General features: G+C 38.6%; 1 protein-coding gene and 1 long non-coding RNA gene across 2 annotated transcripts; one reads left to right on the forward strand and one right to left on the reverse strand.

Annotated features, from left to right (window-relative positions):
- The first annotated feature begins 527 nt into the window (after positions 1-527).
- On the forward strand, positions 528-56132 carry ERAP1 (endoplasmic reticulum aminopeptidase 1). The gene is made up of 19 exons (XM_001363547.5): positions 528-762; positions 21739-22297; positions 22644-22782; positions 24904-25038; positions 31319-31439; positions 32314-32468; positions 33096-33209; positions 34622-34753; positions 36178-36309; positions 36450-36521; positions 38148-38302; positions 39165-39244; positions 39760-39943; positions 43534-43690; positions 45082-45266; positions 46522-46683; positions 47778-47918; positions 49227-49308; positions 50101-56132. The coding sequence occupies exons 1-19, from the start codon at positions 729-731 to the stop codon at positions 50251-50253; spliced, it is 2892 nt and encodes a 963-aa protein (XP_001363584.3). The 5' UTR covers positions 528-728; the 3' UTR covers positions 50254-56132.
- A 2901-nt stretch (positions 56133-59033) lies between these two features.
- LOC103094548 (uncharacterized) lies at positions 59034-68462 on the reverse strand. The gene is made up of 4 exons (XR_464500.2): positions 68359-68462; positions 65902-65994; positions 59427-59462; positions 59034-59137 (listed from the first exon to the last, which is right to left on the reverse strand). It is a non-coding gene; the product is annotated as an uncharacterized LOC103094548 (long non-coding RNA).
- Positions 68463-117796: the final 49334 nt, after the last annotated feature.

Raw genomic sequence — 117796 nt, forward strand, 5'->3', positions numbered from 1 at the left:
AGATTGCAAATTCTGTACTTGATCTACTGTACCATATAACTTCCACATAGTAGGTGCTATGTGGTTAATAATTGTTAATAATAATAATAGTAATTTTCCAATTTGAAGTAAATTTATCTGCGGTATCATCTCCCTCTCTCTCCCCTTATTAGACAGGAACAGGATCTCAGTCTTATTTATATTTGGATCTTTTCCAGCATTTAACACAATGTCCAGAATTGCATTTAATACACATTTGTTGAATATTGTTCTGATTTCTGGAATTCTTTCAATTTAGGGAATCCTGATCAATAAATACTTAGAGAGAAATAAATGAATGAATGAAAATAAATGATTAAAATATACACCTCATAAGGCTGTAAGAAAATGTATGTAAAAGTGTCATATATGTTATAAAAATGTTAATCATTATTGATTTGCATGCCTTCTACAATCCCCACCCTAAATTGGTTACTGCCAGGTGTCTCCTGATAGCTTTACTGCTTCAGTTAGCAGCCTAGTAGCCCAAAGTTTTGACGACTATAGGCATCAGGCCACAGCCAAGGGCAGGTCCCCATTCATTGCCTTCCTGCATCTCAGGGGAATTTCCCTTTCTTATTTTTGACACTGGGGGTGCTTCAGGCTGGTGAGGGGACGGCCTAGGCCTTTCCCGGCCTCCCCTCCTTTCTCCAGCCACTACTTTCACTTTCAGTCCGCACGCAGGGAGGCCTAAGCTGCAAAGGACGTCCATGATACAGCGGGCTCAGGCCCCTAGAAATTCAGGTACAAGACACCCAATCCGAACTGAGACGGTGCAGGAGCGGGGTGAAACCACGGGGATGAGGAAGAGAGGGAGGGGGTCCCTAAAGAGGTTAGGATTGTTGGGCTCCACCTTGCCCCGTTGCCCAGATTAGGAGAGGAAAGAGGTGTGAGCGCTTGGGCCAGGGGTTTGGAGGTGCCCTCCCGCTGGAGCCCAGCAGCATCCGAAGTGGGGGGTCTGTTCGAGAGGGCCAGGAGTGGTGGAGTACGGTGCACCTCGACGCATCCATCAGCGGCCGCCATAGAGCAGCCCGGAGCGGGGGCTGAATGACTCAGCGCCCGGAGTGAGGTATACTGGTGTGTAAAGGCAGAGCGGACGGGGTCCAGGCGAGGCAGGGGATGAGCCACATTGTTCGCGGAGGGGCCTTTGGTCCACTGCTAGCTCTGGCCCGGACTCGGCCCTCAGTGTGGGAGGGATGCTCCGCCTGCCAGCCTGCAACCTCCTCCTTTGCCTACAGAAAGTGTGCGCTTGGAAAGCTCCTTCTCCATCTTCCCCCATTCAGCCTCTTCCTTGCTATGGCTTCTGCAGCTCTGGGCCCGGACCCCACGCAGCCCCACCTGCAGCCTTCTTCCTGATTGCTCGCTTCCTCCTAAAGAGCGGCCCGCATGTTCTAATGTTAGGCCTGGGGAGCTAATCTGCCTTCCGACTGGGGCTGAGTAGAGCAAGGTTTTGCCGCAACCGCTGAGCCTCCTGGGAATTGTAGTCTTCTAGTTAAGGCGGGCTCCTTTGTTATAAGGAGGCTGTTTCCTTCCCTATCCTTCCGGTGCCCCCTAGAGACTGGTGAATTCCATTTTCCCTGGACTCATTACCTTGGTTATTTCAGGTTTCAGTTCCTTGTTTTTTCGTTTAGCTGTGTAATTCGGCTGGAGACTCCAGAGGTCACTTTCTTTTCCCATCAAGAATAAATTAGAGATAGGTTTTCCTTTCCAACATTTCTCCTTTTGTCTCAACATATTCCTATTCCGACTGGCAGCCCTGTTTTCTCTATGAGTTATACAGTTCATTCAATACAATTTTAAGGTTGATGGCAAAAACAGGAAGACAAAACTTTTCCTTTATTTTTTATTTTTTTTTTTGTGCCCTGGAAGTGGTTCTCATTTTGTATTTCCTAGGTGTTAAATTATATTGCTGATAGTTCGGCAAAAATCTGTTAAGTAAGGAAAGCAAAGTTTATTCAGCTGGAGAAAACAAAAATGAGTTTTCTTAGGCAAGGGTTAATGTTTAACAGTTCTTTTCATTATTAACATTTTCTTTATCTCTTAAAAGTAGAAAACTAACAAAATAATAAATCAAGCTCTGATTTGCAGTTTTCCAAGCCTTAAAGCTTTGCTCACACTGGACAGTTAACAATTGCCCATGCTGAACCATTTTGAACTGGCTCCAGCATACTCTTGGACTCTCAGACCAAAACAAAACAACCCCCCCTCCCAAAAAAAAGAGCCCTGAAATACCTTTCCTCCTGAAGGCCTAGGGATACACAGACCCCTGAAAATAAAGGCAGGGGGAAACATTTATGCAGTCTGAGAAAGATTTTTAAAGGATTCAAAACTAGATGTAACCTTGAAAATTGACTTGTCCAGAACTTTCATTTATAGATGAGGAAACTCAAGTCTGGAAGAGAATGTATGGATCTTAACATCACAAAATCATTTAGGTAATGGAGATGAAAAAATTTTGACATTAAAAAACCATGCATTTATTACAAATTTTTTTTCCCAAGGCTGATACATTATTCAAGAGGTTTATCTTTCTTGCCCCTAGTTCTGATCCAGGCCCATTCAAAGATTTTTCTGATCAGAGATTTACCTTCCTTTTGCTTAGGTTCTTAGAAAACCTTGAATACAAATTAAAAAGCACATATCATATAGAAAAAATTCCTCAAACTATTAATAAAGTAAGTATTCTTTCTTTTTTATAACTCAGTGAAAGGTTTACAAAAGTTTTCTCTAAAATTTTGTTTATTTTTATAGAGATCTGAACAAATGAATATTTGGCTATTCACACAGTAGGAAAAAAGAACAGTGTGAAGTTTGAACTTCTGTTATGTAGTTTTAAAAAAATGGTAATCTAGTAACACAAAACCCAGTTTTGCTGTGTCCCCTTCCTTCTGTTTTCTTTTGTGTATTTTTTTCTCTCTTTAAAAAATCCTAAATTTTATAAATGCCAAGTAAAGTAGTTACTTCCAGGTACATAGCATAAAAAGATTTTACATGAAATTATAAATCTCCATTATGTATATAATCAAGCAGAGACATTCTTATATTTGCACACATTCTGCAGTTTGAGTCCATCACCTCTTGCATACTGCATCAACAGTTCTCTGGAATCATAGTTGGCTTCAATGAAAATGTTTACTATTGTTTTAAATCAGTGGTTTTCAAAGTGTGCTCTAGAGACTCCAAGGGTCCTTTGAGATTCCTTTAGGGAATCCAGGTAAAAATTCTTTTCATAATACTAAGATGTTTTAATTTCTTATATAGTAAATATTGACAGATATGATACTCATAAACAAAACTCTTTGAGAAATACTCAATAATTTTTAAAAGTGTTAAAGGGTTCTGAGACAAAAAAGGCTGAGAACCACTGTTTAAATAACTCAAAACTTTAAAAAGATGAAAAAATTATTTTAAAACTCACTGAGAAAGGGGTTCTGGTCCCTTTTTTGCTCCACCTTCAGCACCATCTTGCCCCTGGGATTCTATGAGGCCTCAACTTATGGAGGAAGAAACGTTTGACTCTTTTTAAAAAGTCTCCTCTTTCCTTCTTAGTGAGACTTCACAGGTATCTAGAATTTTTCCTGTTTGTGCAAGCAGCTGTTAGACAATAGAAAGCCAGCTGCATTAATACTGACAATGCTGACCAAGAAAGATGCTTTGAGATGATAGCACGTCAACATCAAATACATTAGAAATTTTCTCGAAAAAAGGAAATCTACTGAAGAGGGTTCAACCATCATAATTCAAAATAAATTTTAAAAACTTTTCTTTAAGTGCCTATTACATCCAAGGCTCTGGGAATACAAAAATAAAGGCCAGGCCTTCTGTGCTCTAAAATAAATTATATTGTACTTTGGAATACAACTTGTATATAGATAACAGATAGTATTGGTGCCAGAAAAGCATTAACAATGAGAGACAAGGGAGTGCTGAATCCTGTAGAAAAAAGTAGAGAAGAGAATTCAGGTATGCCCATGGCTGATCATGTGACTAAATGGGAGAGTGTCCAGTTCAAAAAACAACAAGGCAGCAGGCCACATCTTCAGCAGTTTAGATGCAGTTAAGGCTGTAGTTGTAGGTAGCTGTGACCACCCAGTTGACAGTAAATACCTTTATCTGTCCTCTGTCTGTGGAGTTGTGAAGATTGGAAGAAGACACACCCCAGTCTCTATTCTCTTCAGACAAAATGGCCTTGTAAGCTATACCAAAGGATGCACCTGGATCAGTGGCAGCAGGATTTTGTAGAATATGTGAGTTGAAGCTAGAAAAACTGAGTTCCAATCCTGTCTCTACTAATGGTAAACTACAACACTTAACCTTTCTTGAATTTCATCTCCTTATCTGTAAATTGAGGAGGCTGGATTAGATGGCATCTAAAGTACCTTTTTGTGTTAAACACGTGATACTCCAAAACCAAATGGTTGCCATAATGGAAATGGCAAACCATTCCAATATACTTGTCAAGAACATCCCAGATGGGGTCACAGAGAGTTGGACATGACTGAAAGCAACAACAACAACAACAACAAATAGACTTTCTAACCTGCTGGAGGGATTCCTAGATTCTTGAACTTAAGTAATTCATAACTGGAGAAATAAAATTAAAATTCCTTGTTGGTGGCCTTAAAACAAAACAAAAACCCAAACCTCTCTTCTGTAAAAATTAAAGTTAAATCTCAAATAATAAAATATTATATTTTAGGAGGTTCATTAGAAATCAAGGAATAAAGAGTATACAAAATAAAGACCACATGCCCATGGCTGATCAGCCAGTTCAAACACCAGCCTTACCACCACCAAACTCAGGACAGGAAGTAAAGAGGCGGGGACCCTCCACACCCCTGCCTAATATCCCCTGCCTACAGGAAGTACATAATGATGGGAAGTTGGTGGGCTCCCAGGAAATGTAGTTCTTTTTTAGGATAACTGATTTTCAATTATACACATCCCTTCTTTTTGTTTTGTAGACTTACTCTTGACGCTTCCATTTTATTTATTTGTTTGTTTATCAATCTATATCTATTTAGTGGGTTTGAATTTTTTATTTAATTAATTGATTTAAAATAATTTTTCATGATTCATGATCTTTGCCTCCTCTCCTCCCACCCCACTCCTGTAGTAAACAAGCAGTTCCACTGGGTTTTATACATTTAACTTTTCCAATTTAAAAGAAATGGTCAATGTTTATAGAAGAGGATTGCTAAAGAGCCACTTGGAGTTAAAACTGAAGCTGGTACATATTCTTTGCTATGCAAAGGGGAAATAAGGGGAGCACTGGTTGTGCGGAAATAAAAAGAGAACTGACTCCATATCATATTAATTAATTAGTATTAATTGAGTTGACCTCTTGGACTAAAAGGGATTGCATTTTTCTAATGGCAGAGACCATTTACTGTGAATGAGATGATCCTTTGAGATATTTCACAGGAGGATGCAGAAACATAGAGAGAAAATTATTAGCAACACAATCATAATCCATTTGAAGTATGAGTCTGACAAGAATTATGAAATACTTTATGTTAAATGAAATGTTCATTCTTAGAAATGAGCCAAGCCAAGAAAGTAAAATTCTTTCTAATTATGTTGAGGGAAGTTGGAAGAAAGCTTAAACAACATATCAAGTAATGATGCTGGATCTGTCTTGTTATTAATACCTGACTTTTCTAACAGTGTGATAAAGAGTTTTTGAAGTATTAAGTTCATTAATGTAATAAATTTTTAATCCCTACAGAATCATTGAATCTTTTTTTAAACCCTTACCTTCCATCTTGGAATCAATACTATGTATTGGTTCCAAGGCAGAAGAGTAGTAAGGGCTAGGCAATGGGGGTCAAGTGACTTGCCCAGGGTCACACAGCTAGGCAGTGTCTGAGGCCAAATTTGAACCTAGACTCTCCCATCTCTAGACCTGGCTTTCAATCCACTGAGACACCCATCTCCCCCCGAGAATCATTGAATCTTAAAGTAGGAGGGGTAGCTGTCATTTTAAACTCTTACCTTAAAAAACGGCATCCTCTCATGTCATGTCTAATAATGTCATTTTGCCATTTGAATACTCCCAAGGGCCAGGAACTCACTGCTTTATGAGATATATCTCTTAACTTTTGGAAAGTTGAACATTAATTTAGAATTTTAGAGCTGAAAGGGATCTTAGAAATCATGTGTTACAATCCTCTTATTTTAAAAATGAAGAAACTGAGTCCTAAAATGCTAAAGTAACTTGTCTAAGGTCACTGAATTAATGCTGTTTTTGAATCCATAGAAATTTTTCTCTTAGAATGAAAAAGAGAGCAGATGATATTTTAATTCTTCATTTGGTAGCCAATGCCTCTTGAAATGAATGATTTTTTGTGGTAAATTGGCATAAAAGTTCATAAAGAAAAAGAGTGGGGAGAGAGAGATCCCACATATACTGTTGTTTCAGCATGTCTGACTCTTTATGGCCCCATTTGGGGTTTCTTTGGCAGTTACTGAAGTGGTTTGCTATTTCCTTTTCCAGCTCATTTTATTAAAAAAAAACAGACAATTAGGGTTAAATGACTTACCCAGGGTCACACAGCTAGTGTTTGAGGCCAGACATGAATTCATGAAGATAAGTCTAGCCGATTCCAGTCTCAGGGTCCTATCCTCTGGGCTACCTAGCTGCGACACACATATCCAGTGAAAATTTTGAAGAATGTTCTTTGTAGCCTTCTAAGCCTCCAAATCTCCATGAGTGTACCTTGAGATCCACTGGGACAGCAGTTCCAAAGATGAGTTCTCAGTCACCCCTCATTATAGAGGATCAGTTCTATCTCTGATATCACTAGATTTTTTTTTACTGATTTTTCCTTAAAGTTCCCAGAGGTTTTAGAGCAATTGTGGGTAGGAAAACAAGGTATATTTTCTCTCTGTGTGCCCATTATTATATACCTTTATAGGTATTTTTGGAATTTGGAATTTTGGAATTTTTTTTCTTGGAATTTGGCAAATGTTACCAATCAGGGTCTTATTTGTTGTTTTGTTGCTTTTCTAGATTTAAGAAAGTGGTGGAAAAAATATTAATAATACTACAGATTCACCTTAAATGTCATTTCACTTTTTTCAGAGAGTATGCTAAACATTTACAAGCACACCCTTGACTCTTGACACCATATTTATTTATTTTTTAAAATTAATTTATTCAGTCAATTTCAAACCTTATTCCTTGGTTACAAGAATCATATTTTATCCCTCCCTCCCCTCCCCCCACCTTTCCTGCAGCTGACGTCCTTGATCAAAACCTATTTCCATGTTGTTGGTGTTTGCACTAGGATGTCCATTTAGAGTCTGCATCGACCCATGTATTCAAGCAGTTGTTTTACTTCTGTGTTTCTACTCCAACAGTTTTCCTCTGTATGTGGATAGTGTTCTTTCTTGGAGATGCCTCCAAGTTGTTCAGGATCACTGCATTGCCACTAATGGAGAAGTCCATTACCTTCGATTGTACCACAACGTGTCAGTCTCTGTGTACAATGTTCTCATGGCTCTGCTCCTCTCACTCTGCATCACTTCCTGGAGGTTGTTCCAGTCTCCATGGAATTCCTCCACTTTATTATTCCTTTGAGCACAATAGTATTCCATCACCAACAGCTACCACCATTTGTTCAGCCATTCCCCAATTGAAAGACATTCCCTCATTTTCCCATTTTTTTTGCCACCACAAAGAGTGCTTGACACCATATTTATAATTGATAATATTTGAATACTATAACCGATTGAAAGAGTGTAGGAGGGAGAAAGAAAAGGGAAGGGAGAATGACTAATTTTATAAATATGTCCTTAAGGAGGGGCCCTCAAGTCCTGGGCCTTGGAGAGCCCAGGAGCTCACTTTTCTTCAGAGGTGGGCATGAACTCATAAGGGACTACATGATTGAACAAAGAGCAAAGGTGCCATTAAATTTTAAAAATTTAACTCAATTGCTCTGTACTAGTCTCTGGACTCCAAAGTGTGCTATAAATACAGTAAATAAGATTGATGTAGTGCTTGGCATTTTGGACCTAGAATCAGGAAGACCTGAGTTTAAATCCAGCCTAAGATACTTTACTATGTGACCTTGGGCAAGTCACTTAAATCCTCTTTGACTCATATTTTAAAAGTTTCCTTCATCTGAAAAATGAGCTAAAGAAGGAAATAGCAAACCACTCTGCTATCTTTGCCAAGAAAACCCCAAATGGAGTCACAAATAGTTGAAAATGATTAAAATGAATGAACAGTAAATAGGCATCGTACTATTTCATTTAGGTCCTTTTGTACAATATTTCATATATTGGGATGTATTGCATCAATGAGATGGGCCAAAAATGATTACAGTCTATCACAATCACACAACAATTAAATAGCAGAACCAGGTCTTAAATTACAAATAATATTTGTGGGGTAGTGGACAGAGAAGTGGACCTAGAGGATTACTGCATAGGCTTTCTAGCTATGTGACTCTGGGCTAGTCATTTAACCATGATATGCATCAGTTTCCCAATAAGTAAAGTGAGAACAATCATAGATAGCACTTAGTTCCTAGAATCATTGAGAGGATAAAATAAGATAAAATATCTAAAGTACTCTGCAAACCTTGAAGTACTATAAAAATGCTGGAAATTATTATTATCACATCACTCTAACTTCAATATTTCAAGGAATTCTAGATTTTATGGATTGTAGACTGAAGCCTCTAAATGTCTTTTCATTACCTTATAACTTCTATCTTTTTTAATTAAAAAAAATTTTAAACCCTTACCTTCCATCTTGAAATCAATACTGTGTATTGGTTCCAAGGTAGAAGAGTGGTAAGGGCTAGACCGTGGGGGTTAAGTGACTTGCCCAGGGTCACACAGCTGGGAAGTGTCTGAGGTCAGATTTGAACCTAGGACCTCCCATCTCTAGGCCTGGCTCTCAATCCAACCGAGCTTCCCCTACCTTCTGTCTTAATATCAGTTCTGAGACAGCAGTTGGAGTTAAGTGACTTGCCTAGGGTCACCTAGCTAGGACATGTCTAAGTCTAGATTAGAACCCACATCTTGGTACTATACACATTGTGCTACCTCAGTGCTCTTCTATATGTCTTTTTTGTTTTTTTTTGTTTTTTTTTTTTGTTTTTTTTTTTAAACCCTTACCTTCCGTCTTGGAGTCAATACTGTGTATTGGCTCCAAGGCAGAAGAGTGGTAAGGGCTAGGCAATGGGGGTCAAGTGACTTGCCCAGGTTCACACAACTGGGAAGTGTCTGAGGTCAGATTTGAACCTAGGACCTCCCGTCTCTAGGCCTAGCTCTCAACACACTGAGCTACCCACTGCCCCCTCTTCTATATGTCTTAAAGGTCTTTATGAGTTGCTACAGCAAAATAAAACATAAACCAAATGGTGGCCAACTCTCCAGTGATAAGTCTCTTTTCACTTATTTGAGCCATCCCTGATCAAATGATATTGTCACCAAGTATGAACTCAACAAGCTAACCTTCCATGACTTGTCATCATCTCTGGGCCATGATGAGACATTAGAGTAGGAATTTAGTGAATAATTTTAACAATTAGGAAATGTTTTCTTTTATTGAGCCAATATCTTCCCCTTTCTTCTTTCCCACTCCTGAAGCTAGTTCTTATTTCTACGCCCAATGAAAAAGAGTAAAATCAGTCACTGACATTTTGAAAGACAGGGTTAATATCCATTCTAAGTCTTGTCTTTGTCAGGCTAAGCATGCTCAAGGCTTTTATCTGAGCCTTGTCTGCCATCTTGGCCATTTTGGATCTTCCCTAGCTCATCCCAATATTGTGCACTTAAAACTAAACACAGTATTTCAGATGTAGTCTTGATCCAGAGGAGCCATCCATCAAAGAGCATTGCTTTGCTGAGCACTGTACTAAGTACTGGGAATTTACAAAGACACAAATGAGACAGTCTCTGCCCTCAGGGAGCTCATGTTCTATTGGTGAAGGTGATCTAGCGTATAGATAAAATATTTACAAAATAAATACTAGATGCATTTGTGTTTGGGTGGGGAAGAAGAGAACTAACAGCTGTGGTGGGGGGATCAGGAAAGACTGGTGTCACTTGAGCAGACTTTTTTTTTAAAACTTTAAACCCTTACTTTCCACCCTAGTTAATGTCTCCAAGGCAGGAGGGCAAGGGCTAGGCAAATGAAGTTAAGTGACTGAGGCACAGTCACACAGCTAGGAAGTGTCAGAGGCCAGATTTGAACCTAGATCCTCCTGACTGGTTCTCTCTCCACTGTGCCTCCCAGTTGCCCCTCTCAAAAAGAATTTTAAAGGAATCAATAGATGCTAAGAGCTGAGGTTTAGAGTTGAATGTGTTTGGGAGACGATTCATTTTAATTTTTTTTATACTCAGAGTACAGTTTGGTGCATTAGGCACAGTTGGTATTTAATAAGTGTCCATTGAGTTGAATTGAATTATTCTAGGACACTGTTTTGTTTCTCTTAATGTAATTTAACCACTCGTTAGCAGTTTCATCTTCTGCTGAATGTTATTGACTGGTACTGGTATAAAAACACCAAGATCTTATTCACGTGAATTGCTTTTATAGCTAAATCTCTTCCCTCCTTTATTCATTCAGCTGACTTTTTTTTTAACCCAAGTTTGAGATCTTATACTTAAATCTCATCTTGTTAGACGTAGTCTATTGTTCCAGCTGGTAAAAATCTTTTTAGATTCTTCTTCGGTATTAATTGTCTCTCATACCTTTATGTCACCTAAACATTTTATCAGTTTTCCACTTATGTCTTTGTTCAAATCATTGATAACAGAATGGAACAGAAAAGGAGCAAAAGCAGAACCCTATGACCTCCTTCTAGATCAAGAGGAATACATTAACCATCACTCATTCATTTCCTCTCTTTCAATCCAGCCTGTTAACTGAGCTTAAGCCCATCTATTTATTAAGATTATTTTAGCAGCTGTGTAGAGGATGGATTGGAGAGGAATAGACATGATGGGAACTCTAGTGTTCAATAACCATTTATTTCTAGTTTGTGATATCGAGAGGAAATCGGAGGATATCTAACTTCTGGGAAAGAAGATTTCAAAGGGTTCAGAAGAAAACCAAGCTGGACCTGAGAAACTAAAATTCTACTGGGGATGTCAGTTCAAGAAGGATGGAAGGGGCAGCGAGGTAGCTCAGTATAGAAGAGCACCAGAACTGGAGATGGGAGGCCCTAGGTTCAAATATGACCTTAGACCCTTCCTAGCAGCTGAGCAAGTCACTTATCCCCAACTGCCTAGCTCTTTCCACTCTTCTGCCTTATAACCAATACTTATTATTGATTCTAAGACAGAAGATTAGAGTTTAAAAAAAAATAAGGATGGGAGTTGTGTGATAATGAAGTCCTGAAGACATACTAACATTTATTTAGCACCTTAAAGTTTGTAAAATACTTTACATATGTTATCTTCTTTAATCTTAACAACAACCCTATGAGGGAGTTGCTATTATTAACCCTATTTTGCTGTTCAATCACCATAGTTGTGAACCCATTTGAGGTTTTCTTAGCAAAGATACCAGAATGGCTTGTAATTTTCTTTTCCGGCTTATTTGACAGATGAGGAATTTGAAGCAAATAGGTAAGAAAATAAGTAGATAACTAGGAAATTGAAGTAAATATGTAAGAAATTAAGTAAAAAGTAAAAAACAATGTGTATTTCTTAGGGTTATATAGAGAAAAAGTGTCTGAGACAGGATTTGAACTCATTAAGATGAATTTCCCTCTCTCCAAGCCTGGTACCCTATTCACTATGCCACCTACCTGTTCATTTCACCAATAAGAAAATTGAAGCTGAATGTATAACTCTGTCAAAGTCCCATGGCCAGTAAATATTTGAAGCAGAAACCAAACTCTAGTCTTCCTGACTCAAAAAGCCAATTATATGCCACCCACTATGTTATTCAGCTGGAACAATTCCAATGACCCAAAAGGGAACAATTCCCAAGAAAAGGAAAATTGAGATTTATTTGAAAAGACTTATGTGGATACACAGGGAATTCCTCAACCAATTCTCAGCTTTAAAAAAGATAGGTACATTAAAAAAAAAGAAGGGGAGCTGCTAGGTGGCTCAGTAGATAGAGGGCCTGGCCTAGGGATGGGAGATCCTGCGTTCAAATTTGACCGCAGATACTTCCAACCTATATGACCCTCAATTGCATACGTCTTACCACTCTTCTGATTTGGAACTGATACTCTGTTCCACAACAGAAGCTAAAAGTTAATTTTATTTTCTTTAATTTTAAACATTATTTTATTTGGTCATTTCCAAACATTATTCACTGGAAACAAAGATCATTTTCTTTTCCTCCCCGCCCCCCTTCCCACCACCTTTCCCTCTCCCATAGCCGACGCACGATTCCACTGGTTATCACATGTGTTCTTGACTCGAACCCATTTCCCTGTTGTAGGTATTTCCATTAGAGTGTTCATTTAGAGTCTCTCCTCAGTCATATCCCCTCAACACCTGTAGTCAAGCAATTGCTTTTCACTGGTGTTTTTACTCCCACAGTTTATCCTCTGCTTGTGGATAGTGTTTTTTAGATCCCTGCAGATTGTTCAGGGACATTGCATTGCCACTAATGGAGAAGTCCATCACCTTCGATTGTACCACAATGTATCAGTCTCTATGTACAATGTTTTCCTGGTTCTGCTCCTTTTGCTCTGCATCACTTCCTGGAGGTTGTTCCAGTCTCCATGGAATTCCTCTACTTAATTATTCCTTTTAGTACAATAGTATTCCATCATCAACATATACCACAATTTGTTCAGCCATTCTCCAATTGAAGGGCGTCCCCTAGTTTTCCAATTTTTGGCCACCACAAAGAGGACAGCTATGAATATTCTTGTACAAGTCTTTTTCCTTATTATCTCTTTGGGGTACAAACCCAGCAGTGCTATAGCTGGATCAAAGGGCAGACAGTCTTTTATCACCCTTTGGGCATAGTTCCAAATTGCCCTCCTGAATGGCTAGATCAATTCACAACTCCACCAGCAAAAAATTAGTGTCCCCACTTTGCCACATCCCCTCCAGCATTCATTACTTTCCATAGCTGTCATGTTAGCCAATCTGCTAGGTGTGAGGTGATAATTCAGAGTTGTTTTGATTTGCATCTCTCTGATTATAAGAGATTTAGAGCACTTTTTCATGTGCTTATTAATAGTTGTGATTTCTTTGGCTGAGAACTGCCTGTTCATGTCCCTTGCCCATTTCTCAATTGGAGAATGGCTTGATTTTTTATACAAATGATTTAGTCCTTTGTAAATTTGAGTAATTAAACCTTTGTCAGAGGTTTTTATGAAGATTGTTTCCCAATTTGTTGCTTCCCTTCTGATTTTGGTTACATTGGTTTTGTTTGTATAAAAACTTTTTAATTTGATGTATTACAGATTATTTATTTTGCATTTTGTAACTCTTTCTAATTCTTGCTTGGTTTTGAAGTCTTTCCCTTCCCAAAGGTCTGACATGTATACTATTCTGTGTTCGCCTAATTTTCTTATAGTTTTCTTCTTTATGTTCAAGTCATTCACCCATTTTGAATTTATCTTGGTGTAGGATGTGAGGTGTTGATCTATTCCTAATCTCTCCCATACTGTCCTCCAATTTTCCCAGCTGTTTTTATGAAATAGTGGATTTTTGTCCCAAAAGCCGGGATCTTTGGGTTTGTCATATACTGTCTTGCTGAGGTCGTTTTCCCCTAGTCTATTCCACTGATCCTCCTTTCTGTCTCTTAGCCAGTACCAGATTGTTTTGATGACTGCTGCTTTGTAATATAGTCTGAGATCTGGGACTGCAAGGCCCCCTTCCTTTGTATTTTTTTCATTATTTCCCTGGATATCCTTGATCTTTTGTTCTTCCAAATGAACTTTGTTATGGTTTTTTCTAAATCAGTAAAAAAAAATTTTGGAAGTTCCATGGGTATGGCACTAAATAGATAGATGAGTTTGGGTAGGATGGTCATTTTTATTATATTGGCTTGTCCTACCCATGAGCAGTTAATGTTCTTCCAGTTGTTCAAGTCTAGTTTTAATTATGTGGAAAGTGTTTTGTAGTTGTGTTCATATAGATCCTGTGTTTGTCTCGGGAGATAGATTCCTAAGTATTTTATTTTGTCTAAGGTAATTTTGAATGGGATTTCTCTTTCTAGTTCTTGCTGCTGATCTGTGTTGGAATTATATAGAAATGCTGATGACTTATGTGGGTTTATTTTGTATCCTGCAACTTTGCTAAAGTTGTTGATTATTTCGATTAGCTTTTTGGTTGAATCTCTAGGATTCTTTAAGTAGACCATCATGTTATCTCCAAAGAACGATAATTTGGTCTCCTCCTTGCCTATTTTAATGCCTTCAATTTCTTTTTCTTCTCTAATTGCTACTGCTAGTGTTTCTAATACAATGTCAAATAATAGAGGTGATAATGGGCATCCTTGTTTCACTCCTGATCTTAATGGGAATGGATTTACTTTATCCCCATTGCAGATGATATTAGTTGATGGTTTTAGATATATACTGTTTATTATTTTTAGGAACGACCCTTCTATTCCTATGCTTTCTAGTGTTTTTAGTAGGAATGGGTGTTGTATTTTATCAAAGGCTGTTTCTGCGTCTATTGAGATAATCATGTGGTTCTTGTTGGTTTGCTTGTTGATGTGGTCAATTATGTGGATAGTTTTCCTAATATTGAACCAGCCCTGCATCCCTGGTATAAATACTACTTGATCATGGTGGATGACCCTTCTGATCACTTGCTGAAGTCTTTTTGCTAGTATCCTATTTAAGGTTTTTGCATCTATATTCATTAGGGAGATTGGTCTATAATTTTCTTTCTCTGTTTTTGGCCTGCCTGGCTTTGGAATGAGTACCATGTTTGTGTCATAAAAGGAGTTTGGTAGAACTCCCTCTTTGCTTATTATGTCAAATAGTTTGTATAGTATTGGGATTAACTGTTCTCTGAATGTTTGATAGAATTCACAGGTGAATCCATCAGGCCCTGGGGATTTTTTCTTAGGAAGTTCGTTGATGGCTTGTTGGATTTCATTTTCTGATATGGGATTATTTAAGAATTCTATTTCCTCTTCTGTTAGTCTAGGCAGTTTGTATTTTTGTATATATTCATCCATTTCTCCTAAATTGGTGTATTTATTGCCATATAATTGGGCAAAGTAATTTCTAATGATTGCCTTAATTTCATTTTCATCGGAGGTGCTGTCCCCCTTTTCATCTTTAATGCTGTGAATTTGCTTTTCTTCCTTCCTTTTTTTAATTAGATTGACCAGTACTTTGTCTATTTTGTTTGTTTTTTCAAAGTACCAGCTTCTTGTCTTATTTATTAAATCAATAGTTCTATCACTTTCGATTTTATTAATTTCTCCCTTAATTTTTAGGATTTCTAATTTGGTTTTCTGCTGGGGGGGTTTTAATTTGATCGCTTTCGAGTTTTTTCATTTGCATTTCCAATTGATTGATCTCTGCTCTCCCTTGTTTGTTAATATAAGCATTCAGGGATATGAATTTACCTCTGATTACCACTTTGGCTGCATCCCAAAAGGTTTGAAAGGATGTTTCGCCATTGTTATTTTCCTCGATGAAATTATTAATTGTTTCTATGATTTCTTCTTTAACTAAACGGTTTTGGAGTATCATATTGTTTAATTTCCAATTGGTTTTAGATTTGGTTTTCCATGTACCATTACTAATCATTATTTTTATTGCCTTGTGATCTGAGAAGGCTGCATTCATTATTTCTGCTTTTTTGCATTTGTGTGCTATGTTTCTGTGACCTAATGTATGGTCAATTTTTGTGAATGTGCCATGTGGTGCTGAGAAGAAGGTGTATTCCTTTTTACCCCTATTTATTTTTCTCCATATGTCTATTAATTCTAATTTTTCTAAGATTTCATTCACTTCTTTTACCTCTTTCTTATTTATTTTTTTATTTGATTTATCTAAATTTGATAATGGTTGGTTTAAGTCTCCCACTAGTATGGTTTTATTGTCTATTTCTTCCTTCAATTCTCCTAGTTTCTCCATTAGAAATTTGGGTGCTATATTATTTGGTGCATACATGTTGATTAATGATATTTCCTCATTGTCTAGAGTCCCTTTTAACAAAATATAATAACCTTCCCTATCCCTTTTGATCAGGTCTATTTTTGCATTGGCTTTATCAGATATCATGATTACCACTCCTGCCTTCTTTCTATCAGTTGAGGCCCAGAAGGTCTTACTCCATCCTTTAATTCTGACCTTGTGGGTGTCAACCCGCCTCATGTGTGTTTCTTGAAGACAACATATGGTAGGGTTTTGGATTCTAATCCATTCTGCTATTCGTCTACGTTTTATGGGTGAGTTCATCCCATTCACGTTCAAAGTTATGATTGTCATTTGTGGACTCCCTGGCATTTTGATTGCCTTCCCTAATTCTAACCTTTTCTTCTTCGGCTCTACCTTTTAGTCCAGTGATTTACTTTGAATCAGTCCCCCTTGTCCCCTCCCTTGATGTTTCCCTTTTTAGTCCCTCCCTTTTTGTTCCCTCCCCCTCCCCCCTCTCTTTCCCTCCCTTTTTGTTCTCCCTCTCCCCCTCCCCCCCTTGGTTTTCCCTTCTCCTTACCCTTGTTGGGTAAGATAGAATTCAAGATCCCAATGGATCTGGATGTTTTTCCCTCTCAGAGTTGATTTCCCTGAGATTGAGGTTTAAGTAAACCCCCCCCCCCTTCCTCTCCTTCTTATAGGAGTTTTCTTCCCCTCCCCTTCCCATGTGAATCTTTGTGTGAGAACGATTATTCTATTTGGTCTTTCTTTACCCCCTATTTATACATTACATTTTCCCCACATATTAGTATACATAGATTGATATAAATGTAGTCCTTATAGAAGAGAGTTTGAGTAAAAGAAGAAGATAACATTTTTCCCCCTTTCCTTAATATTTACCTTTTCAGGTATTCCTTGCTCTTTGATTTTCGGTATCAAACTTTCCACAGAGCTCTGGTCTTTTCTTTGCAAAAAGTTGGAAGTCTTCTATTTTGTTGAATGCCCATACTTTCCCTTGGAAGTATATAGTCAGTTTTGCTGGGTAGCTGATTCTTGGTTGGAGACCCAGCTCTCTTGCCTTTCTGAAGATCATGTTCCATGCCTTACGATCATTCAGAGTAGAACTTGCAAGGTCTTGTGTGACCCTGATTGGCATTCCTTTATATCTAAATTGTCTTTTTCTGGCTTCCTGTAGGATTTTTTCTTTTGTTTGATAGCTTTGGAATTTGGCAATTACATTCCTGGGAGTTGTCTTTTGGGGGTTTAGTGTAGAAGGTGTTCTGTGAGCTCTGTCAGTGGATGTATTGCCCCCTTGTTCTAGAATCTCTGGGCAATTATCTTTGATTATATCCTGTATCACGATGTCGAGTTTGGTGTTTATTTCTGGCTTTTCTGGAAGTCCAATTATTCTTAAATTTTCTCTTCTCCCTCTATTTTCCAGATCTGTCACCTTGTCGGTGAGGTATTTTATGTTCTCTTCTAATTTCTTGGTGTTTTGGCTTTGCTTTATTAGTTCTTGCTTTAAAGCCTGGTTTTCTTTTACAGTTTGGTCAAACTGGTTTTGTAGATGCGTGAATTTCTTTTGCATTATTTCCCACTTTTCCTCCCAGAAGGCTTCCATCTTTTTGGTCATTTCTGATTCAAATTCTTCATGGGTTTGTGGAGAGTTTCCATTTCCTTTGGAAGATTTTGGAGCATTTTCTTGTATATCTTCTTCTATCTGCTCTGTATTTTGTATTTTGGCTCCATAGAATGTGTTCAAAGTTGCCCCTTTCTTCTTATTTTTCTTGGTATTTTGGGGCTTCTGTGCTTCTGTGGAGTTTGCCATCTCTGAATGTGGAGGATTAGCTTTTCTTATCTCTGTCTGGTGTTCAGAGGCTTTAGTCCTGGGCAGATTTCCCTGGGTTAAACTGAATATGCCTCACTGGAACTGGAATGGAAGGGTCGGACCACGAGGCCACACTCTCCCCCCGGCTCTCTGGGTCGGGTTGCTTCCGGGAAGTTGCCCTCAGAATCGCTGGCCGTGAGGCTGTTTCGTTGGCCTTCCGGGGGATGGGCTGCAGCTTCCCCAAGCTCCGAGGGCAGTGACTTTCACTGAGACTTGGATAGCAGGATCCAGCCCGTGAGGCTGTCTTGCCCGCCCTGAGGGTTGCTGTTGTTTCAGACAAGCCTGCTTTCTGCAGCGGGAGCTCCAGGCAGTGACTTTCCCTGGGACTCAGATAGACGGCCCTGGGGGTTGCTGTTGTTTAGACCCTACTCTCTGCAGCGGGAGCTCCAGGCAGTGACTTTCACTGGGACTCGGATAGAAGGCCCTGAGGGTTGTTGTTCCAAGGACCCTGCTCTCTGAGCCGGGCCGGGCTGCGGCTTCCTGGAGCCTTGGACTCTGAGCTCCTACCCCTTAGGTCCGAGTGATCTCGGGTTCTGGCTTTTGAGGGGAGCCGTACCTTTTGATCCGGGTCCAGGTCCAGGAGGAGGGTTCCCAGGGTCTGTGCTGTTGATCGTTTTGAATATCAGCGCCTTAGGAGCTTATAGTTTGAGATCAGTCGGGAAGGGTTTTCCGGAGATCTGGACTTTAGCTTTCTCTAAGCCGCCATCTTAACCGGAAGTCGACTATTCCCCATCTTAAACAATGAAGGTACTTGATCAGGAATGTGAGAACTTTAACATTACTCCACCCATATTTAAGCATACTTTAGAGGAAGATAAAGTTGTAAACTCCTTACTGAACAGTGAAAAGTACTTAACTCATACTTATAGTGAGGCAAAAGCCCTTAAGCTAAGGCTATTTTTAGTTCTAATACAAAAAGGTCAGGCAACTTGCAAACTTGCAAGAGACAAGCTTAACAAAAGAGGTGTGAAGTTTTAGGCTACCCAGAGACATTGAGAACTAAAAGAAGGTGTGAATTAAGAATGGTCAGTCCTTTGGAAAACGTCTACTGTGATTGGTAGATGTGAAAACTTAGGGGAGGTGACAGGAGAAAATTCTCTTTAAAAGGAGGTCATAAAGGCCTCTGGAGTGAGTTCAGCTTGCCAAAGCTGAATTGGAGGGCCCAGTGGCTAAACTTAGTGGAGCTGAGTAGCTAAACTGGAGGGTCTCTCTGAACACTAGAATCTTGCTTGGGACAAATCTTGTGGTGAGTGGATTAAAGACTGACTGGCCTCTCTTAAGGCTTAGGCCTAGGCCATTTTGGCCTAGGCCCCTCATATGTTATTTCCTCTTACTCTCTCTCTCCCTTTCCTTGATTCCTTATTTGTATTAATTAAAATCTCCATAAAAACACAGCTGACTTGGGTATTTCATATTTGGGAATTTTTCCCATGGCAACCACTTTATTTTTAATATAAAATCAAGACACAAAACATTATCTTTACAGTTTTGGCAATTCAAAGTCTTGAAACCATATTTTTGCGGTCACAGTTTAAGGCAACCACTCTTTTAACTGTAACAAGTGTCCATCTTGTATCTGCTTATATGTGGGCATGCTATTTCCCTCAAACAATATCAATCAATTAATAAACATTTATTAAGTACCTACTATGTACCTCAAGGTGCAGTTAGGTGGCACCGTGGATAGAGCTTCTTGGATTGAACTAGGTAGGGGCTGTAATCTAGATTAATTCATAGTGACTGTACAACAGAAATAATTTTTCTCCTCCTGCTCATGACAACTCTGGCAATTCTCATACCTTTCTCAAAGCAGACTGGAATAGACAATTTTCCCACAACCTCAGTGAATGTTATGCTCCTACCCTGTGTAAGATGAAATTGTGCATTCCAGTGTGTCCTGGGGTAGGGGAGTAAAATATAGCCATTCAGGATTTCTTTCATTAATTCTCTCTGCTGATAACAATGCCTGACATTTGTAGAACAACTTTCAAGTTTACAAAGCCTACTGTAGAGTTGGAAATTCGTGAACCCCTAAAACTACATTACCCAAAACTCCTTTCTGTATTGCCCAGAATGCTTTTAATCTCTCCACCACATTGTGTAGTCACTTTGTATAAGTTCTGAGGCTCTGCCTCCCTTCTCTCTCTTCTTTTGCTGGCCGGCTGTTTTAGCATCTTTTTTAGCTACTTCTTTTTTTTTACTTTTGTTATATTATTAATCTTATAAATATCATACTTGAGTTACTGGATATTAATTTTAATTCTCACACTAAATACCATTTTCCTTTGAATTTCACAAAAACTCCGTAAAATAAATCCTACCAGTATCGTGATCGCCATTAAAAAAAAAAGACGAGGAAACAGACTCAGAGAAGTTCAATTATTTGCCTGTGGTCAAACAGCTAGTAAATGCTAGGGGTGGGCTTCAAATGTAGGTCTTTGGAACTCTGAGTCTAAGACGGTAATACCAGCTTGCCTCACAAGGATAAACTGATAGTTCCATGAGGATGGCTAGAAACCTCATATTTCTATTGCTAGTGTTCTTTAAAAAGAATAGAGATGATGTATGCTGTGAATCACTCATTCTCCCCTTTGTTTGAGCCTGTGTCAAGGAGGAAAGAAGCTGGGAGGCGATGGTTCCTCTATTCTCTTTGATCAAAGAAAAAGCAACTGACTAACATTTTTGCCAACAGATTATGTAAATGTCCTCATACACAATTGAAATAAATCTTGGCTAAAATGATAACGCAAAGTTGTGACTTCCAAATTTGACAAATCATCGATATCTTATTAATGATCATCAGAGAAATCAATACTATACCTTTCCTTTTATCAACAACCAGAATTAATTGCTTAATCCCTTTCAAAGGTGGACCTATTTTATTGATGTATTTGTTTTTACATCACTTTAATTTCCAGATATATCCTTCCTCCTCTCCTATCTAGAGAGTCATTCCCATCATCTCTTCTCCAAGGCCAAACTCGGTCATGATAAATTCATATTTCCAAGTTGTGTTTTTTCATTCATTTTGATTGTGTTGTTATAGCCACTGTGGATATTATTTCTTGATTCTTCTTACTTCACATCAGTTCATAACAATCTTCCCACACTCTCATTTTTGTCTTGGTAGTTCTAGTGTTTAACCCAAAGGGAGTGGGGTGGTTTGGTGCAGGGGAATGTATGTAAGACATACCATCAGATTTAATTTGCATTATTAACATTTTCTCTTTCATTTTCTTAGGTCTAGACAATCAACAAAAAAATCAGTAAATCAAGCCCTGATTTGTAGTACTTGCAGATTTCTTAGATATAAATGCTTACACCAAAATTTTTCTCCTGGCCTGTTTGAGCTGACTCCAACATATCCCTGCAATACTATGTGACTACATAGTATCTGTCTAATAGATGTTTGTTCCTTGTTTAAGAATTCTCTTTCTAACTCTAGCTGTAGAAACTATCATATTCTCATTCTAATTCTCATTCTAATCTATTTTTTGATCAGACCTTTTATCACACATCCATTTAGAGTTTATTATGGTATATGGTATAAATTGTTGCTTACTTTAATTGTTAAAGTCAAATATTACTTTCAGTAGGTATCAGGGTGATTATTACTAATGGAAAACCTTTTTTTTTTCTTGATAAAATGAAAGGTACATGAAGATAAATTGATTTTTCTAAGGAATATATGGTTCTTGTAAAAGCAAGCATTTACTTGGAAGGGGGAGAGGAAAAGCTTCTTTAATTATATTTCTTCCATCATTTACATATTTCTGTGTTTTCTTTTGCTTTTAGGGGTTTGTGCCAATTTTAGGAACAACAACAAAATGGGTTTTTTATCCCTTAAGGTGCCACTTATGACTGCATCATCTCTTTTTATTTCCTTATTGACCATCTTGATTGTGTCACCTTCTTTGAGGTGCCAAAACATAAAAACGGACTCTCCAATGGCTACTAATGGAGCACCATTTCCTTGGAATAAGATGCGGCTTCCCACCTACATCCTTCCAGTTCATTATAATCTTATGATCCATGCCAATCTCACCACTTTGACATTCTTGGGAGCCACTGAAGTGGAAATCATCACCAGTGAGCCCACCAGTTTCATCATTCTGCATAGCCAGTACCTGCAGATCACCAAGGCGACCCTCCGAGAAAAGAGCCAAGAGAGTCTGGCAGAGCAGCCCCTGACAGTCCTAGAGTATCCACCCAATGAGCAGATCGCCCTTCTGGCAGATAAGCCTCTTCTGACTGGACATCAGTACCTAGTTACCATTGAATTCACTGCCCCTCTTTCTGAGACGCTGCATGGATTTTATAAAAGTTCTTATAGAACTCAAAAGGGAGAAGTAAGGTAATATATTTTTTTCTAAAACCAATAAATAAAGGGGCTTAAAGTATTGGTTCCAGTTTTTTAAAAACCCTTACCTTCAGCCTTAGAATCAATACTGGGTATTGTTTCCAAGGCAGAAGAGTGCCTTAGCACTTGCCCAGGGTTATATAAGGCCACAATACTTTTCTTAAAAATTAATAAGACTTTCCTTTAAGTTTCTTCCTCTACATACTATTATTCTTCACTCATGGAATTGATCTCATTGATGGGAGGTGGAGAAGTGGAGAGGGAGGAGTGGTGCAGGCAAATATTGCTTTGAATACATTTTCAGTGTCTTACCTTTTCATTTTACTTGGTTTAATCATAGGATACTAGCATCCACACAGTTTGAGCCAACTGCAGCTCGTATGGCCTTTCCCTGCTTTGATGAACCAGCCTTTAAAGCCAATTTCTCAATCAAGATTAGAAGAGAACCACGGCACCTTGCTATCTCAAACATGCCATTAGTAAGCTTGTATTCCTTTAGTTTTTAATCTAAGAATAAAAATGAGAAATGGACATAGCCTTGTGGTCCTTCACTAAGAGATCACATTCAACTTATACTTTTATTTTTGCTGATTTAAAAAAATTTCTCCCCAAATTCTCTCCATCAAATAGGTCTTGTAGCAGCTAGAATCCATGAAATTTGTTTTCCTTCTGAAACTGCTTTGTTAGGTAAATAGAAAAAGATTAGTGAAGAAAATATTTGAGCTGACATGTTGTTGATGTAGTATAGAAATTGGTAGTAACATAGTTTTTCCTGAAAAATCAATATTTAAGTATATTTAATCAGTAGTTTAAAAACTAGGTGACCAGTATTTACTCTGATTTTGTAGTAGATACATTAACTAATTTAAAGGACCTTAAAGATCCTTCAGTTTAATAATCTTTAATCATCCTTGTGTCATATACTCCTCTGGAAGTCTGGTGAAGCTTATGGACCCCTTTTCAGAATAATATTTTTAAATGCATAAAATAAAATACTTGGGATTATAAAGGAAGCCATTTATATTGAAATACAGCTATCAAAATAATTTTAAAAGTCTATATATATCCCATTTAAAAACCTCTGACTATTCCAACCCCCCCCCTTTCTTGACAGATAAATTGAGTTTCAGAAGACTTCAAGTGACTATCTAAGGTTATATCTCCCATGTCTTGATAAAAATTTTAAAAAGAAAAGGATCAGATTCCAAATCCTGAGCCCTACAATAGTCTTCTAAGGAAATGGTTCAATCTTCATTTTCCTACATGTAGCTTAGCTAGAATTTTACTCATAAAATGTCAAGATGCATATACTAGTGAAATGAAAAACATGTGGGAGTCATCTCGATGGGGAGTTGGTAATCAATGAAAGTTAGTTTAACATCAAATAGTTTAAATAGATTGTTTTCCCAACACCTATCTGATCCCATTGACTTAATTCTAATATCATTTTTATTTCATTAGGGCAGAGACTATTTCATTTTCTTTCTGTATCCCTAACTGTGTAGATCAGGACTTTAAATGCTGAATTGAGTCGAGCAAGGGAATGAGAATTTTGATAAGCAGAGAGAAAGACAGTTCAGGAGTTTTCAGACTGGTTTTGATAGAGTATGACAATATAGAGTATCATGAGAGCACTGGGGAGTTAGAGAATGAAGACCAATATATGATAGAAAAGCAGAGTGGGGATTATGAAAAGATAAATTACTCATTACAAAACTTTTGCCAAGACACTTGCCTCTTTTCCAAGACTATCTTTAGAGGGGCCTCTTAGAGCTTATTAAGGGACCTTACTGACTGGGGCAAGAAGGGGAATCTTTTGCCTTTTTAGGTTGACTTGTTTTGATCAAGAAACTTCTCCCAATTCTCCATCCTTCTCCAGTGAGCTAGTTGAACCATATTGAAAAGAATGAGAATTTGTGTAAGACTTACAGAGATAGGCTCAGGGATGGTTAGCTTTAGCTTTCTATGTAGAACTCAAAAATTTCCAAACAAACCAGGATATGACGTTTCTAGATTTCTTCTCAAGTTGTTTCTATGAACAACAAATAAACCATATTTTAGCAGAATCGGGGATCTGTGTGCTTTGGTTTTTTTCTACTTCTCTGCCCTAGATTTTTTACATTTGAATCAACTATATGGTGATCTGGCTTGCTAATTGATTTTTAAATCCTTACTTTTTGTCTTAGAATCAATAGTGTGTATTGGTTTCAAGGCAGAAGTATGCTAAGGGCTAGGCAATTGGGGTTGAGTGATTTGTCCAGAGTCACATAGCTAGGACCAGCTTTCCTAACCTTAATTTTTAAGGTATTTCCATAGAAAATAGAATTGGAAATAAAAGAAACTATAGGAAATATAAGAACCAGATAACATTAATTAATACATCAAGAATATATTATTATATGTATTATATAATATATTAGTATAATAATAAAATTAAATAAATTAAACGTCAACACTTGGTTCAGTGTTGTACGAAAGCAAAATCAATACATGATCTCAAAGAACTCTTATCATATTTTTTATCTACCATTTAAGATGGCTCTTTAAACTTTGTTGTGATGCTTTGATATGTTTGATGATTAAAGCTGTCCTGATTCTAGGTAAAATCCGTGAATATTGCTGAAGGACTAATAGAGGACCACTTCGATGTCACTGTGAAGATGAGCACTTACCTCGTTGCTTTTATTATTTCGGATTTTGAGTCTGTCAGCAAGATGACCAAAAGTGGAGTCAAGGTAAATCCATGGCTGTCAAACAACCTCTCCTTTTCTTTTTTTTTTTAAACCCTTACCTTCCATCTTGGAAACAATACTGTGTATTGGCTCCAAGGCAGAAGAGTGGTAAGGGCTAGGCAATGGGGGTCAAGTGACTTGCCCAGGGTCACACAGCTGGGAAGTGTCTAAGGCCAGATTTGAACCTAGGACCTCCCATCTCTAGGACTGGCTCTCAATCCACTGAGCTACCCAGCTGCCCCCTCAACCTCTCCTTTTCATCCAATACTCTGAGTTGGCTCAGTAAGTAGTCAGTAAGTGCTGTTGATTACAGGTCTGGCTTAGGACTTCAAGGCTGGCCTAGAGGTAAGTCTTCATTCCTAGGCTTCAAACTCCTTTCTAAGTAGTATATTACTGAAGACTGGCACTCAAAATAAACCCATTTTACAGCTAGTTCTCCATTTAATTGCTCTTACTCTGTGCTTCCTGTTATAATGAAAATTCCCAAGGCACCCTCAAACAGAGGTTTACAGATACTTGCAGCTGATCTTTTCTTCTTTCCTTATCCAAATAATTAAAGAGATTCTGGTTTTTTCCCTCCACAACCTTGGGACTGCAGATTTCTCCTTTCTTTGTTCCTATTTAACATCCATCTATTTTGAAAGCTATTTTAACTGATTTGCTTTTGGTTTCAGTGTGAATAATCTTGACCCACGTATAGCATAAGCAAATTATACATACACCTAGATGTATAGGTTTGTCAGTTTAACATATAAACTAAGTTTCTCCAGTAGAATTGCATGTTGGTTATGGGAGGGGGTTGGGAGGAGGGGAGAGAAAGAACTTGAATCATGTAACCATGGAAAAATATTCTTAATTAATTCATTAAATAATTTTTAAAAGACTAATAAAAAAATAAACTAAATCTCTTCCCTTAGTTCCCTCTTTTTATCCTAAGGCCTTTCTTCTTTGTGTCTCTCTCCTCCATTGCTGAAAATATAGCTTTCTGGCAGTATCTCTGGGCTCAGCTGGAAGTTGTTTTTCTGCAGCTTCGATTTATTCAAATTCCTGAAAGTTTCTGATTTGCTTACTTTATATATTATTTTCTTTTATTCTCATTTTTATTTACCTCCAGACCATAGTTACTCTAAACTGTCTCTCCTATTAATAAATAAAAAATTTAATAAGTTCTTACTATATGCCAAGTACTGTGTTAAGCACAAGAAATACAAATTCAGGTAAGCAAGATAGACCCTGCCCTCATTGGAGTCCACATTCAAATCCTACTGGATTTGATTGGTAATATGAAGAAATGCTAATGACTCATATGGGTTGACTTTATATTCTGAAATGTTACTGAAGTTATTGTTTTAATTACTTTTTTTAGTCAACTAGAATTCAAGTAAACTATCTTATCATATGCAAAAGCAACAATTCTGCTTCTATTTTTCTATACTTGTTACTTCAATTTCTTTTTCTTGTTTTATTACTATAGAATTTATTACTATTAGAATTTTCTACACTATTGAATAGAAATGATGATAATGAACTTCTAGTCTTACTGGAAAAGCTTTTAGTCTATTCTTATAATGCTGGCTCTTTTAAATAGATAGTATAGATTTGTTTATTTCTGTGCTTTCTAGTGTTTTTCAAAAAAGGAATGATTGTAACTAATCAAAAGCTTTTCTTGCATCCATTCATATAAGCATATGGTTTTTGTTATTCTTATCAATATAGTCAATTATGCTTATAGCTATCTAAATATGAAGTCTTAGTATGACAAACTTGATCATAGTACTTAATGTCTGTGACATGTTGCTGTAGTCTCCTTGATAATGTTTTATTTAAATTTTTTATATCACTGTTGTATTTAGTCTTAATAACTTGAAATTTGGGATTTCAAACTGGATAGTACAAGTAAGGGCATATTACTGTAATACAGAACAGAGCAAGAAAAGGGAGTCAGCAAAGAAAAAGTAAAACAAACCAGATATATTGAGAGGAGACACTCATAATCAGAAGGGGAGTCAGATAGAATGAAACAGATCAGATCCCTCAGAGATCCTTGGAGAAGTGGGGTGGGTTTAGGGAGGGTGTTTTTTTTTAAACCCATTTGATAAAGCCCAGTTCTTTTCTGAATCAAGCAGGTCAGACATTGAAGGGGAAGTGGTAGTAGTAATGGTGGTATATAATAGGAAACCAAGACCTGTTACAGGTAGATCCATTTTGAGAACTAGTGCTGATTCATCCTGAGAGTATGTAGGGAGGTTGGGAATGGACATTTGGGGAATAGGATTCTGGTTGATACCCAAACTCCCAGCTGGCAGAAAATGTAGACCTTATTTTGTCCAAGAGATTCAGGAGATTAGAAATGGAGACACAATTGATGTTTTTAAATAAAATGCTTTTCAGTTAGTTCCTAAATATTTATTCTCATTTTAGACCCCATCTTTACTTCATTGGTAAAATTCCCTCTCTAATTTAGTCTCTTATCCAACTTTTCCTTGCTAGCATAACAAGAATCCCCAGTTTTCCATCCTATAAGACACTCTTTTCATTCATTAACTAATAAACATTGATGAAATGGCCCCATTGTGCTAGCCATTCTGTTATATTAGATGTTATAGATAAAATATAATGAAATAATCACTGTTCTAAAGGAACTGACCTTTAGATCATATAATTTGCTTTTTGCCCCATCTCTACCTTTCTGTCTACAAATCAGTTAACAACTATCCATTGTTGACTAGTTTTTCTTCCTCATGGCTTTCCAGTAGTTCAATAGTTCTTAAATTGTCTCTCCTGGATCTATTTTCTAGCTCAGTTTTTTTAGTAAGATATTTCATATTTTTCTCTGTTTTATCATTCCTTTGATTCTTATTTATTGTTTCTTGATTTCTCATGAAATTATGTTTCTAGTTGCTCAATTTTGGTTTTTAAATCCTGATTTTCCTTTATCAGTTTTTGGTTCTCCTTTTTCAATTGGCCCATTTCTTCTCACATTGCTTTCATTCTCTTCCCCACTTTTCCTTTGTCTCTCTTAATTGGTTTTTGAAGTCTTTTTTTGAGCTCTTCCAGAATCTGTGTTCACACTATATTTTTCTTTTGGACTTTGCATTTGTTTGTTTTGCTTTCACTGTCCCCTTCTGTGTCTGTATCTTGCTCTTTGTCTCCATAAAAATTCTTTAGCTTTAGGTGGTGTTTTTTTTTTGTTGTCTTCTCATTTTTCCTACCTAATTATAGGTAGGCTCTGTTTTCTGGGAAGTTGTGGTATGCTCTTAAACCTCAATCCTTCCTTGATACTATTCTTTGCTTATTTTCTGAATTTCTGCCAGTTTCAGTTCTTTGAAATTGGTATGATGGCCTGAGGTCTGAGAGCTCTGAGAGCCCCCTCTCCTTACTGATTCAATTAACTCTTGAGATCTTGATAGCTGAAAGACTTGCCTTACTCTTGGTTGTAAGCTTTTGGTCTTACTTTGATCTTGATTAGGTCAGTAACTAACCTGTAGTTCCTGTAGTTAAATTGTAATCTTAGGCTTAAGTATAAGTTTTGGGGCTTATTGTGTACCTCTTCTAATCAAGCACACAGTTAGTTGATTGTCCTGTCCTGGAGCTCTGCCCTGAGCTTGAGGCAAAAAGATCTGGCCCTCCCCTTAATACTATCAGCCACCCCAAACTGGGATCCACATCCTCGCCACAAGCCCAGACTGGAACTCCTGGCTTTGTTCTGGACCCACACAGACCAGCCAACCTCATCACAGACTGTCCTGGGCTAGGACTCTTGACTTCTCCACAGGAGGTTTGAAATTCCAAGGGGTGGGGTTGGTTTGAACCACTGTTTGCCCAGGCAGTGTCTCAAGATCTGAATTTTGGCTTGAGTTTAGCTTCTGGACTTGAGACAGCAGATGTGGGGTGAGTGTATGTGACTTGCTCTTCACTTTTTGTTATAGCATCTTGCTGGCTCTGCTGTCCTCTCACCCCAATGACCCAGATGTTCTCTGCCTACTTTTGGGGATTTTCTTTTCTTGAAAGTTGTTTCACTCTATCTCCTTGTTAGTTCTTTCACTCCTGTATTCGTTTTGTAGTATTATTTTAATATTGGTTGGAGAGGATTTTCATGATGACTTGGAGCTTCTTTGCTCTACTCCACCATCTTAGCTCCCTTGTCTATTTTTTGCACATTTGACTTTTAAACATTATTGTTAGTGTGCTATGTAAAACTAAACAGAAGTCTTTAGAATAACATTTGTTACTTCCCTATAGTTTTTATGTTTGTCTATTGGAATTTGTTTTAAGTTCCTCAGGAATTTATTAAATTCTATGTGTGTGGATAGAATTTTGCTCCCCAGGACTCTCTTACCCAGAATCCCATTTGCCTCCACACACTGAGTGCAAACACTGCGTGCATATGTAGGTAGGATATAATTCTGGTTGACCCTGCCCTGCCCCGCCCCCCCCCCCTTCCCTGGATTGTGGCTGCAGAAGCTGGCCAGGCCTGGCTCAAAGCTGACTCAAAGAATGTCTGTCAAGGTAGACAAAAGCCATACTGTGATGGGGCTTTTAATACCAAGATGAGGAGTTTATATTTTTATCTCGCAGAGGATAGGGAACCTTGTGCAGCAGAATAGCATGATCATGGTGCTTTAGGAGACTTATTTAAATAGAATAGAGAAGTGATGAGGCCTTGCCACAATCATATGTGGTAAAGTTACTTCCATATCTTTGCTTTGAAGTTAACTGTTCCTTTATATGAAAAACAAAACAAAGTCAACAAAAGTGCCATAACAATGGCACTTTTTATCCAAAATAATACAACTATCAGTTGCTTCATATGGCTGTTTAGCTGGATAAGAAAGAAGCTTCCATTAACTAGGTCAGGTATAGAGTATGTATGATTTACTCAGCAAATTTTTTTAAATGGAGCATTTATATCATGTGAATGAATCAATTAATATTGAACATCCAATAATGTGCCAGGCACTATGCTAAATACTGAGAATATAAAAAGAGACAAAAGAGTTCCTACCTCCATGGATCTTACAGTTGGATAGGGGAGACAATATACAAACAAATAGATATGAAGCAACTGATAGTTGTATTATTTTGTCAGGTTATACTTAAAAAAAAGGAACTTTACCTTCTATCATAGAATCAATACTATGTATTAGTTCAAAGCAGAAGAGTGGTAAGGGCTAGACAACTGGAGTTAAGTGACTTGCCCAGGGTCATACAGATAGGAAGTGTCTGAGGTCAGATTTGAACCCTGGACCCTCCATCTTTAGTCCTGGCTCTCAGTCAGTCCACTGACCTACTCAGTCCACTGAGCTACCTATCTGCCCCATATAGTACTTTTTGTGAGTGACTTGGGCTGTTATTCAGAAGATGTGTACAAATCTAGTTTTTAAAAACAATTCAAAGATATTTTATTTTCCCAATTACATTAATGATAATTTTCAGCAATGTTTTCCAAAATTATAAGATCCAAATGGTCTACCTCCCCTCATTTGGAGATGGTAAGCAATTTGATCTGGGCCATATGTATATTATCATGCAAAACACCCTTCCATATTAGTCCTTGTAAGAGCTCACTCCTACAAGACCACAACCTCAAAATAAAACCATAAATGTAAAAATAGGATGCTTTGATCCACACCCATCTTTTTACATATAATCATTGTACAATATTGGTGTAAGTGTGTACAGTGTTCCCCTGGTTCTACTTGTTTCACTCTACATCAGTTCCTTCAGATCTTTCTAGCTTTTTCTGAAATCTTGCTGATCATTTCTTATAGCCAATAGTATTCCGTCACCAACATGTACCACATGTTCAGCATCTCCCCAATTGAGGGACATCTCCTTATTTTCCAATTCTTTGCCACCACAAAAAAAAGCTGTTACAAATATTTTTGTATTTGATATTTTTTATGATCTCTTTGGGATGCAGACACAGTTTTATAGCCCTTTGGGTATGTTCCAAATTGCCCTCCAGAATGGTTGGTTCAGTGTAAAACTCCACCAGCAATGCATTAGTGTCCCAATTTTGCCACATCCCCTCCAGTATTTATCCTTAATTGTCATATTGGCCAATAGGAGTGAAGTGGTACCTCAGTGAAATCCAACTTTTTTTTTTAAACCACTAGTTTTATCATCTAAAAAAGTGATGATTTTTTCTTAGTTACTGCTGATATTTTCCCTTTGAATATCAGATAAACCCTGATATGTCTGGATAGAGGGTTTGGTTGCAATTAGAAGTGACTGAATTCTTTGATAAAGTCAAATGCTTTCTTCCCCCCCCCCCCTCCAGGTTTCTGTGTATGCTGTGCCAGAGAAGATTAGCCAAACAGGCTATGCCCTAGATGCTGCAGTGACCCTTCTGGAGTTTTATGAGGATTATTTCGGGATTCCATATCCTTTACCTAAACAAGGTAAAGCTTTTAATCAGAGAAATTATAAAATAAAAACACAGGAATGTATAGCACAGCTCCAGAGGTATAGCCAACTACATAATCACTGGCTCATCTCCATTTCCCCCAAAATGAAAAAATCAGATATATACACAACATTCTCCGCAGAATTCATGATTGCCCCAAAAGCAGATATCCGTGCAGTCCCTGAGACCTAGATAGAATAAGGAAACAATCTTAAAGATGAGTAAACAATTAGACTTTTAATAACTATTCTTTTCCCTAGGAAAGTTTGTGAAAGAATATTTCAGTAATATTAGAGAATGTATATTTTCTTTCCTACATGATGCTTTAATTTGTTTGGTCCAGTCTCTGCATACAAAAATCAAGAGCCATCTGAAGTCAGTGATTAGGACAATTTAACCTCAAACCCTTCATTGCAAGGGGTCTTTCCAGTATGCAGGGGACAGAATATTAGACTTCTTAGACATGATGATGAAGTTCTTGCGCTTGTTCTGCCCTTCACTAGATATGATCTTGGGGGCAAGTAATTAGCTCACCCATTAACTTTATTTGATAATAGGAGTTGGATTAAAAAAGGAATACTTACCCTTTTTAGTGTGTCATGGACCCTTTAGCAGTCTGATAAAGTCTACGGATGCCTTCTTAGAAGAATGTTTTAAATACATAAAATAAAATACATTTACAAGTTTTCCATATCTTTCAAAAACAAGTTTACAGACCTCAGGTTAAGAGCCGCCTAAATTAGATGATTCCTAGGGTCCATTTGTTGGCTTCACTTTAGCTTAACTCTAAGCACCCTAACCCTCTATGTTAATGTGCCTTGAGATTGTGTCAGAGGAAAGAGAAGTGGTATGTTAACTGTTATCTCTAGATCTTGCTGCCATCCCTGACTTTCAGTCTGGTGCCATGGAAAACTGGGGACTGACAACGTACAGAGAATCCGCACTGTTGTATGATACCAAAACATCCTCTGCTTCCAGCAAACTTTGGATCACCATGATTATAGCTCATGAACTGGCCCACCAGGTAATAAATGTGTCTTCTAGCTGTGAGAGCAAAGGGTGTTCGAAATAAATCTTGCAGATTTGGCAGCATTTTTGTAACATTTTTATTTAGGTTTTTTTTTTCCTTCCTAAACTTTCTTTGAAGACAGCAGGTGCAGTGGAAAGAATATTGAACTTAGAATCTCCAGATCTGAATTCAAATCTCAACTCTTCCATTTAATACCTTGGGCAAGTTTCTGGGCCCCAATTTGCTAATCTAGAAAATGAGGGTCATGGTTCAGATGGCCTTTGAGATCCCTTCCAATTATTACTCTACACTCCTATGAGCTTTATGACAAAATTTGTTCTTCCAGACACCAACTATTATGCTTTCAAAAAGAGACCTCTTTTGTTTTTGATTAATAATTTATAAAATGACTGTTAAGTTAGCCATATATTTCAAATTAATACAAATATAAGGAAGTCTAAAATCTTCCTTTTATAAAGTTTATAACATGTACAACTTGATACACATCTGTTTATCTATCTTTCTATCTATGTATCCACCTGTCTGTCTGTCTGTCCATCCGTCTCTCTCTCTCTGTTTATGCATAATTTGATCTCCTCAGAAACATACATATAATATGAGTAACGTCCTTTGTTTTTTCAGTGGTTTGGGAATCTGGTCACTATGGAATGGTGGAATGATCTTTGGCTAAATGAAGGATTTGCAAAGTTTATGGAGTTTGTGTCTGTCAGTGTGACCCATCCACATTTGAAAGTTGTAAGCACTACTGTTTTTTAAATTGCTTTTTCCATATCAAGTTGCATTTTTGAAAGATGCTTTGGTGATCATCTGCTCTTAAGAAGCCTTAAATATATTTTCTGCTGGTGAATCTATTGTGTGGATTGAGATTCCTAAATTTTTCAAAATATTTCCCTAAAAGACTGACAGTATCTAAATACTTATTTCCAAAATTGGTATGAGTTAGTCATTGTCATGAGAATGTTTTTTTAAGACTCTTATCTTTTGGAATGTCTAATAATTAAAGATAACACATGACTGCTGCTCTACCATACATTTTCTTCCCATGTTCTATTGGTTGCTCTTCATAGACACTTCATTTGTACATTGTCATTATCCTAGTAGGGTTCCCATTCTAAATTGCATGTTTTTTTTAAAAAGTGGAATGCATTTCATTTAATATATTTCTCCAGGAAAACAAGATTATTTGAAATCACTGCATAGATTTAATTCTTTGTTTGCTTTAAAGTTTAGCTTTAAGCTTAAATATAACTTTGAAATACTAATACTACTCCAAAGCCCTGTGAATTTTAATAATTGGAATGTGGTCTCTACTAGAGATAGAGGTGCTACTTTGTAGAAAGAAAGAAATTTTTAAAATGGTACTTTTGTTTTAAGTTAAAAGCTTTTCTATTTCTATTACTCATTAAGTACTGTGCATAAAATCTAAATGATTTCTTCTAAAGTCAATTTCCCTTCTTATTTTCAGGAGAATTATAATCCACATATAGTAGATTATAGGAACATGAAGAAAAAACACTGAATTTAAAATTGTACATATTTCCTAAATCCCACTTTCTATCTTCTTCAGTTTTGATTTAGAGATGTGCCATAGCTGCACCTGGCTTTGGAAAAGAGTTGAGAAAATATTAGCCAGGACTAACTTAATCTAGTGGTTCATATTTGGGATTGGAATGAAATGTAACAGTAGTTATCCGAAGAAAGTTTACTTAATATAGCATGAAAAGGATATTCAGCAACGGTACAGCATTGACTCAGTCCGATGGAGCTCCCCTGCTTGAGGAACGAGCTCCTGAGCCTTCAGCAAAGTATACCAGTGGCTAGAAATACAGTTCACCCTGGGGCCAGTTCAGTCTCAAAGTCAGTTTCAATTCTTTCTAGGGACAAGGAAAAGCTAGCCCAGTTTGTGTCAGGAATCCTATGCTCATACGGGGGGACTATGAAAGTGGAATATTATATATACTGTCAGATGTGATTGCTATATTGAAGTTTTGAAGAACTGCTTTTCTCTATCTTTATAAATGTTTCTTATAAGGGCTGATTCTCTGAGTAGAGACCTATTTGGAAAGCAAAATGATATAAAAATAAGACACTAATGAAGATGAGATTCAAAAAATAGATGTACCATTTCTCCCCCTCTCTTTCCTTAGGAAGATTATTTCTTTGGAAAATGTTTCAGTGCCATGGAAATGGATGCATTAAATTCTTCTCATCCTGTGTCCACACCTGTGGAAAATCCTGCTGAGATTCGGGAAATGTTTGATGATGTTTCTTATGAAAAGGTACAAAATGATTCTTGCCTCTTGGATTTGTGGTTTTATGGAGGGATTCATCATATTAGTGTACAACAGATTATAGTTAAAGATGAATTGTTGTTAACTTTGCCTCATGAACATCTATTCAGTAGCATATATATAGTTCTGTTCATAAAGCATTAAGGGACTAAAAGAAGTTCATATCCTTACTGAATTAGCATTTTCAATATCATTTTGGATATGTTTCCTGGATTAAGTTGTCATATATAAAATCATAAAAACTCCGTATTTCATGTTCATTACTATTTCTTGCCATTTGTATTTTCGTATTCAGATCCCCATATGTCTCCCTTTCTCTTCCCACAACAGAATGTGAATTTCTTGAGGGCAGAGACTGTAACATTTTTATCTTTGTACCCTTAGAGTTGAGCACAGTGACTTTCACATAATATATGCTTAAGAAATATGTTGCTACTGAATTGAACCTTTTTTTTTTTGGGGGGGGGTGCTGGGTGTAGTATCCCAGGGCTAGTAATGGTTGGCCTAGGTCTGTTCATCCACATCAGATATCAAGATTTAATGAGTGAAGTTTCTTTCTTTGCCGTACTAAAGGAAACTGGAACAAATAATGGATTCCTGAAGATATCACTAGACTCAATGCATAAAATAAATAAGTTCCCTTTGTAAGGGTTAAAAATTAAAGGGTTGGACTAAATATATAAAAATGTGGTCACCAGAAATTATTACTCATGTCAGAATGACATTAGAGCAATTTTATTTATAAAATAGAGGGAAAGAGTATAAGGAAATTAGAGAACAGATAATTTACTCTGGCCCAGTCCAAACCAGGCAAGGCTTCAGAGGCTCCAGCAAAGGGGGCCCAGAGGGAAATTAAACAAGGGTTTTAGCAACGAGGCCTCCTCCAAGAAGAGGGGCCTCTCCAAAAAAGTCAGGAAATAGAGTCAGCCTTTTTCACTCATCCACATGGTAGTTCTAAGGGAAAATCAAAGAGCAATCCAAGGTTCCAAACCGGAGCTCCTTAAAGGTCAAGTTCCAAGGCGAAAGAGCCAGTCACAGGAAGTTCTTGCCACTTTTAAAGACCCTTCCTTTCATCACATCCTGTGCCTTCCTCCCACTTTATGTGTACCAATTGCAGTTATAGCTTTGCTTAGGATTTCCCAGGGGGCAGTCAGTTGATTCTGTTTGCCACCCACTATAGCACATGTGGGTCACAGATCTCCCCATATTTAAGGATAAGTGGAGTATATATGCTTTTAAATGTCACACAACAACTCATGTGAATCCTGGAAAGTGTGTTTAACTCATTTAATGAAACCATTTCATATTACTTTGCATTAACATTTACATGAATAATTTTCAGCACACAAAAAGACAGCTACAACATATACTATTAACTTCAAACTGAGATGAGTCTTTTATTTTCTTGGCAGGGAGCTTGTATCTTGAATATGCTAAGGGACTATCTTAATGCAGATGTATTCAAAGCTGGCATTGTGCGATATCTCAAGAAATACAGTTATAAGAATACCAAAAATGTGGATCTATGGAATAGTATGAGAAATGTAAGTAACCTTGTCTAGAAGCAAAGCTGAGAATGGAAGAGCCTGTTACAAGTACCCCATTGTGTAATCACTGTAAAAAGAACCATGTGTTCTACAGAAAGGATAGTGACTTGGGTTTAATTTATATTTCTTTTTATCAGATTTGTCCCACAGGTGATACCCAAAAGACAGATGGATTTTGCTCAAGAAAGCAATCAATATCCTCACCTTCTGTAAGTGTTTATAGCTCTCTTTAGCTCTTGTTTTTCTTTCTTTTTTACTTTTGCAATATGTCTCAGACTTCCTGAGCTAATTTCACCTGCTCCTCTATCCCTAAGGAAGGATAATATAAAACAGAACTGAAAGATAATTTTTAACCTTTTTTCTGAAAAGTTGAAGTAGAGTCCCCAAACTCCCTTGGATTTATATTTCATTTGTATGATTTTCTTTCACTTCATTCTTTGTGAAGGGAAGAGTAGCGTCAGCCTTTAGTGGATCAGTATTGTTGTCTCAAGGAGTCAGTAAGTATAATGGGTGGGCATGTGAACAATTAAGCTGAATACTACATGGGCAAATGCAATTCATCTGGCTCTACAAAAATCACAAACTTTTAAGAACTGCTCACATAGTTGCATTCTCCAGTCATCTGAAGACTTTGAAGTTCAGATTAGATATTGTCAAAAGTTTCGCTATTGGGGATTCCTAATTTTTTCCCCTTTTTCCCACTCCATTTTTCTCCCCCTTCTCCAGATTTCTTTAGTATAACAATGATTACATTATTGTTAGTAATAATAATAATAGCACATTTTAACAGCTGAAAGTATCTTTCATCTATTTTCTCTTTTGATCCCCACACTAGCCCTCATATAGGTAGGTATTGTTCAGTTGTTTTCAGTCGTGTCTCCAACCCTTTGTGATTCCATTTGGGGTTTTCTTGGCAGAGATACTGGAATGGCTTGCCATTTCCCTGACCTCTCACTTACAGATGAGGAAACTGAGGCAAACTGAGTTAAGTGACTTGCCACGGGTGACGTAGCTAGTAAATATCTGAAAATGGATTTGAACTCAGAAAGATGAGTCTTCCTGACTCCAGACTCAACACTATACACTGCACCACTTAACTGCCTTGATAGAGGTAGTATTAACTCTATTTTATTAAGACTAAGGGAGCGTTTTCTTCAAAATCATGTAGCTAGTTAAGTAGCAGAGAGGGATTGATCGCAGATGCCCTGATTCTATTGATAGGACCATTTTCACCAGAATTTTGTGTGCTACTAATGAATAAATATTCTTTGAAGGTTGTGTTAGCATTAAGAACATAGCTTCCTATGAGTTTGTAAAGAGTTTAGACGTATATGTCTAACCTTAGCTCATTAAAAAAAATTTTTTTTTTACCATTGACCTAAGATAGCCTGGAAATTGCATATTCCCTACCACCTTCCATGTATTTATTTTATTTTATTTATGTATTTATTTATTTAAAAACTCTTACAGTCTTTCTAGAATTAAGACTGTGCATTGGTTCCAAGACAGAAGAACTGTAGGGGCCAGGCAGAGGTTAAGTGGTTTGCACAGGGTCACACAGCTGGGAAGTGCCTGAGGTCAGATTTGAATCCAGGATCTCCTGTCTCCATCCCTGGTTCTCTATCCACTGTGCCACCTACCTACCCTCTCTTCCCCTGTGTATTAATTTTAACAGAGTTATGAGGACCTTGCCGAATCAGCTGGTTTCTTTTTTTTTCCTCACTGACTATGGTGATCAGTTGGCAGTTACCCCCTTTTTGAATCATTTAGTCTTCATTGGTCTTTCTCTTAAAACTAGGTCTAAAAGAATGATTTGTCTGTTTAAAATTAAATAGCACTGGAGCCAGGAGGTCGTTGATGTGAAGGCCATGATGAACACATGGACACTACAAAAAGGGTTTCCACTGATCACTGTCTCCAAGAAGGGAAAGAATGTCCACGTAAGACAAGAACTCTATAGAAAGGGAACCAATCACTCTGAAGAAACTGGGTAATGTTTACTAAGTGTAACTTATATCATTATTCATGTGATGCCTAGCTTGTATTCATAATTCTTCATTTCACTTGAAAATGGAATTCCCTCATTCCAGTAAATTTTTAAAGGTATAGAGTAACTATTTCCATTAAATTCAATGTGGTCTTTGAATTGAGTAGCCTCAGTTAAAATGTTTAGTATAGACATTTTTTGATAGGAAAGAGGCAAAGACTTTTTTGTTTTATTCCCCAGTGCCTAGCACAGTGTCTGTGACCTAGAAAATAAGTTCAATAAATGCTTGCTGAATTGAATGGATTGAGAATAACAGTCACTTGTATGAATTTAGTTTGAATCTGGATAATTTTCATTAAATTATAATGGTCCCTTTTGAAGGGATGAGAGCTCAAGAAAAGATAATGTTGATTAGTTTAATTCCTGATCCTCTGAGGAACATAGATCAAGCTGAACCAATTTTACTTGGAATCTCAATGGGGAAAAAAGATCCTGCAATTTTGGTTGATATTAGGTAGATCCTTCCCTTTCTCTTCCTCCTCTTTTTTTTCCTGTCTCTGCCATCTCTGTCTCTGTGTCTATCTCTCATTGTGATAGTAAATGAATGGCCTACTAGCTTTGAGATATCCACTTTTGGTAAGGCTTTTGCTGGAATTGTTCAGCTTTAATAGCTAGGGACTTTGTGGTATATCCAGCATAAATATTAATTATTGTTTACTATTTTGTAGGCACTGTGCTAAGCTTTGGGGAACTCTACCAAATACTAGAGAATATGGCAGTGCCGATGACATATTGCATCATTACCCATAGCACTTAACTATATTAACCCTTACAAAAGTAACTGACAATCTCTTCTTTCTTTTAGATATTTATGGCATGTTCCTTTGTCATACATTACCAGCAAATCAGACAAAGTTGAAAGATTTTTGCTAAGAACAAAAGCAGGTAATTTGTTTTGAAGTGACCAATCTAACTGTGTGTGAGGATTGCTCTTCTTTACAAGTAGTCTTCTTTTAATGGTGTGTGTGTGTTTTTAATACCATGTTCTTCCCTCCCTCCCTCTCTCTCTTCCTCCTTTCCTCCCTCCCTTCCTCCCTCTCTTGTTTCCTCCCTTCCTTCCTTCCTGCCTTTCTTCCTTCCTTCCTTCTTTCCTTCCTCCCTCCTTCCTTCCTTCCTTCTTTTAAAACCCTTACCTTCTGTCTTAGAATCTATACAAACATTGGTTCCAAGAACAAACATTGGTTCCAAGACAGAAGAATAGTAAGGGCCAGGCAGTTGTGGCTAAGTGACTTGCTCAGAGGCTAGGAAGTGTCTGAGGTCAGATCTGAAGGCTTTTTCTATTGAACTGTTTTTGTAGTGTCAAACCCCACTGTGGGTGCTTTACCTAGTCTTTTGGAGCAGTTAAGATTGGTTTCATAGTGAAAGAAAATGGAGCTCTAATTTATTTTCATTTGCTATAGATGTTCTCATCCTCCCAGAAGAGGTGGAATGGATCAAATTCAATATGGGAATGTATGGTTACTATATTGTACATTATGAGGGCGATGGATGGGAATCTTTGACTGGCCTCTTAAAAGGAAAGCATATGACAATCAGCAGTAATGATCGAGCAAGCCTCATTAACAATGCATTTCAGCTTGTCAGGTAAATAACACATGCAGTACAAGTCTCTTTTGGGAAGTAGATGCTATTGTAATGCTTGGTGTGCTTGCAGAAGGGCTCCTCCAGGCACCGGATGCTTTTTTGGTCCCAGATCTGCCCCAAACCATAGTTTATAATGCCCACCAATATATCATTATTAGTCAACTAAAGGACGTAGCTAGTTCAAAGTAAATGTGTTTTAGCCTGTTACGTTTCCTCCAAATATTTTCTGGTGGAGAGACAGGACACACACAGAAATGCACAAAGCGGCATATCTGTAGAGAATTCATATGGCCAGAGCACTAGTAATGAGTAGATCAGATGAATCTAAAACAGGTTTGGAAGAAATCCTGTGGTTGTGTGTGTGTGTCCTTCCTTAGGGGAAGGGGCCACATGATTATCATTCAGATCCCTCACTTATTTTTAAAAATTTTTCCATGGTTACATGATTCATGTTGTTTCCCTCCCCGCTTCACTCCCCCCTCCTGGAGCTGACAAGCAATTTCAGTGGATTATACGTGTATTATCACTCAAAACTTACTTCTATGTTATTCATTTTTGTCATACGGTAATCTTTTAAAACCAAAAATCTAAATCAAATACCCATATAAACAAGTGATGAATCATAACTTTTTCTTTTTATTTCTGGTCCCACAGTTCTTTCTCATAAACCCCTCAGAATTGTCCTGGATCATTGCATTGCTGCTAGTAGCAAAGTCCATTACATTTGATCATCCCACAATGTTTCAGTTACTGTGTACAATGTTCTGATTCTGCTTATTTCACTCTGCATCAGTCTGTGGAGGGTTTTCCAGTTCTTATACAAATTCTCCAGCTGATCTTTTCTTTCAGCAAAATTATATTCCATCACCATCAGATAGTACAATTTGTTCAGCTATTCCCTAATCGAGAGACACCCCCTCATTTTCCAATTTTTTATCACCACAAAAAGCACGGTTATGAAGATTTTTGTACAAAAAGAACCTTTCCCATTTTTTAAAATCTCTTTGGAATACAGATTCAGCAGTGGTATTGCTGGATTGAAGGACATGCACTCTTTTAAAGCCCTTTGGATGTGATTCCAAATTGTCTTCCAGAATGGATGAAGTCACAACTTGACCAGTAGTGTATTAGTGTCCCAATTCTGCCACATCCTCTCCAACCTTTACTATTTTCATTTCCTGTCATATTGGTCAGTCTGCTAGCTGTGAGGTGGTACCTCAGAGTTGTTTCAATGTGCATTTCTCTAATCACAAATGCCTCATTTCTAAAGAGGAAAGAAGCAGCTTGATTGCTAATAGGCTTAAGTGTTTTTCTTTTCCTAATTTTTATAACAAACTAAGATTGCTTAAACTTCATTGGATGCCTTGAAATACAAAGTCTTCTGGAGGAAAGAATACACATTTTAATCTCTCTCACTTACAACAAAAGGTGCAGATGAAATACTGTCCACCAAGTGCAGAATGCCATGAGAGAAATGAAGAGTGGTAGATAGAGGGATAGATTTGGGAGTCAGGAAAACCTGGGTTCAAATTTTGCCTCAGATATTATTAGTTCTTTGGCTCCAGGTACATGATTTAACCATTCTGTGCCATTTTGAGGGGATTGGACTTTCTGGCTCCTAAGACTCCTTCTAATTCTCAGTTTATGGCATGCTATCCTGATGAGTGGCTCTCCTCATCCCCAGCCTCTGCTCCTCAGTTTTGTTCTTTCTGTCCCAATTTTTCAGGTTATGTGTCACTCCCAGCCCTAGGAGGCCAGATGAGTCATGGAATTTAAGAGTTGGGTTTCTTAGAAGCCTATCAACTGAATTACAGCTCCCAGAAACAGGCTAGAACCACATTATCTGGGCATGAGGGATAAAGGGAAGTCTGTTGATTGAATTATTTGCCTTGTTGCCTTGCCTAAGCATCAGCATCAGCATCCAAGAATGAGGGTTTTGTGACTTGACCCAGTCTCTTGGGAAAGAAGAAGAGGATCTACTTGCTTCCAAGAACACTGAATTTTGAAACTAGTTTTAGCTTTGGGATGACCCAGACCCACAATGCTTTATACATATACTTACCTGATTTCTGTTTATGGGTTAGAATTTTTTTTTGACTAGTGTTAAGACTAATTTGTTGGAATTTTTGAGTTTATAATCTCTAACCTATTTTATTCATTCATTTGTTTGTTTATTTATTAAATCCTTACCATCTGTCTTAGAATGAATACTGAGTATTGGTTCCAAGGCAGAGGAGTGGTAAAGGCTCAGCAATGGGGGTTAAGTGACTTGCCCAGGGTCACACAACTGGGAAGTGTTTGAGGCTAGATTTGAACCTAGGACCTCCCGTTTCTAGGCCTGGCTCTCAATCCACTTGAGCCACCCAGCTGCCCCCTCTAAACTACTTTTAAAAAATCTAACTCCTTAAAAAAAACGCTTAAATTGTGATATGGAATCAGACTGACACTTTCAGATTCCTGGCAATTTTGTACTAGTTTATAGTTAATAACAAGTGTACATTTTATAATTTTCAAATTGTGAAAATAAAGTTTCTCTGAAAACAAAATACTTAATAGATTGTTAGGAGCTGGTGTATCCATTTAGGTTGTTGTTGTTTTTTAACTCTTACCTTCTTAGAATCAGTTCTGTGTATTGGTTCCAAGGCAGAAGAGTGTTGTGTAATTAGAATTTTGTACCCCAGAATTCCATTTCCCAGAATCCCACTTTTGTCCTCACATTATATCCTCATTTTTTTGGAGATAAAGTTTCTGTAACCCAGGCCTCGCTCTCTCTTCTCCCGCTACTGTGGTTGGGAAACTTCTCTTTACTCAGGTTTTCCTTTTGTTCTTTTTATTTCCTCTACTTCAAGTGATTATTAATAAATCTTATAAAATATAATACTTGGAATTATTGGATATTAATTTTAATCTTACAGTGGTTAAGTGCTAGGCAGTAGGAGGAAAGTTGACTTGCCCAAGGCCACACAGGTAGGAAGTATCTGAGGCTAGATTTGAACACAATATCTCCCATCTGCAGACCTGGTGCTCTATCTGCTGAGCCACCCAGCTCCCTGTCATGGCTCATTTAGTCTTAACCATAAGCTAAAACTGGAAAGAAAAGTCAAAAGATGCATTGGAGAAGGGAACATCAAACTACTGCAGTATCCTTGCCAAGAAAACACCATGAATAATGTTGATCCATGAGGTCACGAAGAGCTGTGCACAACTGAGTGACTAAACAAGATATTGAATTTATTGCAATTGTAGACATTTCCTTCAGAATGCTGACATTCCAGATAGAAAAGATTTGGAAAATGAGTTACACACATAAGAGTGAGGCCACCGACAGGCAGGGCAGCTTAGTGGGTTAAATTTAATATGCACTTAAATAAGACTCACAATTTCACATGTAATTTCCTACTCTTTATATATTGAAATATTCATGTTTCTTTGTCACATTCACATTAAAAATTATTTTTAAATTAAAAAAATGTGTTTCTTTTTTAAAATGTGCCTATGATAGTCTTTTATTATAAGGTGGTAAAGTTGTCTTTTGAAACAGCAAATGGTTCCTAGAATTTTTATCAGTAATCGAATTCTCTTTTGTTCAGCATTGGAAAATTATCTATTGAAAAAGCTTTGGATTTAACTCTGTACCTGAAACGTGAGACTGAAATTATGCCTGTGTTCCAAGGTTTGAATGAGCTGATTCCTTTGTATAAATTAATGGAGAAAAGAGATATGGATGATGTAGAAACTCAATTTAAGGTAATAAACTGAAATGGACTTATGGTTGTGGAATGCCTTATTAAAGTTTCAAAATGTTCAATATTTTTTTAAATATACCTTATTATCCCAATTACATGTAATAACAATTTCTCACATCTTTTTTTCTGAAGTCCTAAGATCCAAATTGTCTCCTTCCTTACCTTCCTGCCCCAGTCCTGAAGACGATACACAGTTTTATCATGCAAAACAAACTTCCATATTGTTCATTGTTGTAAGAGAATACTCATATAAAATCAAAAACCCTCAAAGCAAAACAGAAATAACCTAAAGTAAAAAAGAGTAATCTGCATTCCAATTCCAACAGTTCTTTCTCTGGAATTAGATAGCAATAGCATTCTTTGCTATACATTCTTCAGAATTGTCCTGGATCAAAAAATGTTTGTAATTTCAAAGTTGGAAAGTGAGTTATGGTTCCCACAAATCATAACACAGTGTGAAAGACTTCTGAGTCACCATTATTCTGTCTTCTCTGTCCTTATTAGAATGCAAGCTCCAAGAAAACAGTGACTCTCATGTTTTTCTATTTGTATCCCCAGCATTTTACATAGTGCTTCACACATACTAAGTCTTAATCAATGTTTTATCTTTCATTCTTTCACTGATACAATCACTGATTCAGCCTTGAGGAGCACTCTGACACATTTGTATTAAATCATATTTATGATCCTGCCAAAATTTAAATCTGATTCTCATAGGTACATTTACCAGGTTTTGTTTTGTTTTTCCAAAACCTTTATTTCATTATAATTATGTTAGTCTATATTACTTATCTTATTGTTCTAGAATTTAAAAACATGCACCAAATTTTTCTCATTACAAAAATTGCTTCTTCTGAAATCTTATTAAAGTAAATTAAAATATATTTTTATAATTTTGTTGATTACCCAATTCAGATGGAAATATCACCCTGATATTTGGACACGAATAATGAAAAAACATTATTTTGTCCACCACTTTGGTAGATAAGGAATCAACAAAAAAAGTATGAGGCATTGAAAATTAGGGATTGTATGAAAAAAACCATAAAATTCTACAGCAGGGGTCATCAACCTGGCATCTGTGAGCTTGCATAGGTTACACCTGGGATCTTTGAACTGGTTTTAAAAAATATTTTATAACTATTTCAGTATATTTAGTTTCTTTTGTAATATTTCATAAAATATTACTTTATATATTCTTTATAAAATATATTACAAAATTCTTTTGTAATACTTTATTCATTTAAAAATATTATTATGAGAAGTGGTCTTTGACATAAAAGTAGTTAGGAAACATTCTTTTGGTAATAAATTAAAAAATTCTTAGAGATACTAATGCTAATTCATGGTGGCATAAAACACTTAAATTTTCCCTTTCTGTAATCTCTCTAGGCTTTCCTCATCACGTTGTTTAAGGACCTCATTGACAACCAGACATGGACAGATGAAGGCTCAGTCTCACAGCGAATGCTGCGCAGTCAGCTCCTTCTCCTCGCTTGTGTGCGCCAGTATCAACCTTGTGTTCAGAAGGCAGAAGAATATTTCAAGAAATGGAAAGAATCCAATGGAAATTTTCAGTCTGTTATCATAGAATTAACCTACTGATTAATGTCCCCCTCTATTTTGCTGGGCAGAAAGCTCATTTTAAAACATACACTGCACCCCAAATCTAGACAAACCTCCCTTTTTACTTCCTTTTTCTGCAGATGGAGGGTTTTGCTATTCTGTGCTTCTTGAATCACCCAGGATGGCCAATGAGAGTATCTTTTCATACCAGTTAAATATCTTTCCCTTTCTAACTAGTAGTTATTGACAAATTATTTTCTTCATGAAGACTACTAGGAACCCTGAGAGACAGGGAAATTTGCTTGGTATTGAATCTTCTGGTAGTATCAGCAAAGAGTATAGGCTAATCTCTTCCCTTGATTTTGTTTTTGGACTGGACATGTGAATGACATTCCTATAGGGAACTCCCGTAGAGGAGACTCCCTTTGCAGGTCAGTATTTGCCCTCCAACATAAAGTCTTGGAGAATTGCCTGGGTGCTCAAGAAATTTTGTCAGTAATTTGCAAGAGGCAGGACTTGAACCTGGGTGGACCTGTTGCCAGGCAAGCTCTCTAAGGTGGCAGCCTCCAAAGTTTTTGATTGCACACTCATCTCAGTAACGTTTTTTGGAGCATATAACCCCAATATGTAGATATTTATTGATACATTACATATACGCACTACTAATAACACTTGGACAAAAGTGGAACATTTTTAAAAGGATGAGATGAGGGTGAAGTAATTTTTGGTTCTAGAGGTAATAGGGAGCCTCTGGAATTACTGAGTGTAGTGAAATAGAAAGCTCTACACTTTTAAGAAAATCCTTTTTCCTAGCTGTGTGGAAGTTAGATCAAAGGGTGAGAGCTATAAGACAGCGATACCAGTTAGATCATTGCAATCATAGAGGCGAGGTAATGAGAGGCTGAACAAGGGTGGTGGCTCTGTGAGTTCAGAGAAAGGGACTGATGTTAGAGAAGTGGAGATTGACCTGAAGAGATTTGGCAATTGATGGGCTCTGTGAAGTCACTAAAAGGATAGTGGTACCCTGGACAGTAATAGGTACCCTGTTCAGAAGACATGATATTGGGAGAGGAAAGAATATAATATCCATGATATAGAGCATAGTCCATCCAAGCCTGTTTATCATGTGTTGTTCACACCTCCGCAACAAATAGGAAAAGCAAAAAAATGAAAAAACAACCTACTACAATGGGAAATTTTCATCACCACATAATTTGTCACTATTAAACATATATTGCGTTATTAAATCTAGCTCCTTTTTTGCAGCTTACCAAATGATGTGACCAGTGCCGTGTTTGCTGTTGGGGCACAGACCACAGAAGGCTGGGATTTTCTCTTTGAGAAGTATCAGTTTTCTCTATCCAGTACTGAGAAAAACAAAATTGAATTGGCACTTTCTATCAGCCATAATAAAGAAAAACTTCAATGGTGAGCAATTTGTCCATTTTTGGAACAATAAAAAGGGAATTAAGTGAGATACAGTCATTCTATCATAGCTTTGGTTTCTTTGGGTACTACTTATTTATTCAGTAGTGGACAGCCACACACATATAGTATTATTGTAAATCATTTATAGCACTAAATTTTTAAAAATGTATATATGTGTAATGAATATTTCAGAGACATAAGTCAATGAGGTTTAATATATGAGTTTATCTTTCAGCACCCTCAAAGCAACAAAACATTCTGATTGATCTATCTTAATTTTGACCTCCATGACTCTCTCACTCCATCTTAGTCCATATTCTACTCAGCTGTCAATGTGATCTTCCAAAAGGCACAAGTTGGACTGTGTCACCTTCCCTCCCTCTATTCAGTCATCTCTTGTGTCTCCCTCTTGTTGCCTCCAGGATCAAAGAGAAAGTCTTTTCTTTAGTATATATATATGTCCATCCTCCCTTCTTGCCTTTCTAGCTTTCTTAAACCTTACATCCCCTACATCCTTACCAATCCTGGAACACTGGCTTCCTTATTGGTCATGGCACATGACACTATTTCTTGGCTCTGAGCATGGTGGTCCAACTCTGTCCACTCTCTGTCCACTTGCCTGAAATGCTCTCCTCCACCTCTCTAACTCCTGGCTTCCTTGAAGTACCAGCCAAAGCCCTAACTTCTGCAAGAGGCTTTTCCCAATTTCCTATAGTGCTAGTGGCTTCTCTCTGGAGATAATCACCGATTTATCCTTCATATATCATGTTTGTACATTGTTCACTCATTGAACTGTGACCTCTGAGAGGACAAGAACTATCTTTTGCTTTTCTCTCCCCAGTGCTGGCACACAGCTAGTTTACAAATGCTAGTTAACAAACTAATGTTACAGCATATGAATATTTCTTCTTCTTCCTTGTGTTTCTGATCTGTGTATTTGGGAAGATTGAGTGTCAGAACACATATTGAATGCTCACTTATGCACCCTTTATGACTTGATGATATTAGATTTATTCTTCAGATGGTTCCATGGATGAAAACCATAGTTCTTTCATAACTAAATCACCCTTACTTTTATTCTCATTTTTTTTTAGGTTACTGAATCAGAGTTTTCAGGGGGATATAATAAAAACTCAGGAGTTTCCACACATTCTTAGTTCTGTGGGCAGAAATCCAAAGGGTTATCACTTGGCTTGGCAATTTCTGAAGGAAAATTGGAATAGAATCATACAGAAGTAAGTAGCTGTGTCATAATTTGTAAATTTCTTAACTTTATTTTTAGTTTCTTAATCTCAAAATAACATCAATCTTAGTGAAGTCTGGGTTGGAGAAGAGTAGAGAACTAAAATAATCATTGAAAAATCTCTTGAAAATATAAAATCCTGGGGCATCTAGGTGGCTCAGTGGATCTCTCTCCATGCATGGAGACAAAGATCCAGGTTTCAAATCTGGTCTCAGATACTAGGAAGTAAGCTGCGTGACTTCAGGCAAGTGACTAAAACTCCCATTGCCTAACCCTTATTGCTCTTCTGCCTTGGAACCAATATTTAATATCTAGTCTAAGACAGAAGGTAGGGGTTTTTATATCTTTTTTTATTTAGAGTATTTTTCCATGGTTACAGAATTCATGACCTCCCCCCCTTTTTTTCCTCCCCTTTCTTGAAGCCAGGAACCACTTCCACTGGGTTATACATGTATCATTGTTCAAAACCTATTTCCATGTTATTCATATCTGTAGTAGAGAGAACCTTTAACATCATAACCCCAATTATATAGGTAGGGTTTTTTTAAAGAAAGAAAATATAAAATCCTAAAGAGATGCTCACTGATATATTTTTTCCATTTTTAAAAATTTGATTAATTTAGAACATTTTTCCAGGATTACAAAAATTGTGTTCTTCCCCCCCCCACCCCACCCCTGTTCATATCCAATGTACAATTCCACTGGGTTTTACATGTGTCTTTGGTCAAGACCTATTTCCATATTATTGATATTTGCACTAGGGTGATCATTTAGGGTTGATAACCCCAATCATATGCCCATTGACCCATGTATTGAAGCAGTTTTTCTTCTGTGTTTCTACTCCCACAGTTCTTTGAATGTGGATAGAGTGCTTTCTCATAAGTTCACTGATGTATTATGTTGATATTGCCCTCTGACTCTACCCTCTCCATCTCAAGCCCTGTAATTCCCTTCTCCCTCCCCCTGCCTCTATTAATTCATTCATCATTCAATCCAGCACAATTCTGGTGTCATAATTCCTCTCCTGACTCCCTAAACCCACCCACACTGACGTCTCATTTTCCTGAGTTCGGGTATCCTGGCTTCCTCACTCAGTCACCTCACAATCAGGTCTTAAGCTTCCAAAAGCCCTTTACGTTCCCGAAGGCAGAAATCACATTTTCTGTTTCTTCTTACCACCCCCACTTCCCCCATCCCACCCCCACCCCCATCGAACATCATGCTCTGCTTGGACTAGCCACCCAGCAAGGGTTTGGTAAATGAAAACTTCAAAATGTATCTTATTAATTGCCATTTCTAGGTTTGAACTTGGCTCAGCTTCTATAGCTTTCATGGTGACTGGAACGACAAATCAGTACTCTACCAGAGAGCGACTGGAGGAGGTAAGAGTTTCTTTATTAAACTTTGTGTCATGAATTCTCTACTAAAAACAAGGTAGACTAGGAACCCCTAAGGAGTTAAATATAAGTGAGATTGGCAGGTATTACAGTTGCTTTGACCTTGCCCTGCCAAAGTGAACTTAGAGGCACCCAAGCAACTTGAATAGCTCTAATCACACTCATGACTGGAGATGTGCATTCAGACGTTAGAATCTGTCTGCTTGCAGGGAACTTCCAGCAGATCTAGTCCCTTCATCTTATAGTTCAGGAAATGGAGGCTCAGAAAAAGGGAGGTTTGATCATATAACAAGATATTGGCCAAGATCTGTTTCTTGTCTTTTAGGCCAATGCTTTTCCCACTATGTCCTGTTATGCACCTGATTTTAATTTATAATGTTATTATTTATGATATATATTAATTATAATAATAAATGCATTAAATAATATGCATTTCTGTGCCAACTAGTCTGTGCTTGTAATGAATGACAACTACTTGACAAAAACCCAACTTATTTTAAAATTTTTATTTTATTTTTTATTATTTTGTATTTTATGTTAAAATTCAAGTTCAAATGTTTGTAATTTCCTATGCAGACATGGCTAACACTGGAGTCATAGCTTATATAATTTTTTCTTTGGTGATCAGCTGGGTCTCTCAGTAGGCTCATCTGCTAAGAAAAAAAAAGCCCTGGACTAGATGTTCAGTAAGGTTTCTTTCAGCTCTAAAAATACTAATTTATGTTTAATTTCAAACAAAAGAAAAAAAGGAAAACGTCTCTAACTTTTCTTCAAAAGGTGAAAGAATTCTTCAGCTCTCTGAATGAAAATGGTTCCCAGCTTCGCTGTGTCCAGCAAACACTTGAGACGATTGAAGAAAACATACGCTGGATGGATCAAAATTATGAAAAAATCAAAGTGTGGTTACAAAAAAGCCCCAGCTCATTGTAACTTTTTATGTCTTGCCGGGTTCCTGCAATCTACTGTAATTACCACATTTTGTGATGAAAGGGAACTTCCTCACCTATAAAATAAAGATAATAACTCATAACAACCTACCTCACAGGATTCTAAGATCTTTATAAACTTTGAATTATTAAATAAGCCTGAGTTAATATGTAAGAAGCATGTCTATTATAATTTTTTTCTCTTTCAGAAAGGAAAAAAATGAGATAAAAACCCTGGTGAATATCTTGAAATTAGCAGGAAATAGAATAAATAAACTCAAAAATTAGACTATGTTGTAGTGAAAATTTCACCTTTTAAGATTGTTATAATATTGAACAATGACTGCCAAGGAATTTACTTATGAAATTCCTAAAATGAAACACTCAAGTCAGAATGGAGTTTATGGAGGTTTAATCACAATGGGAGTAGGGAAAAGGAGAGTGAGAGAAGGAGAGAGGAGAAAAGGGAAAGGGGTTACTCAACCTCTGAACAAGGCAGAGGGAGATTAGGCCCAAAGGGCCAAGGTGAAAAGGAATCAGTCCTTGACTCACGTGACCAATCTGAAGGGAAGCTGTCTGCGGGCCTCCTCCCTGTTCAAGCTCCTAACATGAACTGCCTTCTCGCCCTGTCCACAGGAAGTGAGCGAATTCCCGAGGCTGCTCTCTCTGTCACTTCCTGTGACTCACAAGTGCCAATGGTGGCTCAAGCTTGGCTTAGGATAGCCCAGGTGGGCAATTAGTTATTTCTGATTTGTCATTGACTAGCACATGCCCGTGTAGTGTGGGTGTGCACAATTTTGGGTGCTAGACCAAGATGAAGATTTTAAAATTCACAATTACGATGCCTGTTGTTTAAAAAATTAGGGTTCCTATTAGGGCTATTTCTATTTCTATTCCTATTAGGAACAGGGTGAACCTAGATGAGAAAAATTATACTTGATTATTTCAACATAATTGGTTTCCTCTGAATTTTCATATATATTATTTATGGATTTAAAAACATTTTGAGAAGAGGTCCATGACACAAAAGGGGCCAAGAAGCAAAAATGTTAACTGAGATTGAGCTCTATATATGGCCTAGTATTGTTTGATAGGTGATAGGAAGGGAGAAACATGAATTGATTAATTTGATCTGCTCATGAGTGCTAAAATAGAATTTGAATGCCAATGACGAACAATTAAGTCAAAAGATATTAATTGTATGATCATTAGTGCTAAAATACCAAAATACTGCAAGATGACTAAAACTACTTCATAGAAGACTTTACATATGATTCTAAATGAGAACTGACCACCTTTATAGTTTACATGAATTAAAAAAGATAGGTAGGATTGTGTGTTAAACATACTAAACTGCTGAAGAGATTGGAGTAATGATATTTCATTGTATTTGAGTGCTTGAGACATAATAACTTAAAACAAGAATGTTAGTAATACTTTTCTGGATAATGTTTTATAAACTTGCATTTTCTGTTATTTGAGATATACAAATTTATGAATTAATAAGTTCTATCAAAATAAACACAACCATATGATTGGGAATTGTAAACCTCAAAATTTCTTAGACTTATAAATGTTGGAAATTTCACCATTGGGAAATTTCATACTTGAAAAATTTCCTATTGATAGTGGGTCTTGACTATTGGAATGTGAACCCCATTGGCATGGGAGGTTCCTTCTCTTTCCTTTTTAAGATTACTTTAGGACAGAAACCTTTTGCTGAACAATGGAAAGGACTTTGGCCTATGCTTAAGCATAGAACAGGAATTTCTTTGAGTCATGATTGATTTTAGAATTGATACAATGGAGATACTTGGAATCAATCTCCACCCTATTCAGTCCTAACAGGATTGAGTAAGGGCTGCAGCCTAAATCAAAATTTAATTATTCCAATCTCTACCCTACTCAGGTTAACAGGATTTAGAAAGGGCTGTAGCAAAGGAGCAAAGATTTAATTAGTTGAAAATATGACCTTCAACAGACATGTGCAAAGCCTCTGGGCGGTCCTGGGTTAAGCTAGAGCCTCCATTGGCACAGGGAAATTGATGGACAGTGATTGGTAGATGTGAGAACTGAGGGGAGGCAACTTGGATGGTTTCCTTAAAGATAGAGGGGTCTGAGAACTGAGGAGATGGAGGAGTTTGTCTCAGTGGGGGGAGTGTGCTCTGAGAAGCTTGCTCTGAAGGAAGCTGAAGGTGGGGGCCTCTGAGACTGTTTCTCCATTTTGGTCACGTGAGTAATAGGGACTGATCTCTTTTCTTTACCCCAGCTATCTAAGGGCTTGGGCCTTTTGGCCCAGCCTAAACAGAAGGGGTATTTAAGCCCTATTCCCTTCTCTCCCTTTTTCTCTCTCTCTATCTCTAATTCCTTTCTTCCTCCTATTGTAATTAAACTCCATAAAAGATTGACTGCTGACTTGAGTTTTCATTTAGGAATTACTTAGCTGAATTCCTTGGCGACCTTAAATTAATATATATCAGTCTTTTAAAGTGATTTCCTTGTCACAGGATGTAGACTCTAAATGAACATCCTAGTGCAAATACCAACAACACGGAAATGGGTTCCAATCAAGGACACATGTGATACCCAGTGGAATTGCACATCGGCTATGGGAGGGGTGGTGGGAGGGGAGGGAGGAAAAGAAAATGATTTTGGTATCCAATGAATAATGTTTGAAATTGACCAAATAAAAATAATGTTTTAAAAAACACAACCAAAACTGATGAAAGTAATTTTAAAGGAAAGTCATTGCTTTAACTCCATTTGTATATTTCAATGAAAATGGTGGATTTTTTAAAGTTGGGCACTGATCTTTATGTACTCTGAAAAGTCTTGCTTAATGATGAATCATTCCCACATTAAGTTCAGTTACCTTTTTTCATAAATGAAGGCAATCTTTAGGCTTCTTTGCTCCAGTACACATAACAATAACCTCCTCTATGTTACAGACAAAAGAGTGGTTGCCATAAACTGTGGCCACGAAAATGTGATTTCAAGACTGTGAATTGCCCAAACTGTAAAGATAATTTTTAGTGTTGTCAACATGGAAATATAGAGATTCCCCAGTTTATTTAGTTTGAGTATAGAAACCCCAGGTTTTGACCTTGTCACAGGAGAGGTTTCCCCCTGAGGGAAGGTCCCTCTTCACCAGACAGTGAACTTCCTGGTAGTTTGGGTGGGAATAGCTAATCCCATCCAATATTAAGCATCCCTTTTGTCCCAATGGTTTCTCCCCCTAGGCTAAGGTCCATGACCAAGGTGACCCAGCCCTGGGCTGAGTCTTTCCCTTTTGTGTCCATTGTAGGGTACCAGCCCCTCATTATTATTCCTGTCTGGAACTCCTCATTTTCCTTTCTCACCATTGTAAAGTCAAATGAACTGCCCCTCTAATCCTAAAGCCCCCAGGTCATCTAGAGTGGTATATAGGTTCCCCAAATTCTTTTGTTCCTCTGAATCCATCCTGAGTCTGTGGCACTCCCAGGGGCTAGAAACCAGGGTGTCTTGACTCTGTGCAGTCATTGGAAGCAGCTCTGTTGTTGTATTAGTAGCACTAACCCCTTTTCCCTTGATTAAAGAGTGATTGTGACTATTTAATATTTCTGGGGGTTTTTTGTTGACAGTGTCTTGAATTTATATCAAAATATAGTGGTCACCATGGGAAAAATTCCCAAAATATGAAATACCCAAGTCAGCTGGGTTTTATGGAGATTTTAATTAATACAAATGAAGGAATTAAGGAAAGGGAGAGAGACAGAGTAAGAGGAAATAATAGGAAAGGGCCTTAGGCCTGAGCTTTAAGAGAGACTAGTCAGTCCTTAATCATTCACCACAACTAAGTTCAACCATGGAGCCAGAGCCAATTCAGCTTCCTAAGGTGAACTAAGTCCAGAGGCCTCTGACCTCCTTTTAAAGATAATTTTCTCCTATGTCACCTCCCCTAAATTTTCACATCTACCAATCACAGTAGATGTTTTTCAAAGGACTGACCATTCTTAATGCACATCTTGTTATATAAATCTTGAAATTTCTCAGACTTGTGAATGTTAAAAATTTCCACATTGAGGAATCCTCCATTGGAACAAATTCCCTACTGGGAAACTTCCCCATTTTGAGGTGAGAACTCACCAGGATCAGAAATGGGAGGACCTCTATCCACCCTTACTTAAGACTGCTTTAGGGGAGAAAAATCCTTGCTATGGGAGGACCTCTACTCCACCCTTACTTAAGACTGCTTTAGGGGAGAAAAAGCCTTGCTATGGGAGGACCTCTACTCCACTGTACTTAAGACTGCTTTGGGGGAGAAAACTCCTTGCTAAACAATGAAAGTACTTAAACCCATACTTATAATAAGGCAAGGAGTTCTTTGAGCCATGCCTGTTTTTTAGAATTGATACAATGAGATGCTAGGTAACTAAAAGGGTTGGGCAAGTTTTCTCTTAATGAGATTAGTTGACTCAGCTGTGTTTTCACTGGTTCAGATTTACTGAGGAGATTAGTCGACTTAGCAGGAATTCAGATGGGCAGTCCTTTGGAAAACGTCTACAGTGATTGGTAGATGTAAGGACTTAGGGGAGGTGACATAGGAGAAAAACCCCTATATAAGAAAAAGCAGAATCTCTTAAGAAGAAAAATCCTTTTGGAGGATCTCTGATGAGGATCACTTGGGAAGAATCTCTTGAGAGAGGCTCTGGAGAAGGGAAGCTCTTGGAGGACAATCTCTAAGGAGGTCTCGCTGGAGCTCCTCTGAGGGGACTCTGTCCCTCTGGAGGCTCTGGAGAGAGGCCCTTTGGAACAGTCTCTGGCTGGAAGGCTCTTTAAGGAGGACTCTGGCTGGAACTCTCTCTGGTAAAGTCAGCTGAGATGGAGCTGGCCTGGGGTCACTAGAATCCTTGCTTAGACAGACCTTGTGGTGAGTGTTTAAAGACTGACTGACTGATCTCTCTCTCTTAAGACTCAGGTCTAGGCCATGTTGGCTTAAGGCCCTTCATACTTATTTCCTTTTTCTCTCTTTCTCTCTTTTCTTTAATTCCACATTTTTATTAATTAATCTCTATAAAACCCAGTTGACTTGGGTATTTGAATAATTGGGAATATTTCCCTGGTGACCACCTTATATTTGATTTAAAAACCAAGACACTGTAGTGAAACATTTTCTGCGGTCACAATTTACTCACCCTCACTTATATCTAGCATAATTTGTATCTTCCACCATTTTAACTCACTACAGTTTACAACATCAACCATTTTAATTATTACAGTTTAAGCCAAACAACTTTTTAAATATAACAGTTATCACCTTCTTTGGGTAGACTAAAACTTTTGACTATTTCACATCTCTTTGCTAAGGTTGTCCCTTGCAAGTTGCCTGACCTTTTAATGATTAATTTGACCTTCATAAGTACTTACCACCCTTTTGTATTAGATCTAAAAATAGACCTAGCTTAAGGGCTTTGGCCACACTGTAAGAATGAGTTAAGTACTTTTTCATTGTTCAGTAAGGAGTCTTTTATCGCCCTTTGGGCATAGTTCCAAATTGACCTCTGGAATGGTTGGATCAATTCACAACTCCACCAGCAATGAATTAGTGTCCCCACTTTACCACATCCCCTCCAGCATTCATTACTTTCCTTTGCTGTCATGTTAGCCAATCTGCTAGGTGTGAGGTGATACCTCAGAGTTGTTTTGATTTGCATCTCTGATTATCAGAGATTTAGAGCATTTTTTCATGTGCTTATTAATAGTTTTGATTTCTTTATCTGAGAACTGCCTGTTCATGTCCTTTGGCCATTTATCAATTGGAGAATGGCTTGATATTTTGTACAATTGATTTAGCTCTTTGTAAATTTGAGTAATTAAACCTTTGTCAGAAGTTTTTGTTATGAAGATTGTTTCCCAATTTGTTGCTTCTCTTCTGATTTTAGTTACATTGGTTTTGTTTGTACAAAAACTTTTTAATTTGATGTAGTCAAAATTATTTATTTTACATTTTGTATTCTTTCTAAGTCTTGCTTGTTTTTAAAATCTTTCCCTTCCCAAAGGTCTGACATGTATACTATTCTGTGTTCGCATAATTTACTTATAGTTTCCTTCTTTATGTTCAAGTCATTCACCCATTCTGAGTTTATCTTGGTGTAGGGTCCTGCTAGCCAATTCTGGAACTTTGCTAAAATGAACTCTGCTGCTCTTGTCTGGCTTTCCCTCTAAGGCTCTACTCACCATTCCTGTAACTTTCTCTAAAGTACTCCTCTTATTGCCACCATGCCATTACATGTGTTATCTGCCCCTATTAGAATGCAAACTTCTTGAAGACAGCAACTTTTTTCTTTTGTGTTTATATTCCTAGAACTTTGCACAACATGTGGCACATAGTAAGTATATAATACATGGTTTTTCACTCCACTCATTCATTCACATGTCCTGTGTTTCATGATTTATATTCCTTATCCTTAAGCCCTATTAAGCAAAATACTGAAAGGCAGCAGTGAAAAAGAAATTATTTTCAAAATTTTAAGGGGGAAGGAGGGGACCAATTCCATTCTCAAGTGCCGAGTCACTTTTCTTTAGAAATTAACTTCAAAAATTTCTTGACAAGAGGAAAATTGATCTAGCATTAAGAAACAGATCACTTAAGTTGCAAAAAGGATTAGCAGCTATGTCAGGGCTTGATTGCTAGACTGGTTCTTCTGCTTATTTATTACCTTTGATTTTCCACCATTGTTAGCAGGTTTAGTGCTAGAAGCTTCCTTTTCATCTTTTTTCTAGAGGAAAAAGAAACAACTATTATATAGTCATTATTATTGCCAGTCTAAGAAGTAATCACTGTTCTCAATCAAATTAATTCAGGTTCCTCTTTTCTGCATATTATCTCATTTTCATTATATATAGGGGACTAATTTAGTATGTTTAACTGAAATCTGGATTGTTCATTTTGAACACAAGAAAGAAAGGATTTTCCCACACTTTCTCTCTTTAGAAGAGCTGCCAAGTGGTAGTGCAGTAGAATAAGGAAAGTATGGACTGATAAGGAGGAGATATTTATGTTTTAGTTAAAGCTCTTCCATGACTTTTCTTTGTATTGCCAACACTTAGTACAATACATGGAATTCAGTAGATGGTCAATAATGTTTACTGAAGCAGAAGCAGGACACTGTACACAGTAACAGCAACACTGAGAGATGATCAACTGTGAAAGACTTAGCTTCTTTCAGCAATACCATGATCCAGAATAATTCTGAGAGACTTAGGACAAAGAATGCTATTGCTATCTAACTCCTGAGAAAGGACTCTTGGGATCACAATGCAGACCAAAACATGCAAATTTTCACCATAGTTTATTTGCATTTTTATTCTGGGGTTTTGGTTTTATTATGAGTATTCTCTTACAAAAATGAACAATATGGAAATGTTTTGCTTGATAATAGAACCTGTAAAACCCAGATTTAATTGCTTACCAGCTCCAGGAAATGGGAAGGAAGGAAGGGAGGGAGAAAATTTAGAAAACTTATGTGCAAATTTGTCATTACATGTAATTGGCCAAAAAAAATTTTTTTTATAATAAAAAAAGAAAGGAAAAAATGTCTGACTAACTATTAAAGTGGCTCAATAGATAGGGTGCTGGGCATGAAGTAAAGAAGGCTTATCTTCCTGAGTTCAAATCTGAACATGAATACTTACTAGTTGGTAACCCTGGGCAAGTGGCAGCCCTATCTACCTCAGTATCCTTATCTTTAAAATAAGCTGGAGAAGGAAATGGCAAATGACTCCAGTATCTTTGTCAAGAAAACCCAAAATGGGGTCCTGAGGTCAGATGTGACCGAACAAAACAAAAATAGCCACTGACTTCATGGATAAAACTTCATGGATAAAAGAGATCAGAGATAGGGGTAAAGGACCTACTTGTAAAAAATATGTATAGCAGCTCTTTTTGTAGTGTCAGACAACTGCAAACTGAGGAGTTATCTATCACTTGGGGAATGGCTGTGGTAGATGGTGGTAGTGGAATAATATTGGGCCATAAGAGATGACTAGCAGAGTGAGTTCAGAAAAAACTAGAAAGACCAAATTGAAGTGAGCAGAACCAGAACAGTGTATACAGTAATGGAAATATTGGATGATGATCGACTGTGAGGGACTAAAAGAATTATCAGCAAAACAAGATTACATGATAACTGCAAGTGACTCATGAGAAAAATACTATCCCCCAGCCAAAGAAGGAACTATTAGAATCTGATTGAAGATTAAAGCTGCTATCTATTCCTTTCCTTCCTTCACTTTCGTGATTACTCTTTTCCTTATTTCCTTTTATTGAATATATGATGTGTGTCTTCTGTCATAGAACGGGGGACATGGAAATATGTATTGCATGAAAGCACTGATACAACTTTTGACAGACTTTACTCATTGGGGGAAGGGCAAATGACAAGAAATTATCTGAATAATAAAATATAAGAAAAAATCTGTCAAAATGAGTTCTATGCATAATTGAAAAATGAGTTCTATGCATAATTGAAAAAAATTAATTTAAGAAAAAGAATGAATCAGACAATCAACAAAGATCCTAAGGATCTAAGCTTCCAGTGGAAAGTTATTTTCTGTTTAAGATTGAGTATACCCTAAAGCAAGTATCTTTATTCACCAAGAATGAAACATTGTTTTTCTTGGGGGAAAAAAACCTACAAAATTTCACAGATACCAAAGTAACCCTTAAGCTATCTATTTTTTTATTCCTCACTTTCACCACACAATCACATGGATGATTTAAAAATTGGGGGGGAAATAACTCACCTTTGCCTTTTGGATTTCTTTGGATCTTCTGAAGATGGAGTCTGGGAACAGTTATCAAACCCTTCTGAGAGTTCATCAATGGGGTCTCCACTATCTTTAGAATTCTGAAATGAAAAAGGTATATCAAGTATAAATGTCCTTCTCTAACACAGCAAAGAAATAATTAAATTCCCATAGCAAATCTGTTGTTATTCATCATGTATTCTAGATGTTTTTCCTAGTGAAGATGCTGAAATAGATATTAACACATAGCTGTCTCTATTTTTTTTTCTTTTCTCTTACATTTTATTTATTTGATATAAAAGTATCACAATTAGATGTAAGGCAAAGTGCACTATCCCATAATCCCAGCCAGACGAATTCAATAGAGAAACAAAGCACTGTAATTTTTACCTTGGGATCCTTGGCGGGTGGCTTTACTGGTTTACCCTTAAAAACAAGACAAATTGCTCATCAAATACATTTTCACAAATGTTCAAATTAGAAAACAGTCAATAACTGAAGTACATAAAAAACAAAATGAGAAAAATACTTAACAGTTGGAGAGTATAACCCCCCAAATCCTTAAATAGTAAATTTACCCTGAAAACATGGATCCAGACTGAAAATAATTCATTCTTGGACTTCCGGTCAAGATGGTGGTGTAGAAGCAGCGAAAGTTCAGACCTCCGAAACCCTTCCCTACCGATCGCAAACAAAGTGCTCCTAGGCCACCGAAATTCAAGCGAAACAACAGGATAGACCTGGGGAAACCTCCTCCTGGACCTGGATCAAAAGGTACCACACCCCAAAAGCCAGAACCCTAGATCACTTAGATCTAAGGGGTAGACAGAAAGAAGGTCCCAGGACCCATCCCCCCCAACCCAGAGTGCTGAGCCCAAGGCAGCAGCGGGAACCTCAGGGCTCTGAGGACTCACCTTGAAAGCAACCCGAGCCAGTCTCCGGAGCACCCAACACAGACGGCAGGGAAGCATAGAGAGAAGGGGGAAGCCTGTGGCCCCCTGGCTGGGTTCTTCCCTCTGGGTCTCGGGGGAGGTCCCAGCTTTGGGGCACCAGCTGAGCCCAATCCCATCGGGAGCCCTCAGAGCTACTGAAAGGACAGAGGGCTCAGGGCTGGCAAAGGGGTGGCTCCGAAGAGCCTACCTTGAAAGTAACCTGGGCCAGTTTCTGGGCACTCAACACAGACTGAGGAAGAGGAGGTTGCTGCTTTTCTCTTTCTTCTTTTTTTTTGGCTCCGGGATCATTAGGCCCATACCACCTGAACCTAATCCCATCAGGAGCCATCAGAGTCCAGGCAAGCCACTACCCCTCCCCCCTTAGAGAGCAGGGTCTTCTGAAAGAACCAGCTGAACCTAATCCCATCAGGAGCCCTCAGAGCTACTGAAAGGACAGAAAACTCAGGGCTGGCAAAGGGGTTGCTCCAAAGAGCTTTCCTTGAAAGTAACTCGGCCAGTTTCTGGGCACTCAACACAGACTGTGGAAGAGGAGGTGGCTGCTTTTTTTTTTCCTTCCCTTTTTTGGCTCTGGGATCACTTGGCCCACACTACCTGAACCTAATCCCATAGGAGCCATTAGAGTCCAGGCAAGCCACTACCCCTCCCCCCTTAGAGAGCAGGGTCTTCTGAAAGAACCAGCTGAACCTAATCCCATCAGGAGCCCTCAGAGCTACTGAAAGGACAGAAAACTCAGGGCTGGCAAAGGGGTTGCTCCAAAGAGCTTTCCTTGAAAGTAACTCGGCCAGTTTCTGGGCACTCAACACAGACTGTGGAAGAGGAGGTGGCTGCTTTTTTTTTCCTTCCCTTTTTTGGCTCTGGGATCTTTCGGCCCACACCACCTGAACCTAATCTCATCAGGAGCCCTCAGAGTCCTGGCAAGCCACAACCCCTCCCCCCTTAGAGAGCTGGGTCTTCTGAAAAAACAGAAACCTAGAGGCAAAGTCAAGATGGCAGCCTAGAAGGAGCATAGACCTGGCAGCCTGGCCAGAGCTTTAGAGATCCTCCATATCTGCTCTAGCGGTCCAGGAAGTTTAAAACTCAGAATAAACCCAGCCCAAATAAGCTGAACTCAATCCCATCAAAAGTCTCCAGAACACAGGGAAGCCCAGGCTCCCCATCCATCCTCACTGACTGCTGAACTTTAAGCCAATCAAAAGCCTCCAGAGGACAGGAAAGCTCAAACCCCCAACAACCCTCCCTCAGAGATTACACCAAGAGATCCTCTGTTAAAGCTCCAAGAGGGGAGACTGATAGAAGTCCCTAAAAAACAAAAAATGAGAGGAACAAGAGCACACACAAATACAGGGAGGAAAGAAGGGGTGAATTTGAACAAACAACAGAAACAGAAGAAAGAAACTACAATAGACAGCTACTACTCACCAAATGGAACAGAGGGGGAGAGATCAGCAAACGATAAACCAGAAATCCCAGCGAATTGGATACAGGCTGTGGAAGAACTCAAAACACAACTAAGAGAGGCTGAAGACAATTGGGAAAAGAACTTAAAAATTAAGATAAGTCATCTGGAAACAGAGGCACTTGAATTAAAACAAGAAAATAGTGTCCTGAAAGCCAAAATCATCCAGCTGGAAAATGAGGCAAAGGAGATGAAAGATGAGGCAAAGGAGATGAAAGATGAGGCAAAGGAGATGAAAGACAATCTTCAAAGAAACTCAGACCAGAAGGAAAAAGACGACCAAAAAGCCAAAGATGAAATCCAATCTTTAAGAACCCGAGTAAAACAACTAGAATCAAGTGACCTCACAAGGCAGCAGGACACTATAAAACAAAACAAAAAGAATGAAAAAATTGAGGAAAATGTGAAGCATCTCATTCACAAAACAGACGATTTAGAAAATCGTTCAAGAAGAGACAATTTAAGAATAATTGGACTACCAGAAGACCACGACAAAAGAAAAAGCCTGGACATAATACTAGAGGAAATTATCCAGGAAAACTGTCCCGAAATCCTAGAACAAGAGGGGAAAGTGGAGATTGAAAGAATCCACAGATCACCCCCTGTTTTTAATCCCCAACTGACAACACCAAGAAATGTTATAGCCAAATTCAAAAACAATCAGATAAAAGAACAGGTATTACAAGCTGTCAAAAGGAAACCATTCAGATACCATAGAAACATGGTGAGGATAACACAGGATCTGTCTGCATCCACACTGAAGGACCGAAAGGCATGGAATATGATATTCCGGAAAGCAAGGGAACTAGGCCTACAGCCAAGAATAAAATACCCATCAAAACTGACTATATTCTTACAGGGGAAAGTATGGACATTTAACACAACAGAGGAATTCCAAGCATTCATAAATAAAAGACCAAACCTGAACAGAAAATTCGAAGTCCAACCACAGAATTCAAGAGAATCATCAAAAGGTAATTAAAAAAGAGGGGAAAAACAACAACAACAACAAAGGTTTTTTTTAAGAGACTCAATAAGTTAAAATGATATGTATCCCTATAAGAAAAGAGGTCATTGGCAACTCTTAAAAACTGTTGCTATCACCTAAGCAGCTAGAAGAACTACACTCAGAGGGAACAGTGACAAACTGTATAGGATGAAAGGACAAGACATAAATAGGTATATAGAGATATGCATGCATAAATACATATACATGTGTATGTATATATACAAATATACATGACTAAAGCTAAAAAAGAAAAGAGGTTATGACTAAAAGAAATGGGAAAAGAAACAAATGGGGGTAAATTTATATGTCACAAAGAAGCTCATGGCGGGAGGGGGGAGAACATCGATACACTGGAAGGGTAAAGAGGTTGGAGACAGGAAATATTCAACTCTTACGTACTTTGAACCTGACCCAAAGAGGGAAGAACAATCCAATCCATTGGGGAAGAGAATAGATTTGCGCCCTATAGGGGAGTAGAAGGATAAAAAGCAGACTGGTGGGGAGGGAAGCAGTACAAGGGAGGGAGAGGGTGGGGGGGGAATTTTTAAAAAGACTACAAGTGAAAATAAGGGAGGGAATAAGAAGGGAGGGGGGTAGAAAGGGAAATACAAGGGGGACTGATTTAAAGTAAATCACTGTACTAAAAGGTAGAGCTGAAGAAGAAAGGTTAGAATTAGGGAAGGATATCAAAATGCCAGGGAGTCCACAAGTGACAGTCATAACATTGAACGTGAATGCGATGAACTCACCCATAAAACGTAAACGAATAGAAGAATGGATTAGAATCCAAAACCCTACCATATGTTGTCTCCAAGAAACACACATGAGGCGGGTAGACACCCACAAGGTCAGAATTAAAGGATGGAGTAAGACCTTCTGGGCCTCAAGTAACAGAAGGAAGGCAGGAGTGGCAATCATGATATCTGATAAAGCCAAAGCAAAAATAGACCTGATCAAAAGGGATAGGGAAGGTTATTATATTTTGTTAAAAGGGACTTTAGATAATGAGGAAATATCACTAATCAACATATATGCACCAAATAATATAGCACCCAAATTTCTAATGGAGAAACTAGGAGAATTGAAGGAAGAAATAGACAGTTAAACCATATTAGTGGGAGACTTGAACCAACCATTATCAAATTTAGATAAATCAAATCAAAAAATAAATAAGAAAGAGGTAAAAGAAGTGAACGAAATCTTAGAAAAATTAGAATTAATAGACATATGGAGAAAAATAAATAGGGATAAAAAGGAATATACCTTCTTCTCAGCACCACATGGCACATTCACAAAGATTGATCATACATTAGGTCACAGAAACATGGCACACAAATGCAGAAAAGCAGAAATAATAAATGCAGCCTTTTCAGACCACAAGGCAATAAAAATAACGATCAGTAATGGTACATGGAAAACCAAATCAAAAACTAATTGGAAACTAAACAATATGATACTCCAAAATCGTTTAGTTAGAGAAGAAATCATAGAAACAATAATTTCATCGAGGAAAATGACAATGGCGAGACATCCTTTCAAGCCTTTTGGGATGCAGCCAAAGCAGTAATCAGAGGTAAATTCATATCCCTGAGTGCATATATTAACAAACTAGGGAGAGCAGAGATCAATCAATTGGAAATGCAAATAAAAAAACTTGAAAGTGACCAAATTAAAAACCCCCAGCAGAAAACCAAACTAGAAATCCTAAAAATTAAGGGAGAAATTAATAAAATTGAAAGTGATAGAACTATTGATTTAATAAATAAGACAAGAAGCTGGTACTTTGAAAAAACAAACAAAATAGACAAAGTACTGGTCAATCTAATTAAAAAAAGGAAGGAAGGAAAGCAAATCAACAGCATCAAAGATGAAAAGGGGGACATCACCTCTGAGGAAGAGGAAATTAAGGCAATCATTAGAAATTACTTTGCCCAATTATATGGCAATAAATATACCAATTTAAGTGATATGGATGAATATATACAAAAATACAAACTGCCTAGACTAACAGAAGAGGAAATAGAATTCTTAAATAATCCCATATCAGAAAATGAAATCCACCAAGCCATCAAAGAACTTCCTAAGAAAATAATTCATTCTTCTACTTCCTACTCTTTCTGCCATCCATGTTGAATATGAAAACATTAAGGTAATTACCAACTTAAAAAAATTATTTTTATGTTTAATTAAGGTAAATCACTGATATACCTAAAGGGAGTAAGAAAAATGTTCCTAGGATTAAAAAATGAAATTTCTTATTTTGTCTCCTTTGGCAAATCTGAATGTGAGTTTTTATAATTCCATAAATGAGCCAAATAACGAAAAAATAACAAAAATCACAACCAGAGACTTGAAAAATATGGGTTTACAAGGCCTGGGAGCCAGTGTGATAAATAATAGGTATGTTAAATACTGTATAAACAAGGCCATGGTGGCATGGCAAGTACATTGTCACTTTTTTTTTTTGCCAGAATACCAGCAATGGCCGCACGGGGGCGAAAAAGAGCACATTTTCCAGCTAAAAATGTTTCCAGAGAAAGACTGAACACTTGTTTGAGTATTACAAAGCCTAACAGGATATTCTGGCTCTGACACCAGTTCTATTTGTTTCACTGGGTCTCAAATGCGTAGCATATGGGTGTCGTTTTGTATTTGCCCATCTTGGTAATCTGTCTCAAAGAGTGATTTTCTAATGAAGTCTCAAGAATAGGCCATTCAGAGGCTGGGAGGCAAGTCAGTCTGGCCCAAAGTCAGGAAAGACTAGGTCAGAAACTCTGTTGTCTTCATCTGAACCAAAAGTCTAGCATTTTTGCTTTTTCAATGAATATGCATCTAGATAGGAACTGGACAGGTCCTCTGATTTTTTAATCCTATTTTATCTTCCATTCTTTTTCTTGCAGCTTTAACTTTGGATAATGAATCAGAGTGTCTGTTCCCATATCTTCTTTTAGGTCTTTGAAATCAGAATTTCTTTCTCTCTTCATTCGTTCCCTCTCCCCACTTTTTTTGGACTAGAATTGTGACTTATTTGATTTAAGGAGTTCTTAATGAGGAAACTTCTCCTGCCAGTTCAGACCTGCAACTTTCACTATTGTGCAATAGTCTCACCCAGTTGACAATTGAAGGGACTTACCCTTGACAGTCAATATATATCTGAGGCAAGACTTGAACCCAGACTTTTCCTGATCAAGAGGCCAGTTCCCTCCCTACTCTTCACAATATCTCCATTTTCACATTACAACTTGATTAAGTCTGACTGATAGGCTAATTAGTATGGCAGACATCTTTTTCAAGAATAGAAACAGAAATAACACCTTAAATAGGTACATACATTTTTAAAAAGCACTTTCCACATTTCTCTTGAACTTTAGTTGAAAAATACAAAAATTATACCCTAAAGTAAAAATGTATTATCCTATATTCTGGGGGCCAAGAGGGACCACTTACATCCTTGTCATTATCAAGAAGATGCCTGGATTCAGGAGGGATGGTGTCATCTCATTTTCCTAGCTTATCTCGATGTTCAGCTTTAGCTTTTTCCTAGAAATATTGAGCAAACAATCATAATCAATATTTGTTTGTTTTTTTCATGGAGTACAGCCTGAGTTTCCAAGCATTTATTGCATTTTGGTAAATTGGGGACAAGTGGTTTGTTTCCAATTGTTTTAAGCTACTAAAGACAATATATTCAATCTAACATGAAAAAATGAGTTATCTTTAGCTATGGATTTTCCATTTGCATTTGAAAATAATTTTAACATATCTACAATATCCCCTATAAACATACTCAACCAGTAGTCATTCAGTCTCTGTTTTAAGACTTCTAAGAGGGGGAATGCACCACCTCTAAAGGCAAGCTATTCCATTTCTGGATACTTTTAGGTTTGTTTGTTGTTGTTTTTTTTTTTGAGAAATTTTTATTTAATTAGTTAATTTAGAATATTTTTCCATGTTTACAAGATTCATGTTCTTTCCCTCCCCTCCTTCAAACCCCCTCCTGTAGCTGACACACAATTTCATTGGCTTTTACTTGTGTACTTTGTCTTGTACCAAGAACTATTCCATATTGTTGATATTTGCATTAGGGTAATCATTTAGAGTCTACATCCAGTCATATCCCTGTCAACCCTTGTGATCAAGCAATTGTTTTTCTTCCATGCTTCTACTCTCTGTGTACTTTTAAATAGCTTTTCCTGACATTAAGTCTTAATTTGCCTCTTAGAGACTTCCCTCCATTGTTTCTCTTTCTGCACTCTGGAGCCAAGGGTAATGAATCTTATCCCTTCTTCCCATAACAGCCCTCTAAATAAATTAAAACAGCCATCAGCTCTCTATCCACCTTTGGAGTCATCTTTTCTTCAGGCTAACTATGTCCAACTCCTTTAAATAATTCTCCTAGCCCCTCCGTAGACTCTCTCCAGCTTATCAACTTCTTTTTTTTAGAACCTACCAGCCAGAACCAAATATATTACTTCAAATGAGGCCAGATTCTAGGAAAATCATCACCTTGCTGTTCCTTGGAGCTAAGTTCCTCTTAAGGGAGTACAAAATTGCATTAGGCTTGTTTGGCTGCCCTATCCAATTCATATGGTGTTTCCAGTCTACTGACACCTTCAGATCCTTTTCAAAACAATTTTTTTTTCTATCCAGACCTCAGCCTTCTTATATTTGTATAGCTGATTTCTGTACTCCATTGCAAGCCTTTTCATTTATCCCTGATGAGATTCAGGGATATGTTGTAGACTGGCAATACATTTTTTGTATTGTCATTAAATGTGTTAGGAGATAATGAAATAAGCATTTAGAAAATACCTAGTACGTGCCAGGTACTGTGCTAAACACTTTACCAATGTCATCTCATTTAATGGTAGCTGTCTTTCCCAGATTTGGGTCATCTGAAAATCTGATGTACCTACTCATCATGACCTTATGCAATTATCTAAACTATTGAGCACAGGGTCAACCAAATTCAGATCCTTGGGGCACTTCACTGGAGCGTGCCTTTCAAAGGCACCAAACAAGTTCTCTTTTGAGTTTAGTCTTAAGACTGTTCTGGATATATAAAATTTCATTATTATTTAATCTATTTCTCTCAATCCCTTTCACAAAAATAGTAAGGGATACTTTATCATAGGCCTTTCTAAAATCTAGGTAACCTATATACTCAGCATTCTCATCATGAGTAAAATAATCTTGTTAGAAAAGGTAATGGTTTTTTTTTCCTTGTATGATTTGTTTTTGATGAAGTCATGGTAACTCATTGTAATGATCACTGCTTGTTTTGTTGTTGTTGTTGTTGTTGTTGTTGTTGTTGTTTTTAACCCTTACCTTCCATCTTGGAGTCAATACTGTATATTGGCTCCAAGGCAGAAGAGTGGTAAGGGCTAGGCAATGGGGGTCAAGTGACTTGCCCAGGGTCACACAGTTAGGAAGTGGCTGAGACCAGATTTGAACCTAGGACCTCCCATCTCTAGGCTTGGTTCTCAATCCACTGAGCTACCCAGCTGCCCCCAATCACTGCTTGTTTTTGTTCATCATCTGTCTCTTTAATAATATGTTTGAGAATTTGGCCATGAAGTTCACCATACTCAGTTCGCTTTAACAAAATATCTCCACTATAATATATCTGGCACCATTGACAGATAAAATGAATAAAAGCAATTGTCAACAGAGTATTTATTTAATAATGACATGTTAACATATACCCCTATAATAAGGAGACACGTTTTAAGTGCTTGAATCTGATGAAATAAAATTTTACTATTTTATTTCTTGTATGAAAAAAAAGATCTCTAGACAAAATAAATAACTATACCTTGTACATTTCAGTAAATCTTTGTCCATTTTTGGAGAAAGGATAAATGTTACATCAAATTATGTGTCTTGTTATTCTTTTTTTCTTACCTTTACTTTATCCTCCATTGGTTTGTTGTCATCAGGGTCTGGTTTTCTTTCCCCAAGGGTTTTAGAGAGTTCATCGAACTCATCAAACCCCTCATCTTTTTTGCTAAAGAATGAAAACAGAAATTAGAAAAAAAAAAACCTCCATATTAACTATAAATACACTATGGACAGGTAGCCTCACCCAGAAGTGCTGAATGTTTTTCCATAAACAAGTCTATTTATCTTCAAAGTAAACAACTAAGTGGTTCTGTGGATAGAGCCCTAGACTTATTTTTCTGAGTTAAAACCCAGCTTCAGACACTTATTAGCTGTGTAACCCTGGGCAAGTCACTGAATCTCCTTTTGTCTCAGTTTCCTCTATTATAAAATGGGAATGATAACAGCACCTATGTTGTAGGGCTAAGGATCAAATGAGATATTATTTGTGAAGCACAGCACAGTGTCTGGTAACTATTATCTTTCTCCTCCCTCTTCCCTCATCCTAACCAGACACTTGGCTATGGTGGGACCCAGTAACAGAGGAGCAAGAAGAGATGTAAAAACATGTGTTGCTGCTGACAATGGACAACAGTACCCCGATGGTCTCCCTTGGGGAGGTAGGCACCTTGTAGGCGCCTATCATTAATATCTTTCTTTCCAAAATGTTCCCAAATCATATTGGAAGAGTGTGACATCACAATCCATTAAATAAAGCTTATACACTTCCCAACTGTGTGACCCTGGGCAAGTCACTTCACCCCCATTGCCTAGCCCTTACCACTCTTCTGCCTTGGAACCAATACACAGTATTGATTCTAAGATAGAAGGTAAGAGTTTAAAAAAATGAAGCTTATAGGACATCCAGTTGTGAAAACTGTGCTCATTTTATTGCAGAATGTAAAAGGTGATTATAAAGATAGATATGAAACACCTTCAGTAATTTCACCTCTTCCAAAATTCAAATTGACAAACATTTATTACAAGTCTACAAGGCACTGTTCTATGTGCTAGGGAGATGGACAAAATGAACCTTTGCCACCCTCAGGGAACTGGAGATCTAACATGTAAATAGTAAATACGCGATTGTTTTCAAAGGCAGAGGGCACTAACAACTAGGGAGGAATTAGGATGGATTCTAAGTAGGAAACAGGAGGAAGTAGGGAAGCATCTAAGGGGCAGAGGATGAGAGTGAGAACACTGTGGCATGCCATTGAGTCTGAAGATGAATGCCATTTGGTGGAATTTATTTAGCTAGGTTGGCTGAATACAGAGTGCATGGAGGGGAGTAACATTCAGTAGAGTTTAGAGAGGTAGGTGGGACCTCATGGTCTGTATCCCAAAGAGATCAACGATAGGGGGAAAAAACTTACAAAAATCTTTATAGCAGCTCTTTTTGTATTGTCAAAGCACTACAGGGAGGGATGCCTGTCTGTTGGGGAATGGCTGAACAAGTTGTGGTATATGATTTTAGTGGAATACTATTGAGCTACAAGAAATGATGAACAAGATGATCACAAAAAACTTGGAAAGACTTATATGAAGTGATGCAAATTGAAGTGAGAAGAAGCAGGAGACTGTTGTACAGAATTAATAGCAATAAATATGATGATCGAATGTGAATAAATTCACTATTATCAATAGCAATGCAAAGATCTGAGATAACTCCAAGGGATTTATGACAAAAAAAGCTCTCCACTGCTTGGAATGGATGGAGTCTGAATGTAGATTGAAGCATGCCACTTTTTACTTTATGTTTTCCATCAGTTCTTCTCTAGTGTAAAGGCTATGTGCCTTCACTCACAATATGATGAACTTATTGTAAAATAACACATGTACAGCCTATATTACCTGCTGTCTTGGAGAAGAGGGAGGGTTGGTAGGAAGGGAGAGAATATGGATCACAAAATATCAGAAAACGATTATTGAAAGTTGTAATGTAATCTAGAAAAAATTTTAAGGAAAAAAGATACAGGAGTGGGAGCTAAATCACATAGGGCCATAAATTTCAAGCTGGGTTGTTATATTTTATCCTAAAGGCGATAGGGAACCACTAATTTGGAGCAGTTGAGTGACTGTCCTTTGAGAAGATTTTGGAAACTATGTGGATGATATATGAGAAATGGGGAAGACAAAGAAGGAGAGACCAAGTAGAAGACAATTGTAATAGTCTCAGTAAAGGTGTTGAAGGCCTAAACATAGTGGTAGCTGCACAAATTGAGAGGAGGCAGGTGAGATTTTTATGGAGGTTGTATTGGCAGGACTTGGCAACTGACTGGAATTGAGGGAGGACAGAGAAGGGACAGTCAAGGAAGCCTTCTAAGATGACTCCACTGTTGTGATCTTGGGAAGATGGCAGTGCATGAAGTGGAAATGGGAAAGTCTAGCTGGGGGCAGGTTTGGACTTGGTGATTTTGAGATGCCCCTGGGACAGCTAAGGTAGAGGTGAAAAGGAGATGGTGCAGAGGTGCTGGTGCAGGATTGAAATCCAGAAGAGAAATCGAGCCAGTAAAAGTAGACTTGGGAGTTATATTCCTAAATTGAACTGATATTGGTATTAGATACACAATTTCTCAGCCCACCCTGAGGTCTGATTTTAAAGGAAACAGTTTAATCTGTTGTTGTCTCTCCCATTAGACTATTAGATGCTTGAGAGCAGGGACTGTCTTTTTTTTGGTCTTTTTTTGTATAGTTAAGTTTTAAAGGATAACATCCCTAGAAAACAGTGTGAAAGTAAAAAAATTCAAATGTCAATACATAGAACCTATGGGAAATAAAAACTTTGGTTACCTTGACCACCAAAACCCATAAATTTTTGCTAGAGATTCCTGAAGAGACACTTTTCTACAAATACTTCTTTACAGTAAAACCTCTATAATGAAGGGGTTGGACACAATACCTCTAAGTGCCCTTCCCTCTCTTACCCCAAATATAGAATTATCATTTATACTTTTAGGCTGTTATAGTGAAATCACTTTTGAAGACTGATATAATATTAATTTATGGTCGCCAAGGAATTCACTTATGACATTCCTAAATGAAACACAAGTCAGAATGGAGTTGTGGTGGTTTAATTACAACGGTAGTAAAAGAGAAGGAGATGGAGAGAAGGAGAGAGGGAGGAAAGGAAAAAGGTTAACTCAACCTTCTGGCAGAGTCAGAGGGAGTTTAGGCCCGAAGGCCAAGGTAGAAAGGAGAATCAGTCCTTGACTCATGTGACCAATCTGAAGGAAAGCTGTCTGTGGGCCTCCTCTCTGCTCAACTTCTAGCATGAACTGGCACCTCACTCTATTCCCAGGAAGTGAGCGAACTCCAGAGGATGCTCTCTACATCACTTCCTCTGCCTCACAAATGCCAATGGTGGCTCAAGCTTTGCTTAGGACAGCCCAGGTGGGCAGTTAGTTATTTCTGATTTGTCATTGACTAGCACATGCCTGTGTAGTGTGGGTGTGCACAATTTTGGGTGCTAGACCAAGCAAGATGGAGATTTTAAAAATCACAAGGCCACATCAAAAAGAAAAGAAATATAGGTGACATCACTTTTTTACCTTTCCAGGAAAAGCAACAGACACTGGAAGAAATTGGTAAAATGCATTATCTAGGAAATAAAAGCATAGAAAAGTTGAAAAATTCTTTCTGCACTACCTAGAACAGAATATGTATGATATTACTTATGAGACTTAATGATAACAGAAGATCTCTGCCATCTTAATAAATGAAGCCTTGACAATCCAAAATTGGTAGGCAGTTGATCTTTTAAACACATTAAACACATTCTTATTCCCTCCTTAAGAAGGATTTTTGTTGAGGAAAGATTCATGTAGTACTTACTGAAGCATCTTGTGGACTTGTAGAGCCTGTTGGGGGAGCTAGTATGGAGTCAGCCATCACAGTGGCCTGAGTAGAATGTTTTTTGTCTTTGAGTTTCTAAAAGAAGCCAAACGTAAGTCAAAAGTTTACTGCCAAAGGAATCAGCTATGAGAAATTTAAAAGCTGAAGGAGAAAATGATTTTTATCATATCACTGAACTTATTCAATAAGTAGCCAAGTTCTGATATTTCTAAGGGCTCCATGATATTTTATCCCTCTCCATCTAGACCCTCATCTCTTCTCACTTAGGTTACTGAAATCGCTTCCTGATTGGTCTCCATGCTTTAAGTCTCTTCCTATCTTCAATCCACTCTCCAAAAGGTTGCCAAAATAATATTCCTAAAGTCTAAGCCTAATCATGTTACTCTCCAACTCCATAAACCTCAGTGGCTACCTACTGTAAAAGTTCCTTTGTTAGGCATTAAAAACCGTTTACAAATTGGCTCCAGTATAGACTCCTTCCCATTCTAGCCAAACTGGCCCTCCTGATTTCTCAGATAAGGTTGCATGCTTTAGGCTGTGAACACCAACACCCTTCAACTCCCATCTCATGCTGGTTTACCTGCTAATCTCCTAATCTCTAGTTTCTGCCTACAAAAGGTCTTTTCTGATTCTCCAAATGGTAAATGATCCCTTCCCTTACTCCCACCTATCCTGTATTTTACATATAGTTTCATGTATACATGCTATTTTCTCTGACAGCTCATAAGCTCTTTTATCACAGGGGCTGTCTGGTTTTCATTTTTGTATGCCTGCTGTTTAATACAGTTTGTAGCAGCAGAGAAGTCAATAGTTGCTTGTTGATTGGTGGTCAGAATAATGAATAATGCCAGTAATATACAGACCTTGCCTTGAAGAAACAGATTAATATCATGAGAACTTGCCCTCCAGATTAATCTCAAATGGGCCCCATATCCCAAGTACTAAGAATGACATATCCTTATGTTTTACAAGCATATGTTATATCAGGTTTCACAAGGATATGTTATCCCAGGACTTCAGGTTTCACAAAGATAAATTGTCTCAGGGGTCACTGACCTGACCTAGGTTCTCATGACCATATGTTGAACATCTGTGTACCAAAGACTAAGACTGATGTGTCCTTCCTTTTGGTGCCTAAGTGTTAAGACCACCCCCTTTCCTTACTGCCCCTATAGAAACCTCCTCTAGATAAGGCTCAGGGTCTCACTTCTTGTGAAGACCCAGGCTATAGCTTGTATTAAAGTAACTCCTGCATATTGCATTACCGTGTGCGTGTCCTCCTTGGAATCAGAACCAAAACCGGACATTACAGCCTCACATAAAAGGCATCCTATTTCCTGTGGTATCTAAATTTGAACTATAGGATATATGGCTCTGTGATGTGGGTCTGTTTTTTTTTTTTTACATGGATTAGGATTAGGAGAAAGAAATAGAATAAGATGACCGTGCTATTTACTGAATTTACTTTATTTAGGAGGTTGTGAAAATTATTCTTTGATTCCTGAGAATCAGACATTACTAACAATATTAACAACAGTTATGTTCCCATGGCCCATAATATTCATGCTTGTCTTACCTAGTTTTTTTTTTTTTAGTTTTTAAAACATTATTTTATTTGGTCATTTTCATACATTATTCGTTGGAAGAAGATCATTTTCTTTTCCTAACCCCCCCCCCCCTGCCACCCCTCCCGTAGCCTGGGTATCACATGTGTCCTTGCTCTGAACCCATTTCCTTGTTGTTGGTATTTGCATTAGGGTGCTCATTTAGCATCTCTCCTCGATCATGTCCCCTCAACCTCTGTAGTCAAGCAGTTGCTTTTCCTCGGTGTTTTTACTCCCACAGTTTGTCCTCTGCTTGAGGATAGTTTTTTTTTTCTCATAGATCCCTGCAAGTTGTTCAGGGACATTACACTGCCACTAATGGAGAAGTCCATTACGTTCGATTATACCACAGTGTGTTTGTCTCTGTGTACAATGTTCTCCTGGTTCTGCTCCTCTCGCTCTGTTATCACTTCCTGGAGGTCGTTCCAGTCTCTATGGAATTCCTCCACTTTATTATTCCTTTTAGCACAATAGTATTCCATCACCAACATATACCACAATTTGTTCAGCCATTCTCCAATTGAAGGGCATCCCCTCATTTTCCAATTTTTGGCCACCACAAAGAGTGCAGCTATGAATATTCTTGTACAAGTCTTTTTCCTTATTATGTCTTTGGGGTACAAACCCAGCAGTGCTATGGCTGGATCAAAGGGCAGACAGTCTTTTATCACCCTTTGGGCATAGTTCCAAATTGTTCTTACCTAGTTTTAATGAAGACGTCATGCAAACTTGAAACACTCATTACTTGGTCAAGATTCATTATTCACCAGATGGTCATTCAGCCTTTGCCAAGCTGTCTCTTCTGATGGTGCTGGCAGCCACACACATAATCATAGGAACATTCATTACTTAATTAATTCTTTAGGGATGACCTTTGGAAAAATGCAAATGTAAACATCTAATAATCTCAACATCCTCTGCATTAAAATATTAACATTTATATCAACAATTTAGATCAGATTTTCTTAAATTTGGTGGTGATATGGACCCCTCTGTCAATTTGGTGAAATTTTTTACTCTGTTTTAGAATATTATAAATACCCAAAAATTATCTAAGGGAACTAATTATTATTTAGATAAAAATAAAATTTTTCTCATTTTACTTTTTTCCAGATTATATGCCATCACAATTGCCTTCTGCTGTTTTGCAATCCATGTTTTTTCTTCTTTATTCCCACTCCTCACACCTCTCCCAGTAATATAAGTTGTATATAAATTATCATATAATACATTTTTCCCTGCTTTGTAATGTTGTGAAACAAGACACATATTGTTTATACTAGAGAAAAATTCATGGAGGAAATAAAGTGAAGAACGATAATGTTTCATTCTGCATTCAGAACCTGCCTGTTTGTTCTATGGTGGATGATATCCTTTTTCATCATAAGTCTCTTGGGTTTGTCCTGGATCCTTGAATTGCTGATAATAGTTAAGTCATTCACAGTTGATCATCATATGTCATTGTTGTTACTCTGTACAATATTCTCCTGGTTCTATTCCCTTCACTTTGTATCACTTCATATAAGTCTTTCCAGGTTTTTTTGGTAATCATCTTATATGTCTTTTCTTATAGCACAATATTATTCCATTATAATCATATATCACCATTTGGTCAGCCATTCCCCAAATGATGAGCATTCCTTCAGTTTCCAGTTCTTTGCCACCATAAAAAGGGCTACTATAAATATTTTATAACATCTTCGGCAATAAACCTAATAGTAGTATTGCTGGGTCAAAAAGTATACATTTTATAACTCTTTTGAGTATAATTTCAGATAGCTCTCCAAAATGGTTGGATCAGTTCAGTTCCACCAACAATGTATTATTAATGGCCCCATTTCTCCATATTCCTTGAGAGAGCTGTCATTTTGCCCTTTAGCCTATCTGACAGGTGTGAGATGGTATCTCAGTTGTGTTGAGGTGCATTTCTCTAATAAAGATTTAGAGCATTTTCAGATAGTTTTAAATAGCTTTGATTTCTTCATTTAAAAACTATCTATTCATATCTTTTGACCATTTATCAATTATTACATATTTTAGATATGAGACCTCTATCTGAGAAACTATCTATAAAATTCTCCCATCCGATTTGTTGCTTTCTTTCTAATATTGGCTATATTATTTTTATTTGTATAAAAACTTTTTAATCTAATGAATTCAAAATTCTCCATTTTAGATTTCACAGGAGTGAAACAAGGATGCCCATTATCACCAAAGTTATTTGATATTGTACTAGAAATACTAGTAATAGCAATAAGAGAAGAAAGAGAAATTGAAGGAATGAGAATGAGCAAAGAGTTAATAAAATTCTTTTCACAGTCTTGCTCTGCAGACTTGCAACTGCTTGACTACAGAGGTTGAGGGGACATGATCGAGGAGAGATGCTAAATGAGCACCCTAATGCAAATACCAACAACAAGGAAATGGGTTCAGAGCAAGATGATGATATATATGGAAAACCTTAGATATTTGAATAAAAATTTAGTTGAAACTATCAATAATTTTAGCATGGTAGCAGGATGTAGAATAAACCCAAATAAATCATCACCATTTCTATATATCATTAACAATGTCCTTCAAGAAGAGCTAGTAAGAGAATCAATTTAAATTAACATAGACAGAATAAAATGCTTGGACTATAACTTCAAAAACAAATCCAGAAAGTATATGAACATAATTATGAAACACTTTTAATACAAATAATGTCAGATTTAAATAATTGGCGAAACATTGGCATGGATGGGCAGAACCAATATAACTAAAAAGACAGTCCTATCTAAATTAATCTACTTATTCAGTGCCAATCCAATTATCAAAAAATTATTTTATTGACCTAGAAAAAATAAAAATAAAGTCCATTTGGAAATACAAAAGGTGAAGAATATTAAAATTTTGACCTTATTAAATTCTTTATAATTGGTCTTTCATGTTATCTTTCTTTTCATTCTTGTAAACAAAAATTTTCAATCAGTTACTTTGCTTTTTAACATGTGAATCCTGTGCCCTTTGTTGTCTTAATGTAGAAGCTGCTAAATCTTGTATTATCCTTATTGTATCCCTACGGTATTTAAACTGCTTCTCTTTAGTCACTTTTAGTATTTTCTCCTTAACCTGGGAGTTATAAAACTTAGCTTTAATGTTCCTATGAGTTTTCCTGTTGAGATCTTTTATAGGGGTGATCAATGTCTTTTTTCAAGTTTTCCTTTTTCTTCTAGTTTCAAAACTTCAGGGCAATTTTCTTTAATCATTTCTTTAAGGATCATGTTTAAATTTTTTTTTTATCATAACTTTCAGGTTTTCCAGGTCAGGTGCTTTTGCAGTAAGATGTTTCCTATCTTCTTCAATTTAATTTTAATATTTCTTATTGTCTTTTTTCCTTTTCTTTTTCTCATTGCTATCCCTTTTTTCTTTTTCAATGTCTTAAGAAGTTATTAGCTAAATGGGCAAGGGACATGGATAGGCAGTTTTCAGATAAAGAAATCAAAACTATTAATAAGCACATGAAGAAGTGTTCTAAATCTCTTATAATTAGAGAGATGCAAATCAAAACAACTCTGAGGTATCACCTCACACCTAGCAGATTGGCTAACATGACAACTATGGAAAGTAATGAATGCTGGAGGGGATGTGGCAAAGTAGGGACATTAATTCATTGCTGGTGGAGTTGTGAACTGATCCAACCATTATGGAGGGCAATTTGGAACTATGCACAAAGGCTAGAAAAGAATGTCTACCCTTTGATCCAGCCATAGCACTGCTGGGTCTGTACCCCAAAGAGATAATGGACAAAAAGACTTGTACAAAAATATTCATAGCTGCGCTCTTTGTGGTAGCCAAAAATTGGAAAACGAGGGGATGCCCATCAATTGGGGAATGGCTGAACAAATTGTGGTATATGTTGGTGATGGAATATTATTGTGCAAAAAGGAATAATAAAGTGGAGGAATTCCATGGAGACTGGAACGACCTCCAGGAAGTGATGCAGAGCGGGAGGAGCAGAACCAGGAGAACATTGTTCACAGAGACAAACACACTGTGGTATAATCGAACGTAATGAACTTCTCCATTAGTGGCGGTGTAATGTCCCTGAACAATCTGCAGGGATCTAGGAGAAAAAACACTATCCATAAGCAAAGGACAAACTGTGGGAGTAGAAACACCGAAGAAAAGCAACTGCCTGACTACAGCGGTTGAGGGGACATGACAGAGGAGAGACTCTAAACGAACACTCTAATGCAAATATTAACAACATGGCAATGGGTTCGAAGCAAGAACACGTGATACCTAGTGGAATTATGCGTCGGCTACGGGGGGGTGTGGGGGAGGAAAAGAAAATGATCTTTGTCTTTAATGAATAATGCATGGAAATGATCAAATAAAATACTATAAAATTAAAAAAACCAAAGTTATCAGCTTTCTCTTCTCTGATTCTAATTTTAATGAATTATTTTCTTCAGTGAGTTTGAATTTCTTTTTCATTACTGCCCTTTCTTTCATCATTTTCTATATTTTCTTGCATTGTTTTTATTTTTTCAAATTTTCCCTCAATTTTTCTCATTTTTTAAAATTTTAAAATTTTAAAATTTTTTAAAATTAAAAATTAAAATTTTTAAAATTTTAAAATTTTAAAATTTAAAATTTAAAATTTTAAAATTTTAAAATTTTAAAATCTCATTCTGTCTTAAAATTAATACCAAATATTGTTTCCAAGGAAGAAGTGAAGTAAGAGCTCGATAGTTGAGGTTAAGCAGTTTGCGAGTGTCTGAGGCCAGATCTGAACCCAGGACCTCCCTTCTCTATGCCTGGCTCTCAATCCACTGTGGCACCTAGCTGCCTCTATGCTATTACTTTCAACCCTCTTACCCACTGTGGTTTCTACAAACACTATAAGCATCTTTTAATCCCTCTGTCCTGGAGGAGTCATCAGGAACTCTGTTCTCTGTTCACTCACTTGAATGTTTTCGTTTCTCTTCTCTTGTAGCCACAGTCTAATATAGTATATAGTCAGCACTTGTGGTCCTCTATTTTTCTCTCAGTCAGCAGCCTACACAGTGAGCTGTTGAAGTTTATGAAGCTGAGGCTGGGATTACACAACTGCCTGCTCGCCTTGTCATCTGTTTATTTCATTATTAGCCATCTAGAGACCTCCAAGCTTCTCACATTGTCTCATGTTGAACAATTATTTCTCCCTTAGCCACTTTTGCCATTTTAAAGTTTAATTAGAGGCACTATTTTTTTGGTCTGCATTATATTATATATGTGTGTGTATATATATATATATATGTATATATATATGTGTGTGTGTGTGTATATATATATATATGTATATATATATATATATATGTTTAAAGGGGTGTATGGGGTGTTCAGGGAGGGGTAGTATCTCTGGTATGGAGGACTTTTCGTGCCCTTCTAGGGCAGCTCTCCAGCCTCTGACCCTCACCTGACACCCAGCTCTCACTTGTGGCTCCTAGTAGCTGCTAGCATGGGGCAGCAGCCACACCCCAGGCAACAGCTTCTACAGACCAGCTAAACCTTGTGAGAGTAGCCATCAGGTCGTCGACCCCTGGTGAGTCAGGGCTTTGCTCACCCAGCATGTGAAGACTGCTTCTGCGGAACAGGCGGAAGAAACCAATAAGAAAGTTCAATGGCTGAGATGGCGATACAGCAAGGCACTGTGGAGTGCTTAGGGCGTGTTGGAGCACAAAAGACAACACGGCCATCCAATGCAGCTGAGGAAGACTCCAGGTGTAATGACTTTTCGTGCCAATGGGCCCAGGCTTCCAATGCCGAGAGAGTGGGACTGTCTCTGTGCATCGACTTTTCCACTTAAATCTCCTTCATGCACAAATGTCTTGGTGCACACTCATCTATCATAGATGAAAACGCACAAAGACAATCATCATCCTGGGTCACTGAGAGACTACTACTATATGTTAAAATCTTTTTAAAAATTTAATTTAGAATATTTTCCCTTGGTTACATGATTCATGATTCCCTTCCCCCCCCCCCATAGCTAACAAGTAATTCCACTGGGTTGTACATTGTTCAAAACCTATTTCCATGTTATTCATGTTTGCAATAGAGTGATCTTTGGAAGTCAAAATCCCCAATCACATCTCTATCAAACCACGTGATCAATCATATGTTTTTTTTTCTTCTGCATTTCTGTTTCCACAGTTCTTTCTCTAGATGTGGATAGCATTCTTTCTCATAAATTCCTCTGGATTGTCCTGGATCATTTCATTGTTGCCAGTAGAAAAGTCTAACACATTTGATTGTAGATGAAGTATTTTTAAACATTTGTTGGGGAATTTGGAAAGTGAGGTAATCTCAATTCTACCATCTTCCCAGAATGCACATAATATTTTTAAAAACCAGGTTAAGAACTCCTGATTTAGAATAACAGATGATCACTGAGCAAGTGTTTTATAGTACACAAATTTTTTAAAAAATGGAAGATTGATTTTTTTCTTTTCTTAAAGGCAAATTTTTGAGTCCAAGATTATTCCCCCTGAACCAATGGTTCAAGAAGAATAGTTTAAAGGCCAAATTCAAGTTCTAAGACCTCTCTTCTAAAATAAGGAAATTTTAAAAAGAAGTTGAAAAACTCACTTGTGCTGCAGATATCTCTGCACAGGTTACAGGTGCCTTGGAACATGAAAACCCCTCAGACAAAGCATCTAGGATATCATCATCACTCATAAGCTGCAGGAGTCAGAAAACAAAGATAGCTAATTGTGATTAGCTTCAAAAGTAGTCTAATGTTTAGATGTAATTCAAAGCACAAAATAAAAGCTGTGCCAACTCCTGTTATCACCACACATCCCATAATGACCCAGACAAATTAGTTTACTTACTGAATTTTTTTCACTTTGTTTTTTCTCAAGAAGTTTTCCATCTTTACCCTATAGTAAGTGTGCATTTCATCATGAGATTGAAATTTCATAAACATTCCAATAATTTCAATTGATATTAGTGCTCTTTAGAAAGTCAGTCAAGCATAATTATGTGTCAGGCTCTGTGCTGATAGCTGGGATACAAAAATAGGCAAAAGACGGTCCTTATGCTCAAGGAGGTTATGGTTTAATGAGGAGACAAGAAGCAAACAAATATGCTAATATTTCTATATAGGATATATATAGGTTATATATCTATATAGGATAAGTAGGAAATCTATATAGGATATAGGATAAGTAGGAAATAATTGAATGGGAGGGCATGAGGATTAAGAAGTATTGGGAAAGGTTTATTATAAAAGGATGAATTTTAGTTTAGATTTATAGAAAGCCAGAGAATCATTGAGAAGAGTAAGGAGAGAAATTCAAGTATGGGGGAAAAGTCAGAAAAGAGCTGAGATTAGTGTCTTGTTGGAATATCAAGAAGGCCAGTGTCACTGGATCAAATTGTATCTGCTGAGAAGTGAGTTTGAAAGGTAGAAGAGGCTAAATTATGAAGGAATTTAATGGTCAAACAGCATTTTGTATTTTGGTTTTGGAGGCAATATGGAGTCACTGGAGTTTATTGAGTTTATTGAGTGTGTGGGTGTGTGTGTACACATAACTGGACCTTTAGAAAATTCATTAGAGGGGGGCAGCTGGGTAGCTCAGTGGATTGAGAGCTAGGCCTAGAGATGGGAGGTCCTAGGTTCAAATCTGGCCTCAGACACTTCCCAGCTGTGTGACCCTGGGCAAGTCACTTGACCCCCATTGCCTAGCCCTTACCACTCTTCTGCCTTGGAGCCAATACACAGTATTGACTCTAAGATGGAAGGTAAGGGTTAAAAAAAAAAAAGAAAATTCATTAGAAATGGGAACCACTGGTTTTGGTTTTGGAAATAGGATCCTTTAAAAGGAAAGCAGTGATTATAGAACACCTAGAGAACAGTGGGAAAGGAGTCAGTTTACAAAAATTCTCTCTCCTTTAGTACTCTCAATTCTTAATCTCCCTTTACATTTTGCTTAAAAGGCATTGGACCTATCTTTGGGATTCAAGTAGCTCAAAGGATGAAAAGCTCAACTGCTGAGATCATTTCTTGACTGCCTGAGCATAAAAAGGCAGAAGAAGGTTGAGCCTGTCTTTAATGCTTCACTGGAGACCTCCTATGGGCTTCTCAGAGACATGAGAGTTAGGCTCAGTTGAATCAACTCAATTTCTTCAATGTGTGCCTGCAGAGACACACACATATATTCAAACATACTATATATATATATATATATATAAAATATATATAGGTATTGTTACAAGGGAATCACTTTAAAAGACTGATATATATTAATTTAAGGTCGCCAAGGAATCAGCTATGTAATTCCTAAATGAAAAACTCAAGTCAGCCGTCAGCCTTTTTTGGAGTTTAATTACAATAGGAGCAAGAAAGGAATTAGAGATATATAGAGAGAGAGAAAGGGGAGAGAAGGGAATAGGGCTTAAATACCCCTTCTGTTTAGGCTGGGCCAAAAGGCCCAAGCCCTTAGATAGCTGGGGCAAAGAAAAGAGATCAGTCCCTTTCACTCACGTGTCCAAAATGGAGAAACAGTCTCAGAGGCCCCCACCTTCGGCTTCCTTCAGAGCAAGCTTCCTCAGAGACCAGGAACCACACCGCTCAAAAAACTCAATCCTCTAGTCTCCAGACCCTCCTATCTTTAAGGACACCATCCAAGTTGCCTCCCCTCAGTCCTCACATCTACCAATCACTCTTCATCAATTTCCCTGTCAATGGAGGCTCTCGCTTAGCCCAGGACCGCCCAGAGGTTTCTGGCTTTTGCACATGTCTGTTGAAGGTCATATTTTCAAATGATTAAATCTATACTCCTTTGCTACAGCCCTTTCTAAATCCTGTTAACTTGAGTATGGTAGAGATTGGAATAATTAAAATTTGATCTAGGCTGCAGCCCTTACTCAATCCTATTAGGACTGAATAGGGTGGAGATTTATTCCAAGTATCTCCATTGTATCAATTCTAAAATCAATCAAGACTCAAAGAAATTCCTGTTCTATGCTTAAGCATAGATCAAAGTCCTTTCCATTGTTCAGCAAAGGGTCTCTGTCCTAAAGTAATCTTAAGAAGGGAAGAGAAAGAACCTCCCATGCCAATGGGGTTCCCATTCCAATAGACTATCAGTAAGAAATTTTCCAAGTATGAAATATCCCAATGGTGAAATTTTCAACAATTATAAGTCTAAGGAAATTTGAGGTTTACAATCCCCCCTGATGATCATTGGGAGACTAGTCTCCCCATTGATCATTTAACATAATCATTTTGTAGTTCTAAATTCACTTCTAACTAAAGATATACACAATATTCAATTTTCTAAGAGAAATTAGAATAGTGAGAGAGGAAATAGAAAAGAAAAGAAAGCAAAACCAATGTTTGCTAGGCGCATTGACAGAAAGCCAAATTAGGGGCAGTCCCTTTTGGCATAAATGTTACAATAAATGTTCAATCAAAAGTTCAGTCCAATCAATCACATCGAAAGTTCATTCTTAATCTTCTTGATGAAGTGTAGGTTTTTGGCATCTTTCTGCAACAGTTCATTCTCTGGATATAAAAGTTTCAAGCTTCTTTCTTGAAGATCTTTTCTCGAACAAAAAAAAATTTTTTTTTATAACAGTAAAATCTTAAACAAAAGTCTTGGATTTTTATAAAAATACAATCTCAAACAAAAAAAAATTCAAAAATTCTTAGATTTTAAATTAAAATACAATCCCCCCTGAAGTAAGTATTTAAAAATATATATATATATATATATCAAGTTTAGCTCAGAATGCAATGTTCAGTTATGGGGGTGTATGTGTCAATTATCAAAAGAATAGAAAAATAATCAAAAACATAAGAAAAATTCAAAATAGGCCTTGTATAGGTCCAGTTTAAAGTAATTTCTATCCCACAAGTATGTAGGACAGAATACAGTAATATTTCACTTAGCCATTTGTAGCCAAGACTACAGGAAGTTGCCATAATATAAGAAGGAAAGAATTAGAATTCTATTTTGATGGGGAAATGTCATTCCCTTGTCTGATTTTTTCCTCAGGGATATAGGGAGCCAGCATGATAGTCAAGCTTTGTACTTGTTTGAGTATTTTGAAAGGAGTGTAGATACAAGGAAGTCCTACGACTTAAACATAAGTTAAGCGTCGCAACCTTGAGTCTCACTTTAATATTTCATGTGTGCTCTATTGGCACTATTCAGGTTTAGTCTGTGCTCCTTGTTTTTATCCCTTTTCCTGGAATCAGACACAAACATTAATCACAGTCCTATAATATTTTATCAATAAATGGCAGGTTCCCATAGTTTAAAGCTTTTAGGCATATATTGATATTATAGCAAGAGTATATATATTAACTTGTATTACTGCAGGGAAAAAAATAATATTAATATTAATTATGTGTACCTTCAGTACAAAAATGAGAAAAAAATCAAATATTCTGATAAAAAATAAAAGAAAAGAAATAAGAAAAAATAAGAAAAAAATCAGTAATTCAATATATTCTTGAAAAAAAAATATCCATTTGTCTATGGATTATTATCTCCAATTCTTATGATAAGATAGAGTCACAATTCATATGATAAGATAGAGTTAATCAGTCTCAGCAGAAGATGCTTTCTTCACATGTGAACAGTGAATCCAAGAGTCTCTTTCTCCAATCTTTATAGATGTTGGAGTAGTTAATAATATTTGGAATGGTCCTTCCCATGAAGGTTCAGTTGCTCCAGTTCGCTTGAAATTCTTGATATAAACTTTATCTCCTGGGTTCAGGTCATGCAGAGAAAAGTCTAATGGTCCAGCTTGTACTGCAGCTCCAGATTCATGAAGTTCACGTAGTTTGTGCTGTAACTCCTGTATATAGGAAGCAATAGTAATATCTCCCCCTAATAGCGATGTATAAGCCGGGGAGAAAGGCTTAGCCTGTATAGGCGGATGTCCAAAAAGCATCTCAAATGGTGAAATATGTAAGTCTCCTCTAGGCCTGCTTCTAAGATAAAATAGGGCCAGAGGGAGAATTTCAGGCCATTTTAAATGGGTCTCAGTGCATAATTTGCCAATCATAGTCTTAAGTTCTTTATTCATCCTCTCCACTTGGCCTGAGCTCTGGGGGTGATATGGAACATGGAATTTTGGAGTTATCCCCAAGCAAGAATATATTTGATTTAAGACAGAATCGGTAAAATGACTCCCTCTATCTGAGTCAATACGTGCTGGTAGGCCAAAACGAGGAATAATTTCTTTTAAAAGTATCTTTGCAACAAAATCTGCTGTGGCTCGGGTCGTAGGAAATGCTTCCGGCCATCTGGTTAGTTGATCTACAATTACTAGACAAAATTTATAACGTCCAGCTTTTGGCATTGTAATGAAATCTATCTGTAGATGTTCAAAAGGTGTGTAAGCCAGAGGACGTCCCCCAAAGGCTTTTCCACGATATGCATGTTGGTTATATGCCTGGCAAATAGGGCAGGCTGAACATACTTTAGAGGCTACAGTAGTTATACCAGGGGCTATCCATACTCTCTTGACAGAGTCCACGATGCCCTGGGTGCCAAAATGACCATTTTTATGAATAGATTGGCAAATTTGGTTATAGAAACTTCTAGGGAGCAGGGGTTTTCCTTCAGGTGACACCCATACTCCATTAATTTGTTTTGCTTTAAATTTTTGTTTCCATTTTTCTACTTCCTTTTCATTATAGGAGAGTGATAAATTTAAATTATCAGTGGTTGTTAATGTTAAAATTAATCCAGGTCCTTCTATGGCTGCTAGTTTTGCAGCGGCATCTGCTCGGTCATTTCCTCTAGAGACAGGGTCAGAGCCACCTGTATGGGCAGAGCAATGAACTACAGCTAGGGCTTTAGGCAGTTTGAGAGCAGAAAGAACTTCATTAATAATTTCTGCATTAGCTATGGATTTTCCAGCTGAGGTTAAAAATCCTCTTTGGAGCCATAGCATCCCGACTGAGTGACAAATGCCGAAAGCATATCTAGAATCCGTATAAATTGTTGCCTTTTTATCCTTGGCAATTATACAAGCTTGTTTTAGAGCTATGAGTTCTGCTCCTTGAGCGCTAATGTTAGAAGGTAGTGAAGCTGACCATTCAGTGGCAAATTCTGAGACTACGGCAGCTCCAGTGTAACGTATGCCATCCCTCATAAAAGAGGAACCATCGGTAAATAAAATCAGATCTGCATTGTCTAAGGGAGTGTCCAAGAGATTATCTCGAGGCTTTTCTGCCATGGACACTAATGTTTCACAGTTATGTAGTGGTTCTCCTGAAGTGGGTAAATCTGGAAGCAAGGTGGCAGGGTTAAGAGTTGAACAGCGTTTCAAGGTAATATTTTCACTATTTAATAAGGTTATTTCATACCTTGTAATTCTCTGATCCGAGAATGCCTGTGTTCTATGTTTTACCAATAATGCTTCAATCTCATGTGGGCACATTATTGTTAATGGACATCCCAATACTAAATCAACGGTTTTTGTTACTAGTAAGGCTGTAGCAGCTACTCCTCTAAGGCATGGTGGTGCTCCTGCTGCTACTGGGTCTAGTTGGGCAGAATAATAAGCAATTGGGCGCTGAGAAGGTCCCAAAGTCTGAGTTAACACACCAGAGGCTACTCCTCTTTGCTCATGCACATATAAAGTAAATGGCTTGTTGTAATCTGGGATGCCTAGAGCAGGGGCAGACATGATAGCCTTTTTCAGATCTGTTAGAGCTGACAAGTGTTCAGGCTCTAATTTGAGGGGTTCAGGAACCGAATCCTTTGTTAATGCTATAAGGGGTTTAGTGATTTCCCCATAGCAAGGAATCCATTGTCTACAAAACCCTGTTGCTCCTAAAATTGCTCTCAGCTGTTTCTTAGTGGTAGGAGCACTCAATTTTTGAATGTTCTCAATTCGTTTTGGAGAAATATAACGAGCACCCGCAGTCAAGATGAATCCCAAATATTCTACTTTTTGGAGACACCATTGAACTTTATCCTTAGAGATTTTATGTCCTCTTTTGTGCAATTCCAAAAGAAGGTGTTTGCTATCTTCTTGACATGTTTCTGCATCTGTTGAAGCCAAGAGTAGATCATCTACATATTTGATTAATTTGCTATTTTTAAATGTTATATTGTCTGTGTCTTGGCTCAAAATTTGCTCAAATAAGCTCGGACTTTCGACATAACCCTGTGGCAGCCGACACCAGGTATATTGTGAGCCCTTCCAGGTGAAAGCAAAAATATGCCTGGAGTTTTCATGTATTGGTATGGAAAAGAAAGCTGAACACAAGTCTACTACTGTAAAGTATGTAGCTGTGCTAGGAATAGATGAAATAATAGTATGTATGTTAGAAACTACGGAGTGTCTCTTTATAACGTGATTATTCACTGCCCTTAGATCCTGTACAAATCTATAGATGTGTTTGCCATCGGGCCCTCTTTTTGGTTTTTTAATTGGCAGGATGGGCGTGTTGTATTCAGATTTGCAAGGGATTATTATTCCCTGTTCTATTAATGAGTTAATAACTGGTGTAATACCCTCAATTGCCTCCTTTGAGAGGGGATACTGAGGGATAGAAGGAGGTGGGCTAGATTTAGTTTTTATCTGCACAGGAACAGCAGATTTAAGTAAGCCTACATCAGAAGAAGATGTGGCCCAAAGAGACTCCGGTATATCTTTAGGTATTTCAAAAATGGAAGGTTCTTTTGCCTCCTGGTTTTCCGAGAGAAGTACAGGGAGTAAATTTAAAGATTCCTCTGGTACTTCTAATGATAATGAGCCATCTGGGGAGCAGGTTATTGTGGCTCTGAGTTTGCATAGAAGGTCCCTCCCCAGCAAATTTAAAGGGGAGTCAGGCATCAAAAGGAAGGAGTGTTGTACCTCTAGGGGTCCTACAGACACCATTCTAGGAGGAAGTCTTTTAACTCTTTGGGTTATTCCTGATACTCCCATTACATTCTCTGAGCCAATAGAATAACATTGTAAATCAGGTGTTCTCTTTAATACAGACCAGGAAGCTCCGGTGTCTAATAGACAATCATAATAAGTGTTACCCACTTTTAAGGTAACATGGGGTTCATTAGTATGGGGAGGGCAGTGGATAGGGACAACGGGTAGTAGGACATCAGGGTCTGGGAAATCAAAGGTTGTATCCTCTGATTCCTGTGCCCCAGCCCCCCCCGGGCACCATCATTGTGTTTGGGATATTCCTTGGGCACCCCCCTGAAGGGCACCTCTCTGAGGGTCATTAGTACCTCGAGTAATTTTTGGACGAGCGCCATTTCTCATATATTGTTGAGTATTATCATTAAAATTTTCTTCAATTTGAGCATTGTCATTAAATTCCCAATTCCTATTTCTATAATTCTGGTTTCTAAAGTTCTTATTTCTATATTCATTATAGTTATTTCCATAGTCATTATTATAATTTCTAGAATTCTGGTTTCTATAACCATTATCATAATTTCTATAGTTATTATTTCTAAAACCATTATTAAACTGTGTATTCCTTCCAAACATCTTAAGAAAGGTTCTACATTCCATCATTTTGTGGCCCTTCTTCTCACAGAAGTGGCAAGTAATGGATTGATAATTGGATTTCTGGAGAGGGGCAATTGTCGTTGGTTCATTATCATGCCCACTTTCTAATTTAGTTATCCTATCTATTACACATCTCATTTTTTTCTTCATTTCCTCCATGTCATCATTATTCTCTTTCTCCTTTTCTTCGTTTCCCTTAAAAACATATATAGCTGTTTTTCGCAATTCTTCAAGGTCCATATCTGACCATCTTGGGCATTGTGTTTTAAAATAATTTTTAATTACTTTGCAAGAATTATTTACAAAGATTCTTCTAACTTGTCTTAAACTATTCTCTTTATTTAAGTCCCAATCTAAGTATCTGTCCCCAAACTCGATAATTCTGTCCATAAATCTGGAGGGTGTTTCGTTTTCCTTTTGCTTAATTTTTTCCAGTTCCATCCACTTATCTGTACTGTCCGCACATTCCTTCATGGCCGTGAGGATGGCCTCTCTACAACGGTATAGTTGTAGATAGTCCTCAGGATTATTATAGTCCCATTCGGGATCCTGAGATGGCCAATGTGCTGCATTACGCCCCCGGGTTTTGTTGACATGAGCAATTATTTTATTTTTTTCACGTTCACTTAAAAAAGCCTGTAGTAAGCTCTCAACGTCCTTGTAAGACGGATTATATTGAAAAAATATGTCTCCCATCTTTTTTGTTACTAGAAAAGGATCTTGTTCATATGTGGGGATATTTCGTGTAAATTCATTTATTTCTTGGGGAGTAAACGGTATCCTATGTCTTAAAGTCACCACATCCCCATTTCGTCCTATTTCAGGTACTTCTCTTAGAGGAAACAGGCCTCTAGTTGAATTTTGCACCTGTGGGTCAGTTTGACAAGGACAGGTTTCTCTAGGAGGACAAGATCTCCCTTGCATTGGAATTTGGTTTTCTGTAGGAGAAGGAACATGAGAAGCTGGGATTGCAGGGGAAGGGTTTTGGGGATTAAATTCAGACAAGATTTGCACTGCACGAGAGAAGCAGTCTGTTAACTGGGCTATAGGGAAGGTGTTTTCCATCTCTATTTCAGGGAAGGAAATTTCCTCATTCAAAGGTTCAGAAACAGGTCTGTTTCTGGTAGAGTGGGTGTTTGCCCATTGATCCTGTAAGAAACATTTTAGATCTTCTAATTGGGCTTGCATTTTTTCCTCAATTTTTCCTATTTTATCTTCCATATCTCCCATTTTATCCTCAATATTTCCTATTTTATTCTCAATATTTCCTATTTTATCCTCAAGTTTTTCTATTTTATTCTCAATATTTCCTATTTTATCCTCAATTTTTTCTATTGTATCCTCAATTTTTTCTATTGTATCCTCAATTTTTTCTATTTTATCCTCAATATTTTCTATTTTATCCTCAATATTTTCTATTTTATCCTCATTTTTTTCTATTTTATCCTCAACATTTTCTATTTTATCCTCAATATTTTCTATTTTATCCTCATTTTGTTTTATTTTATCCTCATTTTGTTTTATTTTATCCTCATTTTGTTTTATTTTATCCTCATTTTGTTTTATTTTATCCTCAATATTTTTTATTTTTTCATCTCTAAATATAGTATTGAGGAGTACAAAAATGACAGTACCTATTAATATAAAAATTTGGAGGTATCCTTCATTCCTCAATGCCCCTACTTCTTCAGCTGCCATATAATTGTCAAAGAATGTAGTACTCATTTTTATATGTATATTTTGTAATTTCACAAAACACGTGGGGAGCAGGGCAAAGCAACAAACTTTCCACAGGGTTTTTTTTTTTTTAAATCCAGGAAGTTGTTCCTTAAGGGAAAGGATATTTAGAAACAGTTCTTCCAGCCAGGACTTTAGAGTCCTGTTGCTGAGATTTAAAAACAGCTGTTTTCTGTCTATCAGAGTCACACAGCTGGGAAGTATCTGAGGTCCGATTTGAACCCAGGACCTTCTGCCTCTAGGGCTGGCTCTCAATCCGCTGAGCTACCCAGCTGTCCCTTAAGATTAAAGGGAAGAAAAAGAAAAAACTGCTGATTCCAATTTAACTTAAGGAGAAAAGAGAAAAAGTTTTTTATACTCACGTGTTCTAGCAGCTGTGTCTTTAAGCCAAGTTTTTTTTTTTTTTAAAAAGGACTAAGTGGTGAAACAGTATAGTAAAAAGGCAAGGAAAAAGTTTTATTGAGAGGATTCTTTAGACTCCCGTGTGGTCAGCCACAATGTTACAAGGGAATCACTTTAAAAGACTGATATATATTAATTTAAGGTCGCCAAGGAATCAGCTATGTAATTCCTAAATGAAAAACTCAAGTCAGCCGTCAGCCTTTTTTGGAGTTTAATTACAATAGGAGCAAGAAAGGAATTAGAGATATATATAGAGAGAGAAAGGGGAGAGAAGGGAATAGGGCTTAAATACCCCTTCTGTTTAGGCTGGGCCAAAAGGCCCAAGCCCTTAGATAGCTGGGGCAAAGAAAAGAGATCAGTCCCTTTCACTCACGTGTCCAAAATGGAGAAACAGTCTCAGAGGCCCCCACCTTCGGCTTCCTTCAGAGCAAGCTTCCTCAGAGACCAGGAACCACACCGCTCAAAAAACTCAATCCTCTAGTCTCCAGACCCTCCTATCTTTAAGGACACCATCCAAGTTGCCTCCCCTCAGTCCTCACATCTACCAATCACTCTTCATCAATTTCCCTGTCAATGGAGGCTCTCGCTTAGCCCAGGACCGCCCAGAGGTTTCTGGCTTTTGCACATGTCTGTTGAAGGTCATATTTTCAAATGATTAAATCTATACTCCTTTGCTACAGCCCTTTCTAAATCCTGTTAACTTGAGTATGGTAGAGATTGGAATAATTAAAATTTGATCTAGGCTGCAGCCCTTACTCAATCCTATTAGGACTGAATAGGGTGGAGATTTATTCCAAGTATCTCCATTGTATCAATTCTAAAATCAATCAAGACTCAAAGAAATTCCTGTTCTATGCTTAAGCATAGATCAAAGTCCTTTCCATTGTTCAGCAAAGGGTCTCTGCCCTAAAGTAATCTTAAGAAGGGAAGAGAAAGAACCTCCCATGCCAATGGGGTTCCCATTCCAATAGACTATCAGTAAGAAATTTTCCAAGTATGAAATATCCCAATGGTGAAATTTTCAACAATTATAAGTCTAAGGAAATTTGAGGTTTACAGTATGTATATATATGTATATATGTCTATATATATATGTCTATATATATATATATATATATATATATATATATATATATATATATATATATTATACCTTGCTGTAAGACTCCATCACAGGGGGGCCAACCCTGTGTGACCTTACTTAGGGTAACGAAAATGAAGAGTAACGAATGGACGCTATATGAAATGCATAGTGACAAAGTTTATTGGATCTACAAAGCTTATATAGGTTAAAACCACAGGAATGTATGGTGTTACAGCCCAGCACCAGCAGGAACCATGATTGGGCAAATCCATAGGAATTCATGATGTTACCTGCCAGGCACCAGGAGGAACCAAGAGGACTCCAAAAAAGGGCAGAAAAACAAGTTTCTCACAGTTGTTATCTTCTCACAGTTTCTCACAGTTGTTATCATACCTCCTTTATACTGACTATTCCAACCTTGGACACGCAGCTGGGCAAGTTATTCAGAGTTCAACCCATGACCTTGGCTACTGCAGCCCAAGCAGTGGGAAGAGGAGGCTTCTTGCCTCAGAGGAGGCTCTGCCTCGACTACAATTCCCCCTTTTTGTTTTGCAACAGTACTTGGTGTTGGGCTAACACTTGTCCAATCCTACCCAAGCTGGACACAAGGAACTGGAATAGACAGGGAAGAAGGACCACTAAGATAATTATAAACAGTATGAAAGTCAGTATGGTTATACTCATTTGAGCTAAAAGAGACAGCCAACTTTGGCCTGATTTAATCCAACTGTACAAAGAATCAGCAATATGTTCAGGATGAAGGTCCTCAGTTAACCTCCTCAATAATATAGTTCAATTGTTGGATGTCCTCTGAGATATTGCCTTTTAGCCAAAGACCTTGTAGATCATTTCTAATGTTTTTCAAATGCCTCATATGTATTAACTTTAACAGGAAGAAGACAAAAAGCTGAATAACGATAATCACACTGTTATTTACCCTTAATAGCTATAATTTCTACTTGATTAGTTACTAACAATACATCTTTAGATATTTGTTGTAAAGCATAAAAAACCCTTATATTAATATCTTGCTGTGTCCACACCTGCTCTTACCCAGCTCTCTTTGTGGTCCCAGGATGGCTGTGATCTGAATATAGCTCAACAGGTAGAACTGCATAAGGAGGATACCAGCAGAGACCAGCTTGACAATAGGAAAGACCTTCCTTGGGGAGCAAAATTTGAACATCCACCTAGTCATAGAGCCAGACAGGTAATGGAGAGACTTCTATCATTTCCATTGCCAGGGACCATAGCCTGAGAGGCATGTCCAATAATAATTACTTTCTTGGCTTCTATTTTTAATATTAAAGGGATTTCTCAACCCCAGAATGAAGATTTTTTCTTTTAGATGTTAATTATCATTGTTTTAAAATGTTAATTCTATTCATCGATGGCAGTCAAGTTATTTCTACCAGTTTGAAGCTATTTAATTTCTGGATCTCTTATCTAGAGCAGAGGTTCTTCACCTGGGGTCCATGAACTTGATTAAAAAAAAACAATCCTGACCTTCCTTCTTAGACTTAACACAGTGAATTGGTTCCAAAAGGCAAAAAGAGTGGTAAGGGCTAGGAAGTCAGTGAGGGTTAAGTGACTTGCCCAGGGTCACCCAGCTGAGAAGAGTCAGAGGCCAGTTTTGAAGCCAGGACCACCTCCCTTTCTATGAACTTGGGCTTTTAAAAAATATTTTGACATTCAATTTTTCATCTGTTTATTTGGGTTAGGTTTCATCAGATTATTCCCTTACAAAAATGAACAATATGGAACTATGTTTTACATGATAATACATGTATAACCCAGATCAAATTTCCTGCCAGCACTGGAAGAGGGAAGGGAAGGGAGGGAGGGGGATAAATTCAATCATGTAACTTGGCAAAACTTATGTGGAAATTTGTAATGAAATTACAATAGTATGTAATTGGTAATAAAGAAATAAAAATATTTTGACAACTTTGTTTTATTAAAATTGGCTTTCCTTATAACTTTGTGTATGTTATGCCTTTAAAAGTATTATTTTGGGGGCAGCTGGGTAGCTGAGTGGATTGAGATCCAGGCCTCGAGACAGAAGGTCCCAGATTCAAATCTAGCTTCAGACACTTCCTAGCTGTGTGACCCTGGGCAAGTCACTTAACCCCCATTGCCTAGCCCTTATCACTCTTCTGCCTTGGAACCAAAACACACTATTGATTCCAAGGCAGAAGGTAAAGGTTTAAAAAAATATATATATATATAATTCTGAGATGGAGTCCGTAGGCTTGACTAGACTGTCAAAGGAGCCCATGGCCACAAAAAAAGATGAAGAATTCCTGATTTAGAGGGTTAGTGAAGGACCTAGTCTAGTCTCACCATTTTTATAGGTCAGCTACAAGGTATCTTGAGCAGTGGCTGAATCGTAGGCTCCCCAGTAGACTAGACTTTCAATAGCCAAAAGATTATCATGTTTAAAAGACTAAGATGTGACTCTCAGTCACAGCTACAACAATAAATGGGAGTTATGGCACTTGAGGCAAATTCTGTTGCTGGAAAGGGTTAGAGGGAAGTTGAGACCAGTGAGTCCCGTCATTGCTGCCGATCCTGGAAATGCTGCGTGGGGTTGGTTCCTAGGCCAGGCAGTCCACGGATAGTCCATGGCCTGGCCAAATCTCTGAGCTTTTCTGGAGAGATCTCATCAACTGTATCATCACTGTCTACTGTGGCACGATCAAATTCCAGGGAAAGACGAAGTAATCGTTACTGCCTTTTGTGAAGTTTCTACAAATTCTGTTTGTTCAAAATGGAATCTACTGGAAACAGTGGCAGCTGGGTTGCTCAATGGATATAGCCAAGAAGACTCATCTACCTGAATTCAAATCTGGCCTTAGCGTATGGCCCTGAGTGAGTCACTTCACCCTGTTTGCCTCAGTTTCCTCATCTATCAAATGAGCTGGAGAAGGAAATGGCGAGCCACTCCAGGATCTTTGCCAAGCCCCAAATGGGGTCACAAAGTGTCAGATGTTACTGAACAAGAGTGGGAACAGATGATAGAAAGGAAAATGTTGCCACAGAATCATAGCAAAATAAGACGAATGCTACATTGTATTTGTGATAACTAGTGCACACTTTCCAAAGTGCTTTTCTATATAATCTTATTGCATATTGCATGAGTTCGTATTGTAAGACCAGTGTGACACTTTATTGTTGAATGTTATGAGTGGTCTTAAGTTACCATCCTTAAACATTCCCATGTTTGCAATCCCAGAAAGACTCGCTTTGTAGTAGTTGCCTAACTGATTCCCCTATCTTGCATCTCTCTCTTCTCCGGTCTATCTATGCTGAAGCCAAGTGATTTTCCTGAAGAACACATTTCTAAAATTAAATATTTAAAATAAAAAAAGAACAAATGGACTGAACAAGTACATCCCCTGACCCGAGAAACTCCTTTACCTCTAGGATCAAATAGAAAGTCTTCGGTTTCCTATTCAAAGCCCTTTACGATGTGTGTGTGTCCAACCTTTTCACCTTAAACAATATTCCCTTTCTCACAGTTTACATCTTCGCCAAACCGGCCTTTTGAGAGCTAGTTCTCGTAGCTGACGCTCTGTCACTTGTCTAGTACTGTGTCCAGTACCCAAGTCTCCTCTGTCTATTGGGATTCCCTACTTGCTTTCAAAACTTAGCTCAGGCTAAGCCTTTACATGAAGTCTTCCCTGATCTGCCCTCTCTCACTTGCTAATCTCTCTCCTCTCCCTATGACTTTGTATATATTTTGTGTATATGCTACATATACTTTTGTGGGCACTTCTTGTTTTCTTTGGTAGAAAGCTTGCTATCTTTGTATCCCTGGAGGCCTAGTAGTGCTTGGTACATAGTAGGTGCTTAATGAACACTTAAAAAAATTAATTTGTTACATTAAAATTGACATGAATTTTGACTGAAGTGGTTCAGTGGATGGAGAGTCAGGCCTAGAGACGAGAGGTCCAGGGTTCAAATCTGGCCTCAGACACTTCGTAGCTGTGTGACTCTGGGCAAGTCACTTAACCTCCATTGCCTAGCCCTTACTGCTCTTCTGCCTTAGAACCAATACCCAGTATTGATTCTAAGACATAAAGGAAAGGTTTTTTTAAAAATCCCAGGTCTTTCCCTCCCTCCCCTGGAGAAGGCATCATTTGGCCAAAAAAATAATACTAAATCTATATGTAAACTATGTCTTGTTTGTTTCTATTTATCAGTTCTTTCTCTGGAGGTAGACGTAGGCAAGTCATTCTGCAAACACTATTTCTGTTGCTGTATATAAATGTTCTCTTGATTCTGTTTCTTTCATTATTCATAATTTCATGCAGGTTTTTCCATGTTTTTTTTTAAATTAACTTGCAAAGATGGCTTCAGAAAAACCTGGAAAGATTTACATGAACTGATGCAGAATGAAATGAGCAAAACCAGGGAAACATTGTATACAATATGAGCAATATTGTATGATGATCAACTGTAAAAGGCTTAGTTATTCTCTGCAATACAATGATCCAAAATAGTTCTGAAGGACTTGTGACGTGTGATAAGTAATGTTTAAAAATTTTTTTTCAAGTGAGGTGTGCATCCCTTCAAAAACTCTTCTCACGTGACTAGTAGATTCCTATTTGCTTCTAAACCCATAATTGATTCAGCCATTTCAGAGAGATGATCTATAAATGAAGCTGGATGTTCCCCTTTATTTTGCATGAGTTTGTCAACCCTTGCCCATGCCCAGGCTTCAAGCAACAGAGCTGAATAGCTTGGAACAAGTCTTCCCTACATTTCCTGAATTAGGTCATGCTTGTGGGATTTGCAAAATCAAGGTCTTCCCTTTGCTCCTGTCAACATGGCATTTAGGAATGCCAAACTTGTTACTTAGTGAGCTCTGATGAACCCCAAGTTTCCAGACTAGCTTGTAGCTTGGAGACCCCAAAGCTTGCACTTGTTCCCTTTTCCCATGGGAATCTACCCTGAAGGGAATCCCAAGTGAGAAGTTTCAGACTGAGTGGGGGACCCTCTGGGGAATGACAATCCCAGTTGGGTGAGACCTCTCTTACACCCTAGCCTCTAGCTATGACTCCTTTCTCAAGCTTGAAGGTATCCTGTCAGTGTAGTGTGAACACTCCCATTTTCTTTGTAGCTAGTGTGATAGCAATCATCTTTCCTTGTCCCCGGACTCCCCAAATGGTATATAGGCTCCCCAAGTTCTTGTGTTCCTCGGAGTCCATCTTGAGTCGGTGGCACTCCCAGGGGTCAGTGGACCAGGGCGTCCAGACTCCGTGCAGTCTCGGGGAGCAGCTCTGTTGTCGCAACTTAGTAGCACTAACCTAACTCCTTTTTCCTCGATTAAAGAGTGATTTTTGACTATTTAATAGTTCTGCGTTTTGTTTTGTTTTTCTATTTGACATAATGGAGGTCCCACCAAGATTCGAAGTCCTGGCTGCCTGAGCCCTCCCACTGACGAGGACCCCGAGACTTGAGGTACCTCACACAACCAGTTTGGGGGTGGGTCAGGAGGCCGGTGAGCAAGGGCATCTCGTGTTTGGGAGCCGCTCTTTAATTAAGGGATTATTAGTTGGGCATCTGTGGGGTACACAGCCACATCGTCCATAGCCACCCAGGTGCTATCGGACATGGGTAACAGCTTGTCTGTTGTCCCCAACGAAAGGTGGGACAACAGCCCGAAGCTGCCCGAAGAACCACCTAGAAATCCGGCCTCAAGTTACATGGTTTCGAAGTATGGACCTGATGCAAGCAAGTATTTGGAGAAATAGCAAACGGTGACAAAGGCCAATCCGAAGGTAAGCTGGCCAAGGTGGGGTTCATTTAATGAGGACAGGATATTGTTTCTATAGTCTGTTTTAAGCAAAGCAGGTCGAGAGATTGAAGAAGAAGAAGTCTTCAACCAATGGCTCAAGGAATGTACCCGAAGAAAATCCAGGGTCAGAGAAGGGTAAGAACAAGAGAGAGGTGAGGGCCAGGAGAACTGGTCAGAGTCCCGAATGGTTGGCTGAAAGCTTTGACTGGGAAACTGAAGTTGGAGGGTGAGAGCCTGAGTGTTCAATCAAGGGTCTGAGTAACTACTTTAAGTTGATTAAAATAGATAAGTTTCTTCACGAATTAAAGTTTTGGATTTCTTCTCAAATTTTCCTGTGGGTTTTTGCTTCTGTTGTATAGACATACATGGATTTCTTAGGCGGACACTTCGCTAATAATCTCAAATGCTTGTGACTTAAACATTAGCAAAGAATGTCTGAAAGTTGTTAACAATTCCTCCCAAAAGGTGAAGAGGCAGAGAGGGGAGGCTGGAGCTGGCGATCTGGATGTGTGAACATTTAGCAGGAGACAAAAGGAGATCCAGAAATTCATAACATTAAGGTCTAATTTTTCTTCCCAAAGTTTTGTTAATGTGTGAGATACTTTTGTATCAAGTGCAGGTAATATTGGTAATAAGATGCATATTATTAATCTAGGTGTATTAACTTGGTTATTTGAGTGCTCTGATTTCACTTTTTTTTAAGCTGTTAATTGTTTTCCCATAGCAAGGTGTGTGTGAGTTCTGGAGTAAAAGAAATTTCATTTTAGGATGGTCAAGTACAGACCTGACCATTCATTGAATTGTTGTAAATGACAAGAAATATTGGGGAAAAGGCATTGCTTTAAATGGTAAGGAAACCCTGACCATTTTAAAACAGACCCAACAAATTTCCTCTCTAGGCCAAAGTGGTTAGAGGCAAGGCTACGAGAAAGGCAAATTTGGAGCCAATGTTAGGGTCTGGGTTTTCGCCCACCACCAGGGAAGATCAAAAGACAATGCAGTTAGCAAGAGAGTCGTTTATTGAACTGGTGTGCACCAGCGGCACACACCAGGGGAGCCCCGCCATAGAGTTCCAGTCGTAGTCTGGGGATGCTGGGATATATATCCCCTCCAGCATGCATAGCCCCCCCAGTCCCTATGTGGTACATACCATAGTTGGAACGTCTGCCAGCATTTATGGTCCCTAAGCTCTTCTCTGGGACCTACTGCTGCTGGGACCTTTGACATATTAACTTCCAAGGTCTGGCAGTTGCTGCTCAGGCCCCTAAATTATCTGGTACCTACTGCTGGGATCTTTGACATACTAACTTCCAAGGCCCAGCAGTTTCTGCTCCCTCACCAAAAGTAAAATAGTAAAAAAAAAGTAAATAAAGAAAAGAAAAAAAGGAATTGTAAAGGTATTCAGAGTTAAAGGTAATTTTTAAGCTTTCCTAGTAATCCTAAGATTTGTGTTTGGAGGAAAAATGTTACTGGTTTTTGATTCTGAAAAAGTTCACGCATCATGAACTATAACTTGATTTTTTGAATTTTTAAGGTAAATTTCCAGAGTGCATTCATTACAATAGATAGGATTTGGGTTTTAAAAGACCAGCGACTACTGAGAACTAATTTTTCTTTTTAAGTGGAGAGAAGTAATGATTTTGCCAGCATTATTTCTGATGATCATTGGCACATGACAGCTAATAGAGAAAGGGATTTTCCACCTGGGAAACTCCTTGGACATTTCTAGGAATGCCCTGTATTTTACCCCACCCCCACGCCCCAATTCTGGAGTGTGGGTGAAGAGTGATTAAAACCTATTAAAGTTAAATTTTACTTCAAGACATTTCTTAGGAGTCAAAAACCCGGTCAAGATGTTCCTGCAGCCTAGAATCTGAAGAAGCCATCTCTAGGAAAAAACCGAAGGAGCCCCCAAGATACTGAATCCGGATAAGTAGTGTTTCTCATTGTTTTCATTGACTTCAGAAATGTTTCTGTAGCAGACATAAAACAGGCCATTTTATTTCCCCTGAGAATTCTATTAACCCCCGAGCAAAGTCCTTTTAAGTAGAGAACCTAGCAGGGACAGAGCTATTCCCCAAAGTTAGTCGAAGTAGGGAAAGTTAAAATAGAAGCATTTTACCTGGTCAAGAGGTTTGAAAGTAAAATCTCTTCACTTGAGAATTTGCAGCAAAGGTTCCAGAGTGCTAGTTTGTCTCAAAGTAATATCCGAAGAAGTTAGAAAGAATGATGAAACCGAAAAATCATTGTTAGTACTAGAAAATGTTTCTTTTAAATCTGGAGCATGGTTAGAGAATTGCGATCTGAGGGTGAATTGTATGGGAAGATAATTGGGAAAAGAAACGTATGGAGAAAATTGATTATTGCTACAGTCCCAAGGGTGAATGGAAGGGCAACGTTTCTGTCATGTTCTACAGGTGACTGCTGATGATTGCCAATTTACGAATGGCATGAACATTCCAAATTACAGGCGCTTTTCTCCCTCATTTTAAGTTACTTCCCACTTTTTCTCCTATTAATAGCAAATTTTCCGTATGATGAAAGGAGCCTCAGGAAGGCAAGGCTTAGAATATGGGAATCCTGAAGGCAGATAGAAATTCTTAGCCATTATGAATGAGTAAGCAAACTCAGAGGTTCCTTTTCTTAAAAGGAAGAGTTTATTTAAGTCATAAGGAAAAGCTGGCAAAATATCAGTGCCAAAAGGGGGGCAAGCTTTGCACATAAGTAGTAGCTTCTAAGCAACATTTTTAATAAACAAAGTTCAGATAGAACACTGAATTGCTCCCTAGTACCAGTAAAGTTTATACATTTTGAAGCCTCAAGGCAGGAAAGAGGGACTTAAAAAGAGAACCTTTGTGACTAGGAAAGCTAATCCAGTCACCTATAGATTTAGGCAGCAGCAGTTCAATGGTAAATGAGTCCTTATTGCCAAAGAATAAATACTTAGGAAAATGAAATGTGTACGCAAAACCTAATTTAAGACTACAACGCAGTCAAATCAGGAGAATTATTTGAACAAATTTTTATCTACACACTTTACATGACTGACTCGGTTGCAACATTATTTTTTTTCATACTAGTTAATAGAAGTAAAAAGCCTAAGTTATTTACACATGGTTATGGTTGTTAAAGTAGTTAAAGGTGAATGAAAACAATTTCAAAATCCCTAGCATCTCAATCTCCCCAAAAGCCTGTGGGGTGGGGGTGGGGGTGTTTGAGGTGCGTATGAGGTTTTAAAAATGAAGGAAAATTCAGAAGCATTTTTCATCTTGAATATTTTTGGGTTTAATTCCAATAGTGAAAATTAAATTTGATTGTTAAAATAGTTTTGAAGCTGAAATTGCCATGTAGTCATTCTAATGTGGTTTTGAATTCTGGGGTTATAGAATATCTAGTTAGACGGTGCTGGACAAAATATTTTAATTTTTGGCCACAAACAGGAGGTAGAGCCACTTCCAGATTTACAACGTCCTGAATAACCTGTGGTGTGGATTTTGTTTTGCTTTTATACTGCTATAGTTTGTAGGGTTTTCTATTTTGGTAAAGTAAGGCAGTCTTTCTGATTAAGCATGTAAATTACCTAATTTTATCATTTGTGTGGAAAAAGACATGACTAGAATATAAGAAGATGGGATTGCAGATTTAAGGTTAGCAGCGTGGAGACTCTTTGTAGTGAGTAAACATATATGGAGTTGCTCAAGTCCTCTTTTTATGGGGGCAGATGTGTACCCCTGGGGTTTGGGAAGGATACCTTTTGCAAGAACGCAAGACTCCAAAATTTAGCTCAAAAACAGAAAGAAATTTTATCAATATAGAGAAAATAATGATGAGAATGCCTAGGAGGATGGCAAAGTGGAACAGCAAGATGGGGAGCAGTTCCTGGGAGGACAGCATGAATGGAAAGGCTGTTCCTCCATGGGCACAGCATGGATGGAAAGGCTGTCCCTCAGATGACATCCGTTCTGGGGCTTTTATACTCTTTACAGTGTCTTGTGTGGTGTGGACTTGACCAAGAGTTAGTCCCTCGGGCATTTGGTGGGGTGGGGTGCTCATCTGACTGGGGTCTGCCTGGAGGCATAAAGATTCATCTCTTCCTCCATCTTAAATCTAGAGGACAAAAGAGGAGGGGGGGTCTTGGGTGTTTCTAGGATGCAAAGGCAAGGGAGTTTCCCTGATAATAGTTCACCTGGGTTTCTGGGGTACAGTGCCCATGTCACTGTTAAGGAATGTGTTCATGGGTTTCTTGTAAGTTTTCTCTTGCAGCAGCAAAGACCCCCAAAGCTTGTACTTGTTCCCTTTTCCCATGGGAATCTACCCTGAAGGGCATCTCAAGTTGGAAGTTTCAGACTAAATGGGGAACCCTCTGGGGGATGACAATCCTAGTTGGATGCGACTCCTTTCCCCAGCATGATTGTATCCTGTCCATGTAGTTTGAACACTCCCATTGTCTTTGTAGCTATAGTGATAGCGATCATCTTTCCTTGTCCCCAGACTCCCCAAATGGTATATGGGTTCCCCAAGTTCTTGTGTTCCTCGGAGTCCATCTTGAGTCGGTGGCACTCCCAGGGGTCAGTGACCAGGGCGTCCAGACTCCGTGCAGTCTCGGGGAGCAGCTCTGTTGTCGCAACTTAGTAGCGCTAACCTAACCCCTTTTCCCTCAATTAAAGAGTGATTTTTGACATTTGGCATAATGGAGGTTCCCACCAAGATCCAAAGTCCCAGCTGCCTGAGCCCTCCCGCTAACGAGGACCCCGAGACTTGAGGTACCTCACACAACCCGTTTGGGGTTAGGGCAGGAGGCCAGTGAGCAAGGGCATCTCGTGTTTGGGAGCCGCTCTTTAATTAAGGGATTATTAGTTGGGCATCTGTGGGGTGCACAGCCGCATCGTCCATAGCCACCCAGGCGCTATTGGACATGGGTAACAGCTTGTCTGTTGTCCCCCAATGAAAGGTGGGACAACAGCCCGAAGCTGCCCGGAGAGCCACCTAGAAATCCGACGCGAGTTACATGGTTTCGAAGTATGGACCTGATGCAAGCAAGTATTTGGAGAAATAGCAAACGGTGACAAAGGCCAATCCGAAGGTAAGCTGGCCAAGGTGGGGTTCATTTAATGAGGAAAGAATATTTTAAGCAAAGCAGGTCAAGAGATTGAAGAAGACGACGAAGTCTTCAACCAATGGCTCGAGGAATGTACCCGAAGAAAATCCAGGTCAGAACAGGAGAAGGGTACGAACAAGAGCGAGGTGAGGGCCAGGAGAACTGGTCAGAGTCCCGAATGGTTGGCTGAAAGCTTTGACTGGGAAACTGAAGTTGGAGGGTGAGAGCCTGAGTGTTCAATCGAGGGTCTGAGTAACTACTTTAAGTTGATTAAAAGAGAGAAGTTTCTTCATGAATTAAAATTTTTTATTTCTTCCCAAATTTTCCTGTGGGCTTTTGCTTCTGTTGTATGGCTAATGGGTGGTACTTGATAATTTAGTGACATCCTTTAGTGGAAAACTGTTTTCAGGTTCACTATCAGACTTAGTGTCCTTGTCACTGTCATTTCCCTTTGCAGTAACCTTTGTTTTCTTTGCCTTTCTCTTTCTCTTTGGGTGCACTATCTGTCTGGCCATTGTTCTTGTCCTTAATCTGGTGTAGCCCTTTAGCCTTGCTCAATTCCTCAGACATGTTCTTAAGAACATTTTCCAAGTTAGTATCCACCATTATCTGTGCTGCCTTTTTGGGGATTACAAATCTATAGATATTCTTCAAATAGGTCAGAGTCTGTAAAGCTGCCAGAGAAATGATGTCAACTTGAGTCAAAAATCTGCCAGAGTATAGTTTTAGTTTGAAATGGCAACTGGAGTATGACCATTATGGTGTTGCCAAGAAAATCCAGAGAATCAAAACTCATGGTGGTGATTTTGCAACAGAGGATGTTAGAGACCCCAAAATCCAATAACAGCTGCAAGCACAAAAGCTCCACAGAGCAGTAGCTTAAACATTTTTTCTGTTGTTTCTTAGGGATTGTAAAGTTCAGTCTTTTAGGGGTGCCAAACTGTAATAGATGATATTGGAGGGCCTTTTTTGATGGCTACTAGAGAACTAATGGATCAGGTAGCTACTTTTTGCCTACCCTCCTCCCCTTTCTAAAACGTCCCTTCCGCCCCTCTTCCAATCTTTCCTCCCCTCGGATGTGCACCCATGGGGTTCGGGAAGGATACCTTTCGCAAGAATGCAAGACTCCAATAGTTAGCTTAAAAACAAAAAGAGAAATGTATTCGTTTGGGGAGTAATGTTTGCCACTGTAAATTCTCTCCCTGGGTCCTGGCCTCTCACCTCCAGCCTAAGTCCCCAAGTCCAGCCTAGTAACCAACCTTTATCCTCTGGGTTTTTAATAGTCGGGGAAAGGGGATTCCTGAAATCGAAGGGGATGTCCCAGGCCCTGCCTCGCTCCCTTTGTAATATGATATCGGGGTCCTCCTGCCGCCACAGGGCTACAGTTCCACATCCCCACTCTGCACAGTAGAATTCTCCCCCTGATTTGCATGATGGTGGCCCTGTAGACGGGCAAGCAGAGACAGGAGCTTCTGATAGATACAGAGTCCCTGATGGGGTTGCACATGAAAGGGTCTGTGAGGGATCTGTCCATTCACTCCCAAATAAATCACACAAATCAAAAAAGGATTTTGAGGGTTTTCTCCACCCGGGTTGGTCTGTCACTAATTAATTCCTTCTCATCCCTTGTCCTACTGATGACCCATTGGTATTGAATTACCTGGAAGGGTAGACTAATTTCCCCAAATCCCCAAAGTCCAAGTCCAAGCATAGCTCCACCCCATCCTCCCTTTCCCATAGTGTTCAATGTCTCTGAAGCTTGATCTTTAAGGGATCCGAAGTTTTGGTGACCTTCCACTGCTCTGCTCCTTACCCAGAGTTACAAAATGAAGAAAAGTCTCGGGTCAGATTTGAACCTAGGACCTCAGGTCTTGAGACCCGGCTCTCTGTCCACTGAGCCACTCAGCTACCCCCAAACTTCCTTTTACTGAACTACTCAAGGGTTTTCACCTTTCCCAGGGTTGGTTGGTTTGGGTTTTTGGTAGCTATGAGCCTGACTACATGGGTTCAAGGCTAAATGGCCACAGGTGCCCAGGCTATTTGGCTTGCTGTAGGCTTGATTGATTAGTACACTAACAAAGGCTGCTGATCTGAACCATGTACTTCAGGAGAAGCCTGACCTTCAGAAAGCTTCCTTTGACAAAGGGCACTCCATCAACAAGTGCCTTCTTCTTCTGGGACATGCAGAATGGAGAAGATGGGGAAATGGGTAATCTGTGCAAGTCCCAGCTGATTGAACCCTTTCTGCTGAGCCTCTCTTTTTTCCCTCGGTGGCCAGAAAAAGCTCAGCTGAAAACAAGCCATAAACCTTCATGAGGAAGCTGTTCAGTGGGTTGATTTCCAAAGGTGCTTCCTGAGGATAGAAGGAAGGACTTCCCCAAAAGGTCCCCAGGGAGGTAACTGAACTAAATAAAGAGTCCATGCTGTGTCCACACCTGCTCTTACCCAGCTCTCTTTGTGGTCCCAGGATGGCTCCAATCTGAATACAGCTCAACAGGTGGAACTGCATAAGGAGGATACCAGCAGAGACCAGCTTGACAATAGGAAAGAGCTTCCTTGGGGAGCAAAATTGGAACTGCCACCTATGGTCATAGAGCCAGACAGGTAGTGTAGAGATTTCTATCATTTCCATTGCCTGAGAGGGATGTCCAATAATAATTCCTTTCTTGGCTTCTATTTTTAATATTAAAGGGATTTCTCAACCCCAGGATGAATATTTTTTTCTTTAAGATGTTAATTATATTGTTTTAAAATGTTAATTCTATTCATCGATGGCAGTCAAGATATTTCTTTTTTTTTTAAACCCTTATATATATACTGTGTATTGTATGTGTATATGTATACTGTGTATTGGCTCCAAGGCAGAAGAGTGGTAAGGGCTAGGCAATGGGGGTCAAAAGTGACTTGCCCAGGTTGACACAGCTGGGAAGTGGCTGAAGCCAGATTTGAACCTAGGATCTCCCATCTCTAGGCTTGGCTCTCTATCCACTGAGATACCCAGCCGCCCTCCCCCACCCCTTTATGATTCTTTAAAAAATCTAATGATAAATTGTTCTCAGGATAAATTTAAGTGTTAATTGAGTAACTTTGTATGGAAATTGAAGTTATGGATCCCGAACAAAAGGAAATAATCTCAAACTACAACTCTGCCATAACTCAGTAAAAGTCGGCTTTAGATATTCCATTTTAAAAGAGCCATAATGTAAGTGATGAATGAGACACAGTGACTCCAAAAGGAAATGTTGACAGCAGTAATAGAAACTACAGATTTTTGTTGGCTGCAGTTATGGGAATAGAAATGACATGAGTAACTAACATTTCTCCAAGGCTAAAAGTCCTTTTTTTCTTTCATAGACTGCTAATAAAGTGCCCCTCAAGTGTAACTCTCTTCTAGACTCTGAGAGCTGGTGCTTTCTAGAGTCTATAGACAGCTTTTCTCTCTGGTGTAATGTCTCATAATTCTTAAAATTACTTCCTTCATAGGGTAACTATGTTTCCTTCCTTCTTCCTCTCCCTCCCCTCCCTTCCCTCCCTCCCCTCCCTCTCTTCCTTCCTTTCCATCTCAGTATAATTTCTAAGTCAGAAGTGTGGTAAGAGCTAGGCAGCTGGGGTTAAGTGACTGGCCCAGGGCATACAACTAGAAAGTATCTACCTAGCTGCCCTGTCCTTTTTTCTGTACTCATATTTGTCCTTACTTTGTCCTCTACATACATTGTTGTCTAGGTCTCTCTGACATCATTTCCCCTAAAGTGGAAGGGGAAAGGAGAGAGAGAGAGAGAGAGAGAGAGAGAGAGAGAGACAGAGAGACAGAGAAACAGAGAGACAGAGAGAGAGAGAAAGGGGGGGAGGGGGAGGAGTAGGGGGAGGGAAATGAGAGGGGAAAAGAGGGATAGAGGGAAGAGGGAAAGAGGAAGAAGAGGAGAGAATGCTTTCCAAGAGCAATTTTCTCTCATGGGCTTGACTGCAGCAGAAAATGTTTTTGAGCTCAAAATTGGACTAGCTAAATCTTTTTGTCTGTAGCCCCAAGATGTTTCTCCTATGTGGCATCGTATGCTTTCATGCAATGGCCCAAAGTGTTATGAGTCTTTCAGTTTGATTTAGTTTGTCCTCACATTGTGATGAGATTATAGGAAAAGTCCTTAATACCTTAATACTGTATATTGATTCTAAAGCAGAAAAGCTGTAAGGGCTAGGCAATGGGGGTGAAGTACTTACCCAGAGTTACAAAATGAAGAAAATTCTGGGTCAGATTTGAACCTAGGACCTCTGGTCTTGAGGCCCGGCTCTCTGTACACTGAGCCACTCAGCTGCCCCCAAACTTCCTTTTACTGAACACTACTCAAGGGTTTTCACCTTTCCCAGGGTTGTTTGGTTTGGGTTTTTGGTAGCTATGAGCCTGACTACATGGGTTCAAGGCTAAATGGCCACAGGTGCCCAGGCTATTTGGCTTGCTGTAGGCTTGATTGATTAGTACACTAAGAAAGGCTGCTGATCTGAACCATGTACTTCAGGAGAAGCCTGAGCTTCAGAAAGCTTCCTTTGACAAAGGGCACTCCATCACCAAGTGCCTTCTTCTTCTGGACAAGCAGAATGGAGAAGCTGGGGAAATGGCTAATCTGTGCAAGTCCCAACCTGAATTGAACCCTTTTTGCTGAGCCTCTCTTCCTTCCCTCCGTGGCCACAAAAAGCTCAGCTGAAAACAAGCCATAACCCTTCATGACGAAGCTGTTCTGTGGGTTGATTTCCAAAGGTGCTTCCTGAGGATAGAAGGAAGGACTTCCCCAAATGGTCCCCAGGGAAGTACCTGAACTAAATAAAGAGTCCATGCTGTGTCCACACCTGCTCTTACCCATCTCTCTTGTGGTCCCAGGATGACTTCGATCTGAATACAGCTCAACAGGGGGAACTGCATAAGGAGGATACCAGCAGAGACCAGCTTGACAATTGGAAGGAACTTCCTTGGGGAGCAAAATTGGAACTACCACCTATGGTCATAGAGCCCGACAGGTAGTGGAGAGATTTCTATCATTTCCATTGCCTGAGAGGGATGTCCAATAATAATTCCTTTCCTGGCTTCTATTTTTAATATTAAAGGGATTTCTCAATCCCAGGATGAATATTTTTTTCTTTTAGATGTTAATTATATTGTTTTAAAATGTTAATTCTATTCATCCATGGCAGTCAAGATATTTCTTTTTTTAAAAAAACCCTTATATATATACTGTGTATTGTATGTGTATATGTATACTGTGTATTGGCTCCAAGGCAGAAGAGTGGTAAGGGCTAGGCAATGGGGGTCAAAAGTGACTTGCCCAGGTTGACACAGCTGGGAAGTGGCTGAAGCCAGATTTGAACCTAGGACCCTCCCATCTCTAGGCTTGGCTCTCTCTATCCACTGAGCTACCCAGCCGCCCTCCCCCCCACTCATGATTCTTTAAAAAATCTAATGATAAATTGTTCTCAGGATAAATTTAAGTGTTAATTGAATAACTTTGTATGGAAATTGAAGTTATGGATCCCGAACAAAAGGAAATAATCTCAAACTACAACTCTGCCATAACTCAGTAAAAGTCGGCTTTAGATATTCCATTTTAAAAGAGCCATAATGTAAGTGATGAATGAGACACAGTGACTCCAAAAGCAAATGTTGACAGCAGTAATAGAAACTACAGATTTTTGTTGGCTGCAGTTATGGAATAGAAATGACATGAGTAACTAACATTTCTCCAAGGCTAAAAGTCCTTTTTTTCTTTCATAGACTGCTAATAAAGTGCCCCTCAAGTGTAACTCTCTTCTAGACTCTGAGAGCTGGTGCTTTCTAGAGTCTATAGACAGCTTTTCTCTCTGTGTTAATGTCTCATAATTCTTAAAATTACTTCCTTCATAGGGTGACTATGTTTCCTTCCTTCCTCCTCTCCCTCCACTCTCTCCCCTCCCTCCCCTCCTTCCTTTCCATCTCAGTATAAGTTCTAAGTCACAAGTGTGGTAAGAGCTAGGCAGCTGGGGTTAAGTGACTGGCCCAAGCCATACAACTAGAAAGTATCTACCTAGCTGCCCTGTCCCTTTTTTCTGTACTCATATTTGTCCTTACTTTGTCCTCTACATACATTGTTGTCTAGGTCTCTCTGACATAATTTCCCCTAAGTGGAATGGGAAAGGAGAGAGAGAGAGAGAGGAGAGAGAGGAGAGAGAGAGAGAGGGAGAGAGAGAGAGAGAGAGAGAGAGAGAGAGAGAGGGAGAGAGGAGAGAGAGAGAGAGAGAGAGAGAGAGAGAGAGAGAAAGAGAGAGAGAGAGAGGGAGAGAGAGAGAGAGAGAGAGAGAGAGAGAGAGAAAGGGGGGGAGGGGGAGGAGGATGGGGAGGAGCAGGGGAGGGCGAGGGAAAGGAGAGGGGAAAAGAGGGATAGAGGGAAGAGGGAAAGAGGAAGAAGAGGAGAGAATGCTTTCCAGAGCAATTTTCTCTCATGGGCTTGACTGCAGCAGAAAATCATAAGTTTTTGAGCTCAAAATTGGACTAGCTAAATCTTTTGTCTGTAGCCCAAGATGTTTCTCCTATGTGGCATCGTATGCTTTCATGCAATGGCCCAAAGTGTTATGAGTCTTTCAGTTTGATTTAGTTTGTCCTCACATTGTGATGAGATTATAGGAAAAGTCCTTAATACCTTAATACTGTATATTGATTCTAAAGCAGAAAAGCTGTAAGGGCTAGGCAATGGGGGTGAAGTACTTACCCAGAGTTACAAAATGAGAAAAGTCTCGGGTCAGAATTGAACCTAGGACCTCTGGCCTTGAGACCCGGCTCTCTGTCCACTGAGCCACTCAGCTACCCACAAACTTCCTTTTACTGAACTACTCAAGGGTTTTCACCTTTCCCAGGGTTGGTTTGGTTTGGGTTTTTGGTAGCTATGAGCCTGACTACATGGGTTCAAGGCTAATGGCCACAGGAGCCCAGGCTATTTGGCTTGCTGTAGGCTTGATTGATTAGAACACTAACAAAGCTGCTGATCTGAACCATGTACTTCAGGAGAAGCCTGAGCTTCAGAAAGCTTCCTTTGACAAAGGACACTCCATCAACAAGTGCCTTCTTCTTCTGGGACAAGCACAATGGAGAAGCTGGGGAAATGGTAATCTGTGCAAGTCCCAGCTGATTGAACCCTTTCTGCTGAGGCCTCTCTTCCTTCCCTCCGTGGCCACAAAAAGCTCAGCTGAAAACAAGCCATAAACCTTCATGAGGAAGTTGTTCTGTGGGTTGATCTCCAAGGTGCTTCCTGAGGATAGAAGGAAGGACTTCCCCAAAAGGTCCCCAGGGAGGTACCTGAACTAAATAAAGAGTCCATGCTGTGTCCACACCTGCTCTTACCCAGCTCTCTTTGTGGTCCCAGGATGGCTCCGATCTGATACAGCTCAACAGGTGGAACTGCATAAGGAGGATACCAGCAGAGACCAGCTTGACAATAGGAAAGAACTTCCTTGGGGAGCAAAATTGGGACTGCCACCTATGGTCATAGAGCCCGACAGGTAGTGGATAGTTTTCTATCATTTCCATTGCCTGAGAGGGATGTCAATAATAATTCTTTTTTGGCTTCTATTCTTAATATTAAAGGGATTTCTCAACCCCAGGATGAATATTTTTTAGATGTTAATTATATTGTTTTAAAATGTTGATTCTATTCATCCATGGCAGTCAAGTTATTTCTTTTTTTTAACCCCTCATAAATATACTGTGTATTGTATGTGTATATGTATACTGTGTATTGGCTCCAAGGCAGAAGAGTGGTAAGGGCTAGGCAATGGGGTCAAAAGTGACTTGCCAGGTTCACACAGCTGGGAAGTGGCTGAAGCCAGATTTGGAGCTAGGACCTCCCATCTCTAGGCTTGGCTCTCTATCCACTGAGCAACCCAGCCGCCCACCCCCCCTTATGATTCTTTAAAAAATCTAATGATAAATTGTTCTCAGGATAAATTTAAGTGTTAATTGAGTAACTTTGTATGGATTGAAGTTATGGATCCCGAACAAAAGGAAATAATCTCAAACTACAACTCTGCCATGATTCAGTAAAAGTCGGCTTTAGATATTCCATTTTAAAAGAGCCATAATGTAAGTGATGAATGAGACACAGTGACTCCAATTGCAAATGTTGACAGCAGTAATAGAAACTACAGATTTTTGTTGGCTGCAGTTATGGGAATAGAAATGACATGAGTAACTAACATTTCTCCAAGGCTAAAAGTCCTTTTTTTCTTTCATAGACTGCTAATAAAGTGCCCCTCAAGTGTAACTCTCTTCTAGACTCTGAGAGCTGGTTCTTTCTAGAGTCTATAGACAGCTTTTATCTCTGGTGTAATGTATCATACTTCTTAAAATTACTTCTTCATAGGGTAACTATGTTTCCTTCCTTCCTCCTCTCCCTCCCCTCTCTTCCCTCCCTCCCCTCCCTCTCTTCCTTCCTTTCCATCTCAGTATAAGTTCTAAGTCAGAAGTGTGGTAAGAGCTAGGCAGCTGGGGTTAAGTGACTGGCCCAGGCCATACAACTAGAAAGTATCTACCTAGCTGCCCTGTCCTTTTTTCTGTACTCATATTTGTCCTTACTTTGTCCTCTACATATATTGTTGTCTAGGTCTCCTCTGACATAATTTCCCTAAAGTGGAAAGGAAAAGGAGAGAGAGAGAGAGAGAGAGAGAGAGAGAGAGAGAGAGAGAGATAGAGAGAGAGAGTGGTGAGAGAATAGAGAGAGAGAGAGAGAGAGAAAGGGGGGAGGGGAGGAGGATGGGGAGGGGCAGGGGGAGGGCGAGGAAAGAGAGAGGGGAAAAGAGGGATAGAGGGAAGAGGAAAAGAGGAAGAAGAGGAGAGAATGCTTTCCAAGAGCAATTTTCTCTCATGGGCTTGACTGCAGCAGAAAATCTGATGTTTTTGAGCTCAAAATTGGACTTGCTAACTCTTTTTGTCTGTAGCCCAAGATGTTTCTCCTATGTGGCATGGTATGCTTTCATCCAATGGCCCAAAGTGTTATGAGTCTTTCAGTTTGATTTAGTTTGTCCACATCATTGTGATGAGATTATAGGAAAAGTGCTTAATACCTTAATACTGTATATTGATTCTAAAGAAGAAAAGCTGTAAGGGCTAGGCAATGGGGGTGAAGTACTTACCCGAGTTACAAAATGAAGAAAAGTCTCGGGTCAAGATTTGAACCTAGGACCTCTGGTCTTGAGGCCCCGGCTCTCTGTCCACTGAGCCACTCAGCTACCCCCAAACTTCTTTTACTGAACTACTCAAGGGTTTTCACCTTTCCCAGGGTTGGTTGGTTTGGGTTTTTGGTAGCTATGAGCCTGACTACATGGGTTCAAGGCTAAATGGCCACAAGGTGCCCAGGCCATTTGGCTTGCTGTAGGCTTGATTGATTAGTACACTAACAAAGGCTGCTGATCTGAACCATGTACTTCAGGAGAAGCCTGAGCTTCAGAAATCTTCCTTTGACAAAGGGCACTCCATCAACAAGTGCCTTCTTCTTCTGGGACAAGCAGAATGGAGAAGCTGGGGAAATGGGTAATCTGTGCAAGTCCCAGCTGATTGAACCCTTTTCTGCTGAGCCTCTCTTCCTTCCCTCCGTGGCCACAAAAAGCTCAGCTGAAAACAACCATAAACCTTCATGAGGAAGCTGTTCTGTGGGTTGATTTCCAAAGGTGGCTTCCTGAGGATAGAAGGAAGGACTTCCCCAAAAGGTCCCCAGGGAGGTACCTGAACTAAATAAAGAGTCCACGCTGTGTCCACACCCTGCTCTTACCCAGCTCTCTTTGTGGTCCAGGATGGCTCCGATCTGAATACAGCTCAACAGGTGGAACTGCATAAGGAGGATACCAGCAGAGACCAGCTTGACAATAGGAAAGAACTTCCTTGGGGAGCAAATTGGGACTGCCACCTATGGTCATAGAGCCCGACAGATAGTGGAGAGTTTTCTATCATTTCCATTGCCTGAGAGGGATGTCCAATAATAATTCTTTTTAGGCTTCTATTCTTAATATTAAAGGGATTTCTCAACCCCAGGATGAATATTTTTTAGATGTTAATTATATGTTTTAAAATGTTAATTCTATTCATCCATGGCAGTCAAGTTATTTCTTTTTTTTAACCCCTTATAAATATACTGTGTATTGTATGTGTATATGTATACTGTGTATTGGCTCCAAGGCAGAAGAGTGGTAAGGGCTAGGCAATGGGGGTCAAAAGTGACTGGCCCAGGTTCACACAGCTGGGAGTGGCTGAAGCCAGATTTGGACCTAGGACCTCCCATCTCTAGGCTTGGCTCTCTATCCACTGAGCAACCCAGCCGCCAACCCCCCCTTATGATTCTTTAAAAAATCTAATGATAAATTGTTCTCAGGATAAATTTAAGTGTTAATTGAGTAACTTTGTATGGATTGAAGTTATGGATCCCGAACAAAAGGAAATAATCTCAAACTACAACTCTGCCATGATTCAGTAAAAGTCGGCTTTAGATATTCCATTTTAAAAGAGCCATAATGTAAGTGATGAATGAGACACAGTGGACTCCAATTGCAAATGTTGACAGCAGTATAGAAACTACAGATTTTTGTTGGCTGCAGTTATGGGAATAGAAATGACATGAGTAACTAACATTTCTCCAAGGCTAAAAGTCCTTTTTTTCTTTCATAGACTGCTAATAAAGTGCCCCTCAAGTGTAACTCTCTTCTAGACTCTGAGAGCTGGTGCTTTCTAGAGTCTATAGACAGCTTTTATCTCTGGTGTAATGTATCATACTTCTTAAAATTACTTCCTTCATAGGGTAACTATGTTTCCTTCCTTCCTCCTTTCCCTCCCTCTCTTCCTCCCTCCCCTCCCTCTCTTCCTTCCTTTCCATCTCAGTATAAGTTCTAAGTCAGAAGTGTGGTAAGAGCTAGGCAGCTGGGGTTAAGTGACTGGCCCAGGCCATACAACTAGAAAGTATCTACCTAGCTGCCCTGTCCTTTTTTCTGTACTCATATTTGTCCTTACTTTGTCCTCTACATATATTGTTGTCTAGGTCTCTCTGACATAATTTCCCCTAAAGTGGAAAGGAAAAGGAGAGAGAGAGAGAGAGAGAGAGAGAGAGAGAGAGAGAGAGAGAGAGAGTGGTGAGAGAATAGAGAGAGAGAGAGAGAGAGAGAAAGGGGGGAGGGGAGGAGGATGGGGAGGGGCAGGGGGAGGGGGAGGGAAAGAGAGAGGGGAAAAGAGGGATAGAGGGAAGAGGAAAAGAGGAAGAAGAGGAGAGAATGCTTTCCAAGAGCAATTTTCTCTCATGGGCTTGACTGCAGCAGAAAAATCTGATGTTTTGAGCTCAAAATTGGACTTGCTAACTCTTTTTGTCTGTAGCCCAAGATGTTTCTCCTATGTGGCATGGTATGCTTTCATCCAATGGCCCAAAGTGTTATGAGTCTTTCAGTTTGATTTAGTTTGTCCCACACATTGTGATGAGATTATAGGAAAAGTGCTTAATACCTTAATACTGTATATTGATTCTAAAGAAGAAAAGCTGTAAGGGCTAGGCAATGGGGGTGAATACTTACCCAGAGTTACAAAATGAAGAAAAGTCTCGGGTCAGATTTGACCTAGGACCTCTGGTCTTGAGGCCGGCTCTCTGTCCACTGAGCCACTCAGCTACCCCCAAACTTCCTTTTACTGAACTACTCAAGGGTTTTCACCTTTCCCAGGGTTGGTTGGTTTGGGTTTTGGTAGCTATGAGCCTGACTACATGGGTTCAAGGCTAAATGGCCACAGGTGCCCAGGCCATTTGGCTTGCTGTAGGCTTGATTGATTGAGTACACCTAACAAAGGCTGCTGATCTGAACCATGTACTTCAGGAGAAGCCTGAGCTTCAGAAAGCTTCCTTTGACAAAGGGCACTCCATCAACAAGTGCCTTCTTCTTCTGGACAAGCAGAATGGAGAAGCTGGGAAATGGGTAATCTGTGCAAGTCCCAGCTGATTGAACCCTTTCTGCTGAGCCTCTCTTCCTTCCCTCCGTGGCCACAAGAAAGCTCAGCTGAAAACAAGCCATAAACCTTCATGAGGAAGCTGTTCTGTGGTTGATTTCCAAAGGTGCTTCCTGAGGATAGAAGGAAGGACTTCCCCAAAAGGTCCCCAGGGACGGTACCTGAACTAAATAAAGAGTCCACGCTGTGTCCACACCTGCTCTTACCCAGCTCTCTTTGTGGTCCCAGGATGGCTCCGATCTGAATACAGCTCAACAGGTGGAACTGCATAAGGAGGATACCAGCAGAGACCAGCTTGACAATAGGAAAGAACTTCCTTGGGGAGCAAAATTGGGACTGCCACCTATGGTCATAGAGCCCGACAGGTAGTGGAGAGTTTTCTATCATTTCCATTGCCTGAGAGGGATGCCAATAATAATTCTTTTTTGGCTTCTATTCTTAATATTAAAGGGATTTCTCAACCCCAGGATGAATATTTTTTAGATGTTAATTATATTGTTTTAAAATGTTAATTCTATTCACCATGGCAGTCAAGTTATTTCTTTTTTTTAACCCCTTATAAATATACTGTGTATTGTATGTGTATATGTATACTGTGTATTGGCTCCAAGGCAGAAGAGTGGTAAGGGCTAGCAATGGGGGTCAAAGTGACTGGCCCAGGTTCACACAGCTGGGAAGTGGGCTGAAGCCAGATTTGGACCTAGGACCTCCCATCTCTAGGCTTGGCTCTCTATCCACTGGAGCAACCCAGCCGCCAACCCCCCCCTTATGATTCTTTAAAAAATCTAATGATAAATTGTTCTCAGGATAAATTTAAGTGTTAATTGAGTAACTTTGTATGGATTGAAGTTATGGATCCCGAACAAAAGGAAATAATCTCAAACTACAACTCTGCCATGATTCAGTAAAAGTCGGCTTTAGATATTCCATTTTAAAAGAGCCATAATGTAAGTGATGAATGAGACACAGTGACTCCAATTGCAAATGTTGACAGCAGTAATAGAACAACTACAGATTTTTCGTTGGCTGCAGTTATGGGAATAGAAATGACATGAGTAACTAACATTTCTCCAAGGCTAAAAGTCCTTTTTTTCTTTCATAGACTGCTAATAAAGTGCCCCTCCCAAGTGTAACTCTCTTCTAGACTCTGAGAGCTGGTGCTTTCTAGAGTCTATAGACAGCTTTTATCTCTGGTGTAATGTATCATACTTCTTAAAATTACTTCCTTCATAGGGTAACTATGTTTCCTTCCTCATCTCCCTCCCCTCTCTTCCCTCCCTCCCCTCCCTCTCTTCCTTCCTTTCCATCTCAGTATAAGTTCTAAGCTCAGAAGTGTGGTAAGAGCTAGGCAGCTGGGGTTAAGTGACTGGCCCAGGCCATACAACTAGAAAGTATCTACCTAGCTGCCCTGTCCTTTTTTCTGTACTCATATTTGTCCCTTACTTTGTCCTCTACATATATTGTTGTCTAGGTCTCTCTGACATAATTTCCCCTAAAGTGGAAAGGAAAAGGAGAGAGTGAGAGAGAGAGAGAGAGAGAGAGAGGAGAGAGAGAGAGAGAGAGTGGTGAGAGAATAGAGAGAGAGAGAGAGAGAGAGAGAAAGGGGGAGGGGGAGGGAGGATGGGGAGGGGCAAAGGGGGAAGGGGGAGGGAAAGGAGAGGGGAAAAGAGGATAGAGGGAAGAGGAAAAGAGGAAGAAGAGGAGAGAATGCTTTCCAAGAGCAATTTTCCTCTCATGGGCTTGACTGCAGCAGAAAATCTGATGTTTTTGAGTTCAAAATTGGACTTGCTAACTCTTTTTGTCTGTAGCCCAAGATGTTTCTCCTATGTGGCATGGTATGCTTTCATCCAATGGCCCAAAGTGTTATGAGTCTTTCAGTTTGATTTAGTTTGTCCACACATTGTGATGAGATTATAGGAAAAGTCCTTAATACCTTAATACTGTATATTGATTCTAAAGAAGAAAAGCTGTAAGGGCTAGGCAATGGGGGTGAAGTACTTACCCAGAGTTACAAAATGAAGAAAAGTCTCGGGTGAGATTTGAACCTAGGACCTCTGGTCTTGAGGCCCGGCTCTCTGTCCACTGAGCCACTCAGCTACCCCCAAACTTCCTTTTACTGAACTACTCAAGGGTTTTCACCTTTCCCAGGGTTGGTTGGTTTGGGTTTTTGGGTAGCTATGAGCCTGACTACATGGGTTCAAGGCTAAATGGCCACAGTGCCCAGGCATTTGGCTTGCTGTAGGCTTGATTGATTAGTACACTAACAAAGGCTGCTGATCTGAACCATGTACTTCAGGAGAAGCCTGAGCTTCAGAAAGCTTCCTTTGACAAAGGGCACTCCATCAACAAGTGCCTTCTTCTTCTGGGACAAGCAGAATGGAGAAGCTGGGGAAATGGGTAATCTGTGCAAGTCCCAGCTGATTGAACCCTTTCTGCTGAGCCTCTCTTCCTTCCCTCCGTGGCCACAAAAAGCTCAGCTGAAAACAAGCCATAAACCTTCATGAGGAAGCTGTTTCTGTGGGTTGATTTCCAAAGGTGCTTCCTGAGGATAGAAGGAAGGACTTCCCCAAAAGGTCCCCCAGGGAGGTACCTGAACTAAATAAAGAGTCCACGCTGTGTCCACACCTGCTCTTACCCAGCTCTCTTTGTGGTCCAGGATGGCTCCGATCTGAATACAGCTCAACAGGTGGAACTGCATAAGGAGGATACCAGCAGAGACCAGCTTGACAATAGAAAGAACTTCCTTGGGGAGCAAAATTGGGACTGCCACCTATGGTCATAGAGCCCGACAGGTAGTGGAGAGTTTTCTATCATTTCCATTGCCTGAGAGGGATGTCCAATAATAATTCTTTTTTGGCTTCTATTCTTAATATTAAAGGGATTTCCTCAACCCCAGGATGAATATTTTTTAGATGTTAATTATATTGTTTTAAAATGTTAATTCTATTCATCCATGGCAGTCAAGTTATTTCTTTTTTTTAACCCCTTATAAATATACTGTTTATTGTATGTGTATATGTATACTGTGTATTGGCTCCAAGGCAGAAGAGTGTAAGGGCTAGGCAATGGGGGTCAAAAGTGACTTGCCCAGGTTCACACAGCTGGGAAGTGGCTGAAGCCAGATTTGGACCTAGGACCTCCCATCTCTAGGCTTGGCTCTCTATCCACTGAGCAACCAGCCGCCAACCCCCCCTTATGATTCTTAAAAAAATCTAATGATAAATGGTTCTCAGGATAAATTTAAGTGTTAATTGAGTAACTTTGTATGGATTGAAGTTATGGATCCCGAACAAAAGGAAATAATCTCAAACTACAACTCTGCCATGATTCAGTAAAAGTCGGCTTTAGATATTCCATTTTAAAAGAGCCATAATGTAAGTGA

The sequence above is a fragment of the Monodelphis domestica genome, chromosome 3 (assembly GCF_027887165.1).
Source record: "Monodelphis domestica isolate mMonDom1 chromosome 3, mMonDom1.pri, whole genome shotgun sequence".
Lineage (NCBI taxonomy): Eukaryota > Metazoa > Chordata > Mammalia > Didelphimorphia > Didelphidae > Monodelphis > Monodelphis domestica.

Coding starts and splice junctions, on each gene's coding strand:
- ERAP1 (XM_001363547.5), top strand. CDS start 729: ATGATACAGCGGGCTCAGGCCCCTAGAAATTCAG. Junction 33,210..34,621: donor CCCATCCACATTTGAAAGTT/GTAAGCACTACT, acceptor CTCTTTCCTTAG/GAAGATTATTTCTTTGGAAA. Junction 49,309..50,100: donor CCAGAGAGCGACTGGAGGAG/GTAAGAGTTTCT, acceptor TTTCTTCAAAAG/GTGAAAGAATTCTTCAGCTC.